This window comes from Spodoptera frugiperda, chromosome 26 (genome assembly GCF_023101765.2).
Source record: "Spodoptera frugiperda isolate SF20-4 chromosome 26, AGI-APGP_CSIRO_Sfru_2.0, whole genome shotgun sequence".
Lineage (NCBI taxonomy): Eukaryota > Metazoa > Arthropoda > Insecta > Lepidoptera > Noctuidae > Spodoptera > Spodoptera frugiperda.
In genome coordinates, this window is record NC_064237.1 from 5998219 (window position 1) to 6142397 (window position 144179).

At 35.8% G+C, this 144179-nt stretch overlaps 7 protein-coding genes and 2 long non-coding RNA genes across 13 annotated transcripts; 4 read left to right on the top strand and 5 right to left on the bottom strand.

Annotated features, from left to right (window-relative positions):
* Window positions 1–677: 677 nt before the first annotated feature.
* On the top strand, window positions 678–5798 carry LOC118264328 (D-beta-hydroxybutyrate dehydrogenase, mitochondrial). Its single transcript, XM_035576803.2, has 4 exons — window positions 678–1212; window positions 2040–2197; window positions 3648–3819; window positions 5223–5798. Exons 1-4 carry the CDS (start codon window positions 966–968, stop codon window positions 5561–5563), a joined length of 918 nt encoding a protein of 305 aa, XP_035432696.2. The 5' UTR covers window positions 678–965; the 3' UTR covers window positions 5564–5798.
* Window positions 5799–6216: 418 nt separating this feature from the next.
* LOC118264359 (nuclear pore complex protein Nup214) lies at window positions 6217–27045 on the top strand. Its single transcript, XM_050705040.1, has 27 exons — window positions 6217–6417; window positions 7073–7211; window positions 7604–7770; window positions 8056–8228; window positions 15059–15270; window positions 15670–15790; window positions 15924–16011; window positions 16115–16217; window positions 16534–16687; window positions 17116–17212; window positions 17448–17598; window positions 17748–17836; window positions 18255–18449; window positions 18781–18950; window positions 19431–19595; window positions 19877–20059; window positions 20433–20710; window positions 21172–21333; window positions 21826–22029; window positions 22294–22893; window positions 22971–23087; window positions 23166–24447; window positions 24530–24726; window positions 24993–25127; window positions 25525–25758; window positions 26114–26240; window positions 26865–27045. Exons 1-27 carry the CDS (start codon window positions 6379–6381, stop codon window positions 26893–26895), a joined length of 5613 nt encoding a protein of 1870 aa, XP_050560997.1. The 5' UTR covers window positions 6217–6378; the 3' UTR covers window positions 26896–27045.
* LOC118279624 (uncharacterized) lies at window positions 8593–13337 on the bottom strand. The gene is made up of 2 exons (XM_050705062.1): window positions 11765–13337; window positions 8593–9274 (listed from the first exon to the last, which is right to left on the bottom strand). The coding sequence occupies exons 1-2, from the start codon at window positions 13171–13173 to the stop codon at window positions 9187–9189; spliced, it is 1497 nt and encodes a 498-aa protein (XP_050561019.1). The 5' UTR covers window positions 13174–13337; the 3' UTR covers window positions 8593–9186.
* A 3104-nt stretch (window positions 27046–30149) lies between the features above and the next one.
* On the bottom strand, window positions 30150–32768 carry LOC126912536 (uncharacterized). Of its 2 annotated transcripts, XR_007707257.1 has the most exons (3): window positions 31408–32741; window positions 30803–31297; window positions 30150–30450 (listed from the first exon to the last, which is right to left on the bottom strand). It is a non-coding gene; the product is annotated as an uncharacterized LOC126912536 (long non-coding RNA). The 2 variants fall into 2 exon arrangements; XR_007707256.1 differs by having other exon boundaries at window positions 30803–32768.
* A 359-nt stretch (window positions 32769–33127) lies between these two features.
* Window positions 33128–37250, bottom strand: LOC126912552 (uncharacterized). Its single transcript, XM_050705138.1, has 2 exons — window positions 35993–37250; window positions 33128–33150 (listed from the first exon to the last, which is right to left on the bottom strand). Exons 1-2 carry the CDS (start codon window positions 37248–37250, stop codon window positions 33128–33130), a joined length of 1281 nt encoding a protein of 426 aa, XP_050561095.1.
* Window positions 37251–38643: 1393 nt separating this feature from the next.
* On the top strand, window positions 38644–40893 carry LOC118264576 (TM2 domain-containing protein CG10795). The gene is made up of 4 exons (XM_035577132.2): window positions 38644–39060; window positions 39423–39504; window positions 39827–39992; window positions 40293–40893. Exons 1-4 carry the CDS (start codon window positions 38838–38840, stop codon window positions 40413–40415), a joined length of 594 nt encoding a protein of 197 aa, XP_035433025.1. The 5' UTR covers window positions 38644–38837; the 3' UTR covers window positions 40416–40893.
* A 50-nt stretch (window positions 40894–40943) lies between these two features.
* Window positions 40944–43263, bottom strand: LOC118264575 (evolutionarily conserved signaling intermediate in Toll pathway, mitochondrial). Its single transcript, XM_035577131.2, has 5 exons — window positions 42671–43263; window positions 42316–42542; window positions 41745–41952; window positions 41459–41581; window positions 40944–41245 (listed from the first exon to the last, which is right to left on the bottom strand). The coding sequence occupies exons 1-5, from the start codon at window positions 43059–43061 to the stop codon at window positions 41067–41069; spliced, it is 1128 nt and encodes a 375-aa protein (XP_035433024.2). The 5' UTR covers window positions 43062–43263; the 3' UTR covers window positions 40944–41066.
* A 291-nt stretch (window positions 43264–43554) lies between these two features.
* Window positions 43555–80202, top strand: LOC118281723 (uncharacterized). Of its 4 annotated transcripts, none has more exons than XM_050705069.1 (5): window positions 43555–43880; window positions 66548–66674; window positions 69526–69843; window positions 75562–75676; window positions 76766–80202. In XM_050705069.1, exons 1-5 carry the CDS (start codon window positions 43811–43813, stop codon window positions 76904–76906), a joined length of 771 nt encoding a protein of 256 aa, XP_050561026.1. In that variant the 5' UTR covers window positions 43555–43810; the 3' UTR covers window positions 76907–80202. The 4 variants fall into 4 exon arrangements, with proteins under 4 accessions (XP_050561026.1, XP_050561025.1, XP_050561027.1 ...); XM_050705068.1 differs by having other exon boundaries at window positions 43556–43880; window positions 66545–66674; XM_050705070.1 differs by lacking the exon at window positions 43555–43880 and adding an exon at window positions 45919–46251 and having other exon boundaries at window positions 66545–66674.
* A 13635-nt stretch (window positions 80203–93837) lies between these two features.
* Window positions 93838–95149, bottom strand: LOC126912539 (uncharacterized). Its single transcript, XR_007707262.1, has 2 exons — window positions 94584–95149; window positions 93838–94177 (listed from the first exon to the last, which is right to left on the bottom strand). It is a non-coding gene; the product is annotated as an uncharacterized LOC126912539 (long non-coding RNA).
* Window positions 95150–144179: the final 49030 nt, after the last annotated feature.

Sequence of the window (144179 nt, forward strand, 5' to 3'; positions counted from 1 at the left end):
GAGTACGGAATGTAGTAGCGCAGCGTTCTCTTAAAGATCAGCTAGCAGAAATTGCTCTTAATGCCTCAAGAACTCTTGCACTATCGCAAACTATTAGTCCAATACATTTATAGCTCCAGTTTTCAACCCGTATTGAATTTATTCTTTAAGATAGTTGAAGTAGATACTTGACAAAGTAAATAATATTGTGAAAATTAATTCACTCCTAGGTATAAAGGTTGGCAGATAACTTGGCAAGATTTTGTGAGGATCACAATCCCTGTGCGATTGGCGAAACTTTCTTATTATTTAAAAAAATTGCCAAGTTACGTGTCGAAGACTATACGACGATTTCAAGAAGTACTTACTGCTACTGACATCAACATTTTATTCACTTATTTTTTTAAACGAGGCCCCACATTATGATTGTCCCCTGTGTCGCGGGTGTGTTTATAAACATACAATTTCACATACACATCGGACCCGGAACATCTATCCGTGGATCACACAGAGTTGTTCCGTGCGGGAATCGAACCCGCGACTCGTTGCACGGCAGCCAGTTGCCCAGCCACCGCGCTACTATCTGCTACGTAATATAACGGGTAATCGCTTGTTCACATTGATAACAAGACCACCAATGTATTTTAAATCTTAGCCTACCTACAAATCCTGACTTATCCTCAACAATTTATTTATTTATGCAGCGTTACCCTCATAACCGCGACAAAAAATTAGCTTGCCGCCGCGCGCTCCTGGCTATTATAAAATATTCGCTGTATATTTATCAACTGTTTACAATTCTGGACCGTACGAAGAGGAAAAAAACATGATATTCATTGTAAATATGCAATGAAATCCGAAACTCGTTTCATATGCGAAGAGATGGTCGAAGATCGCGTTCAGGGTCGTCAGTGCCTTCCTAACTTTGTTCAAGTCTGGACCCGTGTTAACTAGGAACAGTGATATTAAAGATTGTTCCTTAAATTATGTCAATTATGAGGGTTGTGGCTATTACCGGTTGTGACAGTGGTCTAGGATGGGCTATAGCCGCCAGAACAGCTCGTGAAGGGATCGTTACAGTGGCTGGAATGTACAATGGAGTTGATACCAAGGCGGCAGAAAGTTTGAAGAAGTTAAGTGCACACCCCTACTCGTTGGATGTGACGAATGCAGAAAGTATTGCTGGGTTTCGTGATTATGTCAGAAGCCTGCTGAATGATAACCCTAACTACAGTAAGTGTATTTTTTCAATTACATTACTTAAACTCAATGTGTTAATGTTATCATTATAAATTAAGATAAGAAATAAATCATAAAGGAAGCATCAGTGGAAACACTAAAACAAAACTTCTAAACTCTTGGACCGATTTTTTTATGTATTTTTTTATATGGGTGCTGACTTCAAGCCTCCATTTAATTAATTATTTTAGTTTTACATACTTATTAGTTACGGATACATAGAACATAAACCCTTTGCAACAATATGCAATTATAAAGGGATCCAAAAGATATAAAATAACTAAATTAAACTACAGATAGGTGCCTAGTCGTTTTCATTTTGTTGAAAATTAATATTCCATTAGCGTACCGTTGGAGTTGGACCAGAATGGAATTACACTGGAATTGAATATTGGACTATCCGAAACTATTTTGTTACGGGTGTCGTTCCAGTGGTTCTAGACACTTTTAACTTTCAGGAGATTTAATTAAAAATTTAAAACTTTATCCATTTGATTATAGCTCGTTGTAATAGTGGTTAAAAGTACTCCAGCTAAGCTTAAGGTATCAACATCAATCCATCTGGGTCAGATGAAAATATTACTGGAATTTTCGACTATTCAGTAATAGCACGTTGACTCCAACTCAAAGCAGGAGAAGGAACGGGATAGTTTTTAGTCAGTAAGAGTCTGACACTCCCTCTAGCGTCACCCAAAGCGGGAGAAGTCATTGAATGATTTTCCTCCTTCAAAAAAAGCAGTATGGAACTTTGCGACCTATTTTGACAACAATAAACGCAAACCAATTAATCGTGTTTTAAAATAAGAATGTTTCTGTTTCAGAACTCCACGCAATCGTAAACAACGCTGGTGTGATGACAATCGGCGACTATGAATGGCAAACGGCTTCCATGATTGAAAACGCAATTAATGTCAACCTCCTTGGTACCATGAGAGTTACTTCTGCCTTCCTTCCAGATTTGAGGCAGAGTGCTTTAGAGGTAAACTATTACATACATAAGTACATAACTTCACGCCTGTCTCCCATGGGGGTAGGCAGAGACTAAGGACCGCCAATTGCTATGACTCTTACATACCTCTGGACCAGTTGATACAGTCAATGTCAAAATAAAATATGACATTTTATTTTTAGGTTTCGATTTCGATCCACTAGTATCTAGGCATTACTAACGTCTAGAATTCTCTTATAACTAAATAATTAATTATTATGTTACGGCTTTCTCACGTAAATGTTTGACGAGGAACTCGACTAGTTCCAAAGTTACAATCACACGAAGCGGCGATCAGTAGCAGTGCGAGAATCGCCGCGTCGTGTGTCGCAGAAGCTGCTAATGAATATAAGCTTCTAGTTTGGCTTGAAACTAGTCGAGTTCCTCGTCAAACCGTTACGTGAGTAAGCCGATAACATAATAATTAATCTACAATTCTCATTTATATCCCAAAATTGACTTAGCAACAAGTCAAATTCATTACAGTTTCCAGGAAACAGGTAGATGTTGTAATAATAACGATAGAAAATTTGATACCGTCCCAAATAACCGTGTGATTTCAACGCAAACAAATGAAATAAGATAAGATTCTTCCTCAAGATGAAATTGACTTCGTAAACATTATTTTATGTAAACACGTAGTCCTTGGTACCTATATATTTTCTGTGGACCGTAACACTGAATATCGTAAGCCCTTAAAATAATATCAGCTTATAAGGAAAATTACATTTTTTCTCAATGTTTAATTGAAAATGTAAGCCTGGATTTGTTAATATCATATTTCGCGTTATTGAAAATTCGAAATTGATTTTCTGGCCTTGTTGTTCGTTTTTATTTTTATCTCTGATCGATAAGAAAACGAGGAAAAGGTTTTTATCAAATCACACAAAACTCTGCTTCTTCAATAAGTCTACTTAATTAGGTTACAACACAAATACAGAATAGAACATTTGGCAGATTTCACGTCGTCTTCTGTTTTACACTATAGGTAGTATTGGTATAGGTTTACATAGTTCGTCCTTTTATTTCCACACCATTCATTCATCGGGCAATACTCGTCACGCCTTTTATCCTCGAAGGGCAGACAGAGGTGCACATTACGGCACGTAATGCCACTGTAGGTACAATGTACACACACTTTTCACCAATTGTTTTATTAGTCCCATCTAATAGTGGATGAGTCTATTCTCATTCATCATCATCATATCTCTCGGCAATACCTATATGACTTATACCCCAATTACAACTGGCCATTTAGATATATTATATAAGCATAGGTCATAAATAAGGTTAACAGGGTTTTTATTTTGACGATGACAGTACATTATCTGTCCTTCTGCTAATCTAGGATTTTGCTATTCCGGGATTTTGCTTATCTGTCCTTCTGCTGCAGAGGGACTTATACCTATGTAACAATAGTCATTTTTCTTCCACATTTCAGAACGCGAGTTCATTGAAACCTCGCATAATTAACATCGCTAGCCACTGTGGCTTGCAACCGCTGCCTGGTTTCGCAGCCTACAGTGCCAGCAAAGCAGGTGTGATAGCCCTAACTAAAGCTTTGAGGCTGGAACATCGCAGACACGGATTGAGTGCTGTTGCTTTTATACCTGGTAAGTTGCAGAGTTCTAGGTGTCCAACCTGCTGCTATTTTCAATTTTATTACCGGGTATCTCGTAAGGTTTTGCTAATTCTTAGTAAAGTTATAATATAACACCGAACTTGACAATGACAGTACCGTACATAGGTAAGTTGTGTGTTAGTAGACATTTTGACAAAAATGCCCAGGTACTTATACAATGTGATAGGGGTGGGACTTCTAACCCGTTAAGGCTGAGTACTATATCTAATTTTATCGACAAAAATAATAATATGGGGGTTGAACCCCTAATTGAAAATATTGAAAAATAGTGATTTTTTCGGTAAAAATAATTCACAAATGATTTTTTTTCTCACCAAAACATTATCAAACATATGAAAAAAGTAATGAATTAGTTAGCCAAGGTTATTAGCTACCGTTTGTCGTTTCTTTTTTGTCTCTACGCGGCATACAACCTTTGATATCAAAAAAAGTAAATAAAATATTAAAATAGCCATAACTTTTAGGGGAGGGGATTCGACCACTTCGACCCCCGACTTTTGTCGATAAAATTAGGTGTAGAACTCAGCCTTAACGGGTTAGAAGTCTCGCCCCTATCACATTGTATAGATACGTCAAAAATACTGATTATGGATATACATTTTATTTATCAAAGTACTTAATTGGGTTGTTTTTAGACCGTAACTAATATAAAGAGAGGCATTTGATTTACGTTGTGTAGATTCGTTGTTCATACAATAAAATGCTATATTCCATAGCTTAATAGGGCCATGTAAATTTCGATTATACGGAACCTTTCATCTACAAGAGAATGACTCCCGCTTGATCGGTTTTTGTGAATCGAGGATGAACAATGATCACAGCTGTGCACTCCCATGCAAAATGGTTGAAAAATTTGCCATCTGACATTTAACTGAGAATTTCAGTAGGGATTAAAAAATCAACGTGATAAAGCAGATTAATTATTCCTAGAGAATAAAATAGCTAGGAATGTTTCATTTAATTTACAATCAAATAGTAGACTACTAGGTTCTTTCTCCTTTTTTCAACTAATATGATGCACTTTATTATTAAGTATCACATTAGCGACAATACGTCCACTACTGAAGCATCGGCCTTTTCCAATGACTTCCAAAACGGCCGCTTGGAAGCGACCTGCATCTTGAGGTTTCTTGCGACCTTTATCTGTACAATTGGTACGAGTACGAGAGGCGCTCTGATTGGTCGGCTTGAATAAACCAACCAATCAGAGCGCCAAACGCGCTCTCGTTTCGATTACATACTTTAAAACGTAAAGCAGTTTGCTTTACGTTGTAAGTAGGTCCAACAAATGTCCAGTAAATGTATGTTTTTATCGGTAGGTTTGCTACATAGTAGATATTGAGCCTAACTTATTTTTTATTTTTATTTTTTCAGGTGGCTTCGTAAGTTCCAGTAACATAATAGCTAACCAAGGCCAACAAGGACAAAACATGCTCGAACATTTGAATGAGGAACAGAAATCTTTTTATGGGCAAAGGATAACAACTCTCTCTAATTACCTTCAGTTGGCGACGGCCCACGATCCAAGTTACGATTCTATGAAAGACGAGAATATCATCGAAACGTACGTCAAAGCTTTGACTGACGATGATCCTAAGCAAATGTATAAAGTTGAATCATGGAGATACTTTTTTTACTACAATCTTTTCAAGTTGCCTTTGCCAGAAGCCGTTATTAGCTGGCTAGTTAAAAAGTTTCTTTGTTTTCCTGAATAATTTTATTAGGTTATTAGAATTCGATAAATATCTTGACATGTGCTAAAATGTTATTAAAAGTAATGTAGCGGTACACAAACTGCAGGATTAAGTAATTATATTAGGATGAATTGTTGTTCAGTTGCACCAACGATTATTTTTATATATTATTATTGTACGTATAATTAATATTTTTTATATCGTTATTAGGGTCTTTTATGTATTTTATGTGATTTTGTGCATCAAAAAATTTAGATAGAAGAACACAGTTCCTATTAATGAATAATGTAATTAATAATTAGTTTTAGCAATGATTTTTATTGTAATTAATGAATTTATCTTTGTATTTTGGTGAAATAAAATGTTATTAATATCAATGCAGTACTTATTTATGCCAAATTAGTCTAAAACTTAATTTACATGTTTGATAGCACAGTCGCAGGTTCGATTCCCACGCAGAACGAATTTTATGCTTGTAAGCATAATACAAGCAACAAAAAATAATATTAGTGTCGAGTTAAAAAATAAAAAAAAAACACATACACTAAAATTAAACAGAATAGAAGTAGAAAAATTAAAATTCTAACGTTTACTTTAAGTTCAAATTGTATAGTCTATGCTGAAAACTAAACGTTTGACAGTGACAAAATCAACCGTTTTCTGACAGAACAAACAGTTTGACTTTTGACAGATTTTGCCCTTATTGCGAGAAGGATTACCACTTTTTCTGCCTAAAAAATCAAATAAACAGTGAAAAAGTTCATTTATTGTGTATTTCTAGAGGAATTAATTGATTTAGAAAACATCTTCATATAATCTAACCCCATTCCTGCAAGATGGAGGTGGTGTTTGGTCCGAATTCGGTTGACGAACCGGTACGTACACTTTTGTTATTACAACTCTGAACACATTGATTTGAACTTTAGCTGATATTATTACATATTATATTGATATTTATACAAGAAATTATAAACCTAATATGGCTCTTTCTAGTGGTTCGTAACATTTCTTCTTGTAGGTTATATGTAGGTTATTTGTTGTGATTGTGTTCAAATTGCTATAGTTACTCAGTTATGCTTAGAAAGAATTGGTAGCAAATAAAATTGGTATTTTCTTTATGAACATTTTAAATCTAGTTCTTAAGTTTTCAAAGAAGCTGGTTTTGTTTACACTTTCTATTCTATCAATAATTGCACAATGTATTAGTGTAGCTTTCATGTTTATACATGTCTTTTGTAGTCACTTAACATAAAAAAATAGAATTCAATAAAGAATTTTAATTTTATAAACTTGATCTCTTGTACATTAAGTGAAAGATAAACTAGGTATTCATTTTAAACATAACATAACACACCAATAATAATTATCTAATTAGTACATTCATTTCTAGAGTTATTTTGTGTCTAACAAGTTGTTCTTGTTGGCCAATATGTATATATTTGTAACAATTTATATTACTTCTCCAGTATGACTACTGTAATCTATTTATTATACTATAAAAGGCTACTGAAACATTCTCTATTTTTCCAGAACCTGCAATATAAACTGCAGCGTAAAATCAAAGTGTTCAATACCACTGATCCACTGCCAAACCGAGGATACAACTTGGTTACTTGTGCCAGCAAGTATGGCATTGTTTTCATTGCTTCACCAGATGGTCATTTGACAGGTATGTAATAAAATAATATGTCAACAAACCTTGTTTAAACTGCTATATTCAACATTTGGGGAGATTATAAGTTCTTACACACAAGCACCATGTTGCCAACTACTACAACAACAACAATTGACTCGTCAACCAATAGCCGCCACAGGCCGCAGACCTGCTTTGATGGCTGCAAATGGGTTTGATGATCCAATTGGTTGGTTCATTCAAGCCGGCCAAGAGAGTACCAAACGCGCTCCCATTTCAATCTCGTTAAACTATAAACAAACCAATATCCAAACCAAGACCAATATTTATTTAAAACTATTAGTCCATACTTTAATTCTATTCTCTGTTGCTACTTATATTGCGGTTGGTGTGTGGATTTACATAATCCTGTATTTTTACATTTGCAGTATATCACCTACAACAACTAATTGACAAAGAGTGTGAGCCGCAGCATACTACAGTGAAGCTACAGGAGAAACCAACCCATATTGCTACTAGCTGCGACCAGGAACTGCTGGCGGTCACTGGCGGACAACTACTGTGCATCTTTAAAGTTACTGACTTCCAAAATCCAGTATGTATTATGATAAATTGCATTTTTGCCATTAGGATATTAAGCAGCTTATGTAATCTACACTAAACAATAAAATTGGAATATCTGTTTGTAGTACAGATTTTTTGTTTACAATTTGGTCTGTCTGTTTGTTCTGGCTATTCTCTGAAATGACTGGACCAATTTTGATGGGACTTTTCTTGTGCTGTATGTAGCTGATGTACTAAGAATACGCGTAGGCTAATTTTATTACTCCCAAATACACAATAATCTTATAATAAGTGCCACCATTTTTTATTTTTTCAGAATGTATCACCAGCCCTAACTGTAAGGTGTGATGTCAACCAATCCACCTTTGTGTCGGCTTTGCAATGGAACCCTTGCATTCCTGATACCATCGCCATAGCCTTCTACGATGGCACCCTACTTGTATCACAAGTCAGCACATCTCAGGTTAAGAAGGCTGCTTCTAAAGCAAGGTAATTTTTATGAAACAAAGTTTATGTACTCATTATGATTAGTTACTCAGTGTTTTTATGCCAGTAGAAAATCATAAGGAGAATAATGTTCCGCTAACCGTAGATCAGTACCCTTAGTATGAGTTTGTTTTACGTTTAAAGTAACCTTAACGAAAGTGCATTCGGCGCTCTGATTGGCCGGCTCGAATAAACCAACTAATCAGAGCGTCGAACGCGCTCTCGTTTCGATTACTGTTTAACCCTGGGTATCTTGAGGGTTAAGCTGGGGTTTGATTTGAAATAAAAGGAGGTAGATAGTGATTACCAATCTCTTTTTAATTCCGAATTACTATACCAACCTAATGATATAGTACTGACACTTGATTTGATACCTGATACCAACGTTACAATAGATTCTCAGGATACTTATACTATAGCCTGAGAATCTTAACACCGCGATTCAGAAAACGGACTCAAATAAAAAGCTCCATCTATTAGCTAAATTTGGAACTATGTTTTGACTGAATCGCGGGTTTTGACAGATTAGTTGTTATGCGGTTAAACATTCCGCCCACCAAGGACATTTTGTGAAACAATATGTCCTTCTAAAGTTAAAATACCAAAATACAGATGAAAAACCCTTACAAAATGACTTAAATCTAACTTATAATGATAAAAACCGAACTTAACATAGAAATGCTTACAATGATAAAAAACCAAAATTACAATTCTACAACAGTACTTAAAACTATCCTAACTTAAGCATATACCTAGGCAATAGGCAATACACACAGCTTGGATGTTGACATTTGAACATAGAACCATTACTGCGAATTGTAACTACCCGTGTAAGATTGTCTAACCCCGAATGCTTTTCAACCACTCTGCCAAGAAGCCACCGACAGGTAGGTAAATTATTCTCTTTAATTACAAGATTAGAATGCTGCTGTCTACCGCCCACCCTGACGATATAAATGGATCAAGGTAAAGTAAGCTGCTTTTTTCTTTTAGTTTTAAGTTTTTCCCGCACAGGTAACTGAACAGAATACTGGAAGGTGTCGCAGGTTCTGTTCCAGGTGTCCGTTTCGACTGCTCGGCCACTATGTCGTAGAAAAAAAACTTATGTCAGCATTTCGAAGGAATTTGTAAAAGATGAACAGTGAAAACCGCAAATTCGAAGAGTCAATAATCAGAAAGTTATGTGGGTTTAACCGTGGCCGCGCAGTCCGCATGAATTCAACTGCGCGGCCACCAGTTCTCTTAAACGGAGCGTTGTAAAAGTCTAATTCCTTTTGCTAATCACTGACAGGATTTCGAAGAAAATGTAGATCATAAAAATAATGCCCTACTGTCTGTAGTTCACGACCTACATCACTCCAAAGTTTGGCCGCGCAGTCCGCACAAAGCGAACCGCGCGGCCACGAGTTTTTTTAATAGACCTTACACGGAGCTTAGTAGAAGTCCCATTCTTTTTGCTAATTACTGACACCATTTCGAAGAATATGTAGACAGTATAAATAAATCCTATAATTAAGAACTACAAGACCTGCAGAACTTAAAACCTATAATCGAAGGAAAAAATAGGGTGACCAAGATTTATAGTGTGTGAATCCAGGCTTTTTCCCATTTCAATATCATAGTATAAATATATCATCACTACACAATATACAAAGTCGCTTTTTCTGTCCCTCCCTATATCCCTATGTATAGATTTTAATGCGGTTTTTTTAATAGATAGTGATAGAAGAGGAAGGTTTATATGTATAATAATAAAATCCATTAAATAGGGGCTGTTATTTTTGATGTTTCTAACGTGATGTACAACGTTCGAAGTACTTCGCCCGCGCGTATTTAAACGTTTTTATAAACCTGTTCAGTAGTAGTTGCGCAAACACACACACACATTATTACAAACTTTCACGTTTATAATATTAGTAGGAAGTAGGATGCCTCAAAAAAAAGTATAGGGTAAAATAAAAGCTAGCTTGCAAAAGACAGATTTTTCATACTTTACATTTCAATTTTTTATTTATCGTGATATTTTGAAAAATTTACACTATATCTATATAAATTATAGCACATGTGTTATTCTGACATGTAAGCTATTTTACTGCAAAGTTTCAGAAAAATCCGTTCAGTAGTTGTTGCGTGAGAGCAACAAACACACACACACACACACACACACACATTATTACAACCTTTCACGTTTATAATATTAGTTAAATTATTAAATTATATGAAACATCTGTCCTGTCTGCGAATGAAAGGAATGCCAAAAATATAATATCTTCCTAAAGTGTTTATTTATAAAACTTAATTATTTTATAATGATGACGTTTACCTATTGCAGTAGTCCATGCGTTTCATATCCAAGATGTAAGCTGTTTTAAATAACTTCCTAAAAAAGTCAATATGAAAACGAACTGTGATTGTTGAATTAGGTGATTTAAAGTATACTTTAATAAAACTTTATCTACTTACAAACTTATAATTTTATGTTATATAGGTACATGACGTTGCTCTCGTATATCTAGTGTAGTTTTTAAATAAGCTACTTTTTTAGCTTATATAGTTATGATCTTAATCGTTACAACAACGAAAATAAGCAATTATTTTTTAAATTGTAATTATAAATATGAAAACGAATTGTGATTTTTAAATTATGTGATTTATAGTTTATAGTAATATTATGTTTTATCTATTACTTAAGAAATAGAAATATAAATCAATCGATGACATTTTTTTCTTTATATCCTTTTAATTAGCTTCCCTACTCAATTTCAAACCAAAAGACTAAAACTATTTGCATGTTACGATAAAAAGTATAGAAATATACGTGACAATGAAAACGTCTTATATGGGAATATCTCGTCAGCGCATCGTAAATCATGGTCACCCTTCTTTTAACTCTAGTTACAGGGTATAAGTTCTGTAACTCGCGATTTTCAAACATTAGAACTTCATTCATGATGTTTACAAATTCTTCGAAATCGTATCAGTGATTAGCAAAAATAAAGACACCTGTACCAAGCTCCGTTTAAGCTCCACTTTAAGAAACACGTGGCCGCGCGGTTCGCCATTACGTGAGTGTTGTGGAACGAGAAGTCCAAACTTTGGAGCTATATTTTTACAATGTATTTTTTCTTCGAAATCCTATCAGTGATTAGCAAAAAAACTTAGACTTTTACAACGCTCCGTTTAAGAGAACTGGTGGCCGCGCGGTTCGCTTTGTGCGGACTGCGCGGCCAAACTTTGGAGTGATGTAGGTCGTGAACTACAGACAGTAGGGCATTATTTTTATGATCTACATTTTCTTCGAAATCCTGTCAGTGATTAGCAAAAGGAATTAGACTTTTACAACGCTCCGTTTAAGAGAACTGGTGGCCGCGCAGTTGAATTCATGCGGACTGCGCGGCCACGGTTAAACCCACATAACTTTCTGATTATTGACTCTTCGAATTTGCGGTTTTCACTGTTCATCTTTTACAAATTCCTTCGAAATGCTGACATAAGTTTTTTTTTCTACGACATAGTGGCCGAGCAGTCGAAACGGACACCTGTTCCAGGTAAGTCCATTTTGCTTTATTTTATTGCTTGCTTGCTTATTTATCCCTTTTCCTACACCATCTAGTCCCTTGAACGAGTGTGTTTTCCCGATAATTTTCCCTAGTAATTCACTGCTGTTGCTTAACCCGTTTTGTACAGTGAATCCTCTCTTTGCTAGTAACTCGTTCATATGATTATAGACTTGCTTTTCCCTCAAATGTTCTTTTCCTAGTTTCTTCTTTGGTATTTCGTTCCCACTGAGGTGAGTATGCATCACAGTAATATCTGATATATTCTGTGAAGAAGAAGCTACTGTACCCGATATAATCCATCCTAATGTGGTAGCTTGGGCTACTGTGCTGCCATCTGGTGCCTTTTTAAACCCGTTCTTCAAAATCTGACTATAAATCTCTGCCCCTAACAAAATATCTACTTTATCAGGTTTGTGAAATCCAGGATCAGCTAGTTCGATGTCACTGATTTGAGCCCAATCTAAATATGACGTTTCTCTACCCGGTAAATAAGACGTTATAGAATTGAGAACGTATGCTTTGACTACAAGTTCAAATGACAAATCTATCCTAGATTGAATTTTAACCTCAACAACCGAATTTAAACCTAATTTGTTATGACCATTTATGCCAGTGGCTGAACCCTTAACTAGTTTTTTCTGTAATCCTAAACTTTGCACAGCGCGCTCCGTAATAAACGACGTTTGTGAGCCTTGATCCAGTAGTGCTCTGATAGTATACATACCTCCGTTCTTGGATACAGCCCTCACTAGCGCTGTTGGTAGTAAGACTTGACTACTCACTCCACCTTTAGAGAAACAAGCTACTACATTGTTTTGCGATTCTACTCCGACTGTAGTTGAATATGCTCGCGTTGATGAAACTCCCTTGACACCAGACTCCCTTTCACCTTTAGGGTGCAGCAAAGAGTGGTGTCTACGCTTACATATTTGACACGACGCTGTACATTTACACAACCTAGCAGAGTGGTTGTATCCTAAACAATTAAAACATAAATTGTGATCCTGCACAAACTTACGTCGTATATCCACATCCTTATTAACAAATTGTTTGCAATTTCTTATTTTGTGTTCGCTACTGTGACAAACCGGACATACCTTGGTTGTATTGGCCGCTGTGTGGAATACCCTTTCCTTACAAACAATGTTTTTACTAGACCTAGTTCCTAAGAATTCAAGTGCCCTATAACGTGCTGTTAAAAATTCTTTAAGCTGTTCAAATGTAGGCAGCTCATCTGAATCTACATTGCTAGTCACCTTCAGTTCCCAATCCTTTCTGCTATCAGGATCTAGTTTTGATGTTACTATGTGAACTATTATAATATCCCATGAAGTTACATCAATATCCAAATTAGTTAAAGCATTTAAACAATCTGATGTAGTATCCATTAATTCCTTTAAAGCACTAGCTGACTCTTGAACAATGTTTTTCTGACTAAGTAATCTAACCAAAATGCAATGTGACAAATATTTCCTATTGTTATACCTGGTCTCTAACTGAACCCAGCATCTTTCATAGTTAGATTCCGAAGTTGGTATATGACGGAGGAGCTGCTCGGCTTCTCCAGTCAAATAACTTTTAAGTAATGCAATTTTTGTACATTATCAATAGTGTTATTATTGTGGATTGCTGACACAAACAAATCGCGAAACGTGGGCCATTCAGTGTATTTCCCGGAAAAAGTTGGAATTGTTATTCTGGGTAACTTAATAGTCATGCTTTTACCCGGTGAATTATTATCTGAAGACCCCATAGCTGGAGAAACATCGCTTGTTTGTATCCTACATAATGCAGTTTTTAATTCACATTTTAAAGCTAAGTATAATTCCTCCGTATTGAAATAGACCTCATTTACAATGTATGGTGAAGACGTTAATTGCTCATATTCAATATCCTTAATAATCTGTGTATGTGTTACAGTGAATTGTGCCCATAAATCTTCAATCATTTCTAATCTAGTTTCCAAATATTGTGTAGTAATCCTATCTTTTGGCGATTTTTTAAAATTAATTTTCGCTCTTGACAATCTGACATGAATGTCATCTTGAAGTTTGACATGCGATTGCAAAGACATTTTTTAAGAAAAATTCTGTAACTAAAGAGGTTGAAATGTTTCCGAAAAAGTATAGTTAACAAAATTTTCTAAGTGTGAGAAGATATGAAATTTTTACAAGTGTTTGGAATTTTGGGGAATCTACTAAAAATCGGGCATAGGTTCCCCGTCTGAACAGAATTTTGCTTAAAACTAACTAAGTCTACATTTAAAATTACCTAAATTATTCTAAGTCCAAGATTTCTTGAAATTCTACCAAGTCCAAGATTTTTTTCAAAGTGAAATTCTTCTAGGTTTTAAAGTTCACTTTTGCTTGAATAATATCACAAGTACTCACGTTTTTTTCGCGCACTATCACTCACTTCCTTTCCTTACGACGTCGTCCGTCGCCGTCGTCTACAGCTTGCTTGCTGCTGCTGATGAGTAGTAGCGCCGCTTCGATGCTCAGCTCAGCTCCTGGGATACCTCTTCCGATGATGTTCAGCTTCAGTTCGGCTGCAGTACTTGCTTGTACTGCAGTGGCGCCCTCTGTCGGCGACACTGGGGGCACTTCAGTAGCAACCCACCACTGTTGTCCGTGCTGCAGATACCCCAAAAACTCTAAGAGCATCCGGCTCGAAGGACCATGTTTAACCCTGGGTATCTTGAGGGTTAAGCTGGGGTTTGATTTGAAATAAAAGGAGGTAGATAGTGATTACCAATCTCTTTTTAATTCCGAATTACTATACCAACCTAATGATATAGTACTGTCACTTGATTTGATACCTGATACCAACATTCCAATAGATTCTCAGGATACTTATACTATAGCCTGAGAATCTTAACACCGCGATTCAGAAAACGGACTCAAATAAAAAGCTCCATCTATTAGCTAAATTTGGAACTATGTTTTGACTGAATCGCGGGTTTTGACAGATTAGTTGTTATGCGGTTAAACAATTACTTGAAACGTAAAGCGAACTCATACTAAGGGTACAGTAGTAGATAATAATAGGGATGATGTTGGGGTATAAAAATTAAAAATCCAATTAGTCGGTCAGTTAGGTAATAAAAAAAATATATATTGATATAACATGCATATGAGTATACATATAATACATACTTTTACTCCTAGACATAATATCAAGGAGTAACTTAGGCTCCTTTTACTTGTTGCAAAGTCCGTAATCCACACGAGCAAATCTGCATCCAGCTAGTGTTAACTAAAAACAATTTTCCAGATGCCTATGCTGGAGTCCTAAAGGCAAGCAGTTTGTCACCGGCAACAGTGATGGTACCCTCACCCAGTACAAACCTGACTTAACTCCGGCTAAGACTATTCCTGCTCCCAATTTGTTTGAGAATGCACCCGTGGAAACTTTGGCGGTGTACTGGATCTCCACCTTCCAGTTTGCTGCGGTCTATAAAAATGCTACGGATAATAGTCGTCCTGGTATGTATCAATTTTAATTTATCGCTGGCTGCCAAGCCTAAGCCTTTTAGTTAGATTTTCCAATTTAAATTTGATGCTTTCTTGATTAAATTGGGATCTTTCAGTCAATTTTTAACCATATTGTATATTACATTTAAATTATTTTTAAACGGTTTCAAAAATTGCGAAACTTCACTTAAATGCTTAAAAGTACAATCAGCAAATTTGATTCTTGACCCATCCTAAATTACTAATAGAACCAATTTAATTCATTGTTGTTCTAATAATATCAAATAGTTTATCTCTAAATCGATTTAACGAAAATACAATCAACAAATTTGAACAATGACCCACTTATTCAAATTTTACGATTGAATATAAAATTTTCTCTCAAACTCTGACTACAATTTTTTTTCGCAGCCGTAACTATCATAAACACGCCCAAAGCTGGTCAGCCCAGCTGTCAGAACTACGAAGATATTTGCTACAGTATGGGTTCTAATAGGCCTTGGTACTACTACCTGCAAGGATTGGCGCAATGGTAAGCAAACAATTACATTTTGAACTTGTGGTTGTGATGAGAATTTCCCTCTTATTGCTTGTAAAATAAAGTTGCTTATTGTTCGCGCTACAGTATTTGGTACATAAATCTTCAATAAATTCTTCTTCACCAGGAATATTATAATGTCGGCATCATCTAATGGAATGGAGATAGCGACTCTTGGGTCTGCAGATGGAACTAATTGGGTGCAGTGGTGTCAGGTAATAAAAATAATTACAATATTTTAATTTTTCTAATAGTCTTTAATAGTCTTCTATCCGTGTTCTCAGTTCTTTCTGTCAACTCGGTTTTAATGTTTTTTAGATTGATGAAGCGAGGCCGGAGCTGCCTCTAACGGATAAGAAACAAGAAAACTATCCCGTAGGCGTGTGTATTGACACATGTGCTACACATCAAATACAGTGGGGTATGTATATTGTATTGACTAGTAATGCTTCTAGAGTGTGAATAATGAAATAATTACTATAGCCGTTACAATCTAACAGGTCAACTCTGACATTTGTCAGTCTATGTACCGCTATAACTAGTTTTGAATGTCTGGGATCATATTATAAATTCATTACTTCGTTACTAATACAAATTTCAAAAAGAATATCAAAATCGATATGACTTAGGAATCAGTCATAAGCAGCAACAGATCTTATTTACCTTTCACTACATGGCAGCTGTTAGTTTTAGATTGTGACGACAATAATTGTAAAAATTACCCTTTCTTTCCGTAGACGAAACCAACTTACTACCGCACATGCCACTCCTGCACGTGGTGTCTCAGACGGGTCTGCTGTCAGTCTTCAACGTGATCTCCCTGAACAAGCAAGCCGCGCAGGTCTGCTCGCCTCCACAACAACTTGTATTGCCTGCAGCTGCTATGACTAGGTGAGAATATGTCAGTGATAAATTACTTAATATCTCCTGTTCAACAATTTTACTTATATGGGAAATAGACAAAAATGACGTCGTAGGGCAAACGACTTAGTCTTTGACAACTGTTTGACGTTGAATGGACTGTTAACTGTTGCTTAACATATTTGCTCCATGTTTTATAATTTAGAATTGGAACCTGAAATATTTACCATGTTTTTAAATTTTTATCAGTTTCCGATATTTCGGCACTGTTGCAAGCGCCAGGTTTATCTGTGATCATGGCGCTAGTATATATATATATATATATATATAGCATAGCTTCTAGTGTTACTGACCATGTCAGTTTAAAAATTTTATAATTTACTTCCCACTCCTCGAAGAATGATATCATACAATGTATAGGATAATTTATTAACTCCTAATTTATTTTTCTTGAACAGTGTGATACCAGGCGAAGCTCCCCAAGCGGCCCCTGCCCCCGCGCCAGCTCCGGCCCCCGCTGCGGCCGCCGCCCCGGTTGCACCTGCTCAGCCAAAGGTAAGCTTATAACTCTTTCAGACATTTCGTTTCGAATGTAGTCATTGTATACGTTCCAAATTAATACTTTTTTGACTTAACAAACTTAAATTCAATGATTAACAACGTACCTTACTCAAAATAGTGGAATCGTTTGGCAAGTACGGCTTCTTGAAGCGTGCAGCTCAGATTCCTTACCACAGGGTGATCTGCCTGTTCGTTTAGCCCCAATTACTTAAAAAGCATTTGTTTTCAGCCTCTATTGCCCCAGCCAACACAAATGGCGCCTCAGCCACAATCGCAACCAGCGCCAGTGCCCAGCCAACCAGCCCCACAGTTCAGTATACTGAACATACCTAAACCACCAAGTTATGCACAGTCTCAGTCACAATTATTTAGTACAACAGGTATGTTCCCTTGATATTATGTATTAAGTGTCACTTAACACAACTTTTCAATCACTTAATATGTGCTCAATAACACAAAAGATACTTAATGTATTTTGCTTCTAAATAGGTAACGCCGTAAATATTATATAAATATCTCAATGTTCTAGGTGCAGCTCCTGTCCAAACCATGCCCAAACCGGCTCCAGTAGACGTAAAACCGACACCAGCACCTCAACCAACAGCTCAAGCAGCTGCGGTAAGTGTACAATCTTAAGAAATGTAAAACATCCCCATTCCATTTCTTTATGGCCATAAAATACAACTTGGGTGTCTTCAAGTCCCGAGTGAACAGGTTACTCATGGGTAGGCGTGCTCCATCATCGGCCATATCATCGCTTATTACCAGGCGAGATGATGGCCAAACATCATCCTATTACGTGTAAAAAAATTACTCAAGCGTTTAGATATCATGTCATCAACTTATTTCATCATCAACACCCCGTCACAATCTTCAACTAGACTATGAGCCTCTATAAAAGGGGTGGTTAATCTCCATGCTTGAAAAGCTGGCTGAAGATTGCAGAGTTATTATAAATACAGCGCGAAAAATTTATTTTAAACTGCGATCTCCTTTAACATAAAAATCTCCCCTAATTACCATTGTTTCTCAACAGCCACAAACTCAGGCCGCAGCTCCCAAACCTCAACCGGCGGTGGCGCAAGAAAACGCCGCGTTAAAGGCAGAACAAGACAAAATAAATGAAATGAAAGTAAACCAGGAGTTAAAGAATATGCTCGTCAAAGAAGTCAACGACTTTCAAATGGAACTGTACAAGTTTATGGTGAAAACTAAGGAGACTCAGGCTAGGGTGAGTTTATCTATGAAGCATTTAGTTAATTGTTCAATTTAATGTCCTGCTTAATTTGCTTTAAAATTAATAATAATAAGATTATTTTTATTTGCAAGACATATTTAATGCAGTTTATTTTATCAATATATGTACTAAAATTGCCACAAAAAAGTTTCATAATATACTTTTTTTTCGCAATTTAAACAAACTGGGTCACAAAGCATCTTCGTCGATTGTACTTGTGAAATACTGTAATTGGTTTTTAACCGTTTTGTGAACTTGTTACAAATTAAATTAAACAAATTAATGCAATGTTATGTAAAGTAATAGATGCCTTTTTTTTCAACAGTTACAACGCGACATAGATTCAATCAACGCTAGTTTCAACTACACGTCGCAAGACGCGGAACAGTTGAGGAAGGAATGTTCCTCCGATGAACTGCGCAACGCCATCGTACAGCTCAAGTTGGAACTAGTTCGCGCGTGCGCTGTAGTTGCTGAAGCTCGGACACATGCTGAGTAAGTTTTTTTTTTGTTTTTGTTAGACAGATGTCAAAATACTTTTTGGGTACAAAATTAGTTGCCAATTTTTATGACCGATTTTTGTGACATGTGTACTTAAAATAGTTCCAAGACCGCGGGTTACCGGGGCTCCGGCTCGAAAAGCAGGAGTAGGAATGCGGTTGTTTTTAGTCAGTAAAAAAAGCATGAATACATTTGTATGTACTGACTGAATGTTCAGTCTTTACTGACTCAATCTTCAGTCTTTATTGACTCAATGTTCAGCAGTGAATACTGCTGAACATTGAACGAAGGCCTGCCTCTCTATGAAGGGAAGGCTTTCCATAATCCATAATTCCGGCGGTTGGCAAGAGGCTTGGAAATGGCAGTTGAGTCACTGAAAATTTAAAGGAATTTGCTGCCCATGTCCCATTGTGCGATAAAAAAATACACAACGAAATAGTTGTGTATTATATTTATCATTCAAATTACTTTTAGATCTAAGGACAGTTACCAATGGACGAAAGCGGATCCCTTAACAACGAAACGAGTGGCGTCTGTGAAGAAGTTAGCTTATTACGTACAAAATCAGCTTGAACAAGCGCAGAAATCACTAGACTTCAAATGGAATGAAACTGCGGCTAAAGACCCGCAGTTTAACAAGTAAGTTTGATATTCTTTGCTTTTTAATAAAAATATACCTTATTGTTTTGTGTTAAAATTGGTTTTTGAACACAACCATTCAAAAATATTTAGTTGTAAGTTAATAATAATATCATTCCTTGCTGTTAAATGAAAATGTACTTTATTGCTTTGTGTTAAATATGGTTTTCGAACACACCCATTTGATCATTTTGATATTATTGTCATATTGAAGACTATACTTATAGAAGTATTAACTTTTATATACTTTTTTTACTAAAGACAGTCTCTGTATTCCTTAGGCCAGGACAGCGCATGATACGACCAATCCTAGACGATGTGTACCAGCCTTTAGTCAAACAACAAGAGATACTGAGTCGCCAACAAGCGGTACTACGGACACTAAGGAACACGCTCAACGAATGTGACGTCACACCCATGTTCAAAAGTACCTCACTTTTGAGAAGCACACCGTTTAGAAACAAGTAAGTTTCAACTTTATTAAAACCTATTGAGGGTATAATATGTGTTAAACTTGCTTAGTACATAAAGAAGTTTAACTTTGACGACTTTATTGACTTATAAAGAATAAAGAATTTAGACTTTATGTCAATGGCTACATGAGGTAAACTTGCTTACCACTCAAGTAAGTTTTACTGTAACGAGTTAGAATTGTATACTTTATTACAATGTGTATATGTGTTTAATTTGCTTGGCATATCAAAATACAGGATGTGATTATTTGCAACTATTGCTTATTTAATAACTTCTATCATTGTATAATTTCGGCTTATTATTTGGCTAAACAAACCATAATTCAAAATTGTGTAGGTAGCTAACAACAAATTAACTCCACAGGGATCCCCTTTCGAAATTAACGAAGAATATCTTAAATATGAGTATTGATAATGACAGTAAGAAGAAAGAACCGCTGTTGTCTTCTCAGAAACTAGACGCTCTTAGAGATATGTTGTCTAACCATAAAACTGTGAAGATAAAGCCAGTAAATGTCGAAGTGAGACAACACTTGGCTACAATGAGGATGAATTATGAAAAGAGTATGAAAGAGAAAGTCCAGCCAATTAAGACTGAAGTTCTAAGTCCACAGCCTGATGTTAAACCTCAGGTTAAGCCAGGTAAGCCAGCCAGCAGCTAATATTAGTAAATTAACAATTTGTCTTAATAGCACCAGATAATAGACTGCCTCATTGGTCAAGTGGTCTCGAGCTAAGTATTACTGGAAAATTTCTCAGTAATAGCACGGAGCCTGGAATTGTGCCCAGAATATGGCAATAGGCTCACCCCCTATTACATGGGACTTATAACACAAATGGTGAAATGTGGGTGTACATTGTATAGCGGCGTTACGTGCCGTAATGTACACCTCTGCCTACACCTTCGGGGATAAAAGGCGTGACGTTGCAATAAGCACCAATTAACTTTTGAAACATTTAAGACAAATCCAGAACGTCAAAATATGTAACACAGACTGCATGGTTCATGCAAACCTAAAATAAAAATCATTGACGAGATCTTCTAGTATTACATTGAAAATTCACATATGTATTTCCCAATAAAATGTGTTATATTATTTTAGTTCAACAACAACTATTTATGCCTAAAGTGGAGCCCAAGATAGAACCGAAACAGGAGGCCTTCAAGCCGGCGCCTCTCAACGTGCCATCGTTCACCCCGGTCGGTGGCGTCAAACCCACCATACCTGGGTTAACTAACGTCGCTCGAACACTCTTTACTGACGGTAAGTAACTATATCGACCGGAGTGATATCACGGCCTCACAGAAAATCAACGTGAAACAACGCTTGCGTTGTGTGAGTGAAGTTACCGGAGGCCCAAATCCCCCATTTTCCAATCTTCCCAATCCCCGATTCCCCAACAGCCCTTAAATTCCTAACCCTCAAAAGACCGGCAATTGCTTACCATCAGGTGAACCCAAGGCTAGTTTACCGGCTTATACCATGTGAAAAAATATGTAAAATTTTCTCTCAAAACAAAATTAATTAGTCATTACATATCTACAAAGCATGATTTAGGAAGAATTAATGATATATTGTTAACTTATTTTGCATGGTGTAGCCGCATCATAATCAGATAAGAGAGACCGCTTTCTCTAACCAACCATTCTCCAACTCACCAACAATCATTCAACATCAGACATACTCATATTCAATAGAAGACCGATTGTGATATCTACTAGTAACTCTTATAATTAAAGTAAAATATTTTTTCAGAACCCAAACCAGAGCCACCGAAACCTCAACCACAACTGGCCCAGCCGAAGCCGGCAGCCTCTGCCTTCGCATTCTCCAATACTCCAGCATCAGCCGAGACGCGCAGTGTGCTCAAAGATCTCCTACAGAACAAACAGGCGAATAAAAATGAGAGTAATAATCTATTCATGGGACAGAAAATATGTTCGCCGACTTCGTTTTCGTGTAAGTTATTTTTATTATATCCACGTCATATACATCGAAATCTAGTATTTGTATGTTTAGTTTTATCATAGTGAAGTTTTCTTTCTTTGCATTGTAAATCTGTTCATGAAAAATAATGCTATAACTTATCCCCAGTCACTTTGTCAATACTAACGTCAATTTGAATATCCATTCATTCATTACGAATGAAAACACGGCGTATTTGTCAAATAACATCTACTTCTCCATAATCAGTATTATAATCATAAATTATTTTGATTTTAGTAACAACAACCGCAGCAACGTCAACGCCTGCACCAACACCGGCGTTCACTTCCAAACCCATAGCGGACATCAACAATATGTTCAGTAAATTCCAACCCCCGACATTAGCACAAGATAATAAACAAACTGCCTCAGTCCCAAAAACCCAACCGTTAGTAGCAGAACCGAAACTTCCACCTCAAACCGCAGAACCAAAACCGTTCTCTCAAAAACCTGAATCAACCTCAATATTCGCCAGTCCCAAGTCAAGTGAGACTGGAGAACCAGAAACTGACAGCAAACCAGCAGTAGTTAAATCATCGACTATAAACAAACCCCTTACAAATCTATTTCAACTCAAAACGTCCACTCCTGCACCAAGTCCTATTGTTCCTGATGTCATAAAAACTACTAAAGATGTAAAGACTGATGGTAAACCTGCTGAGAAAGAAAAGTCTAAGGAGAATGTTCCTCAAAATGTAGAAAATAAAGCTGCACCAAAACCTGCTAGTGAAAACAAAGAAACGCCCAAACCACTAACTGCTCAAACGGGTAATAGGACATCTATATTTGGGTCGGCACCTCAAGCTGTTGCAACGAGTACTCCTTTAACTAGTCAAAGTAAGATTTTTATCAAATTACTACAGGTATATTAAAACCTTGTAAAAAATGACTTCCTAATGATATTTTCCTTTCAGATGAACCACAAAAATCTGTAGAATCTAAAACAGATTCATTTAAAGCACCAGAAAAGCCTGTTTCGTCATCTAATGCGTCTTCAATATTTGGTAGCGCCAATGTCGTAGCTCCTACAGGTAATTTACTTTAAAATTCGTTTCTTTAACCTTAATTCAAGTTTCCAAAATATTAATATTTTTTTTTTGCATTTTCAGAAACCAAATCTCAAACCAGTGTTACATCTACACAACAAACTTCGAAATCAGATACACCGACGTCAGGGTCAGGATCAACTGCATCTAAACCTACATTGAATATTAGTGCAGCTTCTTCTACACCTTCAGCCGCTTCTGTGTTCGGAGCAGCGGTGGCTTCACAACCAAAACCTTCGACACCGACATCCATATTTGCGACAGGTGCCACCCCATCTCCTACTCCCGCTTCCGTCTTTGGAACATCATCGCAAGGATCAATATTTGGAAGTACATCGCCTACATCTACCACAACTGCTCCTGTATTTGGTTCCACGGCTCAATCAGTTTTCGGTAGTGCTAATAGTACAACCAAACCTTCAGTGTTTAGTACACCTACATCGACTGAAGCTCCGTCTTCACCTCAGTCAGTATTCGGTTCAGCTGCAGCTGCAACTACCCAAGCGGGGTCCGTATTTACATCGTCCTTCACGCCATCCCCTGTTTTCGGTTCGACCGCAACCACTACAGCTGCACCGACTTCACCATCTTCAGTCTTTGGATCTTCGACTACACAATCTGTGTTTGGTTCTACGTTAACTACACAAGCTTCTGCAACTACTACAACGCAATCTGTATTTGGAACGACCACAGCGACAACTCAATCATCTATGTTTGGCACTGCAGCTTCGAATGCTGCCAGTGCATTCACATCGACGGCTACACCGTCTTCGGGCGCACAGAGCATATTCGGTGCCGCAGCTAGTACGACTGCGCAGTCTGTATTTGGAGGGCAAGGAACTTCTGTTTTTGGGTCAGCACCACCTAACAAGACTGTATTTGGAACAACAACAACTCAAGCTTCTGTATTCGGTGCGGCGACCGCTACTACTCAATCGTCAGTGTTTGGATCACCTACACCATCTACTCAAGCGTCGGTTTTCGGTTCTGCTCCAACTACTCAAGCATCTGTATTCGGAAGTCCTCCAACGACACAATCATCAGTATTTGGAAGTGCGCCTACTACCCAAGCATCAGTTTTCGGTAGTGCACCGACTACGCAAGCGTCCGTATTTGGAAGTGCTCCAACTAGTCAAGCATCTGTCTTCGGAACTACACCAACGACTCAAGCATCGGTATTTGGAAGTACGCCGACTACTCAGGCATCAGTGTTTGGTGCTCAGCCTACAACAACAGCTCAGGGCTCCCTCTTCGGTGGCGGGGAAGCCAATTTGTTTGCGGCGGCCAGTATATCTACAACCAGCGCACCTTCACAGACCAGTGGCGGCAGTATCTTTGGAGGAGGGTAAGAATATAATGCAGTTCTTTTCTTAAGCCTACCAAATCCTAAGTAACAAGCATCAATCTAAATAATCTAATTATTTCAGTGCCTCGACCGGTTCAGTATTTGGCGGCGGTGGTAATACAAACGTTTTCGGTGGTAAGGCTGCTTTTGGCCAGTCCAATTCCACCGCGGCTGCAATCTTCGGCGGTGGAGGAGCAACGAGCTTTGGCGAACAGAAACCAGCCACCAACTTCTGGTCTGGAGGCAATTCTGGGGGAGGATTCGGGTCTACTGGCTTTGGTAAATATGTTTCCTTTACTATATAACGGTAAAATAAAAACTAAACGCAGCTTTTGGGTAATTTTAAGATGACACAATTTTTTTTACAACCGCAAAATCTCATGATATTCTTAGTCTTAAGGTAATTGCTAGGTCTATGTTACAGTTAATGTACCCTATAGCCATATATCAAAGCTTCTAAATACTTTTCAATATCAATGAATCTGTTGGACTCACTAATTTTATTTATGTAACCTGTTTGTAACGCAAAATTTTCTCATATACAGGTCAGCAAGCTACAACGCAAGCGTCGTCAATCTTTGGCAACACTACGGGCGGTAGCTTTAGTACTCCGTCTCCTGCTGGACAAGCGTTCGGTAGCCCACAAACCCCAGCATTCGGATCGCCACAGCAACAAGCAGGTAAATATCCTAATAACGAATGATGTCATTTGATTTACCTGGATATAATTTAAAGTATTAATATTAAGATCTATTCTGAAATATAAAACATAAAATACATCGTTTATACGACTTACTTATATTTACTTCTACATTACGAACCTTGGTGAGCCCTCTAGATATAATTTTATACAATCCAGTAAATTAGCAGATAAATTGTTCTACTACCAGCTTCTGGCAGTGGCTTCGCCTGCGTTGCCGTGAGATAAAAAAGCCTAATGTTGATTCCACACTATAATCTCTATAATACCTCTGTTCCAAATTTCATGCCGATCCCTCCAGCAGTTGTGACGTGATTGAAACATGCAAATTCACAAACTTTCACATTTAGAATATTCATATGATTTCTGTTATTTAGCTCCTGCCTTCGGTGGTTCGCCTGGGTTCGGTGCGAAGCCTGTATTCGGCCAGCCTTCTGGTTTCGGGTCTCCACCTAGTGGTGGTGGCTTTGGATCTTCATTTGGAGGGTTCAACAAGAGCCCTAGTGGAGGTTTCGGGGCTCCGGCGGCCTTCGGAGGAGGAGCTACGTTCGGTGGAAGTCCGGCCTTTGGAAGTACATCTCCTGGGAAAATGTTTGGGGCTGCACAACCTAGTAAGTATTGATAAATTTTATAGCAGTCTTATTATGCGCTACTGAAAGTATTTTTGCTAGTGATAATAACATTATCTTTACGTTTTCATTGATGCCAATTTTGTCCATCTTATTTTTCGTGGATATTATTGATTAATATCAATTCCATTAAAAAATTTATCTTAATGTCGTGTCAATCAAAACAAAATCACAATAAAAATTAATGTCGAGAAAACATAACATAATTGCTCACTATTTTACTCGATTAAATTACATTAAATACCGATATAACCATGATCACTTCCTCCCACAAGACTTTATTTTAGTTCGAAGCTACATAATTATTACAATAAATTAAACTTCTTCCTTATTCCAGCTGGTTTCGGTCAGCCGACGCAATCAAACGCTACGTTCGAGAGCTTAGCGACTCAGAACACGTTGACATTCGGCAACCTGGCGCAGCAGGCGCAGGCGCCGCAACCACAAGCGCCTTCCTTCAACACGTGAGCATTGGTTTTGCATCTTATCTTTATACTATTTTGTAGATGTTTGCAGTTACAGACTATAGTAACAACATATTCAAAGTCAAAGCATTTATTTCAATTAATCCTAAATAAGGCACTTTTGAAACGTCAAATCGAATTGTCCGTCAGTCTGTCTGTCAGTAAAGCTAGGCGCTCGTTCCAAAGTGTAGCTTCGAATGGAGAAGAACGAGCAAGAAACTCCATATTTTTGTGTTAAACGTGGCCCGATACCTGATATTAATGCCTATTTTCTGCTGTGTTGTTAAAAACAAACATAAATACTTTTTTAATAAATACTTTTATCTTATTATATCTCAACCTATCACTATACGGGCGCATTTTCATTGGTCGATAAGTCGGTCGTTAGCCCGAATGCGAATGAAAACGGTTCCCCGCACGCGGGCTCTATGGCATGCGTTTACAAAATCTCCCGCACTCCACATGCGGACGTTAACGACTAATGAAAATGGACCCTACACCGGGAACCAATAATTAGAAAATTGAGAAAAACAATAATGTAATAGTTTGCCCGACGCATGAATAGCACCGAAAACTTCATGCTCAAAACTCCTTGTATTCTAATCAATTTATTCCTTTCACCAGGTCTCCGTCCTTTACTGGCTGGCGTGGCTAAGAGCTCGACGAGAAGTATCTCTCATGAAAATACCTATATAAGCATAGTGCCAATAATATTCGTAATGTATTTAAATGTTTTATAGCCAAATCATTGTAATCGATTGTCTGTATTCAGTGAATGATATAATAAAACATGTAACCAGTTCAACTAATAATTTTATTTATAGCATATTCATACTTAAAACACCTGGTTTGTCCTAAAACTGTGATTTATCACTGAGAAACAGCCAGTAGCTCCTCTATTAACATTACGATACATAACACTTCATCGGTCGGAGATCCCCAAACCACTTACGAAAATTACGCGATTCCGCATTTTAGGGACCGTTTTAATTACATGCAACGTTATGACGTAATTACTAGATGTGAAATACTCACGCACATCTACAAAATATTCAGTGAAAATTACTTTTCTATACCTACTCCCCTATTGACATTCCCAATACATAATACTTCACGCCTTACTGCATCCCAATTCCAGTTCGCACTAGTTTAAAGTTGATTCGTTAGTACAACTCCAATGTCCGAGTGCGAACTATGCCATCTCACTGTTTGCTAATGACCTATCCTGAATGCATAATGAGTTCATGCAAAGTTAAGAAAAACTTCATCCGTTGAATAACTTTGTATGTCCTAGTTGTCCTACTTCGACTAATGAGGCAGCGATCGAGTTATTGAATGCAAACTTTGTGAATCCGTTGCTTGTTATTCGGACATCATAATGGGCTTGTAGTAACGAGAGGCAGCGGGACGGCTGAGCACGTAATCGAAGGTCTGAAATTATTGATATCGAAAACAGAAAGTTTTAATACTTAGGCTCTCATTCTCTTGGTAAGTATTTTCTAAGGGCGGAAACCATCCAATGACTTCTCCCGCCTTGAGCGAGGCGAGAGGGAGTGTCAGACTCTTATTGACAAACAAAAAACCTCAGTAAACCCGCTAAGTTGACCGCTTCGGGGGTATAGCACATTTTTACAAACAACTGCTGCTACACAGAAAAAGTAAAACACCTCTGAAATTTAAATACAACTGGAAATAATCCAAATGTAACTAGGTACTTAGTCAAAGCCTAACTGTCTTATTATTATGCAGCCAAAACTGCAAACAAAAGCTTGCAGCTTGCCGCATTATTCATAATATTCAAACAAAGACAAATTATTCGCGCTGCAGGTGTTGTCGTGTAAACAAAACTTGTTCTATATAATGGGGGACATTAGTCTTGCCTGCAAATTGCTCGCGGCTGTTTGCACCTCAAGATTGGGGTCATTACCGCCAGTGCCAGACGTTGCCTTGCTTTATTGTCTTTTTCTCGCAATGCCTAATTGCTGCAGAAATTATTGTAGTGCAACGTTTCATAATTTTAGAGTGAGAATTGTTTTACCTATGTGAAATGAGGATAAATATTTTGAATTGGGATCTTTACCTATATACATACGTAGGTACTTACGTATCATCATAAAATTGAATAAGTACTTTTTATTTTGCCTCACTAGAACAACGAAATGCAGTCGAGGCTCATAATACACAGGAAACATAAATGACTACCTAAGTAGGTACATGTAAGTATCTATATACTTTATCTACCCAGGTAATTAGGTACCTACCTAAATGAAAAGTTAAACAGGGTCATACTGATTCAACACAAGTTTAAAAAATCTAAACGTAAAAACGACCAATTTCAAAACATTAACTAGATTTCGTTGCACTTACAACTCGCACTCCCAATCCAATATATAGCTGCAGCTACAGAATGCAATTAATTCACACTGAAGTGAAACATAAAAGTGGTTGTTACAAAAATGTGAAGCGAACACGAGGGCTCTCTGTCTACACGAGAGCTTTTACCTACTTCACGCGAACGAATTCGTTTGTCCAATAAAATTCAATTAAAACGTTCAAAATACCTACCTACCTGTATCTATACCTATGAACCTACATATAGTTATGTGTTTAGCTATTGGTTTACCCTTCCATATATCTGAAAATCTTCATATTATACCTACATAAAAAATTGATAATTACCCTTATCTACTACTTACATACTTAAACATGTCCGACATTATCTTATTATTGAGAGGTTGAGAAGCAGCAAGTATAACTGATGAGCAGTAGGTCTTAGGTTCATTAACGAATAACGATTAGTAGCATATAGATCTGGTTTGAAAATCAAAAAATCCATATTTCCTTTATTTAGGAATCGAACCCGAAACCTTGTATTCAGTTGTGGCCCTTGTACCACCTTGTACTAACAATAAACGGTACCTAGGTACCTACTTAAAGTTTGTTTCTACCCAGTCTTAAAAAACGCATGAAAAATATGATGTACCTAGGTACTGTCTTCAAACATCGTACAATTTTGTCATTTAAAATTCACTTTCGATAATAATTCAGAATAGTTTCTGCGGTCAACGTTATCCCGGAAATTAAACTAGAATATAGGTCGAGCCGACTAGGTACTACTTAGTTGATCTAATAGCTAGCGAACCTCTATTGACAATAATAATTTAGGATTTGCTCGTACAGGAAATTAACAAGATAATTCATAGAGGGTTCAGATTGTTCAAATCAGAGCTTATTATTGAAATATAGGTAAGGAAGATATAAGTAAACTACTGATATTACCCCTACTAATATCTACCGTATTAGGCAGGTGATAGGTGAAATTGCTTAAGTTATTCAACCAATTTCGTGTCAAACACGAACGAACAACAAAATAAAAGATTTATCTTATAGGCTTTATTAATTTCTCAATAATTCTACAGATATAAACAAAGTTTTCATTGTACAAAAAAAATGTATTAGGGCTATATGCGGTGTTAGTCCAATAGAATCGTGCAGACCACTTTTCAAAAAATTACGTGTTATGACTGTGGTATCCTTATACATTGCTGAGATAGGTATGTTTGTACGAAACTATCCTCAATTATATCCTAAGGTTAGTGAGAACTGTAAATTTAAACAGAGGGATCCTACAAAATTAAGAATGGAAAGATGTAGAAGTACTTTACATAAGAAAAATAGTTCAATGATGATAATTAATATATATAATAATACTAGCTGACCCAGCGAACTTCGTACCGCTTTCGCGTAGCAATGATGCTCTACTTTATTTTGTATAGCTGAGTTATGTATGAGTCCCTATTCAATTTGAATTGGAATCTATAAATATCCTCCATATAAAAATGAATCCATAATTTCCTGATCTCACTATACCTGAAAAGGACTTTACTAATTAAAAAAAAAAACAAAATATATTTTCATAATAGTGTTTATTTCATAGGATTCAATCATTTCACTGTCCTGCAGGCGCCTTATCGGCTCTGATGACAATTTTGTGATTATCTGATGGCATGCGGTCTAATGCATTTGTGAATGTCTAATGCATCGGTCTAATGCAACTAATTCATTGTGTTAAAGGAAAAATGTTTGAAGTTGTTCATCACAATGGATCTCTTTATGAGTTGTACCATAAAATATATTTGCAAAAATGTATAGTCTTCAACAGGCACTGGCAATAAGGAACCTGTTTGATGATATATTTGAATCCCTGAATCTGCAAGAATATAAATATGTATACAGGCAATTGTATAGTAAATTGTACCACCATGTGGCTCGTAAAATACTGCCACAATACTTTACATCATTTCAAATTAAAACTACTTTTAACCTCGACATTAAACAGCCTTCCACGGCAGCTTTAGGTAGTAGGCTTTACTAAGAACATCTTGTTCATGCCACTATAAAATACAACATGTTATAAATGTTGCTGATTAAGTCTTCGGATTATAGACTATTATTAGTAATTTGATTTATTGTTTACAAAATAAACACATCACTGACGCGACATATTTTGCACCAGCTACATGGTTTTAAAACTAAAAAAAAACGTTTGTCATTATACTTACTTCCTAAAAGTAGGCAAAAAATTGACTCGTATAACTTTTGTTGCCCCAAATGATGTCATTTGAAAGCAATTATTGTACTACTGGATATGAGTCCAAAATGAACCAATGAATGTAGTGGCTCTGGTGGCGGTACCAATGGCGTCAATTTGACTTGGCCGCTGGCTCAACACAATCCAGAGGCTTAATTTTTTAATTTCAATCCCAATGTGGACACACAATGTTCATTAGTCCAATAGCAACAATTTGCTCTGAACTGTAATCAATTGCCACATTATAACTGAATGCAGCTTTGTGGGGATTAAACACAACATTTCTATCTTGATGGATTAAACACAACATTTCTATCTTGATATTGATTCAGTTTAAGTTCATTTCGCGCTTCGCGATGCTCATCAGTTTGATTTACTCTTATATTTCTTTGACTTGCCGTATTTCGAGTTCTGCGGCCTAAGCTTGTACGTCTGGTTGGTAGCATTGTTAAAAACGAAATTCCAACTGAAAATAAAAAGCTCTCATACATTTTCTGCGTAACCGTGTATACCAAATTGTAGTATTGTATAGTCATCAAAAGTTACTAAAAATCAATAATGAAGATGTGAACTTACCTTGATTAACAAACACTTATTAGCAAATAAAAATCTTCTTAGTCTTTAAAACTCGAAGAAATATTAAGATAATCTCTCAGAAATATTGAAAATAATACATTTAATTTTGCATATTTTAAAAAACGCGCAATACGAATGTCAATGTCATTCACACCAATAGACTATATTGAAAGAGCATCGTTTGTTCGAAAACGTGAATAGAAACTTTAATTTACACAAAATAAATTTCTGAACACACGCGTAACTGTTAATAATTTGTCATTATTTCTGAACGCACGCATAATTAATATTTGAGGAATTTCTATTAATGCTTAATGCACTTTTCAACATTTTCAATAGATTAAAAAAAATACAGACAATTGTTTATTCACCCTTTTCATAGTTTATGCATAAATGTCAATCATTATTTACAGAATTTGAATTTAGAAACAACAAATATTTGACATGTACAAATGAAAATTTATCGAATCTAGCTTTTGCCCGCGACTTCGTCCGCGTAGTGGTGTTAGTGGTCAAAATGCTGCCGTATGTCATCTAAAATGTGAATTACTTGAGAATATGTTACTGTTAGCATTTTTAAAGATATGTATTCCAAAGAAACCACGACCGCCGATTCATCATTTTATAATCATGATGAAAAGTAGCCAAGGTTATCTATATTATTATCCTTTAATTTCCTATATATTGCCTATCAATAAAAAAATACATTGTTTCGTTGTTATATTCCAAAAAAAAAAAACATTCGTGCAAGCGTAACCTCAACACAAACAGGATTACTTTCGCATTCATAACATTAGTATGGTAGTAGGGATATTGGCGATTTAAATAAGTATATGTGTATTTAAATAAGAATCGAACGCGAGTGAAGCCACAGGCAACGCATTAACGAAAATGACGAATTTTCAAGCAAACATTAATCTCCTCTATCAAACATACTACGCCTTTTACTCTTTTTATTAAAAAGCCTATGTTCTTTCGCTCCTCATTAAGTGTCTAAATACAAAATTTCACTGTTACAGCTTTAAAAATGACGAATTTCCATATGACCATTCATCCCCTATTTTTACCCACTCTCCCGTATTTTTTGCAATAAAAAGTAGACCATGTTCTTTCGTTTATCTTTAAGTGTCTAAATACAAAGTTTCACTGTTACAGCTTTTAAAATGACGAATTTACATATGAACAGTCATCCCCTCTTTTTACCCATTCTCCGCATTTTTTTTGCAACAAAAAGTATCAAGTAAGGTCTATTCTATCTCAGTACCAAATTTCATCAAAATCGGTTCACTGGTTTAGGCGTGAAAGCGTAATTACAGACAGACAGAGTTACTTTCGCATTTATAATATTAGTAGGGAATCTATAGCATTTGTTTTTTAGTATCCAATAGCATTTATCCAACAATGAACTTTATCCAATAGCAATAAAGCTCAAATTGACTCTACGTATTAGTTAGAAAACGTTTGTATGGGATAAAGGAAAGGGCAGTTTTTAGGGTTTTTCCGTCAATTATTTGATATTTTCTCACCTTTTAAACCTTCCCTGGACTTCTACAAATAATTCAAGACCAAAATTTGCCAAATCGGTCCAGCCGTTCTCGAGTTTTAGCGAGACAAAGGAATAGCAATTGATTTTTATATATATAGATAGAAGATAGATAGATTCCTAGAGAAATAAGAGAGCTACCTACCACGAAATTTAAAGGAAAATTAAAAGACTGGCTTATTGAAAAGTGCTTCTATACCCTAGAAGATTTTTTTAAGTATAGAATATAATTTTATTTTATTTTATATGTAATAATAGGGTTATTTAAGTTCCTAAGTTTTCGCATGCCTACTGAAGGCGAAATGTGTTTAGCTACATAATTACCTGTTACCACCTTTTTTGTACCATATTTCGGCGAATAAAGATTTATTATTATTATTATATTATTATATTTTTTTTTATTTGTTTAACATTCTCTAGATTTACATTTTTAAATACTACACATATAAAATAAAATAATATTTAAAAATATAAAAATAGGAGCCGACCAGTAGCGGGAGCATGGTCCAAGCCACCGGTGGTTAGGGCTCCAGAGACAGAAACCTCCTCACAATACGTGCCGTTTCGAGGAGTACTGCCTTCTGCATCAGGCCCTTGATCCATCCGCCCAAGCCCAGCCTCCTAAGGTGGTTGTCGAGGCTGTTGGGAATTAATCCATTGGCCGACACGACTATCGGCACAACGATAGCCGAATCCACATTCCACATGTCGACAACCTCGTGAGCCAAGTCAAGATATTTTATTTGTTTATCTTTTTCAGCTTTCACGAGGTTCTCGTCATGAGGGATGGTGATATCGATTATCATCGTGCGGCGCGCTTGTCGGTCTATCACCACTATATCAGGTTTATTGGCTACAATAGTATAATTATTATATTATTATTTAAAACACTCTAAAATTATATTTTTAAACATTACTTATAAAAATAAAAAACAAAATAACATTTAAAAATATAAAAATAGGAGCCAACCAGTAGCGGGAGCATGGTCCAAGCTACCGGTGGTTAGGGCTCCAAAGACAGAAACCTCCTCACAATTCGTGCCGTTTCGAGGAGTACTGCCTTCTGCATCAGGCCCTTGATCCATCCGCCCAACCCCAGCCTTCTAAGGTGGTTGTCGAGGCTGTTGGGTATTAAACCGTTGGCCGACACGACTATCGGCACAACGATAGCCGAATCCACATTCCACATGTCGACAACCTCGTGAGCCAAGTCAAGATATTTTATTTGTTTATCTTTTTCAGCTTTCACGAGGTTCTCGTCATGAGGGATGGTGATATCGATTATCATCGTGCGGCGCGCTTGTCGGTCTATCACCACTATATCAGGTTTGTTGGCTACAATAGTCCTGTCAGTGATGATAGATCGATCCCAGTACAACGTGATATGGCCGTTTTCGAGAACTGGATCGGGCGCATACTTGTAGTATGGAACCTCAAACTCAACAAGTTGGTAGTGCAAAGCAAGTTGCTGGTGGATAATCTTGGCCACCTGATTATGTCTATGCAAATATTCACCATTAGCCAAACGACCACAACCAGAAATTATATGTCTTATGGATTCACCAGGACTATGACATGCCCGACATATGTCAACGGTCCCATCCTTAATAATATATTTCCGGTAGTTATTCGTAAGGATAACTTCGTCCATAATTGCACAGACAAATCCTTCAGTTTCTCCAAAGAGATTACTGAATCGTAGCCAAGATACGGACGCCAGAAAATCTACACTGGGTCCATGAAGGGCCCGGAAGAAGCGTCCATGGAGCTCCTTGCTATGCCATACCTCCTTGCGGTCATTGACGCTTAGTACCACAGGTTTGCGCCAGTTCTCTTTTGCTAAAGATAGTGGAGTGAATCCATTGTCCACTGCCGCTACTTCTCGATGCATACCCTCGTTTACTTTCAGGAAATATTCCCTGAGGTTGCACACCTCACGGTTATGAAGGGTCTTAGCATTTAACAAGCCTCGACCCCCACACTTCCGCGGGATGTACAACCTCATGATCGATGAACGAGGGTGATGCATACGATTTGCAGTCAGCAGTGTTCGGACTCGCCTATCCAGAGTGTCAAGTTCAGTCTGAGTCCACTTGAGTATACCAAAAGAATACATTAGAACCGGCATGACCCAACCGTTATAGGCTCGCACCTTGTTTCCGCCTGATAATGAACTTTTCAGCACTTTATTCAGGCGGCCAAAGAAGCGTTCCCGTAACGATTGTTTCATGTCCGGTCCATTAATGCCTAATCCCTCTGACATACCCAGGTACTTGTAAGTATCATTTGCGGAGAGCGCTCTTAGTTTTGTGAAATCTGAGAGTTCTAGACCCTCAGATTCCACAATCCCTCCTCGCTTCACATGCATGACAGCACATTTATCTACTCCAAATTCCATTCTGATGGAACTACTAAATTTTTCAGTTATTTTCAGTAGTTCCATCAGTTGTTTGTTATTTGGAGCAAACAACTTGAGGTCATCCATGTAAAGCAAGTGGGATATGACTAGACCCCTTCTCCGCAAAGGATAGCCTAGCCCTGAAGCCTCTAATAAAGTACTGAGAGGATTCAAGGCCAAGCAGAACCATAGTGGGCTCAGACTGTCACCCTGGAATATTCCTCGCACTATCCTTACAGGTTCTTCACTCCCTTGGATTTGTCTACATCCCGGATAGCAAAGCACAGTACTCCATTGCCTCATACATGACTGCAAGAAGGCGCGTAGAGTTGCATCTATCTTATACAACTCCAGCACCCTCATGAGCCATGTATGTGGCACAGAGTCATATGCCTTTTTATAATCTATCCAGCATGTAGACAAATTCTTTCGGGACCGACGAACCTGTTGGCTTACAACCATATCAATGAGGAGTAGCTCCTTAGTTCCACGAGACCCCTTCCTACATCCATTTTGAGATACAGACATAATGGAATGTTTTTCAATATGTTTTGTTATTTTTGTTCTCAAAATAGATGTAAGAAGTTTATAGACCGTTGGTAAACATGTTATTGGTCTATAATTTTTGGGTTCAGTGGAACTACCTGATTTATGGAGCAGATGGGTAACGCCTGTTGTTAGAAATTGGGGCAACGATCCAGCTTCTAAAGCTGCCTGGAATTGCGATGCTAAGCGAGAGTGTGAACTGGTGAACCATTTGAGCCAGAAGTTGTGCAGCCCGTCTGGCCCCGGTGATTTCCAATTTGGGACCGAACAGGCTGCACTGCTCACATCAGAGGAGGTGATTATCACCTCCTCCATCTCTGGCACAGTTTCACACCTTCGCTCAACATCACAGATCCAGTCATCCTCTGTGTGGCTAACAGGCACCGACCAGATGTTGCGCCAAAATGTGTTAGTGGCTTCATCATCCGGTCGCCGCCCATCAGTCACATCTTGGTTGGATCGTTCCCAATTTCTATATACCCACCTCTGATCTCTTTGGAACATGCGATTCTGAGTATATCGCTCAACTCGTTTTTTGTACCGCCTGATACGATTTGCCCATGCGTAGACTTTCTGCTTCAGGAAGTCGATGCGCTCTGTAACACGCGACATGTATTCATGAGGACTGGTTTCAGTCCCTACAAATGCACGTCTTACAAAGCGCATCACTCTAGGACGAGTATTGCCCTCCCTGAAGCAGGATAGTTTGCCAATAAGCACCCTGGCCTCACTGATACGACGCTCAATCCTGCACTGCCAGGCTGGTACTGCTGGTTTTGGTCGGACTGCTGCGTCAAGATTCGAGAATCTGACGTTAGCCACTCGACAAGCTGCTACCGCCCCACAGTACAGGATCGAGTGTGTATCATAGAGGTTTTCGCTACTTTCAAAATATGTTTTAAGTAGCGAATCCAGTGCGCTTACCAGCGCTCTATTTTTTCCACACATGGGCAAACGTGGCAGTTTTGGTTTTAAAGGAGCAAATCTATACTCACGAATCGCATCCTCCAAAGCACTCCTCAGTCGTTCATTGCACTGAGTACTTACTTGTTCAACCCTGTCGTCCTCCACTCCAGCGGCAGGAGTGGTCGGTGTCACATTTTGTGACGCTATAGGTGTTTGTGCCACCTCTTGTGGTGGGGCGGGGACGACACGGTTGCGCAGTGCTTCTGAGCGCAGCCGATCAAGTGCAGCCTCGTCCAATCTACGATTGCGTTGGATGACCCGCACCTGATCCGAGAGTCGTTGAGCCGAGACGTTGACGGATGGCTCGAGTACCTGAAACATCGACAGCATCCTTTCACGGTACGCAGTGAGGTTGGTTCCTCCCTCCGTAGCACCGTAGTACGCGCGCATGACGTTCTCATTTATTGTTTGAGTCCATTTCATGCGCCGCGCACAACCACCGGTAGCGGGGACCCGTCCCGAGGTCTGTTGACCCCTGGCTCCCAAGCCCGTCGGTGGCCGGCCTCTCCTCGGCCGACGTGCAGGTGGTATTATATCATATTATTATTATGTTTGTTCCTTACATAATCACGGGACCACAGGGTCCCGGACCTTTGGAAGGCGTACGAGGGGCCGAAGCCAACTCGCAGAGGCCCGTTGAACAATTTTAATCTAAATGTAATGGGACATCAGCCGGCGATTATCCCTGTATGCACTATGGAAGTACACCAAAGGACAATCCCCGGTTGATGCAGGACTATTGTGAGATATGGTAAAAGGAAATGATAGGGATATGGGTGTGGGTGGCTGTGGAATAGTTAACCGGTTAACTATGGGGACTATGGCCCCTGCCCCTGACCAATATTGAAAAATACGGATAAACAGGCAGGGGGTGACTCGCAAACTCAATAGTGGGCCCCCGGAAACGGCCGCTAGCATGTAGCGACAAGGGAAGCAACATCCGTTGAGCTGCTTGAGGAAGGGGGGGCATCCCACGGCTATCAGAGCAATCCCGGAAGTACGGTCAAGACCCCTACCAGCATCTTACTGGGATACGTCCTTCCCCCAAGTGGAGCTGAAGGCAACTCCACTCTTGCGAATCTCCACTCAAACCAGCCGATTAAGGCAAGAGTGAGGTAGGAGAGGCCACTCCGGATAGTCACGAGTACTAACCGGAGTTAAAAAGTAGGGCCTCTCCCGGGAGTCAGGTCCGTGGGGTCGCCACTGCCCAACAGCTTTATTATTATTATTATTATAATAAATAATAGATATGGCTTGGATTATTAGGCAAGAAATAAAGATCGATTTGGCGGGGGAACTACTAAGTGTGAAAGGAAACTTCATCATCATTAGCAAGGGGCTATTCTGTTTTAGATAGGCCTCAAATGTATATCACTAATTTTATTTATTTTATTTGTGATTGATCATCACTTCTGGCCTACGCATCGAATTAATCCAACCACGGCAACCCTGCCAGAGACTGCTTACTATTCACTTTGCGTTGCCCCATTTCGCGGATAGGAATGCGGCTTATTGGAAAGGAAACTTATTAAAGGCAATATAAAGTTATTGTAAATAAAAAAAAATATATTTATCCGATTTCAGAACGTAGCATAACCTGTCCATAAAATCGAAGATAAGAGAGAAAGGTTAGGTTCTTGTACATCAGCATTGTTTTCTTTCACTATTGACATCTCTTTTACTCGCTTGGCTCAGTATATTTGCATTTCATTGTGCATCACGATTTCTATGTATAGTTACCTGCAACATCTTGCTGTCAAATGTCAATCGTTGTCATTTGTCAAACGAAAGTCAATCTCAGTATTCTCAGTCAGTCAGTGTGAAATCGAATGATTATTGTGTGAATCACGAAAATCTTGAATATTTAGCTAAAATTATTCTCAATTACCTCGATATGTGGTTAAAACTCAATAATATGTGAATAAAAATCTTATACCTGCTTGATTCTTATTAGAAATCAAGTCGTCGACTGCAAAAATGTTGCGATACTATTTCATGTTGATATGTTTACTTTTCCTTTATTCTGGAGTTGGGGCTTCGGTTGAGGCGAAAGGAGATAAGGTGGTAGTGGATTGTAGCACATTACGACTGGGGCAATACATTTGTCCGGATCCAAACAAAGACCAAATCGATCCCAACACCCAACAGTTTGCAGGATGCGTCAAAGGGAAAGAAGTTCCTTCAGAAGGGGAGGCAGACGGTAATATAAGCCATGGTTATTTGTAACAACCTTCTTTCTAGCTTCTATTCCCCCGTGTTTTCATAAGAAACATAAGCAGTAGTGTGAATAGTCTTTATTTAATTAATTTAAATAAAACAATCAATATTTCTACTTCAATACTTCGCCTCTAAAACGACCCACTAACTAGGCAATATACAATAATATTTATCATCATACTATTGCACTGCACAGTTAGTTCGACAGATGGAGAGCCACAAATTGTTGTTTCGTCTCATAAATGTCATGTGTCCGTGCACTTGTATGTTTGTAAATACACCCACAACACAGGAGAAAATCCTAATATAGGTCAAAGTATAAAAAAACTATTGTTTAATTTTCAGTGTACTGTATTGCATCTGAAGGAATTATCTGCAATGAAACAAACAGCTCTTCATTCAAGAGGAAGATGCCATGCAAATGGACGTAAGTATAAATAATATTTTTATTCAGACTGACATTAATGAAGTATAAATATACTGAGAATTTATATTGAGCTTGGAGTTTCTTACTAGTCACTAGTATTACAAAATGTAGTTTCCAATTGAAACTACATATTGAAGCAAGCATTCAGCTTTTCTGATAAACTTTTGATTTGAAATGTTTGTATGTATAAAGAAATTTCTTGAAACTTGACTTTGAGTAAAACTTTACCTACACAACCCCATTTTCAATCTATCACTACTACTTACTAGATTGTAATCAAGTGTTTTAAATTGGATACCTAAACTGCTATTATTTATTTCAGCAATGGCTATTCCTTAGAAATAGCACTACTACTCTCAGTATTCCTGGGTATGTTTGGTTTGGATAGATTTTACCTAGGCTATCCAGGGATCGGACTAGCTAAGTTGTGTACTTTGGGATTCATGTTCCTGGGACAACTCTTGGACATAATTCTCATTGCTGCTCAGGTAATAATAATAACTGTTATAGTTTTCACAGCCTTTAAAAATAGATATCTAACATAGGTATCTAAATACAATTTCAGGTAAAAACTAATTGCTGGGAGTTTTAAAAAAAATTTTACTATAAGACTAGTATAGGAAGTTATATTTGTGTTAAGTTTAATTTATAAATTTATTTTAATATTCATCAAGTCATCACACATATAAGCAATATAAGCTTTTTCACCCACTTCAAAAAAAGGATGAGGTTCTCAATTCAACTGTATATTTTTTTTTCTATAACATTATCTGCATTATTTTTTCAAGGTGGTTGGTCCCTCCGATGGTTCAGCTTATGTCATACCCTACTATGGAGCTGGTGTCACAGTCGTCCGCAGCACCAACGAGACCTACCTGCTCCCCCAGGCAGACTGGCACAACATCACTTGACAGTGGGGTACAATATCATTTGAAGATGACGAGGACTATGAATGGACTTAAGATCTGTTTCATGTGAACCAAAAAGTGGACTGACTGTACTAGATAATAAGGTTGTAAATACTTTGTACTTTGTTAAGCTGATGTGATTTTTTGTTTTATGTAAATGAGTGTTAATCATGGTATTAAGCAAGAATGGTTGTTATTATAATGGATGTACAGTACATTTTTAGATGACGGCTGTAAATATCTCTAGTGTGCCTTCTAGACAAATGAGATTGCAGTCCAACTGCACATAAACAGCCAATAAGATGTATTAAAACAAACTTTCTATTTATTTATTTTAGCTGAAACTGTATGTGTAAATATTGGCTTACATTATATTATCCCATTGTTCAATCATGTCAACTGTCTTATACAGGTGTTGTATGGAATATTGAATTTTGTACAGTTCTTAATTTTATTATTGAATATAGAGAAACACTATAAATTAACTGTTTTATTTGATCAGTATCATAGTTCTCGCAATAAAAAGCAGTATTTATAAACAAAAACAATTTACTATGTAACAACTACATAAATATAATTATTATTTATGAAATTGCAATTGCAACATGGCAATTTCATAAGTATTACATCCCTATTTAATTAATATTTCACTTATTAAATTCTAGATTCTTCTTTTTCTTGGCTATCCTTTATAGCTGGTTGAGTTTCTTGTATGGCCATCTCACTTGGAGGCGCTGTGAGTGTGAATATAACTGGTATACTAGAAAGTTGAGGGTTTCCATATTTTTCTAGCAATCTGATCCATGATAGCAAGGAATCTCTTGATGAGGTGCCTGAAGACAAAAATAATAATTTAGTTTGTGTAATAAAAACCATATATTTTTTAATTGCAGTCAATTCATTTGTCAAATCAGGTACAAAACATTAACTGCTGAACATCAGCCTCTTCTATTAACTGGACAATGTTTAAAAAAAAACAAAATAATTAAAAAAGTTCACATTGAAATTTTTTTCTTATTTTAAATTTACTTTTTTTTTAATCTCACCTGTAGCACACACTGATACTATAGTACCATCATCCTGTTCATGAACTGTTTGCCTCACTGCAGGGAGTGTTGTAGTGCCAATAAGCCCAGGAATTCCACGAGGTTTCTCAATATTTGAAACATCTGTAGAAAGAGAGTATTTAGTTAGGCTATATTGAACAGAAACGGACTTGATGTTATTAAGATTAAAGTTCTAAATTGTAGATGAGACAAAAATTTATTTTAATTTGATTGACATAAGAACTGTTTTACAAAAATGTGAGAATTATATCAAAATAATAATTACCATCAGGATCTGTGTTATCTTTGATTTCTGGCCTTATTTTCCCAATAAGTAAGAAATAGTTGACTACTTGTTCTCTCAAGTAGATGTTGAATGGGCCCTTCACAACCAATGGGTCATCAGTTGGCTGTTCTGCCAGAAGTATCTTCTGTGCTTCACTTTGAGCACTCACCACCCATGTCTTGTCTAGTGAGGCTTCTATTTCTTCTGTCTGACAAAAAATTGTTTTGTTACCAAAGTGTGATTTCTTTTACAGTTAATATTTAACTTTAATAATTAATACAAGATTTCTAAACTAAACTAAATCAAAGCAATTATTTCAATTAATCCTTAATTATGCGCTTTTGAAACAACAAATTGAATTGTTTGTCAGTCTATCTGTCAGTGAAGCTAGTGCTTGTTTCAAAGTGTAGCTTTGAATGGAGAGCACTATGTACATCTACACATATGCTTGGGATAAGCCTTGCCATAACCTCCCAAAACCACTACAACTTCTGTAAGCCAGGAATTTGAATTGGAAGAAAAGCTACTGAAACAGTAACATAGTAATAGATTCATAAAACAAAATTTTCACCTGCCAAATCTCAATTTTAGTATCCGGATCTACTGAAGTTATCCTCTGTATAGCAAGTTTGGCTAGTTCAGTCGTATCATTGGGCAGTTGTTCAGGTAGATACCAAGGACTAAGGTTTCTGAACTTTGGCATCCAGTACATCATGCGCCAGAACTTGCGGAGAGGTATACCTCGGGCACCAAATATGTTTAGCAGCATCTGCTCCATCTCCGTGTCAGGCATTACTTCTGTACTTTCAGAGAAAAGAATATTAGTGTTTGCTTAACAAACAGTAAACTAAACAGCAATATGATTGTACACCTAGAAGAAGGTTAGTATGGATTTATAAGCATAGCAAAATATAAACGATAAGTACTATTGTCTTCCATTTGTTCCAACAGGTCCACGGCACACTGCTGCTGCTTCGGATAATGCATAAACTCTGCTTGGAATATATTTTTCGGAATAAACTTTCCTTTAGGTAACACCTCTACTAAGGCTTTATATACTTCGAGATCTTTTTGGACACCAAACTCCTTCATTCTTGCTAAAGCAGCGTATATAAACTCGACATGACCTCGTCTTCTGTTATCCCGGCCTTCGAACATTTTTACAACCTCTAAGTAAGTTTCTTTGTTTTTCTGTGGCTGTGAGTAAAAAGGATCGTGGATGGTAACGCGCTTCTCTGGCTCTGAGCTCTCCCATCGCTTGAACATCATCATAGACGGTCTACTTCTCAAAAAATGACCCAAGATTTTGTTAGCCATTTTAGGTTATGTTTATAACTGAAGAGATCAGTGTTTGTCAGTGTTATAAAAATAGTCTAAGTAAATTACGTTGTACAAGTTGATACTTTACTGTAGTATAGAGTGCCCTGATAAAATTTGCACCATTACCATATTATTCTAAATTAAAAGCAAAAATAGATCCTCTTTCTGAATATACTACCAAATGTCATCACACTGACAGACTAGAATTTTAGAAATGACAGTTGACAGGACCAGCACTGACTTATGACATTTTTTAACAAAATATGTAGCAAAATTGTGCAGTTTTAGTTAATGAATATCCCAATTTTTCAATTTATGCTTTATTAAATAAAGCATAAATCAATCATATCAATTTTTTTTTAAATTAACATAAACACGCACTTATTTTGCGCGCCTTTAGACTTTGCGTTCATTAGTTCACATCATTCATCATTCGTTGTTCATTCAAGATTCAAGTAGTTTCTAAATTTTTCCCGCGGTATGACTTGTTCGTTCTTCAACCAGTTGAAATAGATGCGCAGGTGGAGTGAGACGTGTCGTTTCCAAAAACTTGAAAATCACGTATTTAAATACGAAAGTATACCGTAATTTTTGTTGGAGGTATACGAGTTGTAGTGTATTATTTTTACATGTTCAAGGCTCGTAAGTTGCTGTAGTTCACACGAAAAGTGAAAAAACCGGGTATAAAAGTTATTTACGTATGACTGAATTTTAAATAAAAAAATCTTGTTTTGACGAAAGTGTTGATGACCGTCAAGATGTCTAGAGACATTCAGTTGAGCTGTTTATTATTGGTTATCATGCTGAGTGCCACCGGTAAGAACTTTTTTTTTTTATTTTTGTTATTTTACCAACATTTACAAATCTGTTGAAATACAGCGTTAAGCCGTACTTACATGAGTTACATGTTGATAATACACGCTAAGTACGTACTTACGTTGTGTAAACTAGTGTGAAACACGTGAATAAGTAAGGAACGAGGTTTGCAAGCAACTTTCATTAATAAATAACGAGTTGATAAAGGCTCTGTTTTGCTGTTTCAAGGTTAATAGTGAATTGTAAGATGCTTGGCTTAGTTCATGCGTTATAGGCTATAGGTATCATGTGTGCCTAGGTACCGTTTTAAAAAAGTGATAGTACCTATAATTCGTGACTATAAGTACTTGAGTGGAATCAGCTGTTGGTTACCATTGAGTGCCTTGTAAGTTGTAATATAAAATCCCACCCAAAACATAAATGTGAAAGGCTGCCAAGTTCGATAATATTGGAATGCTTCGCCTATAAAAGAAGTGAGATCTAAATAAGTACCAAGTTCCATACACAGACCTCAGTTAAAAATGATATAACAAGTTGGCAAGTTTTCACACACTTTGTTATAAACCTACTAAACGCAATGAGTCAAGTATATAATTTTCTATTAAAACTTGCCAAGTTATATCATTTTTAACTGAGGTCTGTGTATGGAACTTGGTACTTGTTTAGATCTCACTTCTTTTATAGGCGAAGCATTCCAATATTATCGAACTTGGCAGCCTTTCACATTTATGTTTTGGGTGGGATTTCATTTATTTTTGTAAGGTTTATTTTCTTTTATTCTTATTTTACTTCACTTTGACTAAATACAAACCTTCGTAACGAATTTTAGGTCGGTACGACCATTGGAAGATATAGATAATTTTTTTGTTTTAGTTCCTTAGGGATATAAATTTACACCTTCATTATTTTTAAAACCGACTCACACTTGGCCATTTTCAGATTTTTTCCTTTACCTTGACCTAAAGACCTACCTCCATGCCAAATTACAAGTCAATACGACCATTGGAAGTGGTCTAGGTTTTTGATGAGTGAGTGAGTCAGTCAGTCAGTCAGTGAGTGTATAGTAAAATTAGCGATTTTCTGACGTCAATATCTCAAGACCTACAATAGGTACATTAATGAAATTTTGTATTTTAGATAAGTAAGTAGATCTCGTCAGATACTAGAAATTTCATATGCGTAGATAAAATAGATTTTGAGTTATAGGTGGGTCGAACTTGGCCCGAAATGGTTCGTGTAATATATATAACCCACGGCCGGTGTGTCGGTTTTTTTGCTCGAACTTGGCGGACACACTGCCGTGTGTCTAGATGAAGGTTGAAAGGCGCAAGAATACTGGTTTTATGGCTCAGTATTTTACATTAGTTACAAAAAAATAATAGCTCAATGTATTATTCATAATGGAATTTATTTTAAAATAAGTAATAGATCTTCATGCATTTCACTCACGGATAGTTAGTTATAGATAAGAAAAATTCTATGAAAGTCACAGATTATAAATAGTCTACTTCTCAAAAAATTGCCCAAGAATTTGTTAGCCATTTTAGGTTATGTTTATAACTGAAGAGATCAGTGTTTGTCAGTGATATAAAAATATTCTCGAAGTAAATCACGCTGTACAAGTTGATACTTCACTGTAGCATGGAGTGCCCTGATAAAATTTGCACCATTACCATATTATTTTAAATTAAAAGCAAAAAAATGATCCTCTTTATGAATATACGTCCCAAATCTCTAATCAAATGTCACACTGACAGACCAGAATTTTAGAAATGACAGTTGACACAGGGTCAGCACTGACTTAAGACAGATTTTAACAAAATAGCAAAATTGTGCATTTTCTGTTAATGAATATCTCAATTATTTAATTTATGCTTTATTAAATAAAGCATAAATCAATCATATCAATTTTTTTTAAATTAACATAAACACGCACTTATTTTGCGCGCCTTTAGACTTTGCGTTCATTAGTTCACATCATTCATCATTCGTTGTTCATTCAAGATTCAAGTAGTTTCTAAATTTTTCCCGCGGTATGACTTGTTCGTTCTTCAACCAGTTGAAATAGATGCGCAGGTGGAGTGAGACGTGTCGTTTCCAAAAACTTGAAAATCACGTATTTAAATACGAAAGTATACCGTAATTTTTGTTGGAGGTATACGAGTTGTAGTGTATTATTTTTACATGTTCAAGGCTCGTCAGTTGCTGTAGTTCACACTGAAAGTGAAAAAACCGGGTATAAAAGTTATTTACGTATGACTGAATTTTAAATAAAAAAATCTTGTTTTGACGAAAGTGTTGATGACCGTCAAGATGTCTAGAGACATTCAGTTGAGCTGTTTATTATTGGTTATCATGCTGAGTGCCACCGGTAAGAACTTTTTTTATTTTTGTTACTTTACCAACATTTACAAATCTGTTGAAATACAGCGTTAAGCCGTACTTACATGAGTTACATGTTGAAAATACACGTTAAGTACGTACTTACGTTGTGTAAACTAGTGTGAAACACGTGAATAAGTAAGGAACGAGGTTTGCAAGCAACTTTCATTAATAAATAACGAGTTGATAAAGGCTCTGTTTTGCTGTTTCAAGGTTAATAGTGAATTGTAAGATGCTTGGCTTAGTTCATGCGTTATAGGCTATAGGTATCATGTGTGCCTAGGTACCGTTTTAAAAAAAGTGATAGTATCTATAATTCGTGACTATAAGTACTTGAGTGGAATCAGCTGTTGGTTACCATTGAGTGCCTTGTAAGTTGTAATATAAAATCCCACCCAAAACATAAATGTGAAAGGCTGCCAAGTTCGATAATATTGGAATGCTTCGCCTATAAAAGAAGTGAGATCTAAACAAGTACCAAGTTCCATACACAGACCTCAGTTAAAAATGATATAACAAGTTGGCAAGTTTTCACACACTTTGTTATAAACCTACTAAACGCAATGAGTCAAGTATATAATTTTCTATTAAAACTTGCCAAGTTATATCATTTTTAACTGAGGTCTGTGTATGGAACTTGGTACTTGTTTAGATCTCACTTCTTTTATAGGCGAAGCATTCCAATATTATCGAACTTGGCAGCCTTTCACATTTATGTTTTGGGTGGGATTTCATTTATTTTTGTAAGGTTTATTTTCTTTTATTCTTATTTTACTTCACTTTGACTAAATACAAACCTTCGTAACGAATTTTAGGTCGGTACGACCATTGGAAGATATAGATAATTTTTTTGTTTTAGTTCCTTAGGGATATAAATTTACACCTTCATTATTTTTAAAACCGACTCACACTTGGCCATTTTCAGATTTTTTCCTTTACCTTGACCTAAAGACCTACCTCCATGCCAAATTACAAGTCAATACGACCATTGGAAGTGGTCTAGGTTTTTGATGAGTGAGTGAGTCAGTCAGTCAGTCAGTGAGTGTATAGTAAAATTAGCGATTTTCTGACGTCAATATCTCAAGAACTACAATAGGTACATTAATGAAATTTTGTATTTTAGATAAGTAAGTAGATCTCGTCAGATACTAGAAATTTCATATGCGTAGATAAAATAGATTTTGAGTTATAGGTGGGTCGAACTTGGCCCGAAATGGTTCGTGTAATATATAATATAACCCACGGCCGGTGTGTCGGTTTTTTTGCTCGAACTTGGCGGACACACTGCCGTGTGTCTAGATGAAGGTTGAAAGACGCAAGAATACTGGTTTTATAGCCAGCCAGTAGTTATCTTACTCTAATTTTATTACAAAAAAAAAACTTAATGTATTATTCATACTAGGAATTTATATTAAAATAAGATTTTCATGTCATTTCACTCACGGATAGTTATAGATAAGAAAAACTCATTGAAAGTCACAGATTATAAATAGGTAAACATAAATATGATGTTGAATGAATGGTAATGAACGACACAAGGAAAATAATCAAATAGCATTTACTTTTTGAATGATCCATTGAACTGATTGTAATTGTAACTAAGTTATATATTATACTAATCTACTACGTACAGTTTATATTTACCTATGTACATATAATACCTATGTACCTATTGTATGTTTGCATTTATTGTACCTACAAATAACGGATTTTTACAACAGGTGTAAATTGAGTACAAATGTTACTTACGTAGTGATGTCGTATGCTAAATAATTTAACTCGTCATCATTTTCACACCTTTTTTTTGGTTTAGTTACTAACTTACCTATGTATTTCTTCACCATGATCACCTTAAATAGATCTATTGGAAGATACTGACATATCGAACCATTATTTTGAAATAATTTAAACAAAAAACAAATATTTAATTTTTCTTTCGGCTTTCGAAATACAGGAGCTATTGAAACTCACCTACCCATTACCTTGCATGGAACAGTCACTCACTGTAATTACAAAGCTCAAAGGCACAAAATTATACAACAAACAATAAAAAGTTGACAAAGTAATAACAGAACTAATGTTACCTACATTCACACTGGAAGAGCTAATCCTAAGAAGTATCGAAATATACTTCCACTACAGATAGGAGTACAAACAAAGCTGTAGTACCATTTCCCTTACCATTCTCTTCAAGTTATGTAATTAAAGCATAATGTTATCGCTGAATTAACACTTAATTCCAACACTTACAATAACGGCCCAGCCACGTGTATTCAGAATTCATTCCCCTCGATGTGTTGAGCAAAATTTAATATAATTTTATGTGACTACGTTCAAACAAGAGGGCGTTTCTGGATTTGTTCCAAGAAACTGTATTCTGTGCAATAACATAAAAAATAAACGTGGATGCCGTATGTTTTTAGGTGAATATATTTTTAAAACACTCCAAAAGCCCTTGACGTAGGTTCGGGTTAATAAAAGTACTTGAAGAAAAGTGATTCCGAAACTTTTCTCGTTCAATATAATTACATAATTTTTGGAGCAAACTTTGGATGTTTCAGAGTTCTTCCACGAGAGAATATGAGATCAAACAAAACAGTTTATTTATTCAAATATACAGTCTGTTAGGGCGTCCAATTGTTTAAGTGAATTCGGTATGGTTTAACAAGTCTGATTTGTACTTTAGACATAATATTAAAAGAAATTAAATCTTAATTTAACTATATGTAGTTAAATATGTACTTGGTATTCCAAAAAAAAACCCCAATAAAGTGTTAAAAAGCACGTGGAAAAATTCACGACTAGATTCATGACGTGTCTAAGAATTACCATAGCGGCGATAAAATTAACCCTGAACAAATGACAATAGTGCTCTGTTTGCATGGTTTCTAAGGCTAAATAACTATTATGGCGCACGCGTCGGGATTTCGTGCTAAGTACTGGTACATTAGCGCCAATCCGCAAGTTCATTGGAACCGCATAGACGATGCGCGGTATTTTTTGCCTGTTGTTTATAACTCGAGGCGTGGCACACCGTGCAGTGTCTTCGGGCTCGTGTCCAAACGCCTACGTGCTGTGACGTGATTACCGTTCTCATTGATACGCTTGACTGGACCATATTTAATATTCTGTGTCTCCTGTAAATACACGGTCACACTTAAACAGTTTACTAAATCAAAATGGTACTGAATAATGAACAAACGTTACACATGTAACGCCATTGTTTAACATTATAGCCACATTAATAACTCAGATTTATTTATTCTGCGGACGGTCATATTTAACTGTTGTTCGCTATCGAGTATCGGCAAATTTATTCATGAGAATAGTCTCATAAATTGATTTGATTTGAATTGATGTGTTCGCTACACAATACACAACGCGCAGCAATTACATCTCATTTAGCTTACTCTTTTGCGCAATCACAGTCGTAACGTCACCAATATTAATTATGTATTGTTTAAAATAATTAATTAGGTAACTACAATCATAATTTAAAGCTTTTTACATTGTCTATTCCTTGTAATTATTCAGTCCAAGAATAGTTACTTATTAAAAGCTTCTTTGCCAAACAGCGCATCACAGCGTTTAAATAAGAAGACTTGTTTGCTCCATTCATTCGATTTTTAAAAAGAAGAACACTATGAAGTTTTTTCTGCCAGCACTTCGCTAGTGACGTGCAATTATGCCCTATTCGATTCAATAGCCCCGTGATGAATATCGATGATGACCCATTTGAAAAGCGTGCATTATTCGCTCGTGTAAATACACGCATAATTGTATACTGAAATGGACGTCGACTAAGTAATTCAACTGGTTCACTTTAATAGTGGACACAAACTGCATTATGTTTTTTCCTGTTTATCCAAGCATACTTACTTATAACCCTTTTTGGCAATGGATTTGGGAAGCTACGTAGGTACTCTATTGAACAAGTTTCTTTATGTAACAGTTGTTTACTTTTCAAAAGATTGTCTCAAGGCTTTCAGAAATATAAAATATGTAGTTGGTAACTATTATTTCAATAGCATTTATATTATATAAACAGTAAATGTATAAACAGACTGACGTCTGGCCACAGTAATTTCAAGGATGCTAAATATAATTTCCAGATTACGTTTCAGTGACATTCATCTTCTGCTCTGCGCCTAATACCCTCTTTATTCATCTCTAATCTCTATAGTAATAAAGAAATGGATTATATCTACGTCGTAATCTGAGCAAGTAACAAAATTTTCATACTTATTTCGTATTTTTATGTCCAGAATAAAAAATCATCCGTACAATTGGAGAGCGGTGTAGCACGCTGTGTGTTGAATTGTTAAAATAGGTTAGGTATACACGTTAGGTATCAATACGCGATTCTGGATCGAGCAAAAGGAAAATTACACACAGCCCGCGGCATGAATTCGGTCAATTTGGCGCCCCCAACGCCTTTACGTAATCAAACAAAATTTTCAAACGGTATAGATTGAATATTCCATTTCAACCGTGGACACGTAAAGGTGGTACTGGTAGCAATTTTCAATGGCAGCTGAATTGTTAACAGATTGGAGTGATCACAATGGACGTTGCTTTTTAATCTTTTTGCTGAATCTTTCTTCAAATAAATTCAAATTTGGAGAAAGCACTTGAATAAGCGATCGGATCGAAAGTAAATCGGTGATCGGTGTAATATCGCGACTTAATTTATTCTACAAAATATGCTTAACCCTGCTGATTATAATATTATGAACGTAGCCGAAACACTTAAGCAAACAATATTAATAAAGGCATTGTGTATCTAGATACCATCGTAAATTACGACACCCAAACTCTTGAAAGTTCACATTTTAATAACTAAGTAACTGCGATAGAATTTTCAACTTAGATACATTTTTCGTAATTATAGTAACAGGATGTTTGGTTTGTATCTTTAGGGCTTTCATCTAGTGTCCGTTCATTGCAGTAGGCCTCATTAGCACACCAGTTTTCCCCTCAAGCATCATTCCACAGATTCGTAATTAAATTAAATTAAATTCATTCATTTCATTTTGCACGATGATCTGTGGCCACCCTGTTATTGCATGATTTGCATGCATAACTTGTAATGCATAAATTAAATGTCATAATCAGGTTTAAATAAATACGGGAAGATACCCTGTGACCCCTCGTTTATTATTAAAATCGTTTTAAATATATACTTACCTTTATAAGGGGCTATGATAATATTTATCTTCTTAAACATTTTGGTGTAGATTTCGGGCCTACATGGTATCAATGATAACCCCTGTGTTGTACGGATAAAATAATATCAGGTTTTCCAATAAGTTTGTTTCATTCTTCACGTAATATTTATAGACGGTACGTCCATCTGTCTATAGCATGTCCTATGAAGAAAACCTAATAACTAATAAGCTGTGATGTTTTTGTGACAACACTATGAGAGTAAAACTAGGAATCTAAGCTCTCTCGGAAACTAGCTCTCAGGCAGATATTACCATTAATAAATTCTTCACTAATGCATTGGCGTGCACTAGTCATAGACATAACAATATAGTTTAAAAAAATATCTACTACTAGCTATTCTCTCACGGTTTCACCCGCCCCTATTGATCCTAGCATGATGTAACTATTGTAGGTCTATAACCTTTCTCAACAAATGGACTATCGAACACAAAAATAATTATTCAAATCGGTAACTACAGCAGTTTAGACGTAAAGAAGAGATAGAGATGTGAGTATTTAAATATTTTTCAACCCACTGCTCAGCTCTTTTTGGTCATAGCATGATGTTTTAGCGTATTTTTTCAGCCTTCCTAGATAAATGCACTATAAAATAGTTTCAAAAAGAATTATTCAAATCGGACCAGTAGTTCGTGAGATTAGTGCGTTCAAACAAACTCTTCAGCTTTATATATTAGTATAGACTAGGAATTTATTTTTAAATTTTATTTTAAACTTGCCCACAAATTCATCATTTAAACTAGACTTCATATCAATCTTGGATATCGATTCCCTTTAGGTTAGACATCACTTTCTGCTATGATCGAGTGGTAATGGATAGCCATAGTTATCAACTTATCACAGTTAATCTATTTACTAACTGTAAAAGGGTGTGACTTTCATTCTATAAAATAAATAATGTCTGAGTAAGTAAAATAAGTAAGTATATTTTATCTGTTTTAATAGACGTTGCTATAATCTTTATCTTTATAAATTAAATCAAAATTATTTATTTCGGTACATCATTAATATTCTATTAATAATTTACTAAGCTAAGTATATGCAAATCAAAACTAAGTTGAGTATAATTTTAATTAATGTACTTAACGCTATATTAAAATCATTTGCTCATTAACTTTCTAGGTACCTATTTAATTCATAGGTTACGTGGCCAGAAATAATAAAATGAACAGCCTGTTCTAGAAGTGACAAACTCAAATCCCGTACAATCATTCGACCGATTTAAAACAAGAAAAGCTCCATTAAACATTTCGCAAGCAATTTTCTTTATGAAGGAGATACTTCAAGTCGTCTCAATTGAATGAATTGGTCGCTTTCCCGAGCACTTGATTCAAATAGTTTTTTCCTCAAAGACTTAATTGTTTCCACTTCACTAAGACGTTCGGGAACAAAGGAACACTGTGTAAATAAATTGAAAAGTTACCTAATAAATTAAATTAAATAGTTTGAAATAACTGCCGGTCCAAAAGAGCAGATATACGCGTTGTTTGTTCCACAAATATTATTATTGCTGGATAATCTATTGATTCATTCTTTCACCCGAAGGCTAATCGGGATTTATGAGGTAAGCCGCATAGTTTGGGGTGCGATTCCAGTCAGATGAAATTGTTTTATCCAAATTTATTGCCCACAAGAGGCAGGCTTAAACATTTTCCGCGCAAATCTGATATGTGTAGATAAATGAAAATACTAATTTATCTAGACGTGTGTTGTAGCGAATATTGCGTTGTTAGTTTAGTAAAGAAGGTAACGTGCTATAACAAAGAAAGATGATGATTCAGCCATAATTGCAATTTAGAGGATTTATTATTCGCAAATGAGACGATTAGCGGTAAGAATGGGCGGCATTAGTGTCGGGGTGTGATAATAAGTCTCGTTTTCCTTTCAAAAGTTAGGATGAAGTCAGCGGTCTGTACAAAAAGTTACCCCATCTGAGCGCTATGACAAATGACCGGTGCGGCCGCCGCGACATCACTGGGACGAACGATTTACTTCGCGATCATTCCGCCCTTTATACACCCTGACATTGATATGTTTTCATAATAATGTTTTGGTTTTGTGCCGATTTATTCACATCCCCTGTATGTACTAAGTTACTGGTGCATGACGGGCTCGACTAATGGAGGATCTGGTCGATTTCCCGTTCGGTCAATTTTTTTTTTCTTTCTTCGTAATTGTAATTTGGTATCTGAATTTACCTTCGACGTCAAAATGGCTTAAAGAGTCAAGTCCCTTGTTAAATAACATAAAGGGGCTCACGTGCGGTTGGCGAATCGTCTTGGACTGTAGGCAATGTACCTATTTGATGGTTTTAATTCCTCTGCAAAACTTTTAATGAGTACACATGTGGCTGCGGTTTCGTATTTGTCTTTAACAAAACTAGAGTCTGTTCACTAATTAACTGCGGATTCTGTAAAACACTACTTTAACTCATATTTCAATGTTTTACGTTGAAGTAGCTGAAAGTGAAAGTGAATAGTTAAGTAGGATCTTTGTTAGGGGTTCTAGTTTCAAAGCTGATAAATGAAACTTAAAAGATTTGATGTTCTTTGCTTACGTAAATAATTATGGTTGTGTTCTTAACGTCCTATGGTTACCCAATGCTGCGGACTGTTTAGCGGGTTACCCGGGCTCCGGCTCGAAAAGCAAGAGTGCAGTAGTAGTAGGAACGCGGTGGTTTTTGGTCAGTAAGAGTCTGACACCCCCTCTCATCTCTCCCAAGGTATGAGAAGTCATTGGATGATTTTACCCCATAAAGAAAAAAACAAGTGCTACAATTGCTACTTCGTTTTTAATTGAAATGGTCATTATTTTTAAATGTACCTACCAAAATTAACACTTTCTAAACACCGAAACTACCTATTCATATTTTTCCCTAAACAATCGAACCACCAATGACGCAGTAGTTTTACCGCCATAGACCTACTCAATTAATTGACCGTCAAGCCGTGATAAACGCCGTCTACAATCAAATACGTCGAATTGATATTAGAGATAGCAAACTGATAAGGCTGTCGTAAGTCTAGATATATAATCTTGTTTGTGAATTTTTATCTAAGTTATGCCCTGTTGAAGAATTTTCCTCCGCAAATCCACGTAATGCGAAGTATGACCAATTAATCACAATTGATGGATCAGATTCTATATAAAACCGAGATAATTTAAAAAAACTGGATTATTTTTTAGCGCCGACACAGGCTTTGAAAGATAATGAAGACAATATCGGATTGTAATCGATAAATCACGATCGTTTTCAAAAATAAGTACCTAATAGATTTTTATTTAGAAATGTGTGGGTTTTATCGAAAGTTGTGTGTTTTTACGCATAGGTATTTTGTAGGGTGCTACATATTAGGGCTTATGCCTTTGTGTACTCAATCGCAATAGTTATAGAAATGTCGTGTCTCCATTGAGCTGCCTCATTGAATCTTTATATTATCAAAACACATGTTAATGTTTCGTCATCGATGGCAAGAATTGACGAATAGTATATCCGATCCTTATTACCCCATACTCTGCCTATTTCTTTAAGAAAATGTAAGCAGAATGTGATGAAAAACATTAATTAGTTACTTCCCTACTTTATATCTTAGTAAGACCCTCTCAGCAATGCGCTTACTTAAGTAATGGTGGGCTTAAGTATCTACTTATGAATTACGGACTGAGTGAACTGACGGATGCGAGTAACATGTTCAAATGTCCTCATATTCTGTGTAATCTGTGACACGCCCTGATGTTCCTATCTTTTCTTCTTGTCTTTTTACATCTAGATTAAGGTCAGTACTGGCATATATTGGCATTATTTAATACATAACTAACTATTGCTTTCTTTATTCTGTAAACAGTTGATAGTAATATGACTCCTTGACAGATCTGTTGTTCGGTTTCTGGACTTCCGAATACTATAATTATTGTATTAATGACTTCTCGTATTTTTTACGTAGGTATGAATACGGATTTATAGATATGTTAGTCATCTTCTACACTCATTGATTAACTACCTTCTTAACTAAAGCTAAATCTGTGTTATTTATTTTAATATATAATATACTAGCTGACCCAGCGAACTTCGTACCGCTTTCGCGTAGCAATGATGCTCTACTTTATTTTGTATAGCTGAGTTATGTATGAGTCCCTATTCAATTTGAATTGGAATCTATAAATATCCTCCATATAAAAATGAATCTATAATTTCCTGATCTCACTATACCTGAAAAGGACTTTACTAATTTAAAAAAAACAAAATATATTTTCATAATAGTGTTTATTTCATAGGATTCAATCATTTCACTGTCCTGCAGGCGCCTTATCGGCTCTGATGACAATTTTGTGATTATCTGATGGCATGCGGTCTAATGCATCGGTCTAATGCAACTAATTCATTGTGTTGAAGGAAAAATGTTTAAAGTTGTTCATCACAATGGATCTCTTTACTGAGTTGTTGTGTGCGCAACGCTGATCGACTTCTCTTGCTGAATTGTCCATAAAATATATTTGCAAAAATGTATAGTCTTCAACAGGCACTGGCAATAAGGAACCTGTTTGATGATATATTTGAATCCCTGAATCTGCAAGAATATAAATATGTATACAGGCAATTGTATAGCAAATTGTACCACCATGTGGCTCGCAAAATACTGCCACAATACTTTACATCATTTCAAGTTAAAACTACTTTTAACCTCGACATTAAACAGCCTTCCACGGCAGCTTTAGGTAGTAGGCTTTACCAAGAACATCTTGCTCATGCCACTATAAAATACAACATGTTATAAATGTGGCTGATTAAGTCTTCGGATTATAGACTATTATTATGTATTTGATTTATTGTTTACAAAATAAACACATCACTGACTCGACATATTTTGCACCAGCTACATGGTTTTAAAACTAAAAAAAAACGTTTGCCATGATACTTACTTGCTAAAAGTAGGCAAAAAATTGTCTCGTATAACTTTTGTTGCCCCAAATGATGTCATTTGAAAGCAATTATTGTACTGCTGGATATGAGTCAAAAAATGAACCAATGAATGTAGTGGCTCTGGTGGCGGTACCAATGGCGTCAATTTGACTTGGCCGCTGGCGCAACACAACCCAGAGGCTTCATTTTTTAATTTCAATCCCAATGTGGACACACAATGTTCATTAGTCTTATAACTGAATGCAGCTTTGTGGGGATTGAACACAACATTTCTATCTTGATATCGATTCAGTTCAAGTTCATTTCGCGCTTCGCGTTGCTCATCAGTTTAATTTGCTCTTATATTTCTTTGACTTGCCGTATTTCGAGTTCTGCGGCCTAAGCTTGTACGTCTGGTTGGTAGCATTGTTAAAAACGAAATTCCAACTGAAAATAAAAAGCTCTCATACATTTTCTGCATAACCGTGTATACCAAATTGTAGTATTGTGTAGTCACCAAAAGTTACTAAAAATCAATAATGAAGATGTGAACTTACCTTGATTAACACACACTTATTAGCAAATAAAAATCTTCTTAGTCTTTAAAACTCGAAGAAATATTAAGATAATCTCTCAGAAATATTGAAAAATATACATTTAATTTTGCATATTTTAAAAAACGCGCAATACGAATGTCAATGTCATTCACACCAATAGACTATATTGAAAGAGCATCGTTTGTTCGAAAACGTGAATAGAAAATTCGGTTTTGTGGGGCTTAGTATATTGTAATGTAATTTATATGGAAAATGAATAAATAAATAAATAAATAAATAAACTTTAATTTACACAAAATAAATTTCTGAACACACGCGTAACTGTTGATAATTTGTCATTATTTCTGAACGCACGCATAATTAATATTTGAGGAATTTCTATTAATGCTTAATGCACTTGTCAACATTTTCAATAGATTAAAAAAAATACAGACAATTGTTTATTCACCCTTTTCATAGTTTATGCATAAATGTCAATTATTATTTACAGAATTTGAATTTAGAAACAACAAATATTTGACATGTACAAATGAAAATTTATCGAATCTAGCTTTTGCCCGCGACTTCGTCCGCGTAGTGGTGTTAGTGGTCAAAATGCTGCCGTATGTCATCTAAAATGTGAATTACTTGAGAATATGTTACTGTTAGCATTTTTAAAGATATGTATTCCAAAGAAACCACGACCGCCGATTCATCATTTTATAATCATGATGAAAAGTAGCCAAGGTTATCTATATTATTATCCTTTAATTTCCTATATATTGCCTATCAATAAAAAAATACATTGTTTCGTTGTTATATTCCAAAAAAAAAACATTCGTGCAAGCGTAACCTCAACACAAACAGGATTACTTTCGCATTCATAACATTACTATGGTAGTAGGGATATTGGCGATGTAAATAAGTATATGTGTGTGTATTTAAATAAGAATCGAACGCGAGCAACGCCACAGGCAACGTATTAACGAAAATGACGAATTTTCAAGCAAACATTAATCTCCTCTATCAAACATACTACGCCTTCTACTCTTTTTATTAAAAAGTAGCCTATGTTCTTTCGCTCCTCATTAAGTGTCTAAATACAAAAGTTCACTGTTACAGCTTTAAAAATGACGAATTTCCATATGACCATTCATCCCCTATTTTTACCCACTCTCCCCTATTTTTTTGCAATAAAAAGTAGACCATGTTCTTTCGTTCCTCATTAAGTATCTAAATACAAAGTTTTACTGTTACAGCTTTTAAAAAGACGAATTTCCATATGACCATTTATCCCTTATTTTTACCCACTATTTTTCTCCGCTATTTTTTTTGCAATAAAAAGTATCAAGGTCTATTCTATCTCAGTACTAAATTCCATCAAAATCGGTTCACTGGTTTAGGCTTGAAAGCGTAATTACAGACAGACAGAGTTACTTTCGCATTTATAATATTAGTAGGGATTCTGTGCTCCAAGTCTTATTCAATAGCATTTGTTTTTTAGTATCCAATAGCATTTATCCAACAATGAACTTTATCCAATAGCAATAAAGCTCAAATTGACTCTACGTATTAGTTAGAAAACGTTTGTATGGGATAAAGAAAAGGGCTGTTTTTAGGGCTTTTCCGTCAATTATTTGATATTTTCTCACCTTTTAAACCTTCCCTAGACCTCCACGAATAATTCAAGACCAAGATAAGATAAATCGGTTCAGCCGTTCTCGAGTTTTAGCGAGACAAAGGAACAGCAATTGATTTTTATATATATAGATGTAACAAGGTGTTGGTTATGGTCAATGCCACCGATTTCCATTGAAGATGTCCATTGAAGATATTACAAGACATATGCGTCTTACGTCTACGTTGCGTCGCGACATTACATAATGATACACATAGTTAATATATTTTAGTTAACTATGTATTTAACTAAATAAATAACTGTTATATGTGTGCGTTAATTTATACTAAAGGTGTGTACGATACCTCTTAAAATGAGTTTAGAAATAGCAAATAGTATTATTTTAACTTTATAAATGATAGATTAGTCTATGAGTTCTAACTGTGCTACTGACTTTTCTATTTCCACGTAAAACCCCTTTATTCCTTGCGTAAAGGTTTACAAAATAAATGTACTTAATAAAAAAAAAATAAAAAAAATAAGCGATTGTTCCTTAAACAAAATTATTTACGATTAAAAAAGTTAACAGAATTATCATAATGGTGAATTGAATTACTGATTGATTTAGTTAGTTACATTTATAACATTTTATAGAAGAGATAAAGATACTATTTCCACGTATCATGTATTATAGAAGTATAAAGAAAAAGTAAATAAATCTATACTTATCTACACCACTAAATACGCCATTAATGAATCGTTTAAACCAAACATATAACACTCATTCAAGATTCAATACGCGTAAAGTTCACAATTAAGCGTTTACGGTTGAATTTTCCACCGTTTTCCACGCGAAATTCAGCCTTAACAAATATTATCTTTGTGATATAAATCGGAAGATTTACGAGGCCTATTTTATTTGTAATTAATTAATATATCAGTGTCAATTGGCGTTAAATATCACTTTTGTATGAGGATTTTCTGAACCGTCATACTATTGTGTTTAATACTTCGATCCCGAATGTAAACTTGCATATAGTTACCTATTTATTCATGGTTGTACATTGTATAAAATATTATGTTTAAGGTGGTTTTTCATTAGAGATGCGCTACGTAGCTATGCTGCGAAGATGTAATAGCTAAGCTATGATACTATGTGACCGTTTCCACTGATACTAAGCTATGTAGCTGTGTGAGTAAGATGTGCTATGAAGATGTGCCGTAAAAGAGCTACACGTGGAAGATACGCAACTCGAGTATGCGTATATGTATGTATCGAAAGTAGGGAAGCCATCCATAGCACACATCCATATATAGCTTGCATCTACAGGACGCTCTTTCCATATAAAAAAAAACATAGCTTAACTGAGTCCCTTTCCACCAGTGTTAAGCTATGTGTTCCAATGAATGATTGGTGGAAATCAAACGCAATCCACAGCAACGTAGCATAGCACATCTCTGGTGGAAAACCAGCCGTATAATGTTAATTGTTTTGGAGTTTTTCGCAACAGATGTTCCCTTGTTTTGGACTTGGGAAAGGCAGATCATTTATTTTCTAGTTCCTTAATTTTGTCAACGTCTTAAAATCCTTTTGACTGAATTTCTGTTTGTGCTTGAAGTCTCAATGTTTAAACACAAATAATTTAAAAACAAAATACCTTTTTGAATATATGTATGGGAAAACCAAACAAAATATTGTATTTTATTGTAGTATAAATGCGTCCATTACTTATATTAAAAAAATGTCAATGTTCAACAGTTTTAGCAATGTTTACTTAACCATAAATTAAATAGGTTACTAAAAACCTGTATTACCTAAAATAAAATAAAAATAGTGATAACTAATATAGAAAAAAGTAGCCATTACAACACCCTGTTCATATTTTTAGATAATGTTAGGCAAATATGTACCTAGTTTTGTGTGTAATAGGTACAAATTTTCTGCAATTTCTGTTATTTCTAGTTTCATTCCATATGGTAGAAAATTTCAGTACCAAACCAGCAGTATGTGAAATATCTATATTACTTCTAGTTACAAAACGACTTTGAATTTCGAACTAGAAATTCGGTCGAACTGAAGAACCCTCTTGCCTGGCAAATGCACTTTGAAACAAGATACTATACATTTAATTAATGTTTTCCTCTTAGGTATAATAGGGATGATGATGGGGTATGAAAATTAAAAATCTAATTAGTCTGTCAGGTAACGAAAAAATATTAAACACGTATATTTATATATTTTGTCATTTAAGATAACAATACTTACAACCACACCGGCCACCTTGCGGATATCGTCACTCCACCTAGCTGGAGGGCGCCCTACACTACGCCTGCTCTCCTGGTCTCCACTCTAGACTGGTACTGGTACATAAAAACGAATTGAAGTTTAGGATTGGGAGCAAATACGTCATTTCTACGTGTGAAATGTACCTAGAAGTGACGTGACGCGATATTTCAAATCGATCTATCTTCGCGGGTATCTATTTCTGTAAGAAAATTAAAAATACGTGTGTAATATTTTAAAATAATGTACAAGAAACTCATAAAAATTAAAATTATTGCATTAATGTGTGCTCAAAACCGGATTTTTCTTCTTTTATCTTAAGGTAAGCTTACCTACTTATTGTTTTTAAAACAGTGATTGGTTAATTAGCTCAAAGTAAAACGGTCAGGCGATCACGCCATTCGATTCTTTGATAACGATTGGTTTAAAAGTTCAAAGAGTTTATAAATTAAAATAGATAACATATGACATAGCGGTCAAATATTGAACGATTAAACAGACAGATTAAGGTGTTAAAATAGTTATGAATTAAATATTAAAGTTGTTCGGTTATCCATTTAAAATTGATTGAGTGCCGAGTCTTTTTTGGCCAACTAGCAGTCCCGAGTGGTTTCACCTTATACGTATCTTCTGTTGTTAAATATCGTAACATGATATTAAAGCTCTTTTTATTTAAGAAATAAACAAATATAATTAATAATAGGTATAACACATCAAAATAATGTATTAAACAAATTCATTGACATTTCACAAATTAAAGTGTCGGTATAGCGCATGTAATGCCCAAGTGTTGCAAGCTTTTATAGGCCACGGTGGTTACTTGCCGGGTCGTGTGCATTCTTGCCACCGTCGTGGTAAAAAAAGAAATATATCAAACAAACATCTAAAGTTTTCTTTTACTTGAATGAGTGTTTTAATTTACTCATTTTGCTCTAACTACACGTATAAACTATGAAACGTTTTTATTTACTAGTTAATTATAATTGTCTAAACATAGTGATATATCCTCAAGATGAATAATAATAACTAATATTTAATGGTATTGAAGACCACTCAATATTTTCGCAGAAAAATTCATTCAAATAACCTACGTCATAGGTATCACTTAATTAATAAATTGTCACATAAGTATTCTAGGCTGCCCTCTTAATTAAACATTTAAACTTTTCTGACGTAGTCCCCATTCTATTAATGCTAATTATAACTGGCTAGATGGTAGATGGAGTGATGGTGACGAATCTAATGAAACTATATTTAAACGTCCGGTGATTTCCAGTCTCTGTTGCAGTCTATTAGATATAATTGCAACTGTTAGCACTAATAGATATCTAAATGTAACAAGTAATACATAAAATGTTAATAGATCAAACCAATGAGACATAAAAATATGTTATTACGTTACACAGTTTTAATGCATGGTCATCAAGATTAAGAGTGTGTACTAAATATCAGATCGATCGGACATCAGGAAGTATGTTAAATGTCAGTTACTAAAATATTTGAACCAAAAAACAAACAGGTCGAGGTAAAAAACTGCTTATTAAAAATCTCAGTCACACAATGTAATATCAAAATAAAATCATACTCATCACGGGGGCGAAGGGGCCGAGAGTGGACTAAACGCTCATCACCAGTCGAAAAACGTCCAATGTTGTATAAAAACTAGGACAAGTTAAGTTTCATGAGGGTTATAATTAGGTTATTGACAATTTTGAGAATGGTACTGTTTGTCTCGAACATGCTAATTTTGCATTTCAAAGTGTAGCTCAGAAAAATCTATGAAATAACCATCCACCACTGCGACCTTGAAGCAAAGTGCATTTACTCAGCTGAGTAACCCAAAATGAGTCTTGGTTTGGCCTTTCCCGATAGGAAATGTCAATAATATTTAGTTCTAAATATTTTGATTCAAAATTTTATCTTTAGAGAATGTATCTTCTTCCTGCACCATTCTTAGCCTTCCACAATTAATCACACTCAGAATCTATCTAATTACCTACTTACCTAGTATCTATAAGACAAACATTAATGTAAACATCTTTTATACGCCTAACCTACTGTAGACTAAAACTATATATTTACTTTTGTTATCAATGTCATTATCACTCCACTAGATATAAAGTTTCGTGTAATAAACGTTGGCATTAATGTCATTTCTCAGTGTAACAACGATCTAAGATAGATAAAATGGCCAATTTTCATTATTACCCAAGTACCTAAATCGACATCGTTCTCAGGCAATTCAGACTTCTGAATAAGTTTTCATCTAAACATTAATGTTCAGAAACATCATAAGAAATGTTTATTGTAAGCATTCTTCATAATATAAATAACACCGAAACGCTCAATGTCTTGTTAGCAAAATTGCTTTTTCAATACAATTAGAACATTACCCAGGTTTTCCATTACGAATTTCAACTTTAATTTTGCTTCTAAAATGGTATTAATTTTTAATTTCTTTGAAACAACTTTTAGCTACGTTGTGCTGGGATTAATTCAGCCAAAGGGACTGCAATTTACCTCGAATGTCTTTTTTATGTTTTTCTATGCTTGAAACTAATGTGATCCATTCAACAGCGGTGTAAGTGCACCGCATTCTAAATTAAAACTGCAGAATTTTCTAGACTAATGACCAGTAAACTTATCTTACTGTCGCCCCGTGCAATACTGGTTCTAATCTCGATGTAAAATTATAAGGAGCTTTATTGGTACCTACCGTTAAATATTTCTACAGTGAAGTCATCCGTGGCTTTAAAAGGAGTCCTTGTTTTTACAAATATGTACCTCATCGTGTCTGATTTATCCTTATGACAATAATGTATTTTCTTCAACCTGGAATTAGTCATAACATTTGTAAAATATACTCGTTATTATTTTCAATGCAATAAGTGCGATAACCGTTTGGATCAAGTAAATGTAAGGTAAAGGACCTACCTAAATTAACGATGATTAAGTGCTATTAGGTGTTGAGAAAGTTCTAGAAGCTAGCAAAGTGCACGACGTTGATACTAAAATGGGAAACATAAGATCGTATCCGTCTCTCGTCAACTTTATGAAAATGTAACGCGTGTAACAGCTACCGTTTCACAATATCACACAGGTAGTGAGATAACAGAACTCATACGTTCATGTGAAATACCTACTCGCAACAATGCTATCTGAGTAAGCGAAATAAAAACACAACAAGCGCTGACTACTTCATAATATGAGGTTAATGATGAATCAAAACAAATAGAGCGACTACGTCATCATGTCAAGGCAACAATGACTTCCTATGGCATCGGAGCAATTCAATCAGGCTGCTGTGTTATACTATACTTCTTAAATTGCTCAACGATTATACTTCGATTGAGTGAGAGCGTATGGTATAATGTGTACACGGCACGCACACATGCAAAAACATCGTACGATATGAGCCAGCCAATGACAGAGAGCGGCGTGGTGGGCTCGGCTCCCCACTACACTATTAGAATGCATAGTGCTAAGAACGGCACTGTTAAAAATAACTACCTGTTTGACTGGATACACACGATGTCAAATGACGTTCGAGGCCATTGCCAATTTGTAAAAGGGATCTTATCCCAATTTTTTGCCCCCAAACCAATAAACCAGTAACCACTTGACACGAGAAACCATCCAAATCAACTGCAACAAAAACAGTAACAGCATTGTTACTGACATTATCTATTGAACGAGTCATGGAAATGACCTAGAGTAAGGGACAATGCACGCAAAGTATGCCTAAGTTCTTTAAAATTTTCCGATCCAATCACATATGAGTAAACAGCTGATTGCGTGGACGCCACGTGAAACACGATCGGGCGTGGGTGACGCGGGCATGCGCACAAATAGTACTAGATAACAATACTTTCTAACGCAACAGGACAGATGAATAGGGTAAACATGTCAGCAATGAAAAATGTAACAAACTAGTAAACAACACAAAAAATCGTATGAAGCTAACACACTATTCATTTCTATAGAGAACTGGCCAAAAATATATGCAGTAAGGTCTGCCAAAATGTGCCTTCGCTATATTTAGCTCCTTCCGCCTTATCGAAACTAATTCATTGTTTCTGGTAATATGAATTGCAAATAAAATTCAAGAACCAAAAATATGTATTGAACAGACAATCAGAAATAGAAATACAGTCGATTTTGACGTTTTATACAAAATCATGGAAGCAACGTTCGACGAAGATAGATGAGATTTTGAAGACGATTTGGCCATTCGTTTTAGTATTCAGAAGCCGTCTCTCACTGTGTAATAGAACCATCGTTCATCACTGGTTTCCAATAGGTGGGCTATCATTTATCAGTAGTTCGACAAAGTAATACTGAACAGCTGTTCAAGAATAGAATGGTTAAATTAAATTTCAATTTATCTTCTAAAAGTGAATGTTGGAGATAGTTTCTGCACAAATAATTCAATTTGGGTATATTTTACTGACTAAATTAATGTAGACTATACTATTTCGTTAACGGAGTTGCAAGCAATGTAAACCACAAAATTTTAGATTTGGTTCTTGGTCGACTCAAGTTTATTTAGATTTCGCATTTCCCGAATGTGATATGGTTTCGCTTCCATAGTGGAAGCAACTCTGATAAGTTTATAACAAAACGAAATAAAAATGTATGCTTTCATTAATTTGTATCACAAATGTAAACCGAAATTAAGTTATTCATTGGTTTATTAAGCCAATTAATTATGTTGTGTACATGTATGGATGTCAGAAGTGCAAAGTCGGACGTCAGAGCAGTAGTTTGTTAAACTATGTAAATTCATTAAATGTTTACTCATTTTACATGATAAGGTCATATTATAATGCGTAATTTATATTCTTGGTTCCCTGAAAACAAATGGGAGTTACGCTTAAGATTTACTTGCGACCTAATTTTATTATATTCTTGATACATAGTTAATGTTAATATGTATTGTCTTCCATATGAGAAAACAAACACAGGGGCATGCCGATTGCCTTTATTTTAACATAGTTATTTACTCCAACAAACACATTAATCAATGAATGCAATTCCGTTAAGGGCGCCATCTATCGTCTTCATTCTTAATCGACGCATGCACACATCTTATACAAGCTTGTCAAAACCAAAGAATTCCACAAGGAACAATAATAATATGAATATTTCCTCGTAAAAATAGAATTTACTTAATTACGAGTAACCAACCAATTACGTAATTCTTTGTTAAGTTCTCAGTAGGTACTGTAATTGTGCGTTGGGTCCCTTAAAAGATATCTACTCGACCCTATTAGGAATCCCGTAGTAGACACCGAATTATAAGTTTCTAGACTTCAAAGAGACTTTTAGGAAAGTTAATTTAAACTTTTCATCTTACTAAATAGCTAAATATAAGCAACACTGAAATATTCTTATAGAGATGTTAGTTCACTCGAACTCAGCCGCTTTAAGAGGGTCAGAGAGTCAGAAAGATTAAAACTTGTCCCTAAATTAGAATTTAGAGAATTATTTATTAAAGTAAAAGATTTTTAATAAATGATTTACTCTTCTAACATTCCGTATTTGATACAATAATCCTTTGACAACATTTCTATATTAATTTACTTTTTAGAGATATGAAATACCTACCAGATGAACGAGTAATTTATTACTGCTTGACATTTAGCTCCGACACTTGTTCAAACATTGCAATATTTGGTTAGTGATTGGTTGAATGTAAAAATATTTTTTCTTTGCCAGCAGGTGCACTCAAAGGCCACTGCAATCGAGAAGAGGATCTGCTCCAAAGGTGTTCCATGGCTCTACCAGTCCTAAGTTCACCAGAAATATCGTTCGCACTCACACGAGAGGAATTGGATAAGAGTTGCGTGTAAGTATTTAAATATGCTACCTTTCTATTAAATAATGCATTCGTGTGTCATATTAAATTAATTGATGATGTTAATTTCGAATTAGCATAAATTATGTAAACATGAGATTACGGAAGTGCTTCAGTCGACAATGCAAGGTCCCAATAATGCTGATCGAGATAATATTGTTATTTTAATAGACAAATCAATGCATTGTGTGCGGAAAAATACAATAGGTCACCTTGACCTGTTCAATTGTATACTCAAAGTAAAGGTAAATTCGAGCATTTTGTTTATTACCTGGGATCCCACTACAATTTTATGTTAATTAGGTACATAAATAATCAAAATTTCAGTTCCTAATAGCAGAAACCATAACAAAAGTCAAAAAGAACCTGACACCTAAAGTCAAAGTTGATGGGAAAAATCTCATGTAACAGCAACCCTTCAATTTCCAATTATCAAACTGCCGGAAGAATGGCCGCTCATCTTTCTCACTCGAGCGATATCATAGCCAAACGATCTCACTCATTTACGCTCAACCGACAACTTTTAGTTAAGTTCCGCTAAAGAGTTAGCTGCGCCAGAGTAACTTAACTTCTAGTGGCGGAATGGCGCGGTCGGCGTGCAGTAGCTCATCTTAATTTAGTACTCTTGTTTGTGGTAAATAGCAATTTGAAACTAGTTGTCGGACTTCACTCAGCGCTTCAGAGCTGAATAGCCAATGAAGCACTTTATTGCGGTCGGGTCGGCAAACATTGAAAATTACGTGATATTAACGTGCCTAATACGGCAGGTACTTCGTGTCTATGTGGCGCTGTTTTTGGTTTTGGCATTGTCCCAGATGTATTCTTGGGCCTACGATACGTTGTTTATTGTATTGTATTTGTAGCAATCAATTATGACATGACATACTAGCTTTTGCTCACAGCTTCACTTGAACAAAAAGTATCTGAATTCAAATTTCTAGCGTCTCATTTATCCCTTCTATGTGCCAAAATTACTTTTAGCTGTAAAGTTAAGCATCCAGTATTTTAGTTAATTAACAAATAAATTAACGTTTTTATTTAGGTATAACGTTAATTAGGTTGTGTGCTAAAAATAAATTTTAATAAACATTATAATATTAGAGTTTCCGTGATTATAATTATCAATGAGTTGTATAATTGTATGGTGTGGTTTATATGGATTTTCCTTAAATTCATGTGACTCACCGACATTGTTATTTGATAAACCTGTGACATGGTTTTTTAATTATAATTTTATCAGAGCTTAACTATTGTTAAAATTTAATATTAGTCATATCTGGTCATGATCCTCCTCCTATTGATAAGCTAAGTGTTTAATTTTGCCAAACATAAAAACCTCTCTACAATTTACCTACATTTGAGCCTCAAAAGGTAGCATCAGTTATTTCATACTCCCTATAATAACTTTACTCATGAAACATAAAACGATTTAGAAATATTTTTCCTGAGCCCAAGCTAAATTGTAGTTATTCTTAAAAAGTGTTTTATTTTGCCAAACATACATAATACCTCTCTACAAAACTGATAATGTATTCCATGGCTTATGGCACGACCAGTTTCTTCATCATGAGAACATTGTCATATGACTCGGAAGACGGATTGATGATAACAACATGTTTTAGCACACACGTGATTCAAATTGGTACTACATACATAGCATACAGATAATAAAAAGTAATGCATTTGTCTTTGTGTACCGTAATTTTTTTGAACACAACTTGAATTTCAGATGCAATAGTACTTTGATGATGGGATTAATATTTTCGACTTAATTATCAGTCTTAGTACGAGTTTGCTCTGATTGGTTGGTTCATTCGCGCCGACCAATCAGAGCGTCGAACGCGCTCTCGTTTCATTTTCATTTAATGTAAAGCAAACTCGTACTAAGAGTACTGTAAAAACTCGGATTCTAATAATATGTTTATTTTACTAGGTGACAATAGGTTCATGTTAAATCATGCTGTAGCAACAGTATACATTGCTAATAAGAGTCTTGTTAATACCCTTCTGACTACTAGGATTATTTACCAAGTAATCTAAAAAATCTTGAATAACAGGAATATTGTAGATGGAATATAAAATAGATTTTTTTCTGTCACAGTAACGTAATATTTTTCTCGAAAACTCGATTCAATCACTTCACAGAGCAAATATTAGATCTGGAGGTAGATATACTGAGTTAGACAGTTTTTACTAGAAATATTTGTTTGTAAACGCCACAACCGTAGAGATTTCTGGTATAAGGGATTAGGAGAAAGAAAAAAAAGGTATTATCCATAATACATAAGGCGGGAGAAATTCCCACTAGTCCCACAGGTGGATTATAATGGCCGGCCGTGGATGATAAATGTGTATAGTCATGCCCTTTCCTCTTTTTAAGGGATTAACCTACATAACACAGCTAATACGAATAGGAACAATCTCTGATTGGAAATGATGGGTTGCTTACCGACTTTTGGCAATGCAAGCACGTTGTTTTTGCTGTAAATGTTTGCATTTCTTTTTATATAATAAAACCAAAATATGTGAAGCAAAATTATCAATTTAAATGAGTGGTTATAGTAATCTTGATTTATATGCTTAAGGAAATAGCAGTTATCCGAAATGAGGTTGTTTGTTATGAGGTTCCGCAATCAAGTCATTGAATTGATTTTGATTTTTTTTTATTTCGGTCCATACCTACTGTAAAATCCGTAGAAATGTTCTTCGTTCGTTCTTCTGTTAAACATTTCATAAAATTACAATATCTTTAAGTCACTCAAAACGCTCCCGAGGGGCATTTTAGAGGTTTCCACAAGGCAGCATTCTCGGTCCAACGTATAATAAATCATTTTTGTTGCAGTGAACTTCGAATGGGAATAAAATGCATAGACAACTACACAAACGTCTGCATGGAGAAGCATGAACAAGTTGTATTCCGTCGTATCTACGCTGGTATTACAGATGTGGTACAAGAATTGTGTACTAGGGGCCCATACCAGGACGAGTACTTAAAACATGCTGATTGTGTCAAAACCGTCCGTTCAGATTATGAAACGTGCAGCAAGAACTATGAAGTGACGCTGATGACGTTGGGTAGTCATCAACAAGGAGATCAGTATCAGACAGATCAAGCCGGACTTGTGACCAGTCACGAAGATCATCTAAGGACAGTTTGTTGGTGAGTAAAATTTGTATAACAACGTATCTACTTAGTAAAGACAGATTTTTTATTTCAAATTTTCTGTACAAGACTATTCTCATGCACCTGGTGCTTGTTATCCTACCATGTAAAACTAGATAAGGTGATGAATGTTAAATATCAATCAAATAAAAATAAGGCATTTCTAAGTCGATAGACATAGAAATAAAATACTATCAAAGGTCTATCTACTTGAAAAGGTATCACTAGGAATTCTCACCCATCTTACACCTTCGACCTTAAAATACGAAATATAAATGTACGTACGTTATTTTGAAGATGGACCTTTTTATAGCGAACTATCCGCCATAAAAATCCCATTCACGTAATTACTAGAAACGTTTGGCAGTGGAATTGGCGTTCGTAGTGTGATGTCGTTCCCAAAACTGCCCAATGTTATCTTTGTTGATGCTTTGTTACGTGGATGATGGTACGAATTTGGAATTTAAGGAATTTTCTTTAGGGTCTTTTGTTTTTTTTTGTCAATGCACTTCGTTGGTCTTGTGGTCGTAACAGCGGCAGTGATAGTCGAAACAAACACTTTAAGTATATCAGAGTTGGAATTTTCGATGTTCAATAATAAATAGCACGGAGTCGGAGGCAAGATTGGCTTTTATGTTACACAGGATTAAAACACAAGTTTCGAAAAGTGGGTGTTGAATTATTATTTCTCCAAAGAGAGACATAAGTGGAGATTTATTTACACCTTTTGGTAATTAAAAGGTGTGATGTTGACATAAAGTTTTCAGCAGAATATCAGAATTCAACAGAAATTCGTTCTGCTTGTTATTTACCTTTAGGCCAAAATGTGAGAAATTTCACCCAATAATTAATATTTTCATTTATTTTTGTCGTTCTGGTTGAATTCTGCAAACTTATAAAAGCGAACCTCATTCATTGAATGAGTGCTGGAATATGCAAAACGAAATAAACTGATTTCGGGTGCGCGCTGCTCATATTGCATCAGTACCAAGAATTTACAAAAGCGAACAAAACAAATAGTTTTATTCACTTTTGAATGTGTATTCTGTTATTACTTTCAATAAATCTCGTTTGTTAAGAGGAGTAAGCCACTGCTTTAATAAAGGTATATTCAAATTTCATTTTAATAATCCTTTGTTATTTTCAGAAAATTATTTCTGTAATAGAACGAGCCAAGTCGACTGTTCTCGTGGCATCTTTAAGTTCCAACCACTGCTAATTTTATTTTAGTTGAAGTACTTACTGTAATATCCATACTGATAAATGCAGGGTCCTCTCTAAATGCTCAAAGTGCGCCATTCGCCGACTTACTAGAGACAACAGTCTGCAGATTGTTTTGCTCCAAAACTTTCTCAGTCGTAAGACTTTTGGAAGATTTAATTCTTGTTGGTAGTTAAAATTATTCCAGTAATGCATCACAAGTTCAGATAACATCACCCGAGGAGATAAAGTCGTGACGTCATCGTATGATTTCTGATGTTATCGTATCAGCTATTTTGATACTCGCAGTCAGATTGCAATCTTTACCGATTTTTGCTTATCAGTCTATTATTGTTCTAATTAAATTACAATGTTATTGTTATCTAATTATCAAAATAAACAGGAAGTCGCACGTGCTCAGAGAATGGAAACAACAAAGATATTTTGACGGCAAAACATTAATATGTATTAAAAAATCTCGTATAGATCCATCCACTTTGATACGGAACGCGTAGGACAAACTCGTTTATAGCGAGTGTATGCCGCACGCTCGTCGCTTCGGCGATTAGGTATTTTGTTTTTTGGCAACCGACAAGGCCAATATCTATTGAGAATCAACACAGTTTCATACATAAATACATCTTTATTTTTATAATAAGGAACCAGGCATGAATTGTTCGATTAGTCGGCTAGACTATGTTCACTGTTCACTCGAACGACGTCACTCAATTTGAAGTTCTGCAAATTAAACTGTCATGGAAGTTATCAAGAGAAGTCCTGGAGAGTTGGTACTTCAAAGAGTCGGGAGGAGCCCTGAATATTGAATAGTCCGCGTTAGTAAAATATTCAACAAATCGAACAGAACCCCCAGCCTCACGAACTAATTACTTGTCTGAAGCGTGATTTCCACTGATAATAATACTTATCTGTACCAATTTACATGTAAATTAACAACGCTCGCCCATGGTTCGGGCCCTGTCGACTTTGTAATATAATTTTTCTGGTTTAGATTTTGCGCGAGTCTTTTTGTAAGATCGCTGTGAATAAAACTCAAATATTCCATTAAATTAAGTACGCTTCATGTTTACGATCAACGCCAGTGTTTGTGGGAGCAAGCGAAATTCTTTATTTTTCTCATACGAGTCACCTAAATGAGTTCGCGTTCATTAATTTTATTGGGTTTACGTAAATTCGAAGTATTTCCTGGATAAGCTGATGTTGCGACGACGTTCGGAAGACATTTCGCGCCCCTCTTCTCACCATTAAACCCTGATTAAGATTCAGTTCGGATTAAGTGGTGTACTTAAGAGTTTTTCGGTGTGTTAATGATTCCGTTATCCCCGCCATTCCATACAATTGAATCTACAATTTGTCGGACATTTGTTGATTTGGGAAAAGTAAGGCTGTATTTTTTCCTTCGTTTATTTTCCTAATTTTTATGCTAACGACGGTTGTGTTAAGTTCGCTATGATAATATTTTCGTGTACAGAATAACAATTTGCATTGGAATGTTGTGAGTTTGGTCAGTTTTTTCTAGTTAAAATATTCGTACACTATCAGAGGATTTATACATCGCTGGCCATGCACTGACACAATGGAAAGATGAACAAAAACACTGCTATTTCCACACTGAAAAAAGCAACTGTGCGAACTGTGCCGACTGTGACTCTGGCTGAATTAAACCATGCATTTTATTTCAAAGCTAATGTTTACATTATTTTAGCGGAACACAATGAAAGAAATTCTAAAAGAGGTTTTAACGTTTTTCGACAGTCGTGCGAAGTTTTGGGGACGTTTGAATTTTAAGTTTAAATGTCGAATATTCGAATGCAGAATTAAAACTTTTTAAAAAAGACTTCGGTCGAATAAATAGATAAGTCTTTTTGACCAGCTACATGATGTACTTATACAAGTTTATTTGATTATAGAAGATACGGTACTCAAAATATATAACTGACATTTCAAAGGGCTCTTAACTGAAGTTTGATATGATCATTCGCGTACTTGACGCCTATCGCTTACTATTGTGCTTATGTTAAATTCTGAGAAAGCTAATTGCAATAGTTGCTAGTTCTGTGTTATAATCTAGACACACGGCAGTGTGTCCGCCAAGTTCGAGCAAAAAAACCGACACACCGGCCGTGGGTTATATTACACGAACCATTTCGGGCCAAGTTCGACCCACCTATAACTCAAAATTTATTTTATCTACGCATATGTAATTTCTAGTATCTGTCGAGATCTACTTACTTATCTAAAATACAAAATTTCATTAATGTACCTATTGTAGGTCTTGAGATATTGACGTCAGAAAATCGCTATTTTTACTATACACTCACTGACTGACTGACTCACTCACTCACTCATCAAAAACCTAGACCACTTCCAATGGTCGTATTGACTTGAAATTTGGCATGGAGGTAGGTCTTTAGGTCAAGGTAAAGGAAAAAATCTGAAAATGGCCAAGTGTGAGTCGGTTTTAAAAATAATGAAGGTGTAAATTCATACCCCTAAGGAACTAAAACAAAAAGAATATCTATATCTTCCAATGGTCGTACCGACCTAAAATTCTTTACGAAGGTTTATATTTAGTCAAATGAAATCGTAAAATAAGACCATCAAAAGAAAATAAACCTTACATAATTGAAGATGTCAATTGGGTCCAATAGCGACGATTGACACGGACAATTCGTTTAAGTGGCTCATAATTGAAGATGTCAATTGGGTCCAATAGCGACGATGTATCTGCAATAACTACGGACTATATAATGAATGGTAATGATGTGCGGGCCTACGAGTTACGAGTATCTCAAGTTTTTATAATTATATACTTGACTCATTGCGTTTAGTAGGTTTATAACAAAGTGTGTGAAAACTTGCCAACTTGTTATATCATTTTTAACTGAGGTCTTTGTATGGAACTTGGTACGTTATTTAGATCTCACTTCTTTTATAGGCGAAAATATTATGAAGGTGGCAGCCTTTCACATTTATGTTTTGGGTGGGATTGTATACCATGATTAGATTGTGGACTCACGAGATTAGAACACAAAGGGCTTTGCAAATGTGACACAATACTTAGAATACTGAACTTTTCTGTAGAACTGAATGCAACAAAGTATAACATAAACATGAAATCGTAATGGACCATCAAAGCGGTTTAAGTGGCTCATAATTGAAGATGTCAATTGGGTCCAATAGCGACGATTGACACGGACAATTATGTATCTGCAATAACTACGGACTATATAATGAATGGTAATGATGTGCGGGCCTACGAGTTACGAGTATCTCGGTTTTTATAACGATATGGAAGCGGAGATAAATTAACGTTCAACAAATAATAACTTTACGTTTTTAAATATTCGAATGGAAAGACTGTAGTGGACTGATGATGCCTATTTTTGCCAATTAAATTAGATTGCACAAATTCCAATCACTGGATACGATTATATTACAGAAAAAAACTCAATAAAAATTAAAATTCACAGTAAATAAAAACTTAAATAATTAATAAATAAATGATTGCAACTTACTATGACTTTTAAAGAAAAAATATATTTCGTAACCGACTCTAAAGAAGCCCTTGAGACCCATTGGTCTCCTAATTTTTATTCCATCATTTAAGCAAAGATAGTTGTATAAGAAGTCCTATATTTTAGTATATCTCCCGAAATACCGCATTAATAAATCTTCCCTTTAATACTGTGGTCAGTAATTGTTTCGACCTCAAGTCTTAATTCCGATGTGAGCCTTTGACCTGATTGTTATACATATTTGGCTGTGTCCATCTACGAAACAGCTGGACTCGAGTTGATGTATCAATTTGTCAATTTGCCCTACTATTCCTCATACCGTTGGTCATGTCGGCCATTCCCTTCGATCACGTGATGTAGAATGCGTTCGAATTTTAACTAATTAGTTCGTTCTTAATTAAGATAGAAAATATCAATATGAATCGTGGGTTAGTTGTTCCAAGCGACCTTTTTATTCCGGAGCTGCGGATTACCTAGCGGGTTTACCGGGGCTCCGGCTTGAAAAGCAGGAGTAGGAACGGGGTGGTTTTTAGTCAGTTAGAGTCTGACACTCCCTTTCGCCTCGCCCAAGGCGGAAGAAGTGAAAAATGTGACCTTTTTAGAGGTTCACAAAATTGCGTATTTCTTAGAATTTACTATGTATATCATGTTGCATATGTTAGCATTAATTTCATGTTCCTTGACCTTAATTCTATTTATTTGCAAATTAGGCTCAGTGTAATACTTAGGTATTGCCTTTTTCCATCGCCAGGATCTTACCGAAAATGGCATAATCAAATCTAATTACGTGAGACCTTTTAAAACGAAACACTTTAATTATTACCGTAACAGCTTCTGATCTGAAAATTCATTAAGCTCATTCTATGCAAATTGATTAATATTAAAATTATAGTCGTTACGCAATTTCGAACCTTCTATCGTCAGTACTAAAGGTTATTTTTTGTTATTCAGATGTTTAATAAAGTTGTGTTCATTTCAGTTCATTCCAAGAATACCTGATGTGCTCGGAGCAGACGGTGCAGAGGTCCTGTGGTGACGAAGCAGCGTTGTTCACCAGCGCTTTCCTCAAACGAATGGCGTCTAACATTATAAAGGTAATTTGATCAAAATTAAATAACGGTAAAATGGGGTGAATAGAAACTCAGGGGGTGAATCGATTTTTTTTTTATTAGAATTATTAGTTTGTTTTCATGTTTTTCTTTTTAATAGAGCATTTTTGGTTTTAATAATGAACTAATAAAAAATATTAAAATGGTGTAAACAGTTCTAAATTACGTGAAAACACAACAAAATGTTGTGCCTTTTCACCCCTGATTTGTTTCTATTCACCCCGTTTTACGGTAATTTGATTTATTTTGCGGGATGAAAATTTTTGCGAAGTTTGGAAAAGTATGTAAAAGAAAAAGACTAAAGACTCAAGCCTCTTAGCCTTGGTAAAGATTGCTTGTGTTAGACACTAACTACGCTAATTACATCTCAGACCTTTCTTACTAAGTTTTTCATGGCGAGAAATCTTTTAGCGAAAAATAAATTCCTTGTTACGAACGGGGAAACTTTTATACCTTCGTCAGGATGTTTCATACAACGTGTGTGAACTGCTGTACTCTTCGAAGAGAACTAGTTTTAGGTATTTCACGAAGTTTATTATTTCTTTTACAAAATTACAAGTTTTGTAGAGGCAAACTGAGGACAGTGTCGCTGTCTTGACGGGAAACTCTTCCGATTTCGTCCGTGACTCCGAAACTGTGGATGGTGTTGTAAATTCTGTTTAGATACCTGTCTGGGTTTTAGTTTTCCTACGTCTTTTCTAAGTGCAATCGAGAGTTGCACAAGTACAAATAACATAAACCTACCAAATTATCACAATATTTAAATTTTGTTAACATATCATTAGAACATAAGACGAGATATTAACCATGTTTATTTGTATCTATGAGTTTCTGAAATTTCGGCACTGTTGCAAGCGACATGATCACGGATGGACGGATGGACGGATGAACGTTCATCCGTGATCACGATAGAGTTATTGACCATGTCAGTTTAAAAAAATATTAACATAATACTATAGCTACATACTATAGTATGTAGGTAAACTAGGCTACTTAAATGTGTACAATAAAGCTTATATAAATATTAATAATATCCTTTTTGGAAAAGTTTTAACATTAAACATTTTTTTACAGAACTTCTGCTTCGAATACAACAGGCAAGAGTGCGGACTACCGGACAAGGGATCACACATCTCCCATAGTGTTCTATTACTCAGTGTTGCAAGCCTAACGCACTTAGCATTTTATGCATCTGGCAATTTAGTTCCAACGTAAGTTTTTTCAAATGTGGAACAATGCAAAATTTGAATTTAGTGCGCTGTGCGGTGTGCAATTGCCAGTAACGTACAGACTGATGCAATGTGTAATGAAGTGTAAGGAATGAATGCGGGTGAATGTTGCAGTTCCTCGGTTAAAAACCTGATAGATACTATTTATTGTAGGCCTAGACTATAATCTCATTGTGTTACGCCTTTTTCGTCGTCCATTTGTAAATTGTTTGTGTAGTAAATTATGAGCACTGAGTGTTTTTGTGTAAATAATACCTGCGTTGTTGCCAAATAATTGTAGTCAATGAAATGCGCATGTCTAAACATTATTTTACATTGTCTCCCCGACTATGGTACCGTGTAAGTAAGGTTACTTCTTTGTACTTATTTTACTAATTATCAACTTGCGTTTTTAGACTCTAACTGCCGTACTCAAAGACATTTAATGATTACTTAAACTGTTCCTCAGTAACGATTTAGTTCCGAAAACAATTGCTAAGGACTGGGCTAAGTAACCATTAAATGACTCTGAGTACGGCGGTAAGGTTCCGTAGTCGGATGGCATCTTATGTAAAAAAGTACCATTATGTTTAATCTTAGTAAATATGTTGCTTAAAAAAAAAGAATTTCAATAAAATTGCTCAATCAAAAAACAAAGGCATTCTCTTTTGAAATTATCACATTGAATCGATAATTCAATAACTTAAATGAAATTATTAAATGTTAATTTGTTATATTGAATAATGAATAATATGATTATTGTATTTTACTGTGTATACTTTAGGTAATACTTACGTAATGTATAAATATAGTTTAGGTATATTTTATAAGGATGTCAGTCTTTATATTAAGCTCAGAACATCCTGTGATAGAGTTGTAAGTAGTTGCATTAAAGTGCATTGTGTCAACTTAATATAGCTTCAAAATATAAATTTTGAATTTAAGCCGATTTTCACCGTCGGGTAAAAAGTACAGTCAATGACAAAAGTGACTAACGAGTTAAAGTATGACGTATCTATAATTCTCGGCATGAACGATGGCTTTTTGACGTGGTTTGGCGTATATTTTGCCCATTGTGTATTTTCTCAGTATTTCTCGTTATTTTATACTTATTGCTATTTCATTTTAATCATGTATAGGTACTTAGTAGAAAGTTAACACAAGAATAAGAGGAGATAATTATGTTTTCATAAAGATTTAATGGGAAAAAACGCAATGGGTCAACTTACGCCGTTCACGTTAAAATCTGTGCATCTTTTGTGCTTAGAATTATATCAAACTAGACCTAGTGAGTGACTGAATAGGTAACTAATGAATAATAAATTAATTACAAAATAGAAGAACCATTTCGTTTTTCACTTTTGTCGTTGACTGTACTAAGTAAATGTTTAAAATTCGTGTTTTTAATTATTGTGTCGAATTATTGTACTGTTATTATTTTTGTAGTGTCATTATTGTTTTATGATTATTATTGATAATGATAATTTAGTCATTCCTCGTAAAATTTAATAAGCTTTTTTATTGAGTGGAAAGGATAGATGAAAATATCTTTGTATGTAGCCACCTGTATCCCATTAGGGTAAGTCCATTGCAAATAGACTTGCCCTTTTACTGATTCTGGGAAAACTTTTCCTGTCTTTCATGGTCGCTTAGGCTTTTTACCGCCTTATCCATACGTACACATCTCTTTTCTTTCTCAAGATATATTTACTTTCGTCTATCTTTCTGGATGATGAAAGTATAGCAAAATAATAGTATCATTTTTTTTTTGTTTTAAACGATTCCCTACGCTAGGATTTTTTCTGTGTAGTGGAAATATTTACAAACATACAAATTTACATACACATGACACCCAGATAAGAAATAACAAACGTGGATCATACAAAGTTGCACGGCAGACAGTTTTCAAGCCACTGCGCCAACGGCCAAATACAGTAAAAATATTTATTAATATTCAAAGTAAAGTTAATATCAGCCTGTGATCATTTCACAGATACACCAATAAATGGAGTACTAACCCAAGCAAAAACTTGTCAAAAATCCCACGCAATACGTATGACGTAAGACTGACGTCATATTCGCCTGTTGTTCACTGGTTGACGTGCTTCGTTTCTTATGTCAATGTGTTAAAGTTGAGAGTTGGGTGACCTGTGACAGACTTGACAATTGACATCTGAGATGATGACGTTTGTGTCGAAGGCGTCAATTTGTAATGACGTTTGTGTTGCAAGGCTGTTACAATGTTTCCGCAATTGTGGGTATTCTCGTATTGTCCTTAGAATTAATAAATAGCACGCTTCTGTTAATATTAAGTGAGCAAATGTGTAAATACGTTTCATCTAAACTGACCACGATATTGAAAATTGTTTCGGATTTTTTTTTTAAATAAATGTTTTTAACGCTTATCAATGATATTTTAACAATGCACTATAAATATAGTAGTAGGTATTGCATTAATTAATATAATATTTGTTATACATTAAATTGTTGCGAGGTTTCGGTTGTAAGAAAGATGATTATTATTTATTTATGTTGTAAAATATATACTTACCATTTCTAGAAAATATTTGTATGTAGTGACTTATTATCTCCAATTTCTAATCTATGACAGGTATACCGAAATAGAAATATTAATAAATATATCTACATATCATTACCTCTATGATTTTTTTGTAGAAAATGTCATAAAATAGGAAATATCTTTATAAATAAGCAGAAACAAATGTGGGATTACATGTTCGTGTATTATTTCACGTGACCATTTCCCATAGTCGTAACAAAAAATCGTGGAAAAGAGTAATTTGGAGAGTCATTGTCATACAGCCACAAACTACAAACTACTTTTTTCCACACGCATGCAGGTAAATGGTCTCCCGAAATGTCACAATATGGGCATGTCTCAAATTAAGTATCCATTTGTTATATACTCCGTGACATTGCAAGTCGAAGGAAAATATGATTGCGTGTATTGTGTAGATACATTATTTTATTTCACTAAAATATCCTGAGTTATATTATAGAATTTTTGTATTGTTATCTTTGTTAAATGTCTGTGCCTTTCTATCATTTTAAATTAAGACGAATTTTTCATTTTAAATAAGGACGCATGCTTTTTCGACTTGCACTGTACTGGGATATAAAATCTATGGAAACGAATTTAATCTGTCGAGAATAACTGTTAATGATTTATGAATATGTTACTACATAGTGTATTTGTATCCAATTACGATGCAGTGGATGTAAAAGACATAGTCTTTTAGAGATTATTCATCTAAAATGAAAATAAATGAGTTGAGAGTTGGATTTTTGTCTTTTTCTTTCCAAAAATATTTGCTGATTACCTGGTTTATAATTCTGTGAATTAAAAGTCACATAAATGAGATAAAATAGCACCACAAATCCAGTAGAAACGTACGGATTTAAGTTACATGGATTTAAACATTAACTTTTTAACAACTGTCCAAACACTAAATAGATTCCAATTCCGAGTGCATTCTGGTGTTAAACCTGCAAAAGTCTGTATAAAACAGTTCCGAGTAATACTTAATGAAAAGGTTCTTAGCTAAGAGCGGCGCTCCACTGCACAGCACAGCGGCGCAATATTCCGTGAAAAAAGTAAGAAAAAAAAACAACACTGACGACAAAATGTGCATCGGATGCTGGTGAAAACGAAAAAGTCGGCCAGATCTGACCAAAAAGTTTCTACTTTAGAGTCTATTTACAAATAAAAAAGTGAAAAGCCCGTGGTGTATTTCTGTGTCTTTGTCCACTGACCTTTTGTGGATCAAAGTTTGATACAACACAAAGTTCCATTAGGGAAAGCGCTTCGCCGGCCCGCTGTACGAGCATGCGAGTCGGATATGATCCTACAAAGATCTTTTGAAGTCAAAGTACAAGGTTTAATGTTATCAAAAAGCTGATTCAGTAAGTACCTTTTCTTGCGATCTCTACAAGGATTTTTAAAGGAACTTTCCGTTACGTGTTGCTGCTACTTTACGATGGTACTTAATGGATTATTGTTAGTACAGGATTTGCGATGGGCTAGACGTCGTTTGTAAGTAGGTATCTTTAATTTTTATTGTCTTTAGTTACGGGCTTTTAAAGTTAGGTATACTAGACATTTAATAATAAAAATATCAATAAAACACAGAAGTCACATAAAAGCGAATTTGCTCTTCATTTTTCAAAAGGCGTTCCATTTAAATCTATTCAGCCACAAGTTGACCAATATACGGTTTGTAGTGGTAATTCAATCGGTTATTAATTAATGTAGTTTGTAGCTTTTTGTTACATATGTATATGCTGAACAGCTCATTTTCCAACGTTAGCTATTGTTAGCTTCTTTTTGTAAAGCAAGCGAGGTAATCATTGTGATGGAAAACAGCGGAGATTGGCAACCAGTTGACTGAAAATGAAGTTTATTTGTTTTGCTGTGTGAATTGATAAATATACTGGTATTTTAAACAACTTTACACTATCACACTAGTATTATAAATGTGGGAGTTTGGTTATTTGGATCTATAAATGTTTCAATGTTTGTCCTCCAATGACGCTGAAACTACTGAACGCATTTTAATGAAATCTGGTATGAGCCGACTTGCAAAGATGCTGGCAGTAGTTAGTTATTATTTTTATAATAAAAGAAAACTACTTAATCGTTTTACTAAACGACCGGCAGACTCTAGGGCTCTATAAGGCTTCACTCCAGAATTAGACACATTTTTGAACAAATGCTTAACAATGTTTGTGGATACTTATAGGCACAAGCTTATACGTAAGTACTGCTTAATTCGTAGTAATACAGTTACAAGCTCGCAGCGACACACAATATGTGATAATTACGGTTATTATCTTAGCCGGCTTAGTACCTACTTAATGATTATTGTCTGAAAGATAACTGGGCTAATTCACTTAGAATACCCTATTAACTATACCGTAAGATGTGACGCAGTGTATAAAAAAATGTTCAGGGGACCCCTTTTTTCTTTTTAATGGGGTAAAATCATGCAATGAATTTTCCTACTCTGTTTCTCAAGCCTCAAAGAGGGGACTTACTGATTCTATAACAATGAGCTTATGTTTAGGGGCCCTTACGACGACGTTAATTTTCCTAAAGTTGCTGCCAACTTTTCAACGCATGCTTTACGAGAAAAAAAGAAGGAATTGTTAATTTGGAATTTTGTAATTTCCAAAATGAAATTTATTTTTTGTTTATACGATAAACCTTAGTACGGGGGCCAGGTATAATTCATACGGCAGATATGGCACTAGCTACGCTCCTGCTTCAGGTATCCTAAAATGGTACAGCAATAATTTTAATGACTCACTATCTATAAATCTAACCTACACTAAAGGCTCAAAAATCGCACGTCATTAAGTATAAAAATCTATATAAACAAACATAAAAGTCAAACATTTCCATATGTATCTATCTTATTCCACAGTAAAAAATGCTCATTCAAGTTTGCTTGCAAAGCGAAACTGGGAACCGCGTTTTAAATCTCCTTCGATCCCGTACCTAAGCCGCGAGTTGATCACTTCCTCGGAGAAATCAGTTGCGACTTCTAATGAAAGCCGATTATTCTTTATTTGATCGTTCTCTAGTTCCCTAGTACCGACCACCGGGATGCAGTGCATTGAAAGACTGAAGTTGTCGGACCGAGAAATCGTTTGAAACTTTATACGGACGAACGTTTTATTTTGTGTAACATTTTACTGCAAAATGCTGAAGTATCTTGAGGATTATAAATAGATGTTCATATTTATTGTTTTATAGTTATTAAAATCTCTTGTCTGGGTGGTGGTAAATATTACTGGTTGACGATACCATGGGCAATCCATTTTTAAATTTGAACACTCATACTCAATAGAATACACTATGAAAACCATAAGTACATAGTATGTGGCATGGTGGTAATATTTTTTTATATTAGGTTCGATGTAACTTATAAACGTGGATAATCCTACCTACTACCTCTTCTGAAAACTAAATTGCAACAATAATAATGATCTAGTTTTACTATAAAAATAAAAGTACATACATTTAGAAAAAATAAAACTATATTTATTAAAAAAATATTGTTAAACATCGCTGTTGTGATATTTACCGACATTTATTTGCTTTATTGGTAGTTTTATAAACTATGTAGTAATACCATGTTAGCAAAAGTTTAGGCCATAGGCATTATATTTTGGTTTATTTTGGTTTTTATCCGTGTTCGACAAATTATATTTTGTAGTGTAGCTTAAAACCCGTTCAGTCTGTTTTTTTTTATAGTAATTAAGTTATAACAGGGAAAACTGATAGGTTACATTTAAAAAATAGTGTACTACACTTTGTTCCGCCTCTAGACATCAATTTTCGATCGTACTAAAGTGTTGTGTAGACAAACAGTAACGTGTCGTGTGTACAATGTGATATTATTGCGAAGAAAATGAAAGGAAAATATTTGAACTGGAATTATATGAAGTAACGTTACCTACAACGCTTTGGGAACGACTTTATAACAATCTAATTTTAGTTTTCCGAAGATGTTTTTTACGTAACGTCACACTTTATATACTTTTCCGTATGTTAGCGAGTTCCATGTAGGTAATAGGGGGCGAGCCATTTACAGGTTGAGACTGCGTGCTGTTACTGGGCATTTAGAATAGAAACGACAACTTAGGAGTTAGACGCTGAACTCAATTACTCAACCATCGAGACCGTCAGGAAATCACAAAGATAATTAATATTGTTTAAAATTGATGTCTATCTGTACCCTCAGTACAAGTTTTCTTTACATTTAATGTAATCGAAACGGTCAATCGCTGTATTCTAAGGATCTCCGCACACATAAACAGCATGAAAACGGCTGCAGCACGGCGTTTTTACTTTCGAAACAATACGAAAATCCTGTAAGCGATCTGTCAGCGCGCTTACAGTCTTTTTGTATTGAAGTTATGATATAATTATATCATACAGTAAAAGATTTAAAGTTCAACTTGAAATGACAAGTTTATGGTGGGGTTGCTCCGGTTAAGACGTATCATGTCCTAAAACAAAAACAGCCATTAACCCTTCACCAGCCGGAGTGACCGATTATAACATAAACAACATGATACCGACACCCTATACCCAATACCCTTAACTAGTAGGTACCGAAGTTAAAGAGAGGTGGAAACCACACCGAGGATACTAATACAGTGCCCGGCGATAAATATTGCGCGTTGATTTTGGAAGCAGTAAATTTTGTTTGATAATAATTATGATCAAAGGCTACATAAACGGCACTAATTCGACGGCATTTTTTTGCTTTGGAATCAAAATAAACAAAAAGGGTGTAAGCGTACTGCCACCGCGCGGACGGTGTGCTTGCTGCCTTTTGTATCGACGTTTTAAAATATATCGTACGACATAAGATTTAAAATGACAGGTTAATTGCCGGTGCATTAAAATGTGATATGTCTTTAACTCCTCTGGTGTTGCAAGTGATGATGACGATCATGAGCTAGGGATGTCGATTGCTTATAGTAAACAAAATTTAGATAATTGTACAACACTTTCTGTTTTCATCTTTTTATGATTCAATGCGAATGTTCGATTAGTTTTAGCGGCTTTTAATAATTATCGTTGTAAGGGACTCTTTCCAAAGGTCGATGTGCAATATTTATCGCCGGATACTGTACCTAGTTACCTGTACCGTAAGGCTATTAATAGAGCCGATCGTTCGAAAGTAGCTGGCAATTAATGGGTTAGGTTGCACTGAGGTCCCTTTGGCTAATCAATTACGTACCTGAACATTTCTATCTTTAGAGGAAAGGTTCCGTTGTCGAGTTTATGTGCAACATTTGTTCGTGGTGACCGTGTCGAAGTGAGACCAGGTGGGTTTTTTTCTTTTATTGGATGCTGTATGTTGAAATTTTGTAGTTTAAAGCAGTTGAGAGTTCGCTATCCTGATACTCCTAATATAGTATACCCGTATAAGTAAATTAAGTAACTATATTGCGGTTTAAGTTATTCGTTGTAGTACAGAAATGCTCGATCAGTTTCGAACCCAAATGGAACCCTTAAATGTTATAAAAATCAAGGAAAATTAACTCACGAATGAACCAAGTATCTCCTATTGTGGAAGTTTCACAACAGTTTAAAAAAAAGATATAAAATTACTAGGGTATTAGGAGAGTACGAATTGAAGCTGCCTTTTATTTATACAATTTCATGGTTTTGTACTGCCCCAGGGTTACCGAGAAATGAAAGTATTTATATTGAAACAAAACGTTTTATTTGTTGATCGCTTGCATGACAACAACGCAATTAATTTAGAATTTTGGAATTTACACTTTAGAAATAGCTTCAGTAGAGGACTGACCGATAGACGGACATTTTGTTTTTTTTACTATTGTAATATTTGCTTTGACGTTCAAAAGTGCCTTCTCAGTCTGTTGGAAATAAATAATTTGACTTTGACTTTAAAATTGGAATAATAACTGAATCGTAGGGAGCAATATTTTTAGTACCGAGTTTACCGGGGCTCTAGCTCGAAAAGCAGGAGTAGAAACGGGGTGGTTTTTAGTCTGTAAGAGTCTGACACTCCCTCAAGCCTCTTCGGCGAGAGAAGTCATTGGATGATTATCCCCCCTTAAAAAAAGTGAGCTATATTTAATTTTTTCAGTTTTAAAAACAAGTTTACGAAGATACTCAAAAGGGTAGATTCAATGAGTGGTTTCACTGCAATCGCCGATCTCGTTCAGTCAACCGTAAGACGGACTTAAGTCTCATTTATTTATTTGCAGTTTGCACTGACGGATTTTAATCAGAAACAGTGCTGAAGTTCTTTGACTAGTATAAATTTTTGTTGCTATCTCATGAAATAAATTGAACTGATTTTAGTATTTTTTTATTTTGAGTATATTTTCTTTTATTTCGATACTATCCTTTTATAACTAGGTACATAACATGAACTTAAATACAATATATAATAACATATAATATAAATAACAACAATATATAACTCAATAATAATAAAGATTAAGACTAGTTTTTGTTTAGATTTATTTAATAAAGTTTAGGACATTTTGAGCAAAAAATGTAAGCTGTTTATTTATTTGTGATATTGGGATAAATAGGCCTGTTATCTATCTACAATCCAAATTATTAAATTAATTTACCCCAAAGTGAAAAATCCTAATGGAATCCACCAGACAAAAATTAATGAGAAACTTCAGCCTTCAATATTTTGTCGCCGTCTCGAAACCTTGGCTTCAAGGCTTGACAAACCTATCTGGCTACGGCTACGATCTGGTTCTGACAGATTTTGCTGAACCAATAGCTTTGTTAAAATATTTGTTCAAGAAATGTCTTTGATATTAATATCCAATGAATTTAAAATGTCTAACAATTTAGCTGGAAGCGATTATATGTCGATAAGTCTTTCGCTATGTTGTTCCATTTAGCTTCGAGCTTTACCTTTTCAAGTCAAGTTCTTAAGAATTGTAAGACGATTAAATCTTGAGAATGCAGTACGGTACGTAGTTAGTCTATCATTTTATGAAACTGGATAAGTAGGTATCATTCAAACTAGTAGTATCTTATTATGTAGGTTTTTAACATAATAAGATGTTAAATGTTAAAAAATGGGATAAAATACACGAAACGTTGAATTAAATGGCAATAAATTCATCGCGCATTTTACAAATGAAAAAGTATTGCATCGTCACACCTTTTATCGCCGAAGGGGTAGGCAAAGGTGCTACTCCTTAAATACTAAAAAGGCCTAGCAATACTGTGCCCGACCCGGAAACTCAAGACCCGTTGTCCGACAGTCAAACTTGTTACCACTCGACCAACGAGGTTACAATGCTTTTAGAAACAGTATACAGTTTCCGAGTAGATACAAAATTATTCGGACACTGAAATATAAACTCTAGTATAGTTTATTTAAGAGATAAAGTTTCTGGGAACGTTCAATATATTTGGAACAAGAACTAACCTTTCAAACTAAAATAGATCCTCTATTCGGAAAACTGTTTTCTGTCACAGCATGGGCATAAAGGACTTTTTTTTTATTCGGCGCGTTAGCACACAGATAAAAAATGCGGCCGTGTGTAGATTGTCATTCAGGTTACTATAAAAAAATATTACGAAATATGTTGGTAAAATTGCCGTGAATGTTAATGTTGAGTGGTATAATCAAAAAAAAGTAAATAGTTAAAGTTAAACCATTTATATCGATTAATATATTATTATATTGAATTCTCCGTCAGTCTGTCTGTCAGTGAAGCTAGGTGCTCGTTCAAAAGTGTAGCTTCGAATGGAATCCAGAGCTGCAGATTACCTAGCGGGTTTACCGGGGCTCGAAGGGCAGAATTAGGAACAGGGTGGTTTTTAGTCAGTAAGAGTCTGACATCCCCCCTTCGCTTCGGTTTGGAGAAGATTGGAGAAGTCGTTGGATGATTTACTCCCTTAAAAAATATATGTTAAAACATCTTCGAATGAAGAATATTTTAGTCATTAAGTCGCTTACTCACATTAACGGAACAATAGTATTCCATGCATTAAGTTATAAGTTTCAGATGTTATTTATTTAGTTCATAAACTTATCAAGTTCTTGACAAATATAAAGTTTAAGAAGGTTTCACGAATTCTGTTTCGGGGCTTTTGTTACTGAAATATTTATTTTGTCAACGAAAGTTTGATGCCAAAACGGTAAAAATAAGTTATGCTATTATTTTTTTATAAGTATTTATTCTATCTTTGGCCGATTTTTGTTCCGGAGTTTATATTTATCTTATGAAAAAAATAAAAGGAAATTTTAAACAATAGGGTAGACAACATTTTTTATTTTTTTATGTCCATCTTGTAGATTATTTTACGACATTAGACACGTATTTTTTATTTTCTTACGGACACAAATACTTTTGAAGATATATTGATTAAAAATATCGCTTGACGTCACTTCTAGGTACGTTTTATACGTAGAAATTATGTATTTGCTACTTTCCTAAAGTTACTTTCCTAAACTTTTATTGTTATCTTCTGATCCGGAGCTGCGGAGTACCTAGCAGGTTTACCGGGACTCTGGATTGAAAAGTAGGAGTTGGAACGGGGTGGTTCTTAGTCAGTAAGGGTCCGTTCACACAGACCGGCTCGGAGAGCATCGGCGCGCATTTTTCTTTTCACACAGACCGGGTCGTATACTCTTGGAGTCGGTCGCAGCGGAGCCGCCAACTATTTCACACAGACCGGCTGGAAGCGGATGCGCTCGGAGCCGATCAGATGCGCGAGCAACAAAGAACACGCAATCGGAGCCGATCGGCTGCTCAAACGCACAAATCGTATCGTTTAGGCTTGGAGTCGGTCGCAGCGGAATCGCCAACTATTTCACATACACCGGCTGGAAGCGGATGCGCTCGGAGCCGATAGGCTGCACGAGCGAGAAAGAGCACGCGATCGGAGCCGATCAGCTCCGTTTATTATTTCACACCAAGCGCCGTCAAGCATTTTTAAACAAAAAATCAGTGCACATTAAAAAATAAACCTTAATACAAATGCTTAAATCTCTATTTTCAACGTGACAAAAATTTGCTCTCCTCTCCGAGCCGGTCTGTGTGAACGGACCCTAAGAGTCTGACACTCCCTCTCACCTTGCCCAAGGCGGGAGAAGTCATTGGATGATTTTCCCCCTCAAAAAAAATAAAAAAAATAGTATTGTTATCTTATATGACAAATACAAAAATAGGAGTCTAATATCTTTCAATACCTAAGTGACGGACTAATATAAATTTTCATACCCCGCCATCAACCCTACTATCCTTAAGTCTTGACTGCCAATAGAAAACTGTTGAAGGCAAATCCTCCGCTAACCGGTGACCACCACGGCGTTCAATGTGTTAAGGATTTAAACACTGCGAATCCATATACATTATTTTATTTAAAAAAAATCACGTAAGGTACCATTGCACTGTATCCCAGTTGTAAAAGGTGGTTTCCCATTTCGAGCCAGTTTCCGACCAGTTACGTAGTACATTCTCAATCTCAAACTTGCGTGAGTTAAGCCGCAGAAACTTAATTACTTCCCTACTGTATACGCTAGTCAGAATAGTGAGGATTTTGACTTCTATTGCATTCTCAGAAGGACTATTTTGGTACATTCAGTTATGTGCCATAAGTTTCGAGAAGGTACAGGGCTTGTCATGGTATAACAAATTCTAGTATTATGTACCTAAAACGTTCACCAATCTAAATTAGCTAAAAAAAATTACGGTTTAATGTACGTGAGGTACATTAATGGAGAAACGCTCTACTAGTTTCGAGTCACAGAGGGACTCTTCATCATGAGTAGCGTGCTTTTCTCTATTTGTGTACGTGAGTGAATCGTGATATTTTTAGTTAATTTAGTATGTCGCACGATAGTTCTTATAAAAATATATTCATAGATTAAAGACGTTAACTGTACTGTAAATTATCCACAAAATCCGTCTAAACAAAAAAATATGGTAGGTACCTACAAAATAATAATAAAAAACCGAAAACCCACTTGGAATAATTTCCAACGGGCATATAACACGAGATACTCTGAAAAATGAGCCGCACAAAGTTTCCAAAGTCTTTGTACTTTCGCGGTATACCGTGACGAAGCGCGTAATATAGATGAAAAAGTAAAACTTGCCGCAGTAAGGCGTTGAATTAGCTCAGTGGCTTGTGAAAGTTAACTCATTTCCTTGAAAAACTCCTCTTGTTGCGTGCACTGTCGGCACGTACCGAGTTATCCGGAAACTTTCAGAATATTACCTACATTTCCTCCCTGTAATTAGGTTTGCAAATATTTTTGTTTGGCCACCTTAATATATCTTTCATGCCTGTCTTGTTGACCCACGTTACGTGTGTCGTTTGTTCTTATTTATCGGCAAACTTAAGGAATTACTTCAGTGAAATTAAGATTAGGGGAGATGGTAGTGGAAGATGAATGTTGTGAAAAAACTGCTGACAGATATATTATGTGTTTTTTGTATACAGATATAATTATTTTAAGTTACTAGTGGTCACGGGAAACTTCGTAACGCCTTAAAAAAATCTCAAGTATAAAATAATTCAAGACCAAAATTAGCCGAATTGGTCCAGCCGTTCTTAAGTTTTATCGAGATTTATGAACAGCAATTATTTTTTTATTATATGCAGATTAGTTACATAAGGCCACGTTCCACAAAGATACTAACAATTCTGAAACCGATAAATCTTATAATACTTTAACCTAGAGGAACCAACGTATTTAGTGGATTGCCTTCCTATTATTTGAATGAGCAAAACTTTGGGGCTCCGTCCGAGTGATGCAATATACGAGATGCCAAGTCGTATGACAACAGCTCCTAACTACTCCCGAGAGAGAATCTTCATAAATATATTTACGTTACAACGAAACTTCGGACCACCAATTAATATTAAACTCACTTTACAGATTAAAAGAGTTTTGTTTTGCACTATCGTTACTTTTTGTAATATGCACTCTAAACTTTGACACTTGAGGCTAAGTTAATTTTAAATATAAATTCCCCCTTGACTTGTTCCAGTGAAGCAGCTCCGCTTTATTTTTAATAAGAAATTCTTATACACGCTTCACATTTTTACGTTGTTTGCCAAAATTTCATAAAAGATTTATCGAATGTATAGATAACATGTTACAATACATTAGCTTGGTAACAAATTGAAACAATCGTTTTTATCATTCGACCGAAATTCGGCCGTTATTTGGAGCAGTCATGTCTTCAAATCGGCCATCTAACAATGTCCAGATTACAAATACGGCGTAATGATGCGACAAATGTTCGTCTGCGACAATGCCAATAACAAAACGGAGGAAAAAAAAACAAACGAACATCACTTGGAGCGAGCGGAGTTTTTTCGAATTAAAATCTTTTCTCTTTGCATTTTGGTTCAGAATTGGAGCACGGCGTAATAATTGATTGGATTATACCTTTCATCGGGCCGGTGGTACGTGAGCCCTGTACATGATGTGTGTATGGGAGAGAATTTATTTACTAACTGTGACAATAAAACGCGTTATCTACGTCATGCAAATTCATTGGTTTCGAACAGTGGACGTTGCGACATGAATAAAATATTATTTAGCTTAAAGTTTATCGTTTGAAAGCTGTTCTGTTATTACGAGTCGTGTGGTTTGATGCAGGTTATTGGTATTCGTGGAGAAATTCCGCTTGTAATATAGCGTACAAGCGTTTTTCGCTCTCGGTTTTGGGAATTGGGAACTCGGAATGATTTGCATTCAGAGCGTGACAAACAATAAATAATATCAGAATAAATATATTAGGATAAAATGTTATGTAACACATACGTCATAATGCCATGTATTGTATGGTAAAGGTATACAGAGGTGGATTCTATTTAGAAATTTATCTTACACGGACTCAACTGGAGTGATACCACGGCCTCACAGAAAACCGACGTGAAACAACGCTTGCGTTGTGTGAGTGATGTTGCTGGGGCCCAAATAATCCGTCCGTTTGTTTACCGGCTTATACCATAAAAAATCCTATTAGCTTGTTTTTAAGTTACGTAGTTACTTCAATAAGTACAAAAAGAAAAAAAGACATTCTACAACTAAAAAAACAAAACAAAACCAAAAGCATTACACAAAAATCTAATACTAAAGCAAAGTAAAGCATTTATATCCGAGACTAAGATGTTCGGTGAAAAATGTACGACGTATATCAACGTCGACTGAAGAGTCAATTCGCTCTGTTCGAGAACTCGTCTTATTTGGAGAAGGGTATGAACCTAAGTACGGGCTAATGTTAGCAAGATATTGCCAGTAAACAGGACTGACGCGGGTAGACAGTAGTGTACGTAAAGTATTAGAGATTTACGTGAAAAATGTAAGTTCTATCAACATGGAATAGTGTGTGAAGGAAGGGTTTCGTTTTGGCGTGTAAAAATAACTTTTGTTGTTTTTTGTTTTGGAATGGTACTAAAAGGATACCGTGTTGCTTTTCAATTATTCAAGTATAAGTTATTGCATCCATAATGTACGCAAGAGGTGGAATAAGTCTTTGACTGTCAATAGAAAACTGTTGAAGGCAAATCCTCCGCTAACGTCGGTCACCGGTGACCACCACGGCGTTCAATGTGTTACGGACCCTCTCGATACAGAAAATTATAAAAGTTGTAGGAGAGAGGAAGGGCTTTTAGAAATAATTTAATATCATGACAAAATAGATAGACATAGGAATTAGTTTTGTCGCCTGTGTTATTGATTGGCTTTTGAGTCAAATTTTGAAGTCGAAACACAATCCTTAGTAACAGAAGAGAGTTTGTGACTGCGTCTAACGTTTGCGATGGATGGATTTCTAATGGCTTATGGTTCTATAACTTTTGCGGGGTTACGGGCGAATGCGCTTCCTGTAACTTCGAGCTTACATTACAAACGGGCACCAGGGTACGTTTTATTCCTTTTCTTTAAGAGTCATTATTCCCTTCGTCTTTTTTAAGGTGAGGGGTCCAACTTGTGGTAAAAAATTACTGATTACAATAAATTCGATAACTTAAGCTTAAAGAATAACGAACACCAGTATTATAGTTTTAACTATTACCAAATTATAATGCTTTAACATAAAATTTTATTATAACTTTTGTGAGACATACTAAATTAATTATTATGTTATCGGCTTACTCCCGTAACTGTTTGACGGGGAACTCGACTAGTTTCATGCCATGCTAGAGACTCATATTCATGAGCAGCATTCCGCGCAACACGACGCGAGTAGCAGCGCGGCGATCACCGCATCGTGTAATATATAAATAGAATATCTTATATACATAGATATATATATACAAGAGAAATATGTCCGCATGTTAGTTTCGAAGGTATTAAGTTATTACGAAGTCCTGACGGGTCGTTGAGGAGCTCCGATTCATTAATGTCTCTGGGGCATTATTAAATTTTGGAAACTATGATTCCTCTCAGGGATTAATACAATGGATCATAGTATATGTTTCTAATCTGACTTGTTGAACTATTAATATTATATTATTTTAGAACAATATCGTTAGCTTTAATGGAATTGATTTTGAATTCTGTATTAGGTTACGATGTACCTGCCGCTATAAATGTTTGAGGACAATTTTGGTTCTGTGATAGATTTAGGTAATCACTTCTTTGGAGTCAGACTGCCTCGTTGGTCAAGTGGTTGCAAGTGTGACTGTTGAGCAAGGGGTCTCGGGTTCGATTCCCGGGTCGGGCGAAGTATTACTCGGCTATTCTTTGTTTGATTTACATGTTAAATTATTTCAACAGTATATATTTAAAATATATGACAGTTATGTACGAAATATTATTACAAGTCAGCGAAACTCAAACATATCTTTGATATCAAGTATTGTTAAAAAAAAATCTTTACACAATACAGAATTTAAACCCAATAGGTACCAGATAAAGGCAGCATATTCATCAAGCTAAGGCAATAAAGTTTGAGGCAGGTTTGTGAAAAGCATTTTTCATCCTCTTTTGAAACCATTTTATCTTTTTGTTACCCGATAGGCTGCAAATTTGGGCAATGGAGCGTGCAGCCTGCTTCGTGACATTTTATTGAACTACACATATAACGCAACGCTGCTGGCTAGAAATACTTTGCTTTTGTTGTTTTTTAATTCAGTTATAAAATGTTTTCTTATTCACTGGCTCTTGTTGACTGTAATGTATGTTTTGGTGTTAAGTTTTAGCGCCTATTTCACCTTTATGTACAAACTAGCTGACCCAGCGAACTTCGTACCGCTTTCGCGTAGCAATGATGCTATACTTTATTTTGTATAGCTGAGTTATGTATGAGTCCCTATTCAATTTGAATTGGAATCTATAAATATCCTCCATATAAAAATGAATCCATAATTTCCTGATCTCACTATACCTGAAAAGGACTTTACTAATTTAAAAAAAAAACAAAATATATTTTCATAATAGTGTTTATTTCATTGGATTCAATCATTTCACTGTCCTGCAGGCGCCTTATCGGCTCTGATGACAATTTTGTGATTATCTGATGGCATGCGGTCTAATGCATTTGTGAATGTCTAATGCATCGGTCTAATGCAACTAATTCATTGTGTTGAAGGAAAAATGTTTGAAGTTGTTCATCACAATGGATCTCTTTACTGAGTTGTTGTGTGCGCAACGCTGATCGACTTCTCTTGCTGAATTGTCCATAAAATATATTTGCAAAAATGTATAGTCTTCAACAGGCACTGGCAATAAGGAACCTGTTTGATGATATATTTGAATCCCTGAATCTGCAAGAATATAAATATGTATACAGGCAATTGTATAGCAAATTGTACCACCATGTGGCTCGCAAAATACTGCCACAATACTTTACATCATTTCAAATTAAAACTACTTTTAACCTTGACATTAAACAGCCTTCCACGGCAGGTAGTAAGGCTTTACCAAGAACATTTTGCTCATGCCACTGTAAAATACAACATGTTATAAAATGTTGCTGTTAATCAGCAGATTATAGACTATTATTATGTATTTGATTTATTGTTTACAAAATAAACACATCACTGACTCGACATATTTTGCACCAGCTACATGGTTTTAAAACTAAAAAAAACGTTTGCCATTGTAGAATGGCAAACGTTTTTTTTTAGCAAGTAAGTAGTTACTACCTACTTTTAGCAAGTAAGTAGTTACTTGCTAAAAGTAGGCAAAAAATTGTCTCTTATAACTTTTGTTGCCCCAAATGATGCCATTTGAAAGCAATTATTGTACTGCTGGTTATGAGTCAAAAAATGAACCAATGAATGTAGTGGCTCTGGTGGCGGTACCAATGGCGTCAATTTGACTTGGCCGCTGGCGCAACACAATCCAGAGGCTTAATTTTTTAATTTCAATCCCAATGTGGACACACAATGTTCATTAGTCCAATAGCAACAATTTGCTCTGAACTGTAATCAATTGCCACATTATAACTGAATGCAGCTTTGTGGGGATTAAACACAACATTTCTATCTTGATATCGATTCAGTTTAAGTTCATTTCGCGCTTCGCGATGCTCATCAGTTTGATTTGCTCTTATATTTCTTTGACTTGCCGTATTTCGAGTTCTGCGGCCTAAGCTTGTACGTCTGGTTGGTAGCATTGTTAAAAACGAAATTCCAACTGAAAATAAAAAGCTCTCATACATTTTCTGCATAACCGTGTATACCAAATTGTAGTATTGTGTAAAAAGTTACTAAAAATCAATAATGAAGATGTGAACTTACCTTGATTAACACACACTTATTAGCAAATAAAAATCTTCTTAGTCTTTAAAACTCGAAGAAATATTAAGATAATCTCTCAGAAATATTGAAAAATATACATTTAATTTTGCATATTTTAAAAAACGCGCAATACGAATGTAAATGTCATTCACACCAATAGACTATATTGAAAGAGCATCGTTTGTTCGGAAACGTGAATAGAAACTTTAATGTACACAAAATAAATTTCTGAACACACGCGTAACTGTTGATAATTTGTCATTATTTCTGAACGCACGCATAATTAATATTTGAGTTGCTTAATGCACTTTTCAACATTTTCAATAGATTAAAAAAAATACAGACAATTGTTTATTCACCCTTTTCATAGTTTATGCATAAATGTCAATCATTATTTACAGAATTTGAATTTGGAAACAACAAATATTTGACATGTACAAATGAAAATTTATCGAATCTAGCTTTTGCCCGCGACTTCGTCCGCGTAGTGGTGTTAGTGGTTAAAATGCTGCCGTATGTCATCTAAAATGTGAATTACTTGAGAATATGTTACTGTTAGCATTTTTAAAGATATGTATTCCAAAGAAACCACGACCGCCGATTCATCATTTTATAATCATGATGAAAAGTAGCCAAGGTTATCTATATTATTATCCTTTAATTTTCTATATATTGCCTATCAATAAAAAAATACATTGTTTCGTTGTTATATTCCAAAAAAATAAAACATTCGTGCAAGCGTAACCTCAACACAAACAGGATTACTTTCGCATTCATAACATTAGTATGGTAGTAGGGATATTGGCGATGTAAATAAGTATATGTGTATTTAAATAAGAATCGAACGCGAGCAACGCCACAGGCAACGTATTTACGAAAATGACGAATTTTCAAGCAAACATTAATCTCCTCTATCAAGCATTCTACGCCTTCTACCCTTTTTATTAAAAAGTAGCCTATGTTCTTTCGCTCCTCATTAAGTGTCTAAATACAAAATTTCACTGTTACAGCTTTTAAAATGACGAATTTCCATATGACCATTTATCCCCTATTTTTACCCACTATTTTTCTCCGCTATTTTTTTTTTTGCAATAAAAAGTATCAAGCTCTATTCTATCTCAGTACTAAATTCCATCAAAATCGGTTCACTGGTTTAGGCTTGAAAGCGTAATTACAGACAGACAGAGTTACTTTCGCATTTATAATATTAGTAGGGATTCTGTGCTCCAAGTCTTATTCAATAGCATTTGTTTTTTAGTATCCAATAGCATTTATCCAACAATGAACTTTATCCAATAGCAATAAAGCTCAAATTGACTCTACGTATTAGTTAGAAAACGTTTGTATGGGATAAAGAAAAGGGCTGTTTTTAGGGCTTTTCCGTCAATTATTTGATATTTTCTCACCTTTTAAACCTTCCCTAGACCTCCACGAATAATTCAAGACCCAGATAAGATAAATCCGTTCAGCCGTTCTCGAGTTTTAGCGAGACAAAGGAACAGCAATTGATTTTTATATATATAGATTACGTTAATAGTTCATGCAAATTACGTTCTTAATTCATTTGGGACATAACGGCTATTCAAACATTGTGAACCGGCCCTTAGTCTTCCAAGACTTAATAGTATGAAAATCGGTTTTGTAGAAAGCGATACATAGTTCTACAGTCAGTCTACGCCGTAGCATAATGTCTGTCTATGTCTAATGTCTGTTCGTAGCCGTAGTAAATGCGTAGTTGAAACAAAGGCTCGTCAGGTCTTATAGGCACAATAAGGTTACGAAGAATTATAATGTCGTGGTGGTGATTCAAGACGGAGTGCGGGTTCGAAACGTACCAACGGCAAGTACCAATGGCACTTTTTCCGGGTTACATGTACTTTCTAAGATTATTTAGATACCACTGACAAACGGTGAAGGAAAACATCAACACTAACATATGCTCTTTACAATTTGCAATTTAAAATGTTTATTTCAATTTACATAAAAAACTTTCATTTGATATTAAAATCATGTGAAACTTAATTAACCCTTGCTTTTCCACTTAAAATGAAGCACAATACGATGTTTCATGTTTTGAATAAACGAACAGCTTTTCTCCTGCATTGTGGATGTGCTCAAAATACAATTTATTACTAACTAATTATCAACTAAATTATCTATCAGATACTGTAACATATATCATTAGTGAGTAATTTAAATAACAAATTTAGTATTAATATTCTCCCAACAAATACGTAAAGGCTAAGTGTGGAAGAGCCAAGCTTCGGCACGAATGGGCCGGCTCGACCGGAGTGATACCACGGCCTCACAGAAAACCGACGTGAAACAACGCTTGCATTGTGTTTCGCTGTGTGAGTGAGATTATTAATCCCATTCCAATCTTCCCTATCTCCGATTTTCCAACAACCAAAATTCTTAACCCTCAACAGGCCAGCACCGCACTTGTAACGCCTCTGGTGTTTCAGGTGGCCATCCGTCTGCTCGTTTTCCGGCTTATACGAGTTAACTGTCAATAAGTTGCTTCACAATAATGAACCTTATTTGTATACTACAACGTAACATTTTAAATCTGTAAACGTTGAACATTGAGAGTTCAACAATCTGAAGTGGGTAATGCTTACAACTTTTCTACAATGAATGCTTCAAGAACTAAGTACGACTACATAAAGCTATATAAAACCAGTTTATAATGGTCTCGCTTTACATGATATTTCCTCACAATCGACGGTTAGTTTATACTGGTTTAGTGTAGCTTAAGCTGTAGCTGTGTAGAGAGCAGCATATTTGTTGAGACCGCCACTTTATTTACCAAACGGAGATACGAAATGCTTTGCTCGGATTTTTGAGGAGATTTTCTAAACTAGTGTCATTGACTCTTTCTAGAGTTTTTGGGGTACATGTTACAAATATTTGGCACAGTAAACCTTACTATTTAATTTATCAGCTCTGCTCGGTTCCTGTTGATTGTAACGTGATGTTTTATAGCCTTCCTCGGTAAATGTACTATCCACCATAAAAAATATTATTTAAATGAGTACAATAGTTTAGGTGTAAAGAAAAGACAGGAACATGAGTTACTTTCATATCTATATCATTTCCAACTCACTGCTCGGCTCCTACTGGCCATAGCGTGATGTTTTATAGCCTTCCTTGATAACTTAACTATTCAACACAAAAACTAAATTATTTAAATCGGACTAGTAGTGAGTATTAGTAGTAGAGATTAGCTCACTCAAACACACAAACTCTTCATTAGTATAGATTTGAAATTAATAAAATACTATAGAACCTCATCAACTTAGACATAGGACCTAAGTTCACTTTGTATTACTTTACAAACTCCTAACAGTTTCAAACGGTTAATGATTACAAATTGATTTCATTGACAAACGACTTTAGAATCTACGTAATTTATTTTAGGGTGGTTATTAATCTGGCAACTTAAGCCGTGTCGGTAAGTTCTAAGTTATAAATGATGGTATTTTATTAAGCTCGGCTTAGGTTTCTATCTAGAAGTAGGTTCTCAAAGCCTCATTTATATAGATCATGTGAAAATGATTATTAAATTTGTGAAAATCTTGTTAAATTGATGACTGATATTGATATAGAGTTCTAAAGTTTATTTACGATGAAGTCTGGCCTTTAGGACTATGAGCCTCTTCTATGTTAAAGTATATTTATCGTTAGGCGTGCAGGTTCAGGTTTAACAGGGGGATATGGGGGGGGGGGGAGAGGGAGTGTCAGACTCTTATTGACTCAAAAGCACTGCGTTTCTACATATTTATTTATTTATTTATTTATTAAGTGTCACCAACATAAATACAGCAATATTGCACAATAAAAATAACAGTTACATACAAACTACCTTAGGCTTATCTGTATTTACAATTATAGGTAACAACAGCATGCGTATTATGATATTAAGTTAACAATAATATTAAAAAAACTAAAAATCAAAATAAAGTGTGAATAAAAAAACTAAAAATAATCTCAGCAAAAATTAACAAAAACAGAACGAATTGCCGATTTTAAGCTAAAGTACGTCACTCTCTCTGATAATTCTAAGGAACTTAGGGAGGCGCTGGAAGTGAATATCAAGTTCTGGCAACTTATTTGTCAGGTCATTGTACAGACGGGCCAAACGTACAACCGGTGAATTACGACCCAATCTTGTTTTACAAAATTTGAGTTTAAACAATCTGCATGGGTATCTCGGTATTCTCGTAGGTACATGATATATAAACTGACCAACCAGTGTAGGACTATCAATTTTGTCGTTAACGACTTTATGCAAGAAGGACATGTCGAGACACAGTCGGCGCCCGGAAAGCGTATCGAGATGAAAATGCCTTAGTTTTTCTGCATATGTCTTTACTGTGTTTGGTGTCTGAAAGCGGTACGATAGACTGCGAATAAATTTTTTTTGGACTCGTTCAATTCTATTTTTATGTATAGCATAATCCGGGCTCCAGACCGTGCTGCAGTACTCAAGTTTACTTCTTACATAGCTATTGTAGAGCAAAATGAGTGAGGAAGGCTTTCTAAAGTCTTTAGTGTTGCGGAGAATGAACCCTAATGACTTGTTTGCTTCTTTAATGATTCGGTCAATGTGATTCGAGAAGCACAGCCGACCATCCACGGTAATACCTAGGTCTCTTATGGTGTCAACTTCTACCAGTCTGGTACCATTTATTACGTAATCAGTGCGAAACTTATTACGTTTTCTGGTAAACTTTATGTGGTGACATTTTGAAGCATTTAACAACATTTTGTTACTAGTACACCAATGTTGAAGGTTGTCAACGTCTTCCTGTAGAAGTCTAGAGTCCTCCATACATGTAATCTCCTTGGTCAGTTTTAAATCGTCAGCGAACAGGTACAGCCTCGAATGTTTGATTTTCTCCGACAGGTCGTTGATAAACACGTTAAAGAACAGTGGTCCTAGAACAGAACCTTGGGGGACACCAGAATGCGCCAAAAACGGTTTCGATTTTTCATTTTCTACAACCACTTCCATCAGACGATTTGTAAGGTAGGATCGACACCAGTCCAAAATATTATCAGTTATACCGAACAGATATAGTTTGTCCAATAGTAATTTGTGATTCACCTTGTCAAACGCCTTCGAAAAGTCTGTGTAGACTGCATCCACTTGTGACCCTCTGTCCACGGTTTCCACCAAATCAGAGGCAAAGAGTACCAAATTTGTGCATGTAGATCTCATAGTCATAAAGCCGTGCTGTTCATTGATAATATATTTTTGTATATGGGCGTAAATGATAGCATGCACCATAGACTCAAAAATCTTAGCTATTGCTGATATTATTGCTATTGGCCTATAATTGGAAACATGGTCTTTCTTGCCATTTTTATATATGGGCACTACTCTTGCCAGTTTCCAAGTATCAGGAAACTTGCCTGTCTGCAAAGATCTGTTAAAAAGCATACACAAAGGCAGGGTAAGCTCATCTGCACACCGAACAAGATAAAGAGGGTGGACGTTGTCGGGGCCGACTCCTTTCGCAGTGTCTATTTTCTTCAATTTCTTATTGACATCTTCAGGACTGAACTGAGGAGGATTTAGTACATCTTGAATATTTGAATTTAAATCAGAAGGACGGTTTGTAACATAATCATCAAGATCGCTGTCGCCCGCTTCATAGACCGAAGAAAAATGGGTGGCAAACATGTCAGGAATTTTATGTGTATCCGAACTTATAGTGTTATTCAATATCATTGTACTGGGATATGATGAGCAACATTTTCTTAAATTTTTAATATGTGTCCAAAAAAACTTTGGATTTTTTTTTAGATCGTATTCTATTGTTCCTATGTACTTTTTATAGCATTCTTTTATCATCCGACCGCTATCAGCTCTTAAATAGTCAAATTCTAATTTGTCCAGTGGATTGCCATATTTTTTAAATCTTCTATGATATTTGAGCTTCTTTTTAAGTAGTTTAATTAATTGCGGCGAGTACCAAACAGGATAAGACTTAGGGCGATTTTTAGACATAGGTATATGTTTAGTAATGGTTTCGTGTAGTATTTCATAAAATCTTGAAACCATTTCATTCACATTATCGAAACGTTCCAGTTCTTTGCCCCAATCTACAGATTTAAGATAGTCATTAATAGCTGAGTAGTCACCCTTGTAGAAATTTTTACGTTCTATTTTAACTGTTTTTTTCAGAGACTCTACTGACATTTTTAATTGAATTTCTAGCGCAGGATGATGCCTATCGATATCTTTTATGGGATTATGACATTCAGTAACGTGTATAATAGACTCTTTATTACATAAGATTAAGTCTAACACCTTATTATTTTTATTCTTAACATTATTATATTGGCCTAAGTCATTCAGCATTAAAAAATCCACGAGCCTACAGAACAGCTCACAGTTGCCGTACCCCACAGGGGTCATGCCGCAAGTATCATTGTCACCATCACGTTGCCAAGCTATGCCACCCATGTTGAAGTCCCCTACAATCAACGTATTCTCTCGGTCGGAACTATTCTGTAATATAGAGTTAACTTTATCCGTAAATGTCTTTACGTCATCGTTTCTTACCGGTGGCGGTAAGTAGATGGCGCAGATGTTGAGTGCCGATGATCTTCTTCCCGACCCTGCAGTGACCTTAACCCAAACATCCTCACAATCGCTTTCGTTCTCATCAACACGTGTTGATACAAGTCTATCCGACACCGCAATCAAGACACCGCCTCCCCTTGATTTAGTAGAAGCTGTAGTCTCTCGGTCACGTCTGTACACGTTATAGCCACTCTCAAAAAATTCACAGTCAAAGCATCCTCCATTAAGCCATGTCTCTGTAAATATATATACATCATAATTGTTATTACTAATTTGCTGACGCACTTCAGCCGAAACCGTATTCAGTCCCCTTACATTCTGATAATATATATTCAAACAATCAGTTGTCATGCAGTTGTGCTTATACTGAACAGTTCGAACAATAACACAAAATAGGAACAATTAAATATCAAAAAAAAAAAACAATTAAATCAAATTATTAAACAACTAAATAGCTTGATGGTCAAAGAATCAGAATCAAATAATCAGGTAATCACAATAAACACAAAATAGGAACAGTCAAATATCAAAAAAAAAAATAATAATAATAATAAATCAAGTAACTAATCAACTAAATAGCTTGATGGTCAAAGAATCAGAATCAATCATCATCATCATCATCAGCCTATAGCAGTCCACTGCTGGACATAGGCCTCCCCAATTGTTCGCCACTTTGTTCTATCACTAGCGACTCGCATCCAGCTCCTGCCAGCCATCCTGCGCAGATCGTCACTCCACCTCGCCTGGGGGCGTCCTACACTACGTTTACCGAGACGCGGTCTCCACTCCAGGACTCGCTTACCCCAACGGTTGTCGGTCCTGCGGCTAATATGGCCGGCCCACTGCCACTTCAGCTTGCTGATCCGGTGGGCTATGTCGATCACCTTGGTTCTCTGCCGAATCACTTCGTTTCGAATGCGATTCCGGAGAGAGACACCGAGCATAGCCCTTTCCATAGCTCGCTGAGCGACTTTGAGTTTGTGGACCAGTCTAGCCGTAAGTGTCCACGTTTCGGCACCGTATGTCATTACGGGTAGGACGCACTGGTTAAAGACTTTCGTCTTTAGGCACTGTGGGATTGACGATGAGAAGACCCGACGGAGTTTTCCGAAAGCTGCCCAACCCAACTGAATTCTCCTATTCACCTCATCCTCAAAGTTGTTTCTACCTAACTGCAACGTTTGCCCGAGGTAGACATATTTCTGAACAACTTCGAGGACGGCTCCGTGAATCGCAATCGGTTCCGGTAGAACATGTTCATTGAACATGACCTTGGTTTTGTCCAAGTTCATCCGTAGGCCGATGCGTGCAGAGGAGTCAGCCAGGTCGTTCAGCATCCCTTGTAGGTCCTGCAGCGTTTCTGCCATTATGACGATATCATCTGCGAATCGCAAGTGAGAGATGTGTTCGCCATTGATATTGATGCCACGTCCTTTCCAGTGCAGCGTCTTGAACATATCCTCCATTGCATTAGTGAACAGTTTCGGGGATATGACGTCCCCTTGTCTCACTCCTCGATGCGATGGTATGAGACGTGTTTGCTGATTCTGTACTTGGACGGACATAGTGGCGGCTTCGTAAAGACATCTCATCACTTGGATGTATCGCCAATCAACCTGGCATCGCTGCAAGGACTCCAGGACAGACCAGATCTCTATCGAGTCAAAGGCCTTCTCATAGTCCACAAATGCTAGGCACAGGGGCTGATTATACTCTTCGGTTTTCTGTATAATCTGCCGCACTGTGTGGATGTGGTCTATGGTGCCGTATCCGCTCCGAAATCCAGCCTGCTCCGGTGGTTGGAATTCGTCGAGTCTTCGCGCAAGACGGTTCGTGATCACTCTTGAGAACAGCTTATAGACGTGGCTTAGAAGCGAAATGGGTCGATAGTTCTTCAGAAGGCTTTTGTCCCCTTTCTTGAAGAACAAGACGACCACACTTCTGCTCCACGCCTCTGGAGTTCTCCCTTCAAATAGGACAGCGTTAAAAAGCTTTTGGAGCTCCCTCAGTACGGGTTTGCCTCCAGCCTTTAGCAACTCTGTGGTAACGCCGTCCTCTCCAGGGGCTTTTCCATTTTTAAGCTGCCCAAGAGCAATCTCGACTTCGCCAATGCTGACTTCTGGCAGGTCTTCGGTGAAATGGCGCGTTAATGTAGCTCTAGAGTCCTCATTTTCGGGATCAGGACGAGATGCATGCGAAGCGTATAACCGGCTATAGAAGTCCTCTATTTCCGAAAGAACCGCCGGCTTAGAGGCAACAACTTCTCCAGTTGCTGTGGTCAGTTTCGTCAGGTGGCTTCTGCCGAGAGATTGTACGAACACCTTAGACCCCCGATTCTGCTCGATGGCTTTTTCAATAGAAGCGGTATTAGAGCACCGGAGGTCGTGTCGCACGCGTTTGTTGATCTCCCGGTTCAGTGCTCGTTTTCCTGACGAAGTGACGGGTGGGTTTTCACGTCGTTGCCTCATCAGCCCCAGGGTCTCCTCGGAAAGTTTAGACTTCCTGCCCTTACGTCGCATGTTACAGAATCTCGTACCTTCGTCCCTGAGGACTCGAACTACATTTTCTAGGTTCTGGTTAACGTCCGTTGTGGTTTCCAAGGCAGCAAATCGGTTTTCCAGATTAAGCTGGAACGTTTCAGATCCGGTGATGGTTTGGAGCATAGTAGGTCGGAGCCTGGACTTCATCAAACGGACACGTTCGGCTTTAAAGTCGATATTCAGAGTGCCTCGGACAAGTCTGTGATCACTGCCGGTGTTAAAACTGTTGATCACGGAGACATCTCTGAATATGTATCGCCTGTCCGCTATGATGAAGTCGATCTCATTTTTTGTCATAGTGTCGGGGCTCCGCCAGGTCCACTTCCTTTGGGGCTGCTTTTTGAAAAACGAGTTCATCAAGAACAGCCCCTCCCGTTCGAGGAAGTTGACCAGCATCCGCCCCCTATGGTTTCTGGCTCCAAAACCATGGGATCCTACTACCGATTCACTGCAATTCTGTACTCCCACTTTAGCGTTAAAGTCTCCCATGACAACATTGTAGTGGGTCTTAGTAGTGAAGTGGAGGGCCCTCGATATGTCATCGAACATTTCCTCCACCTCATCATCTGAATGTGCCGAGGTCGGTGCGTACACTTGCACCACCTTAAGGCTGTACCTCTCGGTGAGCTTGATAATGAGGTACGCTACCCTGCTCGACACACTAGATATTTCCACAACGTTATCAGAGAGAGACTTATTGACCAGAAACCCGACGCCACCTTGGGATTGTTGGTCTCCCTCTCGGAAGTACATTAGGTGGCCGGACTCTAGGGTGACGGTGTCCTCCCCTCTCTTCGGACTTCGCTTAACCCCAGAACGTGCCACCTAATCTTCCCAAGCTCCACCTCCAGTTGCGCCAGATGCGAGTCAAGCCGTAGTGTGCGTCCGTTGTACGTCGCCAGGGTCAATTTGTTTTGGTGGCCTCCCATAACCCGGGGATTCTTCGCACCCCTGCCCCGCCGCTACCATGACCGCCACCGTGGCCAGGCCTAGCGGGGCCGCCGGGAACTAGGGGCCGCGGCCTTGTTCTTTTAAACATTGGAGGAGTTGCCCGTAATCGCCACGCTGGGCAGGCGGGTTGGCGATCGCAGGGTGTAAACTTCTCGCACCAGTGATGCTGCTGCCCATCATTGGCCTGTAATTTAGTTTACGCCTTAGTAGTGATGGTTATCCCGCCATCAGTCGGTCGCCAGAGCCTCGTTCGCTAATCGGCAGGATGCACCACGGGCAGGTGAGGTTGGCATTTGGGCAATATGGTGGTAGTTCACCCCTTACACCCCAGGGCGTAAGATCAGAATCAAATAATCAGGTAATCAAATAATAGTTACAAAACAGATATTAAAAATATGTATGACACTCTTATAAGCAGTCAAATCACCCAACAAGCAGAAATATCCGAAATGTCAAACAATTCAGCAATGGAATAGCCAAGCAATTAAGCTCAAAAAAATTAAACAATAAAGCAAAATAATCAGGTTATCAAGACTTAAAAATAATCAATCAGGTAGTAAATTACTCTTTAAGGTTAGACAAATCCTCAGTGTTTTTAATGTTAATATATTCAGCAGATTCAGTCTTCCTCATATACACTTTACCACCTCTTACCCAGACAAATTTATAGTTCAACTCCTTTGCCTTTGCTCGTGCTGCAGCGTGTAAAGCTTTCTGTGCCGGCGCCAGGTGTTCAACCACAAAAACCGGTTTCTTATCACCACCAATACCTAGTAGGCTCGAATTTAGTTTGTCTGTAGGGTTTTTGTTTCTTTTGTTGAATTGCAACGTTGCAGCCAGAAAACCGTCTCGCGTTCTTTGCGTATTAAATTTAACTATTACTGATCTAGGACGTCGACTCTCGTTGTTGATTTTGGCTATCCTCGTACACTGCTGAATATCTGTTTCTTCCAATTTAAAGCCAGTCACCGTTGCAATCTGCTTAACTACCGAATATAGATTTTCAGTTTTGAATTCGGGCACGTTTTGGATTTCCAAGTTCGTGGCCCGGGAGTATTGTTCAGTTCGAGTCAGTCTAGACCGGAGATCAGTTACTGTTTCCCTGAGGGATATGTTTTCTGCTTCTAGTGTATTTATCCTGTTAGAGTTCAAGGTAATTTCTTCTTTTAGGTTAGCTTGGTTTTGTTCAAATATCTTCAAAGTACCCGATACATGGTTAAAGCGATCCAAAACTTCCTGGGTTTTACGTTCCACCTCCCTTAATATACTAGCTTTAAAACTATTGAATACGTTTTCCAGTTCCTCCTTTATGATAAGTCTAATATCCTCAGTTGTTACTTTTGGTTCAAATTGGTGTAGTGGTTGGCTGCCTCGTCTGTTGTTAACGTTAGTAGAAGGGTCGTCTAATAGATAGCAGCTGGCCGTTTGGCTACTGGGTTACTTCTGCTTACTACTTACTACTTCTGCTTTAAGCCGCAGTTTCTGTAACCCTTTAGGTTGACCGCAGCTCCGGATAGGGCATTTGTCCTACTGGGCCACATCTTTAAAGGATTATCAGGAGATACTGCTATCCATCATAATATGAGTCTAATTAACTCTTACCATACCCACGGAAAGTGTCAGAGTGGTGGCAAATGTACTCTATTCTGCCGTCACCTACCTACTTACTTTTATTACACAACCACTTTGATAGAAATAAATCGAATTTTCCTTCTAATATCGATAACTTCCCCGGTCACTTATACCTACAACGTAATCCAATACAGCTAATTTAAAGTGCAAACTTCACAACTCGATATGAGAAGCTCGTAATAGCAGCTCACTTTACGTTGGGAGAACGTACACTTTAGCTTCAACAGCTTAACAGAGGTATAATAGCTAGCAGCTTCGATATCCAATGAAGTTTGACTCGAGCTAGAAGCAAGGCTCATAAAGCCAAATGTCTTTTCCTAATGAACGTATTGGAAGCTAGAAAATATATTGAATTTAATTTAGTATTATTTAGGATCTAGTTTTCATTAGCAGTTTTCTCAGAAATAGATGTTTTTTTAAAAGGGGTTAAGAAATAATGATGATTGAAGGAACATCTAAGAGCGAAATAACGTGTTCTTCTTCTTCTACTAAAGCTATAAAGCATAGTATTGTCATTTATGCGTACCCACAATTACTAAAGAATATGTGAGTCTATCAATATTAAAACTATATGACTAAAGCTAAAACATACATATATAATTAGCTATATTAGTGGGCAAACGCCGACCATAATACATTTATGTGTACACCAACCAAGAAAAAATGTACATGTACTCGTATTTAGTTCAACGAAATAATGAACATAAAAAGTCAGCGACTGCACTGTACTGTAAATGTGCATTCCTGCACCATTTTTGCTAACACTCACATTCAATGAGTACATTCGTACACCAAAACGTATAAAAGAAACATGCACGAAAAACTCTTAAGGACAAAAATTGCACGACAAAATCCCGTAACTACATAACAGAAGTAAACTTTGGTAATTTAGACTCAACCATATTTGTAATCGTCTTTGAAATCGCAATGTTATTTCATTAGATATTGTTATACCCTTTAACAAAGTCATCATGATCATCATCGTCAACCGAGAGGCGTCCACTGCTGAACAAAGGCCTCCCCCTTAGTCCTCCACGAAGAACGATAAGCCGTCACCTGTATGCAGTCATATATATGATCTATGCTATTACTAAAAAAACCAATGTCAGACCCGTGAATAAAAGTCAACATCTCTTGCTCGGCAGTCGTATTTCTGACTAATCGACCAAAAACTCTGTCAACTAAAACTTTCATCTTCCTAAAGCTATATCAAATATCAAGGCGTGACTGTGTAAGGCGATTTCGTGATATCGTATATTCTAACAATGTATCCGAACGATCTCACGTGTTGAATTCAAGTACAGTCTCTTATTAGAGGACATTGTAGTACCAGGGAAACTCGTAATCGGCTCCAACAGAATGAAACTACTGGTTGCAACTATTACCTACTTCTGAGGTGGAACAAGTATTGAGCAGATGTTCTTTCGGTGATAAAAATTGTTACAATGTGTTTTTATGTAACTGGAAGAATAGAATGGTAACTTTAGCTGTATGAGAGATAAGATTTTGTTTGAATACAGAAATTATCCGAGGTCTTAAACGAGTTGACGTTGACTATGATCAATGATGCTATAAAACAAAATAAGTAGGTACCGTATACTTTTTGTTTCATAAACTTTATTGTAAAAAGCAAATAAGACAGACTTAATACTAAAAACTACTGACGGATTTTAGGATAAAGAATAATAGTTTCTGTCTCATAAATGTTTATTTACGGACCCAGTCAGTCAGTAAAATCTAAAATCTCTACTGGAAGACTGGAATACTACGCAATTCCTAAATAAACGACATCGGAAAATTTCCCTAGCAAAGACTCCGACCAATAGCGAGGCGTCCTATCTTTATACCAGTGATCCGAACGGCGAATTATGTTATTACTCTGTTTTCTTTATTCAGACATCTCGGCTTTATCGTGGTTTATGGTAATCGACTCCAATATTTGTGCCTCGGCTAACGGCTATCCCATAATGCACAGCTTAAGTATTGCTTGGATCCCTGCGGAGGATTTAGAGACATTTTTCACCGAGGTTTTTTTATGGAACACGTCGGTAAACGAGCAGACGTATCACCTGATGGTAAGCAATCGCCGCCGCTCATGGACACTTGAAACACCTGAGGCATTACAAGTGCGTTGCCGGCATTTTGGGGGTTAGGAATTTAAGGGTTGTTGGGTAATCGGGGATTGGGAAGATTGGGAAGGTGGAATCGGGAATCCGGTAACCTCACTCACAACGAAACACAACGCAAGCGTTGTTTCACGTCGGTTTTCGGTGAGGCCGTGGTATCACTTCGGTCGAGCCGGCCCATTCGTACCGAAGCATGGCTCTCCCACACTTATGAGGCAATGATTAACGCTTTCCATTTCATGTATTTGTAAGGCCATACCATAAGAATGGCATTTTTCTGCGTTGTTGTTTTGTTAGGGATGAAGTTCATGAAATGAATATTGGATTCGAAACTGCTGCAGAAAAACTTTTATGCATTGAAATGGAGTCCTTTTGTTCTTCTTTAAAACTGAAATAAGCTTTATATGTAGATTAATCTATAGAGCTTAGAATGCATTAATGATTTACTATCGCAGATAGTTTCTGAGATACACATCATGTTTTTTTATTATTTTTATGTGTGTCTTTAATGTTTGAATATTTTCTATGTTTATTATCTTCTTGAAGTCATACTTAAGTCAGTCTCAAACATTATGTTATTTACTTTACTAAGTTTCATTCGAAACTTTAATATAATACAGTTTTTTCAAATGTAACTGAGTAACATTGATTGTACCTTTCAACTTTTGATTAATCAACGCAATTCCATCGATACCGATACTGATTGAAAAAAAAAAGTATTCAAAACTGAAATTGCTGCAACTTGTTGCTGCTTCGTTTAAATTCATGAAAAGAGAATCGAACGAGTTACGTACAAAGATGAAATATTGGGCGATTCGGTTCAGAGTCAATTTTAATAGTAATTGAATACAGTACTGAATCATCTAGATTATTTTTTAAATATATAGCGTATCATAATCCTAATGGATTAAAAGAAAATAATATTTATATTTCAAGAATTCATTTTATTTATCCTAATGGATTAAAATAATGTAATATTTATATCATTAGAAACCCACCTCGTTCTTACTTCTGCTTTTCGAGCCGGAGCCCCGGTAACCGGCTAGGCAGTCCGCAGCTCCGGGTCAGCCGTCATCAGCTGCTGGGCTTCTTCTTTGTCTGATCCGGGAATCGAATCCAATACTAGACCAAGATATCACTATATATCAACAATGCAGTCAGTTGTAATATTATTAACAAGCACTTTAAAGTGGTATTTTAAAGTTTATCAAAATAATTTAATTTTATCAACAAGACTATCGCTTATGACTTAAAGTTTTATAGAGATCGGCTTCACAATACTTGTATTATAGTTGGAAACGACTTCAACTTCCACGGAGAGTATTGATAAAAGTCTTGTTTCTAACAGTTATTAATATCTAGAATACTAACGATATAACTTTTTAGAAGAAAATGTATTCTAATAATAATTCGTCTAGACTCTAGACTGTAGGTTAAATAGTACTTTGTAAAGTATATCGATTTTTAGACCGGACAAAGAAAGATAACTCAATTAAGATAGTTTAATTTTATTTCTTAGTATTAACACGGAAACACCAATGACACGATTAGTTCGTCATCATATCAACAGCCTATAAACAGCCACTCAGCAGAGGCTGTTTGAGCATTAGTCACCAAGCTTGTTCAATATAATTAGAAATTATAACCCCAGGTTTCCACATGACGTTATCCTTCACCGTTAGTCAGTGGAGTCAAAATTATGTATCTTAGAAAATACATATTATTATACATATAACTCGGAAAATGTCACATTGGTACTCGTAGGTGGTAGGTTTCGAAACCGAAAAAAAAAAATTGAACCCGCGCCCTGATGCATGGGAAGTGGGCGTCCATAACCTACTGGCCATCACGATTAGGTATAGCTATGTTATATTTTCCTATAAATAATTGTATACAAGAAACTGATGTGAATATTTGCGATATTAGATTTTGCAGGAAAACCTGTCTACTTTAAGGAAATCCGCTACGGATGTGGTCCAATAGAGTTGTCAAATAAAACTTCGCTACGGACTTCATTTCGAAAATGATGTGCCATTTTTAGTATGCAGAATATAGGGGATTTATTTATTAAGTTACATTTAAATATGAGGAAAAATGACTTTTTTGAACCACTTAGAACATGTGTTTTTTAAACGTTGCCCCACACTATGATTTTCTCCTGTGCTGTGACTATTTAGGTACGATTAAGTTACTCCAATCGCTGAGGTTAGTATTATGTATGTTTAACATTTCAATATTTTGTGAATGTAAATTTATTATGAGTGCTACCTATTCGTGTAATTGTTTATACTAACGGATGAATTCATATTCTTCTCGTTAAGAGAACTTCTCCAGTCCATTAATCAAGACCCATTTAAACTTAACCGCCGTACTCAGAGTCATTTTATGGTTACTTAACCCAGTCCTTAGCAATCGTTTTCGATACAAAATCGTTACTAAGGAAAAGTTTAAGTAATCATTAAATGTTTCTGAGTGTGACAGTAACTGCTACATCTACTCCATTCTAGTTAAAAATACAGGAAATAAACTTCATAGAATTCGATAACACACCAGATTTTCTTAGAAAAAGGTGTTCTCCTTACATTACAATAATAAGATGTCAGGTTCTTATATTTTTAAATCATATTTTCATGTTATTACGTCAATGACAGCCCGTGTTGTTATTATAAATTCAGTTCACGACCATTACGGAATATAAAGTACGATACAAATTCGAATTATTCGAAGCGAATCGTTATTAAGAGTGTTTTTGTCAGTTTCTAAATATCTTAATGGTAATTATGGAAACTTGGTCTATTAAGGGGGCTATTTCTTTTTAAATTCGGAACCGTAGTACGTGCACCAGTTTTGATGTGGGAAAGCTATGGTATGAATGGTAAGGCTTGATCGAAGTGATACTATAGTTTTACAAAAGAAAACGGGGTTTAGCAGCGTTGTGTTTGCAACAAAATTCTCACCTAGGCCGGAGATATTAGCTGGAAAATCGGCTGCCGCGCACCGTGTAGTGGGTTCGATTCCTGCCCGGAGCAACTTTTTGTGTGATCCACAAATTGTTGTTTCGTGTCTGGGTGTCGTGTGTAAGTGAACTTGTATGTTTGTAAACGCATCCACGACACAGGAGGAAAGATATCGTAAGGCAAAGTTTAAAAAAAAATCAAGTAGTCATGAAACCCACAACATAAGAAGCAAAAAGGTACTTTATTATAAGCGTGTAAAAAATAAAGTGGCATGAAAAATGTTAATAAAGAAAAACTTTCAAATAATCGATTATAGATTTATACAATTTACAACTCTATTTTAATTAATATTAGTATCAATTTTGATTAAGTACATACATTCTAACATTTCGAACATTGCCAAACATTTGAGCATCGATTCTAATTTAAGTGCGGTGTTAAAATCCTTATGACGACTGTAAAATATTTGTCCATTCAATTATCTACCTTATTTATAGAATCTCAATGGTTGATATCCCTTCCAAAATTAATTTCAATTAGATTAAATTCCGCTTGAGTATATTTTATGAGTAACGGTTGGTACTCGTATCAATTTGTTTTGCGAGAATTCAAATAAGGAATCTTTTGGTTTATATTTAGTTGTTTATGTTTAAAACTAAATTAATTTTAGTTATTTTTAGTTGGAAGTTTATATTTCCTCTAAAATTTGATTGTTTTGTTGGTTGAGTGGTTGTGAGTTTGGCTACTAGCAAGAGGTCTCGAGTTCAATAGGCTACTTTCCTACTAGTCAAATTCAATACTTTTTTCGAAACGTCAAAAACGATATTTTCTATGAACTTTGTATGAAATAGTGCGTTATGACGTCATCAGATTTTTACGTCAAATAGCAGACTTATTTCTAGAAATTTAGCCAAAAAAAAATCGAAAATTAAGTAGTTCATCAAATTTATGAACGAGAGTGTGATTATTTTTTAATATTTTATTGTATTGAAAAGTTGTAATAATTTATTTTTGACCGAGGATAGTACCCAATTACTGAGTCTAACAAAGTATTATTGTATATTTTCTAACGTTGCTCCTGATTGTCTAATTAACAAATGCGATGTTGAGTCATAGGATAACCTATTTTATTTTGATTGACTACTACTACTTTGGTTTAACGTAGATTTTAAAAATGATTGTTGAATTTGTCTTTGGTTTGATTCCACCTCACAAAGTATCAATAAGTATTTTTTATATACTACCCAGTTTGTCATAATCATAAAATAATATCTACCAAACACACACACATAATCTGAAAAACTTTAACACTACAATAACTCTTAGTACTAAAAACGTAATACCATTATTGTTCGGTACGCAAGCGAAGTAGGCTATAATGCGACAGTTTATGGAAGTACTCACTTGAGCCCGCCACTTCACCACTTGACACACGCTGTAACTTGGCGTCATAATACTTGACATCCACTTTCAACGATGTGAACCTCTATTAAGATTAAAGGTTATAAGTATTCCTTTTGTATACACATATCTAAGTATTCTATGTTTTATGTTTCACTGTGTGAGTACGTGTATCTCTTTTTTTTGAGGGGGAAATCATCCAATGACTTATCTCGCCAGGGTATCTCGCCTTACCCTGGCGAGATACAGTGGAGTGTCAGACTCTTACTGACTAAAAACCACCCCGTTCCTATTCCTGCTTTGAGCCGGAGCCCCTGTCTCTGGATGGGTGTTATTCTATACTAGCTACTTCACCCGGCTCTGCTCGGCTCCTATTGATCATAGCGTGATGTTTTATAGCCTACACAAAAAGTGTGAACCTGTCGACTTTCGTCCAATAGGGAATTGCCTAGTGTCACATTATTGGACGTTCAATATTTCACAGCTGCAGTGTTTATTTTTTTTTTTACTTGGTCGTTCCAGGATGTACTTAATAAGTTGTATCGGTACATAGACTGACAAACGTCAGAGTTGACCTTTTAGATTGTGACGACTATAGATCTAAACCTTCCGTTAATACATAATTCATTATTCCTAAATCTCAACTACGTAATTAGAGGGCTCAATTCAATTCGGGTTAGTCGTTTGACACTTTGACACATTTCGTTCATTCCTAATGAGGCGTCGTACACAAGTTAAGCCGCAACATACATTTGACTGCACGCTCGGTGCGGTGGCTGGGCAACCGGCTGCCGAGTTATGTGTAGCGGGTTCGATTCCCGCACGGAGCAACTCTTTGTGTGATCAGCAAATTGTTGTTTCGGGTTTGGGTGTGATGTGTATGTGAACTTGTTGTTCGTATACGCATCCACGACAGGAGAAAATGCTAATGTGGGGCAACGTTTTTAAAAAACAAAAACAAACATAAATATATCACTGGTACGTGTAAATTAAAATCGCAGAAAATCCATGTAAAACCTCGAATCTGAACATTGATGTATGGTTTTGAGAAGAAACGGAATGGCATGGTTAAACATAATGTATAGATTCTGTTTTGATTCAATGTCTTTGTAAGAAATAGGTAAGATTTATTCATCAAAACTTTAATTGTATGTAGTTAAATTCGACGTCCTTTCGAAAGCATATATAGATGGCATATTGAAAATCAACTTGTTAACTGCTGCTTTTTTTTCTGTAGTTTTCTCAGTAGTAGCACGGATTCTGGAATTGTGCCCAGTATATGGCAATAGGCTCACCCCCTATTACATGGGACTTATAACACAAATGGTAAAAAGTGAACACTTTTGCCTACCGATTCGGGAATAAAAGGGCTTGACGTTGCGTACTTATTAAAGGGTTATTAAGTTCTGAAACAAAAACTGAGTAGAAAAACTTAATACTAAGTACAAATATAATCTTACTTTGGCCAATATTTGCGATCTATTTTAACTAGTGGTGAGTCAAAGTGAGTTGGCGTTACGTCTGTAGTACCGAGTGCAACTGACATCGAATGTCAGACATACGTTTTGGCTGCGAACACAGTCCCGGGTGACTGGCGCCGATGTGATGCTCGTTGTTTTAAGTGGACAGTTGAGAATCAGCTGATTGATTGCGTTGAAAGAAAGTTGTGTATGATTTTAGTGAACTGATTTTGGTTTCTCATATAAAATGGGCTACGCCTTTAGGGGGTTAGGAATTTAAGGGTTGTTGTGGAATCGGGGATGGGGATAGCTAAGAAGGGAGGTGATTGGGCTACAGTTAAGCTCAGTCACACAACGAAACACACCGCAGGCGTTGTTTGGTATTACTTTGGTCGAGCCGGCCCATTCATGCCGAAGCATGGTTGGTCCCACACTTACATAACTAGACTGAATGAAGATAAGTCGTGTTCTATTTAGAAAATCAAAATTAAAAATGTACAAAATAATAAATAACATTTAAAACTCTGAAACTCACAATAAACTCGTAGTCACTTAACTGAATAAAAATCGCATTTAAGCCGTCAGACCTGCTGTGAATACAAAAATGTTTTCCTCCCCTTCAAAACTCAATTGTGAAAAGATTTTATTTACAAATCGTCAAAATTCAGATTATGTTGCTCATCAGCGCTATCCTTTAAAAGGTTAGGGAGAGTGGGGGCATCGGAGAGGCGCGTGAAACTGGCTAATGAAGTATTTGGGCCGTGTCTCTCTGAAGCGACGTGATTGGTGATGGAATACTAAGCACGGACCGATGAATGGCTTCACGTAATTCCTCCTGATTGTACGCCGAAAAATTTTCACATTTTTTCCCTCTATTAAATTTTGACTACAGAATTTCTCAATTTCTCGTAGGTAATTTGTTGTGTAATGTTTTTTTTATTTTTTAGCCGAGTTTCCACGTAATTATGGCCTTTCATTTTTAAGTAGATTGCGGTAATTGAGTTTCATTATTCTGGGACGGTTTGTTCATTATTATTTATATTTTATTGATTGAAGCTCACGCTCACGCTCAGATCACTAATTAAAATGTTTGTAGGTAGAAGTTTATTACCTCGTATGGTTCCACTATTTGTTATTTTTTCTAGTTTGTATTGATTGTAGTCTAAAACAGACTTTATTACTTAACGTAGTAAAAAGAGTAACTATTAAGAAGTTATAAAAAACATCAACTTGGTTTATTGCCACTAAAAATATTTCCTTATTACTTCGCATTTATGCCTCAACATTTCGCTCACACTAGCATCTCGGAATATTCAAAATTTCCAACTAAACTCAGAATTTAAACGAGCCACAACATTCATGAAAAATGTTCCATATTTTATATAGTTATCCGTGAATTTTTTACTTCGGTGAAAACCATCCGAGGATTTCAAGTAAGTAGCGAATAAATGCGAGCTCAGCAACTGCCATATCTGGTGCATAGTGCATAACATAGTTTGGAATTCTTATATGGTGAAGTTAACGTTCATGATTTCCCTCAGCAGGCGAAGTTTGCGCCTTCCACCAAGTTGTGCAGTAAATCAATTCTTTGTAGGTATCAGGATGCGTGTTACACCGCCACTCGTTTTAAACGGTCCGCAGTTGCAGACGTTAAATCGTTGTATGCATAATGACCTTTTTGTTTATAAGTCAATGAAAGTTGGTTTTGTTTTAACGTTAATCAATTGTCTAATGAACTACTTGATATTAAATCCGAATGTAATAAAGAACTAAAGACACCTAACTAATGTTTTTAATAGGATACCTATCCACTTTTCTTTCATGATTCCAAATAAGATTCTAAGTGTGGGAGAGCCATGCTTCGGTACGAGTGGGCCGGCTCGACCGGAGTGATACCATGGCCTCACAGAAAACCGACGTGAAACAGCGGTTGCGTTGTGTGAGTGAGGTTATCGAAGGCCCAAAAACCCCTCTTATTTCTTCCCAAAGATGATTAAGCAAACCTAGCTTTAAAATTATGCAAATGTATAAATAAGTTTCCTAACCGTTTACTGGCGGCAACAAGATAGATATTCACGAACAAATCGTGTTAGGCAAATTCAATTATTTTAACCATATAGGCGTATGATTAAAGTGTCGCGGATTGATAGCAATCTTCCTACGAATAGCAAGGGTATTATGTTAGTCTTCTAGCTTACACGTGGAAGGTATTTATTCAGAAGATTACTTCTTCTGGTAGATGATGATAATGGCGATGGTGGTTTTAATGCTGATGATGAATCCAGAATGTTTTTTTTTTGAGGGGGGAAAATCGTCCAATGACTTCTCCCGCCTTGGACGAGGCGAGAGGGAGTGTCAGACTCTTACTGACTAAAAACCACCCCGTTCCTTCTCCTGCTTTTCGAAGAATGTATACCTGGTTTTGGATTATCGAGCCCTATTTGTTATGACGAGTGGTAGGAGGGTATGGAAGCCTTTGCCCTGCAGTGGGATGACCACGGCTGAAAAAAACAAAAATGTTAGGTTAGGTCAGGCGTGATGTTTCGTTTTTGCATTGGTATCTTGATAACTGGCTCTTATATACATATTTTTAAATGACTAAAACAGGCATGTTAAGGTACTCGTCAGTAATTGTGTAAAGCAGGTTTTTTTTTTTAATAAACGTTGTCTTTTATTTTTGCATTAGTATTTTCTCCGTGTGTCGTGGGTGAGTTTGAGAAACATACAAGACCCAGAACAACAATTTGAGGATCACACAAAGAGTTGCTCCGTACGAGAATCGAACCTACTGCACGTTGCACGGCAGCCAGATGCTTAACTACCGCGCCAACGCTGCACTCAAAAAAGTCAAAGCTAAAAAATATCAATTGAACTTTAAAGAAAAAAATGGGAACTAATTGAATAAAATTAACTTTTATACGTTAATGTTAAGAATAAGTCAAGAGTATACTGGAGTAGGCTTTTAGTAAAATCACTTCCATGTTTACAGGTGGAAAATATCCATCTTGTAAAACCTGTAGGAGACCTTTTCTTAAAGATGCCCTCGAGAATTCAGCGAGTTAATGTGATTACCGAGAGATAAATAATTAACGGTATGCCTGAAGATGTTTGGAAAACAGGATTAAGAAACATTTATTTCTATGTTTGTATTTCAGTGTTAACGATTTGCTACTTAAACGTAAGGGCGGTAAGTTCGATTTTTAAATGCGCTGCGTATCTAAACTTTTTCATCTAAATATCGAAATTTATCTTTTTCTATTCATCTGAAAAGGTATAGAAGAGAAAGTCCTATGTGTGTTCATTCATTCGCTTCTGTAATTTGAGTATTTAAGATAGAATCCCAATATACAGACGTGTGTGTTATATGTATGTGAAATTGTATGTGTGTAAACGCACCTTCGACACAGAAAAAAATCCTAATGTGGGGTAAAGTTCTTTTTTAAAGATGAAGAGATAATCAAGTAATTTCCAAAAATAAGCACTCATCAAAGACCGTCATCAACTAGCTATCTTTGCATCTATCGCAAAACACTCAAACCTGAGCTGAATACATTACAAACTGCAAGATAAAGCGAGCGATTACTCAGACGAGCTAGTTCCTAAGTAATAAAACTTTCAAACACTAACTGGGGAACTGTACTAATTTCCTTAATTAAACTTGTGATAAGTTAAAAATGAACTGACGGCGTCACGTGTAATTGAAAATACGAGGATATTTGTTCTGAATTTATTGTAGTTGCTGCAAACATACGAACGTGTTAAGCTTCACAACTAGGCTATAAATATCGGCGAGCTCTGAGTTATAGCTTTAGTTCAACGCACAGATTTGTTCTGTTTCAACCACAATACACCTATTTGAGTTTTGGTGCCATTTATCGTATAATAGCACTCGGCACGCCGCTGTCGTTTGTTCTGATAAAAATTGTTCTCTGCTAATCTTGGGTTTTGTGTATTTGTCTTTGAATTTTCATCGAAAGTAGTCTTTGTGATGGATAGGTGTTATGTTTCTAGCTCAGTAAGTAAGCAGTTTGCATATTGGTTTTATGTAACAGAAAGCGAATCTAGTCTTAACGAACACTGTTTTCTAACGATTGAAATTAATAACTGATCTCGAAGCGAAATCTTTGCATTGAGATCGATTTTTTAATTTCTGTCGCAAATCGAGATCGGTCTAGAGATATTCGATTTAGATTATGCCTATTTTTTATATTAAGTCTTTGACTGTCAATAGAAAACTGTTGAAGGCAAATCCTCCGCTAACGTCGGTCACCGGTGACCACCACGGCGTTAATTTTAGCAATAAATTGTCTGTAATTTCCGATAACTGATAACTTAAAAGAATTAATTAGTATTATTAAGGCCAAATATTGTCATTAGAATTAATTTTAATTCACCAATACTTATTCAACTTCAACCAATACATAAAATACTTCAATCAATACAAAATAAAATCCACACCTAAGTCCACAGGACACTAAGGTAGTCACTACTGGTTTGTTAGTTGGTCTTTTAGTGTTCGGAAGAAGTTACAGGTTGTTTAAAAGTAAGCGACACTACCCGTACATAGTCGTTCGAAGGTTTACTGGGAGGAAATATCGGGAACAAACTTAGGTACGAGGAAAATTTTAAAAGTTCGGTTCAAGTGTTTTTAAATATTGAGAGGTTGCGAGTATGAGTGGGTATCTAGTTTCGTACTATATTTGAATATTTTTTAAACTGCAATGTAGTGGAATTTGTATGCACTGTATCACTATTTATCTTAAAAGGACAAGAAGAAAACAGAAGTGCTTCTTCGCTAGTTATGGTTATGATGACATCATTTCATGGGGGTAAGCTTATTACCATAAACAAGGTCATATTTTTTGGAAAATTGTAAACCAATTTTTTTATGGAATAGGTGGCAAACGAGCAGGCGGGTCAACTGATGGTAAACGATCAGCGCCGGCCATGGACTGGACACCCATCAAATTTACCAAAACTAATTTACAAGGGGCCGGCTCCGTAACCGAATCCATAATTGAGGAATGTTTTACTCAGTAACCGCTTGAACAGTTGTCTAGTGAGGCAGTCAGTTTATTTTATTGTTTAACAGCAAAATATAAAACAATTTGTAAGAATAAATAATGAAACAGTCCAGCATCCCTGATTTATCGAAAGCAAATGAAATAAAAATCCGTTGTTAAATTATATCAATAGCTCGGCTGTTCGAAATTCAATTTGAAACAAAGATTGAGTGCAAATAGACTGATGAACGTCAGTGATCAAAAATATACTTTTATAGAATAAATACATAGACAACTCGGTGGGGATCATCTAGCGAGCGAATTGATTGTTGTTGGTACAATATACATTGTTATTGGCGAACGTTTTAAAGTTGAAATACACAACAATTTTATACGTGCTTATTATATACGTACATAGTGGTCGGCGATATTTCCGAACCGATACGCATTTAAACCTTCAAGAAAGGTACTCGTTTTTAAAAGGCCGGCAACGCACCTGTGTCTCCTCTGGTGTTGCGGGTGTCCAAGGGCGGCACTGATCGCTCTAAAAAAAGTTCTAAAGTACGCAGATTTTAAGAACAATAATAATATAGCTGTATCTGTTGTCATTAGAAGCTGTTATCATTAGAAATTCTCAACAGAACTTGTAGTTCTAAGTGCGAAGTAACTGGCCGAGCGATGCAAAAGGCTTAGAGTCCAGAGTCCAGTGTTCACATTGAATAATAACGTAGTCAGGACTAATAGGAAGCTATTTTACGTCTAATAAAGGTAATCCCACATAATATTTTGTAAATGCTTTCTGTACTAAGCAATAATTTTTGAGAATAGTTTAGAGGATGAAGTTGTCACTGGTCTTGGGTACGATCGGGTAACTGACTAGTTTTTATTTTAATGTCTGTCTCTTAGATTATAAAATATATCAATATTATTAGTATTTTTTATTTTCTTACGGAAACAAATACTTTCGAAGATATATCGATTTGAAAAATCGCGTGAAGACACTTCTAGGTTTTAGATTTTATACGTAGAAATGACTTATTTTCTCCTACTCCTAAATTTTGATCCCTTTTATCTAAGTATTGTTTCTTATATGACCATGTGTACCTCTGCCTCCCCATCGGGCATAAAAGGCGTGACGATGTATTCTAGTCCCATAATTATTGTCGGATAGCACTACGTTTTTATGATACTTTTATCATAAATACTAGGCAGCTGCTCTACCCCGATACGCATTAACATAATGAACATTTGGCCCATAATTCTCGGGGTTTCTGTAAAAATCATCTCGCTACGAGAAAAGTTGGGAGGCCAAGTTTTTAAGAAATTCCTCTCACCCCTAAAAGTTAACACGTAAAGTTGTCCATCAAGCGACTGGATTCGTTTTATTCATTTACAGGGAATTTTTATTTTTAGCCATAAAAACTGGGCTTTAAAAATGCCAGATGATAACAAAAGGGAAGTTCTTTAGATTGTGTCGACGATGGTACTTATAATTTCCTGTTCGTCGTTTCCCGGGGTTTTTGCTAACACTCGTTCCCTTTTCTCCCTCCTGCATCCCTTCAGTGTTATAGGGCCTACTTTTGCATGAAATCATTCATTAAGGCTGCTTCTACACTACTGTTTAAACGTTTGTAACAGTTTTAGTATTAGTCTCGTTGTATAAAGTGTCTACTTTAGTGTTAAACGATGAGTTTAAGATAAAATAAAAAGGTAAAAATTTTATAACGAAGCTGCAACTGATTCCAAACAATAAATTTTCAATGTTTTCGTTAACTAAAAAACAGTACCGTATAAACTGTAGTAAACAGTAGGCTGCGCGACGTCGTCGTCACGTCATGATGAAGAGTCCCTCAGTGACTAAAAACTAGTAGAGCTTTTCTCCATTAATTTAAGTGTGTAAACCGTGATTTTTAGTTAATTTAATATGTCTCACGATAGTTATTATAAATTATATACCGTAGTTACTATTGAACGTCACGGTTACTTGAATAAATAAATATTACAATAACAGTATATTTTAATAACAGGTAGAACAAACAATGTAAAACTCTAGAACAAGTTAAATACCACAAAGAAAAGTTAGTTGGTCAAGATTTTACTTTGCAATTTTCTTTGGCGTAGCTATGAAAGGGAAAACTTCCCTTTTTGTTGGTTTTTCATCTTACTAAGGTCAGTAGTAAAGTTTTTGAAGATAAACTGATTTATTATGTTGGCTTTTAAATTGTCTTGTCATAAAATCACGCCTTATTTTTGCTCAAAATATTCGATAGTAGAACTGTACCACCGTTTTCCATCAGAGGCATAAGTCTAAATAGTATTAAACACAGTTTTATTGATTTCCAGAATTTTATTTCTATTACACGTGTAAGAAGGTACACATATAGTATAAAAACAAGTTGGATATAGAATAAGAAATAATCCTTATTTTCCAAAGAACTGCGATCCATCTTCGGCCACCAAAGAATAGAAGTTTCCATCGTATTTCTACACGAGATTGAAAAGCTGAATTCGTGCTGTCGCTATATATTTTACGAAAATAATATTATTATACTAGCTCCTGCCCACGATTTCGTCCACGTAGAATAAAGACCTCTGACAGAATTTGATATTTTTTATGAAATGAAAGTAGACTAAGTACTCCTTAGTACATCAGCTACCTGCCAATAAAAGGGCCATCAAAATCGGTTCAGCCATTTCAGAGGTTAATCAAAACAAACAGACAGACAAAAATTGAATAAAATATTTTAGTGTATGTATATTCGTATGCAGTAAATAGCGATTATTTCAATATTTAATTGATTAGTCTAGATGAAATTCTTCAATTTAAAGAAATTGATTAATTTTGAGTATAACAGTTACTATATTTTTTATAGAAATCATATAATTTCATGCCTTAAATACACTAATATTTATTTTTGTGGATGTTAAAGATAGAGTCTATTGGAGAACATGATAGACCTTTAAAACTTAATTTAATTACTTTAATGTTTATTACTTATGTGTAAGATTAAATACCGTGCTTAACAGGTAAGTAATATGTATCAGAATCTTACATACATACAGCAAATGTAAATTAAATTAACCAAATATTTACGGAGGAAAGGTCATGTTGTAATCAAACGAAGGCGAGGACTGTTCTTGGAATTTTACGGTGGTCCGCATAGCGGCCATGAATACTGGCCCTTCGCAATAAAATAACGGGAATTTTGTAATTGAACCATTATTTTTTCGTTTTAAAATTAGGTAAATCTGTTTTGAAATATACCTTACCTATGTGTAGATACTGGTTATGTTTAGATGTCTTCTTGTACTGTTGAATATTTGTATTAATTGGTATTTTATTTTACTAACAAGTAAAAGAAAATACAACTGGTTGTATTTTCTTTGTTTTTTTTTAATCGTTGCCGCATACTATGTATTTTTTCCTCTGTCATATATATTCACATGCATGTCACAACCAGACCCGAAACAACAATTTGTAAATCACACCAAGAGTTGCTCCGTGCGGGAATCGAACCCTCTACACGTTGCATGGCAGCCCGTTGCGTCCAGCCAATGTGCCAACCGTGCAGTTAAATTTGTGTTCATCCACGATTACTTCACATTTGGCTCTCATTTCAAAGTGTTTTTATAACTAACTAGGTACATTTTCCCATGTTTTTTTTTGTGCAAAAGTAACGCAATTTGTCTAACTATCTCACAAAGTCTGATCGATATTTGGCCGAATTTAATCCTAATTATATAGTATGTAATTTACGCTATTATAATTTTGAAATTTGCTTCCCTAAAATAATAGGCATATCATTGAAAATTAAACGCTTCATTATACACTACTGACATAGCTTACTGCTGTATAATCCGTTAGATTAAGGCAAATATCCACATTATCCTATTTAATTACCTTATATAGCTATTACGCGATGTGTAAATTGAATTACCTTGTATAAACAGAATGCCTCGCTAGTCGAGTTGTTGCAAGCGCTACTGCTGATCATGATGTCTCCCATCCGCGTTTCGGGTAGTAGCAAACTTTCTGTGTATGTTTTTAGGGTATAAGCCGGTAAACGAGCAGACAGATCACCTGATGGTAAGCAATCGCTATCGCCCATGGACATTTGAAACACCAGAGGCGTTACAGGTGCGTTGCCGGCCTTTTAAGGGTTAGGATTTAAGGTCTGTTGGGGAATCGGGAAGTGGGAACGGGGGTAATTGGGACTCTGCTAACCTTATTCACACAACGAAACAAAACGCAAGCGTTGTTTCACGTCGGTTTTCTGTCGGTCGTGGTGTAACTCCGGTCGAGCCGGTTTAATCGTGCCGAAGCATGGCTCTCCCACACTTAGATATTATCATTTTATCTCCCACACTTATGTTATGTTGTTCAAATATAGAGTTAGGTTTCCACTAATTATAATCAGGCACAGAATTGCCTTTCCACACATCTTGTGCACTCGAAGCCGCAATTTAGCCGTGGTTTACCTCTGACATCGCACCGTTTGCCGTCTAAATGTCATAACTAAAATACAAGCTAATTATAAATTAATATTTAAGTAGAGATTGTCTGTGTTTATTCTATTCTTCATACATTTTAAGCTCGTTTGGTGAAGAATATTTAGTGTTTGTCCTAAAATGTGGTAATATTTTTAAAATTAAAGAATTTTGTTGGTTTTGTTACCTATATCATTTTGGTGCTTTAATAGCATCGGGGCTTTTTATATAAACATTGTCGTCATCGTATCATCACGCCTTTTATCCCCAAAGGGGTAGGCAGAGATGTACATTACGGCACTTAATCACCTTCACGGTACAATGTACAGTCACTTTTCACCATTAATAAAAAAATAATTTTATGTGAAACGGTTTCAATAGGCTTATTTTGTTTGGTCATGTGGGTGTTGGGGGTGTCTATGGGCGACGTTGATCGCTCGCTGACCTGATGGTCAGGTGACGCGTCTGCTCGTTTGCCCTCTATTCCATAAAAAAAAAAACTCGAAACAAACAAACAGGTCAAGCGAAATAAAACCGTTTAAAAAACGCTTTTAATTCATTTTTTAAAACTCACTACAACATGCTATTTTAATCTGTTTAGTAACAATTTAGCTTTTACTATATCAGCTTTATAACAAGCGTAGTACCGATTCAATGCTCATTCCCCACTCTATAACTCCGTGATAATAACCTGTGAATTGACTATTAAAATGTATAGTACTACTTGCATGGAGAAACTATTCAGTTTCCTGTAGCTGTTAGCAGTAGAATCAATATTGAACGGATCGCAGTTCCTCATAGTTAAATGTGTTTGAAGTAACTTTGTGTTATTGTTATAATTCGGTATTGGGTGTGGATTACTTAGTTTTGTAGGTAATAAAAAAGTGATTTTAGTGTAATAAAAATGCTTATAATAAAAATGCTGTTTTTTGCTTTCTTCGTGCACCTACCACTGGTTTGTCTAGCTCTACATCACCCAAAGGTATAAAATGCCTACGGCATTAAGCCCACCTTGTACACATTTCTATGCATGCAAGAGTTAAATAAATAAATAAAAAGATGTATTGAAAACGGTGATTCATTCGTAATATCATTCTTTCTCGTTCATATAAAAACATTGAAAATACTTACTAATTCTTCTCAGAAACATCTCTTTAAAGATACATTAAGATAGAAGTGACTTGTGCGTTGCCACTTAGTCTTTCAGTAATACTGAGAAAAAGAGTTACGAAGGAACAAGCAATATCTCTTTTTTATTTCAAAGTCAGTGAAACAATTTGGATTTGTGTTCCCCGTGTAACAATAAGCTCAATCCGTATTCAGATTTTCACCCTTGTTATTGTGCGCAGGATAATCTAACCCTACAAATTAATCCTAAGTTTCATCTTCCGAAACCAAAGTAGAGGTTACTACTGCCCGGGGACCTCACCGCCAATATCCATGTTTAAAATAATTACATAAATTCTAAAACGCCTCTTTAGAGAATTCTGTTAAGGGGTGCTAATGAATTATGCGATCAAGATAAATTAGTTTTGATGTAATACGAATCTTAGTAGGTATGCCAAGAAAAGGGTTTTAATTAAATATGATAATAGGCTGGGTTCCCAGTCGTTGTGCACGTTCCAACAAATTCCTATGCGTAACAAATTCGATGAACATTTTTGAAGCGAATTTAGTTTTCATTGTCCTTTTGCTAATGTTGCGTCATTTATTTCGTATTCTTTTGTTTTTGTTGAATATTTGGGATCGGGAAAGAGTTTGAATACGTAATAGATGCCGTTCCGAAGGTCTTTAAGTGCGCTATAAAGATTAAGTGGATCCGTTTCTAGGAATATTCTGGAAATAAACAGTTTTGCCTATTTCTGAGTAGTGTGTGCCACGTTTTGAGGATATGTAACGTAATGAGGCTAAATATGTCACATGAAGGCCATTCTTATTTCATTGTTAGTTGCGTAAAATAACCCAATTAAAAATTTTCGTTTATTGTTATTAGAACTATATTTGTAACTGAGAATTCGACATTCCTATTGGATAGGTAGAAATAAAACCAATTATCAGGCCACAATCCCAAACCCAGAATTCAAAATCTCACATCAGATGAATTTTACTACCATCTAAAAAAAAAAACGAAAATTGAAAGCCCCTAGAAGACTAGAAGACGAAACCCTGAACACAGTTGTAAATATCGTGCGCTTAATTAAGCTAACAAACGTCTACTTTAGTGTGGAGGGAAGCCGCGAACTTTCCTCTTTAGCCCCTCACTTATGTCCCAAAAGACCGAGTGCTGCTATTATCTTCACTTTATGCAACTTGCACGCAAATTCAGGCCGACGTTTAATCGTCCAAGTTTGAAGAGCTCCTAAAGGGTAGCGGGTAACGGCCATAAGGTCGATACAAGGATTCAGCCTCACTGAACTTTCTGTTCAAGATCATAAGTTTGATGTATAAAGTCTGCACATTAAACATTGATTCAATAGAGAGTACAGAGACAGTAACTATTGTTTGGTTACTGAGCTTACAGTAGGCTGCGCACGCTGCCGCGCTGCTTATGATGAAGAGTCCCTCAGTGACTCGAAACTAGTAGAGATTTTCTCCATAAATGTACATGAGTAAACCATAATTTTTAATTAATTTTGTATGTCTCGTGACAGTTATTATAGAAATACGGTTAGATTTTATGAATAAGTAAAAATTAAATGTGTAACTGTACCTACATTTGTTTCAGTACGTGGAAATTTGCCATTGTTTGTGACTGTGATATTGTACCTTAATTTCAAGGCAACAAAACTTAATTCTAAATAAACAAACTAAGTGCCTGGTTTTCCAAATTCCTTTATAGAAGATCAGGAAGTATTAATTACATGAAACAATAACATTGATGATTAAGTTGCTTGTATTTTGTTACAATGTTTTATAGTTAGTGATGAAAAGCCGTTAAATTAATACCGTTTATTCTAAAGCCAGGCCTTTAGTGTTGGCAAAATTCTTGGCTAATGATTGCCCTTGTTAAACGTGTTTCGGATTCAACTAAGCTTAGAAGAACATTTTATAAATAGTACTTATAGTTTTTTCTTCGAAGCTTGTTACGTTTATTTTTATAATCATCCTATGAGTCTTTACAGCTGTACTCAGCGTCATATAATGATTACTTAACCAAGTCCTTAGCAATTGTTTTTAGAACAAAATTTTTACTACGGAATAGTTTAAATAATGATAAAATTGTCTGAATAATTATAAAAATGTCTGAGTACGGTAGTTAGTTGTTAAGTAACGCAAATTAAATTTGATATACCTAATTCAATTACAAATTGCACTTCATTCTACATTATTCTAACAAAGCTCTAAATAAAATCTCCTACATGAAACATACAAACATACATTTGAAGAGAATATGTAATTGTGTATACAAATGTCAGTCGGCTCGTGCCTTCATTGCGCTGCTTCAAATTAATTCGCAGGAAAACTTTTTAATTCGAATTACTCGTAACTTCTTGACGCTTGACAGGCTCATTAAATTTTACACTGTGACTTGAGAGTCTGCTCCCGGAATGTTATATCATACTCTGTGACAATTTGGATTATAAGGACAGTAAACGTCTAACTTCATTCTGCCTACTTTGAGTTTGACGTAGTTTTGTTGTAGAGACAATAATTTTATTATTTTATGATAGCTTTTGCCCGCGACTTCGTTCGCGTGGAATAGTGACTTCCGGCAAATTTTTGGTTTTAACCACATAGTTCCCGATCTCGCGGGATCTCTTCAAAAATGAGATGTGGAAGATATTCCAGGGAACTCTTCAAAAATCAACATAATGAGCTCTGCGTTTGAATTTAATAGATGTATACTCACTTAGGGCATTGAAAAAATAGTTTAAAAACGGACTTAAACTAACTTAAAACTAAAGAAAGCTACGAATTACGAATTTATAACAATTAAAAAAGAAACTATATTACAACCTATCCTCTATGCTATAATAACCAAGCTTAAACTAAATAATTTAAAAGAAACGACTTAAATCTAATCTAATTAATTTATAAATTAGACTTACAATTTTATTAAAAAAACTAACTACAGTAACTACTAATAATCGATATCAAACTAAACCTACGTTAAATAGTTTAACCAAAAAACCAGGAAAACCCAACAAGATAAACTTATTAATTGACAAATACAACGAAACCAATTTAGAATATACGAAACAGCAGGACCACTACAGACAAATAATCATACGACTGATAATACACTTTTTCTACGATAGTACCGAAGCGCTCGGCCGATACCCAACCAAATGAATGTAACGAAACCATAGCGCGATCTATTTCGATCCCAACGCCATCTATCGAGGATAAAGACAACTTGGATTATTTATTTATACTCCGTTCGGGCATTTTCTTTGTACTAAAAGTTTAATTATATTGATATTAATACCTTTTTACTATTTATTTACTTTTTTTCGATTAATTAAAACAATAACATGAACCGAAGTCGTGTAACGATCGACATAGAATTATCTATACTCCGTTAGAGCATTTTCTTTGTACTAAATGTTTTATTATATTGATATTATTTTTTTCATACCTTTTTACTATTTATTTACTTTTTTCGATGATGGGTGATTAAAACAATAACATGAACCGAAGTCGTGTAACGATCGACATAGAATTATTTATAAATAATTTATTTCTTATTTTTATTTTTTGGTTTTTGAAATAAAAATATATCTATGTCCTTTCTAAGGTTCTAAACTATATCTGTACCAAATTTCAACCAAATCCGTCAAATAGTTGCGGAGATTAATGGTATAAGCATAGAATGTTCGACGTGATTCTTTAATTTGACATAACTTTTTTATTTATGAACCGATTGACATGAAACAAACACTAAATGTAAATTTAAGCATCCCACAATATATTCGTGAAAACCGCATCCAACTCGGATCAGCCGTTTCTGAGATTAGCGCGCACAGACGAACAGACAAACAGACAAACAGACAAACAGACAAACAGACAAACAGACAAAAAAAAGTTAATTACATTTTTGGGTTCGACATCGACATAACAATAACCCCTGCTATTTTTTTTATTTTTATTTTCAATGTACAGACAGCACTTTTCTACGATTTTATTATATGTATAGATTATATTGTGGTGTAGCATGAGATGAATTCGTTAATTGAAATTCTATCTGATAGAGAAGAAAGACACTCTATTTAGCTTTAGGCTTAATAGTTACAACGCTCTAAGCTATATTATAGTGTCTTTATTATATTCTATGTAAAAATTACTTAGGTACATAGTTGTAGTTTTTACGGCTTATTATGGAATACAAGGCCACAGATTTTTGGAGTCTGGCTAGCGGTTCAATTCTTTTTAATACTGTATCAGCAATAGGTAAAGGGAATCAGTTTTCCGAATAATCAAGCATTGTAATCCTGGCAAAGATATACCGCAAAATAGGTAAGGATTACAAGATAGACGTTTTCAAACACGATGTTAGATTACATAAGTAAAATTTACAAAACATCAAAGACGATATAACATCACATAACTTAAACTCCCTACTAACACAACATAATCACTTCAACTAAAACTAACCTAAATTTTTCAACAAAGCCCGTCAACCCAGACGCATACCAGTAGACCGTACAATTGAACAAGGGTTGATGGTTGATACACAATCACAAACAATGTTCTCATTTCATAGACTGCAGACGTTAGCCTGTTACCCTAGTCTATTGTATTGAACGTACACATAATTTCACTCACAATCAACTAGTGTACGCCTCAGGGTGATAAGGCTTTGCCTAAAGATCCTACGAGGAGATATGACGTAGCACATCTTAGTTTACGAGCGTATAGCACCGCTTTTGTTCTGCTAATGGGTGATTAGGACTGCATATGCTTAAGGGTTTTATGTGTAGGCGTAGGGTTAAGGAATAGTTTTAAATTTAAATATGGAGGTAGTTGATTTTAAGGGTATTTTTGTTGTTTAATTTTATTTTAACTTTCGTGAGACATACTAAATTAATTATTATGTTATCGGCTTAATCATGTAATTGTTTGACGAGGAACTCAACTAGTTTCAAGCCATGTTAGAGGCTCATATTCATGAGCAGCATTCCGCGACACACGACGCGACGCGGCATAGAATGGCTTGAAACTAGTCGAGTTCCTCGTCAAACAGTTAGGTGAGTAAGCCGATAACATAATAATTAATTAGATTTTTTGTTTGTTGAATTGTTAGTTCTAATGGTTTTTTTGAGGGGGTAAAATCATCCAATGATTTCTCCTGCCTTAGGTGTTGCGAGAGGTAGTGTCAGACTCTTACTGACTAAAAACCATCATGTCCCTACTCCTGCTTTTCGAGCCGGAGCCCCGGTAACCCGGTAGGCAGTCCGCAGCTCCGTCTAATGGTAACTACATCATGTACGTATATAATTTGGTATTAATAATAATGAAAATGCTAATAACAGTAAATGACTGGTACCATCGCTAATGAGGCGAACAAGTATGAAATAAATGAAACTAATACTAATAATGATAATGACTGCACTTTTGGCGCGGTGGCTGGGCAACTGGCTGCCGTGCAACGTACAGCGGGTTCGATTCCCGCACGGAACAATTCTTTGTGTAATCCACAAATTGTTGTTTCGGGTCTGGGTGTCATTTGCATGTGAACTTGTATGTTTGTAAACGCACCCACGACACGGGAGAAAATCCTAGTGTGGGGCAACGTTTAAACAAAATAGGTTGCTGTGGTACCTGTAAACATAACCCTTTGTAATATAACATTTTAGGTACTTAAACTATTAAAATACAATAGCGACATTTTGTATTACCTACATTCATTATTGTGTACACATATGTACATCTGGTATGTGTTGAACACGTGTTGTGACGCCAGGAATTTAATAATTATTACGGAATAATATAAATTTTAATTAACACCGAACCTCAATGTGACCTCTTTATAACCATATTTTACCACAAATTAATAACTAATGATTAAATGCAGCGAATAATAAAGCGTGAAGTTATTTTCTAAAATATTCGTGTAGCTCATTATTAAAATATTTTTGTTATACATACTTTGTTACGTTATGCACATATAATTATGCATATAATATAAACTAGCTACTGACTCTCTATTTAACATAAGTCAACTAATATTATAAATGCGAATGTTTATATATCTGTTTCTTACTCCTTCACGTCACAACGGTTGAAGGGATCGAGATGTTTGGAACAGGGGTAGATTATGGTCTAGAATAACACTACATATATAATAACACTATACTGTATAACTGTATAACTTTTTATCCCACGATAACTCGAGCGAAGGATGTATATGATTAGGTAGAGGTGCATTTATACTACGCTTTCAATAACAGCACGGTTGGACTGGGTATCACCAGTTATGTTGTAAACTTTATGTTTATTATAGAAGACTACTATACCATTAACTGGGTACAATTCTACTTGTAGACTTTGATATAGATTTTATCTTATTACTAAGAATATTGGAAAAATAGAAAAAAATATCTATTTACTAATCCTTACACCAACCGGTCAAGTGATTACTTATTGTCCTAACTCCAGGAAACAAAACGTATTTCAAACGAGGTACCTATGTAAGTGTCATAATAAGTTAGCCTTTCTATACATCCTTCTATAGATATCTTTCTATGGATACCTATCGGACGCTATTTCTGAATGAAACTATTAATTCGTTAAATTGCTAAGCTAACTTATAATTCAACAAATTTTCGTTACAAGTTTATTTAACAAAATTACGTACACTTAATCCGTTTTATGTTCAAATTCGTTTGACAAAGCTACAAGAGCCTTTTAAAACAAGTTTCCTTAGTTAACAAATGTACTCCAATTACTATAGAAAGTAACAAAACAATGCATTATTAAATATCACCGTTTGGATTCAACTTTTTGTTCGAAACAAGAAACTATTCGTTCTAAAGCTATAGAAACTACTTGAAAACTTGTTTCAGCTTCGGAAATAACCATTAAATATATTTCGACAACTCTTTACTGTGAAGCGTTTGTACTATAACGTTGTTTCAGTTTTTAAATTGACGATGAGAACTAGCAACTTTTTTATGTTTTGAAATATTTTAATTATGGCACGTAATGCCACTGTACAATGTACATCAACTTTTCACTATTTGTGTTATAAATCCTATCTAAAAGGTGGTGAGCATTGTCATATCTGGGCACAATTCCAGACATTCGTGAGAAAATTTTGAAAAACCGCTTAAAGGTCTTGGCTAATCTTCTTTATCATGTCAAATAATAACTCTAGCGTATATATAAGTATTCTTTTTTTAGTAGTTCGTAGAAAATAATTTGAAGTGGCCAATTAACTGGCGCTTAACAATTGGGCCTACAGTGTTAATTCATATGCCATTAACTCACTTATAGAAAAGAAAGATAGTTATAAAAATTTAAGAAAAAAATAGGTTTCAAGATGTCTTCAAGATACCACTGTTTTAAGTCGGAATATTTATTTCCATGTGCTTACTTTCCCTTGTTCCAGAAACCATTGTTTCACTGATCGAAAGAAAATGAGAGTCCGATACAAAACGCCATCTGGATTTTATTCGAAATTGGAACTGTGCCAAAACATTAGTTTCTTTTTTTTTTAATGAGGAAACGATTTCGGCCTCGGATTTTTTTTTTTGGTATTCATCTTTTGTTTTTTTTTTATTGTTCTACGGTGGCTATGGATAATTGATGTTGGATAAGTTCATTAATGTAGGATTTATTACTGTTTTTCTATGGTGATTGCTACAAGCTCTAGTTAATTTACACAGTACTTAATTAGATTTTTGCTATTTAATTACCTTTTTTTAATGGGGGATAATAATCCAATGGCTTTTCCCGCCTTGGGCAAGGTGAGTGGGAGTGTCAGACTCTTACCGACTAAAAAACACTCCGTTACACTCCTGCTTTTCGAACCCGAACCCCGGTAGCCAGCTAGGCAGTCCGCAGCTATGGATTTTTAATTACCATAAATAGTGTCTACGCATGTTAACAAAAACTAAAGACAAACGAACTAAAACTACATACAATCCGTAACTAGATTTTAAAACAAAGATGTAACCAATCTCGCTAACTTACCGAACTGTTGAAACAAAAATAGATGACTAAACTAAATCCATAAAACATTTCAATCATCAATCAATATATATCTTTCACGTCTTTCAACAAGAAACCCTATTTCTCAACCATTCGCTGTGTCCAATTAAATTTTTGTCAGATTTATAACAGCTATTTAATCCTCGGGCGTTAACAGGCCAATGAAATATAATTAGGACGGAAGTATAATGGAAATATTTGCACGTCAACTAAAGGCGTTTTCTTAGTGGATTATTTTTTTTTTCTTTTTAATTTTAGGTACTTTTATACCGTACAGCACACGTCAGTCTAGTGTATTATTTGTGGATCACTGAGTGAATATTATGTGTATTTTTTTTTTTTATCATAATCATATAGTTATTGTAACAACATGTGAAGGATATGGAGATGTAGAAAAAAGAAAAACAATTTTAAAAACTTTTTTTTTTAATGGGAACCGCCTTCAATTTTCTTTGCCGCCTCTGTTTTTTTTAAGGAACCTTGGTAATATCCCTGAGCGTTAATCACCACGCTTGTTCAATGTGGTGCAAGCGTGGAAAAATTTAAGTAAACATGTTAATAAAAACTTTTTTAATCAAAAAGGGAACCAACACCATTTTTTAAAGTCAAGTAATATCTCTTGAACGTTCTCCTAAGTCTGAAAAATAGTATGCTGAAAACCGCATCAAAATCTATTTAGCCAAATGCGAGATAATCGCGCTTAAACATGACATTAGTTAAAAATGGAAGTGAGTGGGTCGGTCTTTGTTCTAAGGGGCATTAAAAAAAATATTAGTTAAAGTTTTGACTGGATTTTAACTCAAGTTTTATGTATGGTTTATTTAATTACATTTCAGATGCAAACGTCAAAACTATTGACCCTATTGAGTTGATCAGTATTATAAAAAAAAAATAGTAATATTAATGTGGCAATGTGTAATTTATTATTTATACGTCATTAAAGCGTCTGTGTAGCAAAACCCTAAGTTCACTGACAAAGCGTTGGTATCAAGTATGGCAATAAAAACGTAATTTAAACTTGCCCCGGACTCCATAAACGGTTGACATGGGAGAAGTACATTAATTAAATTATTTCGTCGACACTTTTCGCCTCATTCTCATATTTTTTATGAAATATTTCCAGTAAATTAGGGATAACTTGATTAAGTCTTTGACTGCCAATAGAAAACTGTTGAAGGCAAATCCTCCGCTAACGTCGGTCTCCGGTGACCCCCGTGGCGTTTAAAGTGTTAAGAATTTGAGTTTGCTAGTTTGGGATTTTTCCCTTGAAATATAGATAATTATAGAGATATCTATGTGAGGTCGACACCGTAATATACCGTATAGGTATAAATATACAAAAAAGACTTTTTGTACAAAAAAGGTTCTTTATGAAAGTTGGTCGTAATCATGAGAACAATCACGTGTTTAAATATCGGTCACAAACTACCAGTCACCTTATATAAGGAGTGGAACTCTAGAGTACCGGAGTCCTTTTTCCGAAGGTTGTTTTCAAGGTCCAGGTGAATAGGTTGCTTATGGGTCAGGTTTTAGTCCAGCGCAGGCCGGATCTTCGCTTACCACCAGGCGAAGATAGTAACCAAACAAAGCTCATTGCAAATAGAAAATATATAGGCTATACTGAACTTCTATAAACTGGTTATTTCTAAATAGCTTTACTAGAGGACTGACCGACAGACAGACACTGTTAATATTATTATATTTGCTTTGACGTTCAAAATTGCCTTCCTGGTCTATACGAAACAAATAATTTTGACTTTGACTTTTGGCTTTGCCTAAAATATCTCCTAGACGAAGTCACAGAGAGGTTTCGAAACACAAAACTGCGTACACGAGAGTTTCCTACGAATCTGTTTGAATAACAAAATACTTTTCAACCATTTACTCGTGGACTGTATTATTCAAAGTGAATGAGGTTTCCGGCCACTAACTGGGTTTAGTAGGGAGTGTGTTTAGACATGTTTTCTCAAGTATTATTTATGAACTGTTTTAGTGTTGGATGTAGTTTCGTGCCTAGTACCCAGTGGCTTCTATTTGCAACTTCCATTGTATTCTGGATTTGAGATTTGTATTGTGGTTTTGAATGGAAATTGGCTGAAAGTAACAAGTTATGACTTTAGTCCTGAATGTAGGTATCTATAGAACTGTTGTGAAATATTTGGCAATGAACTTTTCTGGATTGGATTGCTATCATTGTTTTACACCAAGGTATCATAACTTCGAGATCACAACTCAACATTCCCAGAACTGCACTTCGGTATTACAGGTAAGCCATTTATTATAATGCAAATCTTTATCTATCAAAAAGGAGGCGAAGAATAATAGACTTCATCTATTTATCGACCAAAATTATAAACTGAACTTTAGAATAATATTGATTTTTGTCATTACTTCTATTGAATTTCTTTCACAAACCGTGAAAAATAAATAGAGACTAATTTCAAACAAGTTATTCGACAACCAAGATCCTCAGTCAGACGCACATACGTTTATCCAATTGCGTAGGACAGTTGCAATATCTGTTTGCGGTGTGGTTATAAATTAGTCTAAATTGAGACGGTACCTAGTGGCCAGGTGACATAATTCAATTAGATTGCTAACCATTTGTTAGACTGCCCGCCAACGGCCTGAGTTATGGACTGGCCCCTCAGGCCGTTTACACACGAATTGCACTGCACTGAATTTTGACGGCGAAATGGCGAATTTTGTGGCTGCATTCTCTGTTGTTTTGCGTTTCAACTCGTGTGCTACGGGCCTAATTAGATTTTAATTGCTGTCTTTTGTTTATCAATTGTCTTTTTTTTGGAGTTGCTTTACTATATGTATAGTTTTGTATTTTGCTGATGACCACAATTGGTGCAAATTAATGTACAATATGTGATATTTATAATAGTGGCAGCATTAGTTATTAACTCTCAACAAAAACAGTGTTATAACGTTTATGGAATAGTTAACAGATACATAGATACATACAGAGACTCTACTCTGCATAAACTGGTTAACAAATACGCACGATGCGTCGCATCATCAATGAAATCAATTACTATCAATTGTTTTCATTGACGAAGCGACAGAGACAGTGAAAGAGATAGCTCTTTCATAACAAACTCATAGGTAGATTTTTTTGTATATAATAATACTCATAACCAAAAATTTATATTTACTATTGTAATCTTCAGACAGAACTAGTATTCTGTCATTAAAGCCGTGACAAATCTTTTTTTACACATTTTATTTTAAAATTATTATATCTACTCCTTGTATAGCATCTTAAAACAGTAATAGTTCAGAATAGACAACAGTCCGAAGTGCCCGACGGTCTAACAACGGGTTTAACCAAAATATGTGGAGTCACCACAAGTGTGCTGTGGCGGGGTGAGAGTAAATAGCTGTAGTAGTATGTTAAGTACTGATATTCAATCGAATATTTCACAAAATTCTGAGAAAAGTATATCTAGAGAAATGTTTAAAAAATATTTCTATCACATATCAGTAATCAAACAATTATTTGTCAGTGTAACAGTTATGCCCAGTTCGCACTGTGTAAGTATTTTAATTAAGTAGCGATTATTTAGTAGCTCGCCTTAAGGTGAGATTTTTTTATCTTTCTTATAGATATACAGAGATATCTTATTTTAAATTATAGTAAGTTATACATATTTATTTAGTTTGTACTTCTTTAAGTTTTTATATCCTGTAATTTACTAAATTGCTCTCTTTCCATTCGATGATTCTGGAACAGAAGCGAGAGAGAGTCTACTGTACTCACGAATACTCACTACTCGATTATAATACTAGCGTAGTGCGAACTGGGCATTACGCGGCGACTCGACCAATGAAACGGTATTGTCGATATTTTCAATTGTGAAATTCTCAGGGTATTGTAAAATGGCACTAATGTAACAAGTGAAAAGAGATACGATACTAAAGAATGAAATATGAAATACATTTGGACTGCTTCGAGAATACTCGCGTGGTATCACGTACATATTTGGTTTGCTCTTGTTTAAAGGTCGCGTCATCATATCTAATTGTCTCAGAATACTTTGTTAAGTTAATTTGCTCAAATCGCCCTCAGACATAATAGCATGCATGTTTTATTGTTTTGTAGTAGGTTGTGATAGAGCGAGTATCTATCTATAATGAATTTTAGTGTAATTGTAGGTAGAAAAAATTCAAATATTATGCATTATGATAATGATTTTGAGCATGAAATCAGCATGTATCTATGAGGATTTTCCAGCTTCTAAAAAGGCAAGTAAGAATTGTTATAAAATATATAATCTTACAATTATTTAAAAAAAGTAACTATATACAGTTAATTACCAATGGCAGTAGCGTATTCAATGCAATGTATCAACCTAACAGTATGTTTTAACTAAAATGTTTCAATTTATTGAACAAAACTAACTCATGAATACTCAATTAAGTTTAACCATTTGAAAATAAACCGAAATACATTTAATTCAGAATTTAATTTACCTTGTTGATGTTATTTGTGAATTATTATTATTTATTGAAAATAGAGACTAGTTCGGTTTAGTCGGAATTTTGATGCTTTTATTCGTTTCTGAAAATTTTAGGTTTGTTCGAGATGAATGGAAATCTAGGTAGTCTGGAAAATATAATACGTACTTTGAAAAGTACTAGAAAATTCCTTCTACTAGAGCAATTCAGTATTCATGCTAATAATTATAATGGAAAATGAACACTATTTTTAGATCTTTATTCACAAACGGACTTTGAAACGAACTATAACTGTTAAATTTGGTTAATGGACTAATTTGGCGATAGTATAATATGTCTAAGTATGAACTTTTCATCCTATTTACCAAAGCATCTAGCTTGGTTCTATATGATACTGAACTGATTGCAACACCTATAAATGTTCATTTCAAGCTTTTTCAATAAAGAACCTGCCATTAAAAATATCAAATAGCATACAACGGGTTAATCAACACGCTTGCCCAATGCGGGTTGGCTGTAAATAATACCTATTGAAAAAAATCGTACTTACAAGTTAATAACTCGATGAGCATTGGTCAAAAGTATGAGAAATTAATATATATATTTTTTCTTTGTATTATGCTTCTGTAGATGAATACTATTTGTAGTTTCATTTAAGTCATATGAGTACTCTCACTGTACAGTATAGGTAACTACAAAAAAACCCGATTGTACTTAAAAATAAAAATTCACATCACATTCATCCGCCATTACTGGTAATAAAATGTTATTCTGAGCGCATTAAGTTCGGTTAACAACATTATTCATGAGTTTGGCAGACGGCAACTACGCTTTAAATTACTATTAATTGAAAATTTACAAATGTTTGCAAATGAACGAATAGTGCTAATCCATTTAATTTTATAGTGTGCCGTAATGTTTGTGTTTCCGATTAAATTTATTGTTATTAACGGTTTGATTTGTGTGTTTATTTAGCAGAATCAATAAAAAATATATTAAAACAATTGCACTGTACTGAGACTGCACGATTGGCGTGGTGGCTGGGTAGTTAGCCGCCATGCAACGTGTAGCGGGTCCCACAAAGAGCAACTCTTTGTCCAATCCACAAATTGTTGTTTCGGGTCTGGGTGTCATGTGCGTGTGAACTTGTATGTTTGTAAACGTACCCACGACACAGGAGAAAATTCTAGGATCGGACAACGTTTTTAAAAAAGAAATATAGTTTTTCCTATACGATATAGTAGCTAAGGTTTTAGGATAAAACAAATGAATTTGATACAAATATTCTTGATCTTATCGTCATGTAGCTCGCAGGTTTAAGACGCCCATGCTTCTCATGCATGAGGGCGCGGGCTCGAAACCTACTAACGGCAATTACCAAAGCAGTGGCCACTTATAGGCTGTAATGCGATTCCTGATCCATAGCGTTCTTGAAAATTCATTCTTCAATTTTTGATTTTACTAACGCGAAGTAAAAAAATAATTTTAAAACTTGAATATGTACTCTACGATGCACAGGATAAAGGTACTATTTCAATTGTAATCAAGTTCTGAATATAATTTACTTGAACACTGGAATGCAATCAAAATGCAGATTCGTGCATGCTAAGTGATATTTCGAATAGCAATAAATAATTCAGTTGAAATCATAATTTCCAATAGCAAACACACTTGATGCCCGACAATGGAGGGGCGGGATAAATGATCGGATTCCACCGACGCGATCCCATTTCAAGGCTTTGCATTTAAATCAGAGGCACCGTAGTTGCAGTTTCCATATTTTTCGGAAATATACCGATGCGAAACTCCAACCTATATTACGTTTTGATCTTATACGACTTTCAAACGTAACTCTACAGATATAGAATTTGTTTCAGATTGTAAACTTGCTCGTCCTTTAGTATTATAATGCCAAATAATGAAATGAACATTCTATTGAGAGTTGCTTTGGTTTTGATATGGTTTCTATAGAGTGAAATCTGAAGCGAGTCTTAGTTGAAATGGCTAATTAATTCGAAACAAAAGGTAGAAAGCGAACCTGAAGGATTGATAATGAAATTTCAAAATAATCTTGATACGCCTCACAGTTTAATATAATCATCAATTTTATATCCTTATGTAATTAATTAGACATTAATTTAAAGACTTGATTTAAAACATTATCATTTTATATATTACTAGCGGACCCGACAGACGTTGTCCTGTCTGCACGTCTTTAATTTGAAAATTTTAAACTTTTTTTAATAAGCTAAAACATTCTGGACCATATTGATGAAAATTATTATTCAAATGTGACAATATCTAACGTCATTAATATTTGACACTGCGATGATAGCGCCGTCTGTCGGATCCTATGTAAAACATTCCAAAATCAACAACTACTAATAAATTAAAAATTAATTAAAAAAACATTGTCCAACGAACAAAATTGTGAATCTAAACCATTCTCAGATCCCCTTGAACACACACAAAAAAATTCATCAAAATCGGTCCAGTCGTTTAAGAGAAGTTCAGTGACATACACACTTACAGAAGAATTATATATATAAAGATAATTCTTAGTTAGAAATTGGCTGTAGTTTTTCTCACGTTACTATACGCAGCATTGATAAACAAACTGTGGCTTTGAGTGACGGATCATGACTATATACTAGGTATAGGCAGGCACGTACCTATATTAAGACTTCTCTAATAAAATATAATAGAAACCTTTAAGGTAATGCCAAATCTCCTTCAAAGTTTGTGTACAGCAACTTGGCAAAACAAAGACAGGCAAGTAATGTCGTCGTCAGAGCTTAATGCGGTCCACATTTCAACGTGCTCAGGTGGTTTGTCCGTTGAGAAACCATCAACAACTCCCCACTTTTACGAGTACATCATAACTTTAGTAAAATGTGTAACATTTCGGAAGGTAACGAACACATTGGCAACAGCCGACGCCGTGTTTATCGGCCGATTGACGATATTAAGCGTAAAGTAGTAAGTTTATTAGCTACAGGCGCGGTGAAGTCGCGTGTTGTTTCAAGTTGTTTAAAAGTGTTCCATTAGTCAACTCCTATTGATTGATAAGTTGTTGCTCATTACGGCAATCAACGGGCTGTAAAGTTTTGCGAGCAACTTCACAGGTTATTGATGTAGAAGAATTCTGTTAAACTCGTTTAAATTAATGTTTCTTCACGAAATGGTAGCCAAGTTCGTTCATTTGTTTCGTCTTGTTTATTGATCATATTAATTCCTTCAACATTGATCTTTGCGTTGCGTGTGATAATTTATGTTTTGTAGGGTGTTAAGTAAAACTAGTTTGCAAGTCGTTTGTAAATTCAATTAACGTGTAGTGACAAGTAACTCTCCGTTTGTTTTGCGAATAAAATCATTTTTAGTTAAACCTAAAAATATTGTCACGTTTATGCCAATTGGCAACATTATGATTTTCGTGTGATTCACAAATTATTGTTGTTTCGGATTTTAGAGTGACGAGTATATGAAATCATGTATCCAACTCAACTGCAACTCCTAGTATGTGAATAATATTTTTTTGAAAAGAAAAAAAATAGCTAATGTAGTAGCTAAAGTGATATTATCTTCCTTGTAAAACTTTTTGCCTGCAGGCGAGTTTTCAATGTTCCCGTTTGTAGAGATGTTATAAAAATCTATTAAACAATTTCTTTGAAGAAACTATGAAAGTGAGGTACTTTCCGTGTCTGTTTCCAAGAAAGAATAGGTCATTCCTCATTCTGTGTGGGTGCAGGATTTGGATTTTATATTACCCCGGGGGTAACAATTTGACTAGTAGAGGTTAAAAGAACAGAGAAAAAAATATTGCAACACGACTGTTTTTCTGAGATCGTATAGTTTCAGGGGTTTTTCGTAAATTGTGTTTTAGTTTTATCAGTTGTTTTGGGTATCAGTGATTGTAATATTAATGTAGCATTTATAATCGTTTTTCTTTATTTATTCAGATCTCTACTTTCTAAACTGATGATTTATCAAGTCATATTTTTATGGGGGGATAATCAACCAATGACTTCTCTCGCTTTGGGCGAGGCGAGAGGGAGTGTCAGACTCTTACTGACTAAAAACCACCCCGTTCCTACTCCTGCTTGTCGAGTCCCGGGAAACCCGCTAGAATCTAGTCATATTTATGAGGAAAACTGACATCATCACAAAATCGTTTACTACGAGTATAACATAAATGTAGTAAGACTTATCACGGACACCCACTCCGACCGTTCATAAGGATAAACATTAGCGAACTAATGTACGAAGATACTAGGCAACGAAGTCACGAAATAAGTTTTATTGGTTCAACTCCAGTGATGTGCCAATTAATCAGCGCTGAGTCGTTCAGATAACGATAAAATGAATTGAGGTTTACAAAATCCGTGCGATCCGTTCATGTAGGTACTTTGTGGTTGTGTTTTTTTTTTATTCGCGATGCGTTCTGTTATCGCTGTTGTGTTTACTGTATGCTCATTTCAATGTGATTTTTTTTGGTGATATCATATTTATTTATTATTTGTTTTGCTTGTTTTGTTGTAATTTGTATTTACAATTTTTGCAGGTGTAATTGAGTAAAACTTCATTGTGTTTTATTGAATAATGTAGATACATATTTTTATTCTACAAGTATAGGTAGAGTATCGTAGTATTTCGTAGGTAATAGGTATATAGGTAAGTCATCTATAATTATTAGTTTTATCAAGTTCCCGTGTGATAGGATATAGGCCAATTGTTATTCTCCACGGTACACTCACCACACATTTCTGCAAAATGACATTGTAATCCTACATCACATAGATGACGAACACACCACCAAGAGTTTTCCACAAACAATCTCCTAAAGTAATTCACCCACTCCCAGAGGCCATAAAACAGCTTCTAAAACGTAAACTTAAAACAATTTACCAAAGAGTTTAAACACGTTCGTCTAAGTAGACTAAATTATTAACACATCAAGGTGTAAAGTATCTTTTTACGGGAGAAATTTTTAAGCGTGGCAATTTGATCGTTTAGGGAACACTAGCCGGTGTACCACAACACGGTCCCTTGTGTATCTCGGTACAAAAGTTGGGTATAGTTTAATTTTACGTAGCTACCCGTCAGTGGGTGGTTTCGGACCAACTTTGTAATAAATGCTACTTGTTTTTCGCCCAGCTGTCGAAGCTGAGTGTGCAACACCTGAGCTCGGCTACCTTATCACGCGTCCGTATGAATAAATCAAATGTACCGAGTAGCTGTCCGTGTGTAGTATGTGTGTGTAGGTTTTAGATCGAGTATAGACAACGGTGAGTAAAGCTAGTACAGACAATTTAGATACGAGATTTTAGTTTTTATTATTTTGGTTAAATGTATAATTCTATACATGAAAAGAGTACGACCATAATATTAGATCTGTAAAAACGTTATACCAATAATAATATTGTATCTACTACTAATAAAATATGGCGCATGTAAACAGGACAATGTTAAAAATAATCATGATATTCGTTGGAAGATTTGCGAAAACAAACTTAAAAAGGATAAACTTACTCTACCTTTTATGTATGGTCATCAAAATATGCAATACCACTTGCGTCATCTTATGGTGTGGTGGGTTTTTACCTCAATCAATAATTTAGATAACTTTAAACCGCTATCTTATAAATCGTCAGTTGCTCAACCCTAAAATATAATCTTTATTCAATACTAGCTAGCCAAACGTTTTTTTTTGATGACGGCGGGAAACCTTCAAAAGGCGCCTAGTTTTCTGGGGATAAAAGACTAGGGAGTGTGGGATTTTTACCTCACTAAAACCACCCCGGTGGCCACCCTCAGCACCTGTAAGGGGCACCGGGTCCTCTAGTAGACCTGCTCCGGGGCCCCCACGATGCAACGCCTATTACGGCACATCCCTAAGGAGACGCGTATCTCCCATTAGCCTCACTGTGCGAATTACACGGCAGCACGTGACCACTGTGCCGCCGTCTTCCCTGGGGTCATTGGGTGGGCGCCTAGAGTCCCCTCTCTATGCGCCCGTGGCCCCAAAGGACCGCTTGTAGATGATGCAAGCGGTATTTCGGCGTATTAGGCGTCAAGGCGGTTGCCTCCTCGACGCCTTCTACGAGCAGGATCTGCCCTCTCCCGATCCCGCTCAGCAGCCTCTTTTTGTGACATTACTGTCTCACAAAATGAGACCACTTCCCTCCAGTTTTCTGTATCTGCCAGCATAGCCTCTACTACTGCTGGCAGAGACAGGTCTCGCCCGATCTTGG

Bases quoted from the DNA above. Each gene is read 5' to 3' on its own strand.
- LOC118279624 (XM_050705062.1), bottom strand. From the start codon at position 13,173: ATGGATACTACATCAGATTGTTTAAATGCTTTAACTAATTTGGATATT. The intron at 9,275-11,764 runs GTGTCCGTTTCG...CACCTGGAACAG, and splicing joins AATGGACTTACCTGGAACAG to AACCTGCGACACCTTCCAGT.
- LOC118264359 (XM_050705040.1), top strand. From the start codon at position 6,379: ATGGAGGTGGTGTTTGGTCCGAATTCGGTTGACGAACCG. The intron at 16,218-16,533 runs GTATGTATATTG...TTCTTTCCGTAG, and splicing joins TACACATCAAATACAGTGGG to ACGAAACCAACTTACTACCG. The intron at 18,450-18,780 runs GTGAGTTTATCT...TTTTTTCAACAG, and splicing joins CTAAGGAGACTCAGGCTAGG to TTACAACGCGACATAGATTC.
- LOC118264576 (XM_035577132.2), top strand. From the start codon at position 38,838: ATGTTGCGATACTATTTCATGTTGATATGTTTACTTTTCCTTTATTCT. The intron at 39,505-39,826 runs GTAAGTATAAAT...TATTTATTTCAG, and splicing joins AAGATGCCATGCAAATGGAC to CAATGGCTATTCCTTAGAAA. The intron at 39,993-40,292 runs GTAATAATAATA...TATTTTTTCAAG, and splicing joins TAATTCTCATTGCTGCTCAG to GTGGTTGGTCCCTCCGATGG.
- LOC118264328 (XM_035576803.2), top strand. From the start codon at position 966: ATGTCAATTATGAGGGTTGTGGCTATTACCGGTTGTGACAGTGGTCTA. The intron at 1,213-2,039 runs GTAAGTGTATTT...TTTCTGTTTCAG, and splicing joins GAATGATAACCCTAACTACA to AACTCCACGCAATCGTAAAC. The intron at 3,820-5,222 runs GTAAGTTGCAGA...TTATTTTTTCAG, and splicing joins TGCTGTTGCTTTTATACCTG to GTGGCTTCGTAAGTTCCAGT.
- LOC118281723 (XM_050705068.1), top strand. From the start codon at position 43,811: ATGACCGTCAAGATGTCTAGAGACATTCAGTTGAGCTGTTTATTATTG. The intron at 69,844-75,561 runs GTGAGTAAAATT...TGTTCATTTCAG, and splicing joins CATCTAAGGACAGTTTGTTG to TTCATTCCAAGAATACCTGA. The intron at 75,677-76,765 runs GTAATTTGATCA...ATTTTTTTACAG, and splicing joins TGGCGTCTAACATTATAAAG to AACTTCTGCTTCGAATACAA.
- LOC118264575 (XM_035577131.2), bottom strand. From the start codon at position 43,061: ATGGCTAACAAAATCTTGGGTCATTTTTTGAGAAGTAGACCGTCTATG. The intron at 41,582-41,744 runs GTAATTATTATT...CTCTTTCTACAG, and splicing joins AGATAACACAGATCCTGATG to ATGTTTCAAATATTGAGAAA. The intron at 41,246-41,458 runs GTGAGATTAAAA...TTTTGTCTTCAG, and splicing joins AGTATCAGTGTGTGCTACAG to GCACCTCATCAAGAGATTCC.
- LOC126912552 (XM_050705138.1), bottom strand. From the start codon at position 37,250: ATGCGCGCGTACTACGGTGCTACGGAGGGAGGAACCAACCTCACTGCG. The intron at 33,151-35,992 runs GTAGTTCCACTG...AAAATCTTCTAG, and splicing joins CCATCTGCTCCATAAATCAG to GGTATAGAAGCACTTTTCAA.